This window comes from Hemicordylus capensis, chromosome 2 (genome assembly GCF_027244095.1).
Source record: "Hemicordylus capensis ecotype Gifberg chromosome 2, rHemCap1.1.pri, whole genome shotgun sequence".
Taxonomy (NCBI): Eukaryota; Metazoa; Chordata; class Lepidosauria; order Squamata; family Cordylidae; genus Hemicordylus; species Hemicordylus capensis.
The window spans coordinates 233,612,931-233,716,289 of record NC_069658.1 but is presented as its reverse complement, the minus strand read 5'-3'; the positions used below and the strand labels follow the sequence as shown (position 1 = coordinate 233,716,289).

Sequence of the window (103,359 nt, the reverse complement as noted above, 5' to 3'; positions counted from 1 at the left end):
AAAGCATTTGAAGACCCATCTCTTCACCCAAGCTTTTTCAGCTTTTTAAATTTGTAGGTTTTAATCTTATGATGTTTTAAAATTGTTAAACTCTTTTAACCTTTTATATTTGTTTTAATTGTTTTTATGCCACTGTTAACCGCCCAGAGATGAAAGTTTGGGCGGTATAGAAGTTAAATAAATAAATAAATAAATAAATAAATAAATAAATGCCTGGCAAAGTATATGTAAGAGATGGAATATAAATACTAGATTGTTTCAACAGTTATATAATAATCATCCCAAATGCCCTGTACTTTATTTGCTGGTTAAAACGCATACAATAGAAGGGAATAAGATAGGAAATGTTCAGGCATCTTCACTTAAAATTAGACCAATTATATCTGGGTGTGATGGTCCAGCTGATCATCTAAGCTGGTTAATTGTGACAATTTTTTGTCACCTTTGCTAAAGTAGGTTCCTTCTCATTTATGTAAGATGTTGGAAGCATTACAAAATATGGGGAATAGTGATAGCGAATTATATATGGAGAGTTTTTATGTGGTAGCATTATATACAAATGTGGATAATGAGGGGGCAAGGAAAGGTTTCTATTGTGAGATAATAAGCAGGAAATTGAGTGTTATGGTTTCACTCTTAAAGACACTGAAGGTTTAATAGAAGCTTGTCTACAATGTAATGTGTTTAGGTTTAGTGGGGAATACTATGAGCAGAAAAATGGCTTGGCTATGGGAAATCCGGGCCATAAGTTATATGTTCTCCATTGAGAGGAAATGTATCACTCAAAATGTAGTTTTGTACAGGAGCTACATTGATGACATAATAGTTAGTTAGTTGTTTATTTACTATCTTAGATCAAACATCAATAGACACAGAATATACACAGTAAAGAGAGAAAACAAAAACGGAAACAAAATCTAAAATGTTATCAAATACATAAAATCAGGAACCTTTGACAGTAACCGATTGCTGTGCTCTAGCTTCTCTTAGTTTGGTCAATGTGTAACAGAATTTAGCAACCGCCAGGGATATTGTTGGGTCCCTATCTTCTAATAAACATGTAAGAATCGTCTCCACTGAGTGGCTTTTGAGATCTTTCAGGTACTGAGATAAAAATAAATCTCTTTCATCAGTATAAAGTGGACAATGTAACAGTGAATGCATCAATGTTTCGGGAGCAGATCCGCAGGGGCATAGTCTCTCCTCATAGGGTTTTCTCTCAAATTTCCCTGCTAACATCGCTGAGGGTAGAGCATTCAAGCGAGCTCTTATAAACGCCCAGCGAAGCTTTGGTGAATAGATTGTGTAGAAATAAGAGGCTATGACCCAATCTTTCTTGGTGCTTAGGAATGGTAGAGGCCTATTTATAGAGGCACTTTCCTCCTGGAAATTTATGTCCCTAAGCCTTTGTTTAACTAGGCATCTTGCGTGATGACATAATAATTATATCAAAATCTAAAGATAACATGGATCAGGTGTTCAGGGAGCAGAATGGAGTGGGAAGTATGACATTGACCAGGAAACGGCCTGATCCTCAAGGGTGGTTGCCATTTCTAGATATGGAGATTAAATTAAATTAAACGAGTGGGGAGTTGAGACAAAGTGGTATAGGATAGGAAACCTACTAAAAAGAAAATAATAATGAACAACACAGCACACCCGCAGGGCATGAAAGTACAGACAGTGAAAGGTTTGATACGGAGAGCTGTAGGAGTTTCATCTAAAGTTTATGTTGAACTATCTAGGAAGAAAGCAGAGGAAATAAGGAAAACCAATGGTTATGTATTCCCTATTGAAGGATATAGGAATACTAAATTTGGAGAAGGGTATGAAGTACTAAATATCCCATATGTGATGGAAAGGTTTACCTGGGAGGCACAGCGGATTCTTAAGAAACATGGCTTGAAGGGGAATGTTATTTGTACAGCTCAGATGACCTTGAGACAGCACTGAGTAAAATCAAAACTGTATGATAATAAATGTGAAGTTGAAGACTGCCTAATTTGTGAGAATAAAGAGGGGAGGTGTCTGACCAAAGGGGTGATATATAAAATTGTGTGCTTGGAGGGCATGCAATTTTATATTGGCGAAACTGGTCGACCCCTGATAAAAAGATATAAGGAACATCTGGAAGACATACAGCATAGAGATAGAACAAAACCATGGGCCGTGCATGTTAAAGAACAACAACAAGGCAGAGTAGTGAATACAAAGATATTCACCTTGGCTGTGGAGACAGATGTGAGGAAACGAAAAATCAGAGAAGCCATATATAGAGAGACAGAGACAGAGACAGAGACAGAGACAGAGAGAACAGTTGCACCCAGCTATAAATGTTAAGGAGGAAATGAGGGAGGCAATGAAATGCATTGGTTATTGAGTGTATGAACTCCATTATGCTTTTGTGTTCTTTTCCTTCCTTCCACACTTTTTTCCTGTCTGTGATATTGGGAGCTGCACAGGACTGATTGATTGCCTTCAGTTCTTTAGCTGAACCATAGTGTGGGGTTGTATTTAAGAACAAGACTCAGCCACCTCTGTATAGCACTGAGGATGATGTCGAAATGTCGAATACATCGAAATGTTTGCTATTTTGCCACATCTGTGGTTTAGTTTTTACATTTTTAAACTTTTGAATGGTTTTGAAACTTCTAAACTTTCAACTTTCAATTGCGCATTAAAGAAGGTCATTGAAAAAAGCTTTGAAGTGTGGAAAAGCGTATTACCTCACCCTTATACCATCTTATTCAAACAAACAAATAAATAAATAAATAAATAAAGTAGGTGAGTCCCTGCCCCAAAAGGCTTACAATCTAAAAAAGAAACCTAGGATAGACACCAGCAACAGTCACTGGAGGGATGCTGTGCTGGGGTTGGATAGGGACAGTTGCTCTCCCCCTGCTCAATAACGAGAATCACCACTTTGAAAAGGTGGCTCTTTGCTCAGTTAGCAGGGATGTGATTCCACCTTCAAAGGATGAAAGCAGAGTTGTCAGCAGAGCTGGGTTCTGAAGAAACCACAAGGAATCATATTCATAACCATAAGACATTTTGCTTTGAGCATGTATGTAAAAATAAGGAAAATGTAGTAAAAGCTAATAATACCGGCTAAGGAAGCTGGGTTACGTGCTTGGATGGAGAGAGAGAAGTCCGTGTGCTACCCACAGGAAGCAGATGTGCATATCAGTTCCTCCCACCTCCCTTCAAGAGGAACGGGTAACATTAACCCTTTGCTTTCTAGAGACGAATAATCCCATCACTATCGCAGTCCCAACAAAAATCACGTCTAATTCACCTACTTGTGGATGAGGAAAGGAGAGGAGAGCTGGTCTTGTGGTAGCAAGCATGACTTGTCCCCATAGCTAAGCAGTGTCTGCTGTGGTTGCATCTGAATGGGACACTTGATGTGTGAGCACTGCAAGATATTCCCCTTAGGGGATGAAGCCGCTCTGGGAAGAGCAGAAGGTTTCAAGTTCCCTCCCTGGCTTCTCCAAGATAGGGCTGAGAGAGATTCCTGCCTGCAACCTTGGAGAAGCCGCTGCCAGTCTGTGAAGACAATACTGAGCTAGATAGACCAATGGTCTGACTCAGTATATGGCAGTTTCCTATGTTCCTATGAGAGCAGAACTGAGAGCTACCACCACCCCATCTTCGTGTCCTCTGCCAATCTGACAAGCATCCCCTCTGTTCCCTCATCCGAATCATCAGTGTTGAACAGCAAAGGGCAATGGAGAGAGTCTCGTGGCTCTCCACTCTATACCCCCACACATGTTGCCATGCAGCCATTAATGAGCACCTCTTGAGTACAGTTGTTCAACCAGCTGCAAATCCACTTAACTGAGGAATCATCTAGCCCCATGCTCCCCATCATATCCCCATCAAGGTACACTTAGATTAGGGAAAAATCTGGGGCACACTGGCCCCTGGGAGCCTTTTTTTTTTTTAACATAAGAACAGCCCTGCTGGATCAGGCCCAAACCCTATCTAGCCCAGCATCCTGTTTCACACAGTGGCCCACCAGATGATTCTGGGAATCCCATAGGCAAGAGCTGAGCTCATGCCCTGCTATTGCTCCCCTGCGCCTGGAATTTAGAGGCATCCTGCCTCTTAGGCTGGAGGTGGCTTATAGTCACCAGACTAGTAGCCCTTGATAGACCTCCATGAATTTATCTAAGCTTTTCATAAAGCCATCCTGGCTAGTAGATGTCACCATATCTTGTGGCAGAGAATTCTATAGGTTAATTATGCATTATGTGAAAAGCTAGCTTTTTTTTGGCTGGTCCTAAATTTCTTGGCAATCAGTTTCATAGAATGACCCCTGATTCTAGTATTATGTGAGAGGGAGAAAAATTTATCTTTTCCCCCATACCGTGCATGATTTTATAGATCTCTATCATGTTGCCCCTCAGTTGTCTCTTTTCTAAACTAAAAAGCCCCCAGTATTGTAGTCTTGCCTTGTAGGAAAGGTGCTCTAGGCCCCTGAATATCTTGGTTGCGCTCTTTTGCACCTGTGCAGTGGCAATGTCTCAATGTGATTGATTGATTGACCCCAACTCCTGGTGTATTATGGAATGAGTCAACTCCCAAGGCAGGTTTGAAGTTGACTAGCTTCTTTCTGCCCTGAGAAGGAGTCAGCTCCAAATGCAGGAACTTTAAACTTCCAGATACATAAGGGATTCCTGATCCACCCCTTCCTGATACATAAGGGTTTGAATCAGCTGCGGATGCTGGGAACTTAAACTCTTGCTTTTATAGCCAACTTGCTCTTTTATGCATTGGGAGTGGGCACCCCCTTCCTGGTGCATTATGGGGCAAGTCAGCTGCAAAAGTGGAGAACTCCCTGCCAGAGCAAGTCAGAATGGCACCGGAGAGTGTCCCATGGTACACAAATGTGCCACAGCACGCCAGGAGACTTTATAGGCAGGGCTTTTATTTCGAACCCACTCTGGATTGGAGTGTGCCAGTCCACATATTAGCTGGATTTACCACGAAGTCCCTGTGGGCTATCAGGGATCAGGACAGACAGGACTTTGTTTCCCCCCAAATGGAGGCTGCACATTCTGGCCTAGCCCGAAGTATGTCCGGATTTAAAAAATCCTCTCATTTCAGAGGCTTTGGGAGGAAGGGGGGAACCCAGGACTTCTGTTTTGCCCTGCAGTTTCTCTGGGGTGGTCATGCCAGTAAATCGGCATTTTTCAAAGCTCAGTGAATAGGAGCTTGACAGCTGTTTGGGGTATGGTTTTCTCTAAGTGATTTGCAATTGCAAGTGCTGGGGGCGGGGAGGTGTTGCAGATTGGTGATACTCTGTGGAGGGAGTCCAGAAGGGGAGGGGGAGGGAGAAATTCTTGAGTTAAACAGAAGCACAAACTGCAAATGTGTGTCTTCCTATGTTTTACATAGGCTTTAGATATACAGAATGGAGGTAACCTGAGCCCTTTTTTTTGTCAAAGCTGATTCCATTCGGTGTGTGTGTGGTGGTGGAGGTGGGGGACATGAGGTGATGAAGGCAGTCACTCACAAAGGCAAGGGTTAAGCGTCCTGCTGTTTGATCCAGCTTGGCAACTCCTCATGCTGTCCTTCCACTTTTTGCTGTCGAACTAAAAAAACCAAAACACTCTCTTGCCTCTTCCTCTGTGGTGTGATTTGTGATTGGTTGGAGGAAAAACCTAGAGAAAGTAGGTGGGAATGCACAGGAAAAAGATCTGCCAGGGAGTGCGGGGAGGAGCCGACAGCTATGTGAACTGTCAGTGTAATCCACTGAATTAAATACCTTGCGACTCTGCTGCAAAGCAGATTCGCTCTTCAGATACCTCACGGGATGAAGGCATGTGTGAATAACTCCCAGTTGGTAAATGCTAGTCTAGCACACAAGTTAATATCTTGTCAACAGCAATATCATGGAGGACTTTGCCATATGTTTTGTTGTGAGATACGCTGGCTGACATTCTGCACAGGGCTCTGTCCATCCAAGAGCAGGCTGAGCACACTGGGGCCCCACGTCCATGCCGCTACCAAGCTTGGAGGGCCTCCGTGGCAGCTCATGGTTGTGTCATCATTGTTTCCAGCAATTCTCCCATAATTAGCTGAGATGTCAGGCAAGAGTCTTTCCAGGGGTGTTGCTATGCAACAGGGGCCTGCGCCCAGAGCATCACGGCACCTTGTTCTTTGGTTCCTGTTGGGGCCTAGGCTCCTGCACCACCACGGGAGCCTTCATTGCTGCTGCCGCTGCTGCTGCCGCTGCCGCTACCGCTGCCACTGCTGCTGCCACTGCCACCTCAGGGGACAGCCTTCAGTGCCCCTGGACCTGCCATGTTGCTGTGTGCTGCCACCACCTTGGCAGGTAGCCTTCAGTACTGCTGCCACTGCTGCTTGCCGCCACTGCCTTTCGTGCTCCTGCCACCAAGATGGTCAGACACAATCCCATATGGGGAATCACAGACAAAAAACCAAGTTGGAAACAAAATCCGTGAACCAGTCTTGAAAGCTGAATGTATATGACACAAACATATATGTAAATATGCAGTTTATATAACAAATCCCAAACCATACATGGAACCAGTATATACAATGATGGTAAAGATGGAACCATGGGCCAATGTAAATGTTGAAAGTCCAATCTTCTCATCTGGAGTCTATAACATGGAAAATCCTTCAAATTCTGAGGGGGCTCTGCTCCAGGTGCCGACAATGAAGGAGGCTCAGTTGTCGTGCACTCAGGACAGGGCCTTCTCTGTTGCTGCCCCCAGACTCTGGAATGCTCTCCCGGTGGCTGTTCGCTCCTCGGTCTCTATCACAGCTTTTAGAAAGCATGTTAAATCGTGTTTTTTCTCCCCCAGGCTTTTATATGATTGTGTCTGCTGCTGCTCTTTGGACTTTTTATTGCTTTTGTGCTTGTGTTTTAAATTTTTTAATCAGATATGTTTTGTATTTTTAGTTTAATATTTTAATTGTGTCTTTTTTACAATCTTGTTTTTAAATTTTTCTGTAAACCGCCTTGGGATTGTTCTAATGAAAGGCGGTATATAAATTTAACAATCAATCAATGAATGGCAAAAACAAATCATTCTTCACAAATATGAGATATGTAAATCCCTTAACAGGCGTCCTAGGATATCTCTGCCAGTTTCGCAAACAATCGTTCATATCTTTTCATATCTGTCATATCTATATATAAACAACAAACATTAACAGGATCCTGGCAGTAGAACTAAACAGTGGCACTGCACTGCCCAGTGTTTGAGAGGCCAGCTGGGGGAAAGGCCTGTGCACAACCACTGCCGCTTCCCTGCTCGCTTTCCACACACCCAGTGGTGGCAGCCCACTGTTGAACTCCTCTGTGGCGGTCCTTGCAGCAGTGGGGCAGGCGAGATGAGAGATGAGGCGCTGGCATTTGCCTCCTGGGCCCCCTAACAACACCACGGAGTCTTTGCCAGACCTACCCAGAGAGGCCAGGGACTGAACCTGGAAGCTTCTGCATGCTTAGAGGATGCTCTACCTCTGGGTTATGGCCACATCCCCAAGGATGGCGTACATGGGTCTCCCATCCAGGTCCTGCCCACAGCAAGACCTGCTTAACTTCAGCAAAGTGGTTGGATTGGGTGCCCTTAGACCATGCTCTCAGATGGAGGAAATCAGAACTAAAGCTCTTTTGCTGGGGGAAGCATTCAAAATGTCATCCCTCTTTTTTTAGATAGCAGTGCAATGAAGTGGTCACTTGAGTGCCCCTTTTCATTCTGGACCTGAAGCAAGCCCCATGGGGGAAGATGTTGGAGATGGAGTTCCAGTGCATCGAGCTTTTGCACCAACTGGAGGGCTAGAGGCCACCTCCAGCCTCAGATGCAGGATGCCTCCGAGGACCAGTTGCAGGGGAGTAACAGCAGGAGAGAGGGCATGCCCTCAACTCCTGCTGTAGGCTTCTAGTGGCATCTGGTGGGCCACTGTGTGAAACAGGATGCTGGACTAGATGGGCCTTGGGCTTGATCCAGCAGGGTTGTTCTTATGTTCTTATCCTAGTGACCACTAGGGCATTGGGAGTAGAAATAGTGAGTAAGGGTCTCCCTAACTGTTCTACCTGTATCTGCTTTATGACCCCTGATGTTACACTTCAGGTATTTCCTGTTGAGAGTCAGAATCCCTTCCTTTCCTCTTAGAGAACAGATGAAAACATATCTCTCTCTCTGCCTACCTATTCATTATGTAGTTCTGTAGATTAGGGTTAGGTCTTTCCTATGCAAAGGTGTAAAGGTAAAATGTGCCGTAGAGTCGGTGTTGACTCCTGGTGACCACAGAGCCCTGTGGTTGTCTTTGGTAGAATACAAGAGAGGTTTACTGTTGCCATCTCCCATGCAGTATGAGATGATGCCTTTCAGCATCTTCATATACTTCTGCTGCCTGATATAGGTGTTCCCCATAGTCTGGGAAACATACCAGCGAGGATTCGAACCAGCAACCTCATGCTTGCGAGGCAAGTCCTTTCCCACTGCACCGTACTTCATCAATCAATACTTTGTATTTATTCTACAAGAATCTCCATGTGTCTTCTATAAATAGCTGCAACAGCTAAACTCTGCAACGACTCTGTAAGTGGAGTGGGTAGCTTCTTTAGTGCTCTGCTAATTAACTGGGGGATAAAAATTACAGCCTTCAAAAGAAGAAAGAGATGGAATTCAGTATCCATCCCTTTCACTGAAACCCACCCAATGCACACATTCTTGCCTCATTGTCAAGTTTCTCTTGTTAGAGTTTGGGCGAGGGTGCAGAACGGGAGATTAGCGGTCTAGTGAGAGCTAACCTTCCAAGGAAGGGTCAGGCAGTACTGATTCTTGAAGGGAAGCGTCTTGACTCTGCTGTGTCATTCCTCCCTTGCTGTCTCTTTCAGGGCTTCACATCTGGCAGGGCAAGCTTGGCTGTGGACTGCGTGAGGATGGGCAGAAAAGGGGATACTGGCGATCTGGTTATGACGGGCGAGACTTTATCAGCTTTGACACAGAGACCAACACCTGGACAGTAGCCGATGCTGCAGCCAAAAAGATGAAGAGGAAATGGGATTCTTTGCTGAGAATGACTCAGAACATGAGGCGCTATCTGGAGGGGCCCTGCACTCAATGGCTGCAGACATTGGTGGGCTATGGGAATGACTCCCTGCTGAGGAAAGGTGAGGATGGGAAGGGGTCAGGGTAGGGAGCCTGTGGGTTTAGGCCTGCAATTCTTTCCTCTCCTGCCCCTCTCACTAATCCTAGGCTGAACAGGCACTTGACATATTAAGTGGCTGCCCAGGCTAACAAGGGTGGTAAATGTCTGGGATTGTACTGCAGAGTCATAGACTGATGGATCTGCAGAGTTGGATGAGATCTTGGAGGCCATCTCGTCCAATCAGGAAAGCCAGAGCAAGCACATCCCCAACAGATGGAGGTTCAGCTTCTACTTGAAGATCAGTGAAGGAGAGCCCACTATTCCCTTAGGTATTTTGTTGCATTGCGAACTGCTCTTACCATTACCAGGTTTCTCTTAAAGTTCAGTCAAAGATCATGAGATTTAGCCCTATCTTCTCTGGCAGACTACATGCATGAGCACTGAAAGATATTCCCCTCGGGGGATGGGGCCACTTGGGGAAGAGCATCTGCTTGCTTGCATGCAGGAAGTCCCAAGTTCCCTCCCTGGTGTCTCCAGGGGCTGAGAGAGACTCCTGCCTGCAGCTTTGGAGAAGCTGCTGCCAGCCGTTGTAGACAATACTGAGCTAGGTGGACCAATGTTCTGACTTGATAGAAGGCAGCTTCCTATGTACAATTCCAAAATAGGAAATATATGCATTTGGAATCCTCAGTTTAATAGTAAAGCTGTATCAAAACCAACCCAAACTCATGTGAATATATTCTCCATAATAATGTGAATGGAAATACTTGGGGATTTTCTGCTCTAGAGGATGCTGTAGATTTAAGATATCGTATCTCGAGAGTAAGATTGGATGGCTACATGAGTTCCCTTCCTGCTCTTAAGGCTCAGCATCCACTCTGCCTGTTACTAGAGAGGTGCCTTTATTCATAATGTCAGTAATGTTCCCATTTTCCAGAGCGCCCAGTGGTGAAGGTGACACGCAAAGCAACTGTTGGTGGACAGGAAACCCTCTTCTGCCAGGCTTACGGCTTCTACCCCAAGAAGATCAACATCACCTGGAGGAAAGATGGAGAGTTCTGGAAGCAGGGCGATTCCTCTGTCAACCCCAACTCAGATGGGACCTACCACAGCCGGACCAGCATTCAGATTGATCCCAAGGACAGGGGGCTCTACCTGTGTTCTGTGGAACATGCCAATCTGCCAGAACCCCACTTGATTCCCTTGGAAGGGCCAGGTGAGAGACTGCAGTGCGGGAGGGCTGGTTCATTGGGGTGGGGATGGCAGATTCCAGAGGTGGCTCCCTTCTGGGCACTTGGGCTGCAGAGTGAAGTCTCTCATGTTATATCGGGGAGGGGGGACATAGAGCACCCCTCTCCGAAGCTCCTGAGCCCTGGGGTGGATTAAGCTTTTTTGCTGCTGGGTGGGGGAAGGGGGAGTTAAATCTCTTTTTTAACTTTTAAAAAAGTTTTTTAACTTTTTAAAAAAGTGGTAGAGCTCCTAGTAGACACTTACCTCCTGAATCCTGTTGCTGCTTGGTGTGGGCAGCAGAGACAGAGGCAAAAGACCTCCTCACCCGGGCCCACCTTCCTCCCAAATGACAGAGATCGGGCGTGTGAAGAGGGCAGAAATCGGTCCAACCTCAGTCATTTGGGAGGAAGGAAGGCCCATGTGGGGTCTCTTGGCACCTTCACTGCTGCCGTCTAGGCAGACAGCACCCTGCGCCGAGCCCACCCAACAGGATTTGGGAGGAGGGTGGGCCCACTAGGAGCTCTCGCCACCACACAGCGGCAATTTCGAAAGTTTAAAAAAAGTTTTTTAAAAAAGATTTAACTTGCCACTCCTGCAGGATTTTCCGCCTCTGTTGCCTCTGCGGTAATCCGCTTTTGCCTGAACACCTGCATGCCCTCTAGGTCCATTTCTCCATTACATTAACTCCCCCACCCACCCCACTCCCACCGCACCATCCATTGTTTGCTGGAGCTGAGGGGCTGGAAGCTGCTGGGAAAGGGAACGTTCTATATCTAACCCTGTTTTTAAGCAGCAAGGTGGCTGATTCCCAGTGTGTGTCATGTTCCCTGTTGGTAGATTCCTCATCCCAGATTCCTCATCCCACCACCTCCCTTCTCCTTCCTTTGGACGTCTATCTGCTTTTTCCTCCTGTCTTGTTGCAGAATCTGGATTCCCCTCCATTCCTCTGGATTCCCCTCCATTCCTCTGGATTCCCCTCCAACCCTATGCACCCCATCCAAACCAAGCTGATTTCTTCCTGACATTAACCCTTCCATATTTACCCCCCTAAGTCATTACCTCTATTTCTCCACATGTCAACACCTCTGTTCCTGCCACCACTCAAGTCCAACCTCCTAAGGGCACCTGCCAGAAGGGCGAGTTTCGCTGCGCCAACAACCAGTGCATCCCCCGCGCATCCAAGTGTGATGGCTGGTTCAACTGCTTTGATCACAGCGATGAGTCGGCTTATGCTAATTGTGGTGAGTCCTAGGCTGAGATGCTTATTGAGCCCTGGGAGGGAGGCCTCTCAGTTGGCCGAGAGACAGTCTACCTCTGAAAAGTATAAGCATGCATATGTATTCAGTACTTGGTTTGGGCCCCTTTTGCAGCAATTACTGCCTCAGTGCGGTGTGGCATGGATGCTATCAGCCTGTGGCACTGATGAGGTATTATGGAAGACCAGGATGCTTCATTAGCGGCCTTCAGCTCTTCTGCATTGTTTGGTCTCATGTCTCTCATCCTTCTCTTGGCAATGCCCCATAGATTCTCTATGGGGTCAGGTCAGGTGAGTTTGCTGGCCAATCAAGCACAGTACACTGTATCCTTTTCAGAGGTCCGATATTGTTCTATTCTTCGATCCTTGTCTTCTTGGTTCCATGTAATATTCTAATTTTCTGAGATTGTGGATTTGGGGTTTTCATGAGCTGTACGCCATGATCATCACAATTATAACAAATTAAGGCTTGACTTATCTCGCTTTGCATGTAATGCGTCTGTCTCATATATCAGTTTCACCTTTTAATTTGCATTACTGAAATTAATGGACTTTTGCACAATATTCTAATTTTCCAAGTTTCACCTGTATGGTGCAGGGAGAGAAACTTGCCATGTTGCAAGGTAAACGGCCAGGTAGCAAGAGAGAGAAGGAGGAAGGAAGTTGAATCTCTGAGATTAGCAATCTACATTTCAAAGGGATAGCATCAGAGCAGTGGAGAAGTGATGACAGATGTCTTGACCCTTTAGCCCTCTGACTTACTAGTCTGTCCTCCTCTGTCTGAGGCAAGAGACAACGCAAAGTCCTTTAACTTTCCAACACAAGCAAGGGTTCTGTCTGGGGTGCTGCCACATCAGCCTTCTTTTCTCCCCCAGGCAGGCATCCCCATCCCACGCAAGCCCAACTCACTGATGTGCCCAAATGGGCACTGCGCCCTCAAGAACTGGTGACTGGAGCTGCGCATCACATCACAGCAGTTATTGAATCTGATCTGTGGCAAATTTGTCGTTCAGACAATTTTGCATCGGATCAGAACCACTATGGCGGTGGGGTCAGTCGGTCTGATCCGATAGATTATTGAATACAGTATCAAGTATCATTTGATCAATTCAAATTCTGTCTAATTCCAATATAATTGCGTCAGTTTGGCACATTGGAGGGCATCATATTATTTCCTTATATTTTTGTTCAGTCTAAAACTTGAGGTCGTTTACATGACTGTGGGGTGGGTGGGGGGGAAGGCTTCACACGCCTCCCCCCTCCCAATGATTGGTGAAATGTTGGTGAGAGCGCCATCCATGCTCCCACACGATCTTTTTGGGGTAGCTGGGATGATGCATCCTGGCCTCTGGGTATCCTACAACAGACTGTGCACAAATGCACAGCGCACCGGGGCATTCCCCCAGGAGACGGATGCTCTAGGAGCCCATCTCTGTGTGCAGCTGAGCAGGAAACATTCTGATATCACACATGGGCAAGAAGCCCTGGTTAAGGGAGTGTCCGCTCCTTCAACCAAACCTAGTCTCGACGGCGCTGCCCCACCAGGATCGGACCCAATCCCAGTGGTCCTCATGCACAGACTAACCCTGGCTGGGCTTCCCTAGCTGGGTTTAGGCTTCATGTGAGCTTCAACAGCTTCTTTGTATCTTTTCCTAATGTCTGGGGCTGGGATGGTTTCCCAAGTGTGGAGAGCAAGTGGGGAAACAGAAGAGTTTTCGGAGGGACATCTTCAGCTGGCCAATGAGGATTGAGGAGGAACTCCTGGCACTGGCTTCTTTCTGTCTAGCAGTGGTGGCTGATGGCCCCAAGTTGGAGGCATCATTTTGAACTGCCATGCACCTTTAGGGCATCCACCCCATGCCATGCTCTAAAACAGGGGGTAGGCATTAGGTAAGCTTGGGAGGTGTTTGGATGGGTCTGGGTCCCTGGAGGATGGATGGGGCTTGTCTTCCCACCCCCACTCCCTCCATTCACTCAGTAGCATCCCAACTCCTCCCACTGTCACTCACAGTTATGGCTCCTTCTGTTCCAGAGTCGGAACTTGTAGCTGGTCTTGTGGTAGCAAGCATGACTGGTCCCCTTTGCTAAGCAGGGTCTGCCCTGGTTGCATTTGAATGGGAGACTGTAAGATATTCCCCTTAGGGGATGGGCCGCTCTGGGAAGAGCAGAAGGTTCCAAGTTCCCTCCCCGGCATCTAAGGGGACAAGTCATGCTTGCTACCACCAGACCAGCATGCAACCTTGGAGAGCCTCTGCCAGTCAATGTGACAATACTGAGTCCCTGGACCAATAGTAGCAAGCATGACTTGTCCCCTTAGCTAAGTAGGGTCCACCCTGGTTGCATATGAATAGGAGACTAGAAGTGTGAGCACTGTAAGATATTCCCTTTAGGGAATGGAGCCGCCGCTCTGGGAAGAGCAGAAGGTTCCAAGTTCCCTCCCTGGCATCTCCAAGGTAGAGCTGAGAGAGACTCTTGCCTGCAACCTTGGAGAAGCCACTGCCAGTCTGGGTAGACAATACCGAGCTAGATGGACCAATGGTCTGACTCGGTATAAGGCAGCTTCCTATGCTTCTATGTCCCCCTGCTAGAAATGTGTGATCCCTGTTCAACATGTGCTGCCCCTGAAAGAGTTTCCGTCCTGGTTTGGCTGTCATGAAGCAACGTTGGGGAGTGGAACTCTACAGACTGCTGTGAAGTGACAAACGCTTGGCTCTCTTACATGCCTATTTTATATCTTCCAGGTAGAAGATGATGTAGCCCCTGAAGCAAGAGAAGGGACAATCTGGGGTTTTATCCCAGATCAGGGGAAAGATATGAAATATCAAGAGCTACGGCACCAAGACCAATTCTTTGGTCATTTCTTCGAAGGAGCATCTCCACAAGCAGCGCTTTCTTCCTCTTCCACCAGATCTCCATCTCTGTCTTAATTACTTGCTCCCTTGTTTTTAAAACATCTTTTTCTCTATCTCCCCTGAGAGTATCTTTAGCGCTGTTCCGGTCAGTGGCCAACATCCTGACTAATTATCTACTGGTGCAATGAACAAAGTTGCAAGTGCCAGAGCCCTGCCCAAGCGCAAGTGGTACTGCTCACTATGGAGGAGTAACAGCAGGAGAGAAGGGCATGCCCTCAACTCCTGCCTGTAGGCTTCCAGCAGCATCTGGTGGGCCACTGTGTGAAAGAGGATGCTGGACTAGATGGGCCTTGGGCCCGATCCAGAGGGGCTCTTCTTATGTTTTCCCTTTTTCAGGCTTGAAAGAAAATCTGATTCGAACTTCACATAGCTCGATCAATACATGTTAATAAAGTATGATGGGTTGGAAGGAATCAACATACTAGTGTAGCTAGGCTTCTGACCTGTGCTTGCCCTAGATGATGATGATAACAATGTTAATAATAATTTTCTGTGACCTTCTCAATTGTATGATTCCACCAATTCTTGCTTGCTAGCAATTTATAATTCTTGCAAAAGTTCCAGTGGATCATTGCAGCAACTTTGTTATGTCTTTCCTTATAATCACTCTACACAATTATTGTGCCTTTTGATACACCACTTTTTTGATGTTACTTCAGATTAGAAGAGACCACCCTTCTGATAAGAAAGATGTTATTTAGAATATAATTTCAAAAAGTTTATTGCAGTGTTTGCTATGTTTGCAAAAATATATTGGGATTAGGTAACTTCATTGGTCATTTGATTAGGGCTAATGAGTGAACACTTAGTGGGGAGATCCATGTTCTTGTGGTTTCTCCAGATTGAAACAGCCTAACTAGGGCACTTCCTTTGCCTAATTTTTGACCAATTGAACGATCGCCATGTTAAGCTTCCCTTTTCTCCCTAGCTACAAAGGTTGCAAAGAGTCTTTAAAAAGAACTCATGCTGTGAGCTGTCAATATATAATTTTTTAATTAAAAGCATAGAAGCCCCTTACGTAATAAGGTGATCAAATAATAAAATGTGATAATATGGGAGAGAGAGAGAAAGATAGATAGATAGATTAAAAATAATGCAATCCCCATTCTCCTTCATATTCCCCATTTAGATGTCTTGCTAGGTTAATTAGCAAATAGCATCATGGAAAGGAAAGGAAAAGCTGTGCCATCAAATCGGTATCGACTCCTGGTTACCACAGAGCATGCTCCCTATTAAAGAGAAGTACACCTACTTAAGTGGTTTCGGCAAATGCAGCAAATTAATTTGACATATTACCTAACAATGCTTTGTGTAGTCTTTCTCACCAGGTTGGCTGCATGATCAATGACCTGTATTGAGTTCTTAAACTCCCTAAAGTAAGGTTATACTGTTGAGTCAGTGTCAACCACAGAGCCATGTGGTTTTCTTTGATAGAATACAGGAGGGATTTACCACTGCCATCTCCCACGTAGTATAAGATGTTCCTATATATTCCTATATCACTGCTGCCTGAAATAGGTGTTTCCCATAGACTGGGAAACATACCAGTGGGGATTCAAACTAGCAACCTCTTGTTCCCAAGGCAAGTTACTTCCCCCCTGCGCCATTAGATGGCTTCTTAAACTGCCTAGTATTTTGTAAGATTTGTGTTTTCCATTGATTCACTAGAGAATCTCGAGGTCATCCTCAAGATCCATCCAATCCATATTGATGATTCATTCAATTTGCATTCTAAAATGAATAATAGATACTTGTCTGCCTAAGCTGTCAGTAACTCAAGGCAAACCCACACATGGATTTCCTTTGAGTCATTCAGCCGAGTGGGTAAGGTTGGCTCCATCAAGTAACTGCCAACAGAGGTAAAGTGGTTGCAGACAAAAGATCCACAATCGCTTCAATATAAATTCACTGTGGTTGGTTTCCATCACTATAAAATAAAATAAATTGGTGAGTCAAACTGAAGACAAATTAGATAATTTGAAAATTCAGTCTTGCATTTGGCCATTGTTCACTGGCGAAACCTCTGCAGCAAAGTAGTCAGTATCAGTAATAGTCACATATTGTGAAGCAATTCTGAGAGGATGCACTCAGAAGGCTGAGGTAGAAGGTTTTCCTAAGGAGGAACCTGAGAGGACCTGGGTTATTGCCTTTTGGCGTTTCCTTTTTAAATGCTGAATTACTTAACAATAAATTGTAACACAACATACAAAAGCAGCTTTTGATGTAAGAGAAAATCCCAAATACCACTCCCCCCACCTCTGCGGCGAATATGTATTTAGCATTTCCTATGCCCAGTTACTTCCATCATGCACTTTAAATGATTGCTACAGCAAATACAAACACACTTAGCTAGAATGCCCCTTATTACCCAGATTATACATGAAGCAGCCCATAACGAGTAAAGAGAAGACAGAACAGTTTGACCAAAGTTTACTGATAAGCCTAAGCAGTAGAGAGCAGCAACGATCTGATCTCAACACCATCCTGAAGGGATCTATTTGTGGGATATTTCTTGGAAGACAAGCCTTTGTTTTGGACACTTGATCTAAAGCAGATGTTGCACTTTTAAAAAAAAGTAGCTTCATTTTTTTTAGTGTTTTAAAGACGAGGGGAAAACATGATATCCCCAGCCCACTGTTGAGCTGAAGGACAAAAGCAAAGTCTGGCTGTGCTGAAGCTACAGGAGAGACTATACAAATCTCCACCACATGGGGCAGAAGAAATCAACTTAACTTGCAATATCCACTCTTATTCAAGGAAGCACAGGTGAAATTGTAAGCACCTTAACTCTCCTCTTAAAGCAAAGTTGTTTGGCTAGTTGAGGTTTTTACAGTGAGTGGCTGTAGCTTCAGACAGAGAAAGGTCTTTGCCAGCTTCCAGCCTGGGACGGTCTGCATGCAAAACAGATGCTCTTTCACACAGAGCTTTAGTCTTTCCCCTGGTTACTGAGGCTTCTCCCCATCAGCCAAATGAACCAATGCGGGGGGGGGGGGAGACAAGAAACCCGGGAGTGGAGAAACAAGAGGGGATTATTTTCCTTCACAGACACAGACCAAAGCTTTCCCCTGCTAGAGGAGAGCCCCACACCCTCATGCAACATCTCCCCCTCGGCTCCCCCTGCAACACGCCCTCCTCCCCAAGAGATACACCTACGCCAGCCTCTTTCTGGCCTCCAACCCAGCCAGCAGGACCTTCTCTCACTCCACACATGTACACTGGGCTCAATGCAACCAAGTGAGGAGGAAAGTGAGTCCAGAGGACCAGGCTGTTGGGTCTGGAAGGGGGATGTGGGGAGAAAAGATGTTTACTCCTCATCCCAGTACTGGGTAGGATCTCCTGGGTGGGGGTCAGCCTCAGAGATCACTGCTCCCCCCTGTCACATCTCCATTAGCAGTTAACCCCTGCCTTTGGGTGCCCCCATTCCCTTTCTTGGGCCCCTGATCTCCCCATACATGTACTTTGGATGCATCTGATCATTTGGAGGAATGTACTGTACATGTTGGGGTAAATGTCTGCATCTGCGTAGAGGAGGGGCATCAAAAGTCTTTTCTTCTTCTTCTTCTTCTTCTTCTTCTTCTTCTTCTAAGTTTTTAAACTTTTTAATTATATAATAATTTATTTACTCTTTTTTCAACTGAATTGCTTTTAATTGCTGGTTGTTTTTAATTTTTAAAATTTCTGGATTTTATGTAAACCATCTGGATATGTTTCATATCAGGTTTCCCCCCCCCACAATCCAATCAAAAATCAAATAAACATATAACCGCTCCTTTTCCACCAGAAAGGAGCAGAGCAGGAAACGGCTCTAAAAAAACTCACAGGTCCTTCCATCTTTCAGGCGCCTCTCTAGGAAATCTGGAAGTGCTCTGCTGCTCTCCCTTTAAGCCTTAGAGTAGGGATGGGCAAACCCGGCCCTCCAGCTGCTGGTGAACTACAATCCCCATATTCCCCAGCCGCCTCTCTAGGAATCTGGAAACTCTACGTCTCCCTTTAACCCTTAAGAGTGACTGCCCAGCAAGCAAAGAGGGCACTTGCTCCTGCTCAGAAAGTGGAAGCAGTAGAAGCCAGGAGGCATTTGCTTTAGGGGATTCTTGCAGAAAGAGGGACCGAGGGGAGAGTGCATATATCCTGGGGCTCCCCAGTCCCTTACACTACCCTACCCCACTTTTCTGCCTTGTATTACCTTCCTTGGGAGCTGGAATTTGGATCTTAAAAAGCCAAACTGTGGCAACCCAAGCTTGGAGTGAGCTGCTGATGTTACAGGTGAGAAATGCATGGAGCAGGTGGGGAGTACACAGCTGTGGCAGAAAGCAGGTGCATATCTAGGGGTAGGGCAGGCAGGGCACGTGCCCTGGGCGCCACTTGAAGGGGGCACCATTTTGAAAAATTAATTTTAAAAAAATGGCTGCCAAAAACAAAATGGCCACTGTACATGCTCAAATGACCTCTGTGAGGCCCTAGGTCTTGCCAGGCCTTGCAGAGGCCATTTGAGCATGTGCGGTGGCCATTTTGTTTTCAGTGGCCATTTTTTAAAAAAAGATTTTTAAAAATGGCCACTGCACATGCTCAAATGGTCCCTGTGAGGCCCTAGAGGCCAGTGGGGGGAGGAGGAACCTTTGCAAACTGCCCCAGCCTTTAGGAAGCCCCCCGAAGGGGCTACAGGTAAAAAAATAATAATAATATATAATATAAGTCACTGTACACATATTCAGATTGGCACTATGTACAGAGAATCAGGGCTTGTGAATACTGAGCTGATGCTTATGAGCTAGGATTGTATTCATTTGCTCTTACTTTGCTTCTTGTGATAAGTGAGTTAAATGTGATGTCTTGCTAATATGGCTATTAATGGTGAATTTGTTTTTGAATCAGTGTGAAATCCTTAATATTAAGGCCCACTGGGAGTTTCTTGCTCTCTTTCTCTCATTTTAACTGTCTTTCTGAAAGACTAGAATATATTCCAAGTAGTGACACAATTTACTCTGCATATCCTTTAATTATTTACAGAGTATCTGGGAAAAGTCAAATTCTTCATTTATTTTTAAAACTTATGTAATGGTGATGCTACAATACATAGTAGAGAATTATACAGGCACTTCTGTTTAGTTTTCCAAGTACACCTCCACATAGTATTTGGGTATTTCATGAGCCCCAGCATACTGAAATTTGTAGTCTGGCTAAGTCCACTGCTAAAATAGTTTTTGAAAGATTAAAAGATTAATGAGCCTGACTTGTATTTTTCAGCTGATATTATGGTAAAGTTATCTGAAAGATGGGTGTCAAATGCTTGGACAGGGGGTGCAATTTCAGTGTTTGCCCTAGGCGCTATTTTCCCTAGATATGCCTCTGGCAGAAAGCGATCCTTGATCCTCTGGGGGTGGGCTGAGGTGTGACGAGGAGAGAGTGGCTCTTGCCCATACACTGAACACATGCATGGGGACTGGGGACGGAAGAGTCCTCCCGTCCCTCCCTCCCTCCTCCTGGCCACATGCACGCTCACAGGGGTGCTATGCTCGCCTTCTGCTCCAGCTGCCTCCCTCACCCCCGCACCACTATTGTCAGCCCCGGCAATGGAAGGAGGATGGTCCGGGGAGGGAGGGGAGAGCTACGTCAAACTTTTAATGCTTTTGAAGGAATTCAAAATCATCTTCGGTTTTGAAACCATTAAGCACCCGGACCTCCTTGTCCTAGATCTTATTTTTGTTTTGGTCAGCCCTGTCAAGATGGGGTCTCTTTCTTTCTTTTCAAATTTTCCGTGTGTTTTCCATCAGTTCTTGCAGTAGTCTTGCCATCGCATGAATCGGGGGAGGGGGCAGTTACTGTGCACTAGTATCTCACCCAGTATTCCCTCTAACAGGTATTCCCACATGTTGTGGACTACAACTCCCATAAACAACTCCCATAAAGAGCCAGCGTGGTGTAGTGGTTAGAGTGCTGGTCTAGGACCTGGGAGACCCGAGTTCAAATCCCCATTCAGCCATGAAACTAGCTGGATGACTCTGGGCCAGTCATTTCTCTCTCAGCCTAACCTGCTTCACAGGGTTGTTGTGAGGAGAAACTTAAGTATGTAGTACACCGCTCTGGGCTCCTTGGAGGGAGAGTGGGATATAAATGTTGTTAATAATAATAATAATAATAATAATAATAAATAATAAACTCCAAGCAAAAGCCTTTGCAGCTGGGGGTTCTGGGAGTTGTAGTCCACAACATCTGGGAATCCCTGTTAGAGAGAACACTGATCATACCCCACACAGCCTTTCTTGGTAGGAGGGACAACTTTGCTTCCACACAGGGTTTTTTAAAGACAGAGTTGTGGGGTGGGCAACTGTCCCCTTTTCAGAGGGTTACTGAGCCCCCTCTCCAGTGCAGCCACCTTCACCAGCCCCTACATTGAGCCTCCAGTCGTCTTCCCCTCCCCTTTGCACACAAAGGAAAAGGGAACGGAGGAACCTTCGTGCCAGGAAGTTACTAAAAAACGGGATTTCATCAAAAGACTCTAGATGATGAAATCATAGGAAAGAGAAGAGGGAGTGTTTGTCTGAAGACTGAGGATTTTGACCAATCAGAAATAAACTGTGGCTGATCAATCATCTTTATTATGGTCCAAGAACAGCATAAGATGGTACAGTAGAGCATGATTCAGAAACAAAGCATGGAACAGTAAAATCATATTACTGTGTGAATGTGTGAGCTATACAAAACTCTTTCAACTCTATTTTTCTTCATCAATTGGAGGGAGGAAACGCTTCCGAGTGAGTGTAGCAGGGTGCCCCACCCCAGACCCACTGAGCCAGGGGTGTAAGTAACTATAATAGGGCAAGGGGAGACAGTTGTCTGGGGGCCCACTGCCTTGGGGAGCCCCCAGAGGCAAGTCACATGACTGACTCCCCCAGCCACGCACCCGCTCGGGTTTCCTTCAGTTGTATCCATCCTCTGAAATTCATGTGAGTGTTAAGACCCGGAGCTATCAGAACAGCATGTCTTTCTCTAGTACCATTAAATGACTTGCATCATCAAATAATTTACAAAACCTTTAAAAAAATAATTTAGGATGGTGTTCTATTGTGGCAGATAGGTGTTTATATATATACTGTGCTTTTTGTTACCACTATTCAGCCTCATTTAAGATTATATATATATAAACTGTGCTTTTTGTTACCATTATTCAGCCTCATTTAAGATTTCTTGACTTTATGACTTCATGAGCTGAGCTTCTAGGGGGCGGAATATTAATATCTTGTCTCTGGGCCCACTCCAGCCTTGCTACGCCCCTGCACTGAGCAGACTACTCCCTGGTTACAGGGTGACTGAAGGATCAACAGCTTGCCAGGAGAATTCATTGCCAATTCATTGCCTGAAGCTCCTCACAAAGTTCCCCATCACAAAGCTAAGCAGCTATCTGTACGGATGTGCACAAACCGGTTCGAGGTGCTGGTGGCTCGGAAGGTTCCACAGTGTGTGTGTGTGTGTGGGGGGGGTTACCTTTGAGTATCGGGGAGGGTGCTCTCACACACACACCCCACCGCCAAGTTTCCCCTGTTGGTGCTGTCTTTAAAATCGCTGGCGCGGGAGGGCTGTGTACCTCCTTGCCATCCCGGCCAGCATCAGACCGGAAGTGGCCAGTGTGCACGTCATGCACCAGCCACTTCCGAGTCTGATGCTGGCCAGGACGGCAAGGAGGTACACAGCCCTCCCGTGCCAGCGATTTTAAAGACCACACCGGTGGGGGAAATGCGGTGGTGGGGAGGGGGTAAGGGCCGCCGGTTCCATGCACATTCCTAGCTACCTGCTGATTTCTCCTCTTCCTTGGAGACCTCCAAAAATGTATCTTCTCTATCTTCCAACCAAGAAGTGTGGTCAAGTTTTGGAACAGAAAGAAACAAATCTAGCTCCAAGCAGAACAAATCTTCAGGGAGCCCAAGTCAGCCTGTCTAAACTGCTCTCCTGACCAGAGCCACACCAAAGGCCAAGAAGGAGGGCCAAGGATCTTGAAACGCCTATCCTCCCATAGGCAGCAGGGCTTGGAGTGGGTGAGCCAGGGTGACTGCCTGGGACTGGAAGATTCAGTCTGTTCCCAGAAGAACAGACTTTCCTCCCCAGGCTTTGAATAGTCCCAGGAAGGAAGTCAAGTAGAGGAAGCCACAAGAATCTCTCTCTCAGCCACAGTACAGGCCAGGGGAGACCTAACTGGAGGGAAGCTCCCTCTCGGACCATGTCTGACACCACCAAATGCAGCAAAAACAGGGCCGTCAGTTAAGGGCTGAGGTCTGCTGACACTTCTGCCAATTAGGAAGAAAAGGGTGCGAGTGTCTTACTGCCATCTTTAGGAATGACCCCTATTAGGCTCAGGTTGAGACTAATTTTTCTCTTTATCTAAGTTCAATTTCCAAAGAACTTGGACCAGCTGCTGGCATCCTCCATGACATCCTCACAACACACTGATACGGACGGGCAATAGCAGCAATTCCTGCTCAATCCATCAGCCAAGGGGAAGAGGGAGCCTTACCCAGTGAGGCCAGATGCCCAGAGGTCTCTTCCATTATGCTGTTAGGCATTTTGCATTTCAGTAACTGGAGTGAAATCAATCTGTCTCAACAATGTTTCTTGGAAGAGTTTTGAAAGTTTTGGTTTGGAGTGACAGTCTGAAGTTACTGAAAACAGAAGAGAGCAAAGAGTAAAGTGTCTCCTACACAGATAAAGGGAATGAACACAAATCCAGGAATTTCAGGAGAGAGGGGGGAGTTTCCAATTAACGACCCTTGATACCTCAGCCTACAGTAAAGAGTCTGGGTGTGATTCTTGATGCCTCTTTGAATATGGAGGCTCAGATCATGGAGGTCGCTCGAAAGGCCTTTTTTCAGTTATGCCAAATACGGCGGCTAGCCCCTTATCTGTCCCCTCCAGATTTGGCCACTGTGATCCATGTGACAGTCACTTCTAGGTTAGATTATTGCAACTCACTTTATGTGGGGTTGCCATTGCGCCTAACTCGGAGATTGCAACTGGTTCAGAATGCAGCGGCCAAGGTCCTTACTAAGGCGCCTTGGCGAGCATATGTGACACCTTTGCTCGTTTAACTGCACTGGTTGCCAGTTGAGTCCCGGGTTAGGTTTAAGATATTAACTTTAACATTTAAAGCCCTACACGATATGGGCCCTCCATACCTCCAGGACCACCTTGTTTGATATGTCTCCCGCTGGGTCCTGAGATTGGCCACAAGTGATACCTTGGTGATCCCGGGCCCTAGGGATATTAAACTGCAATCAACAAGAGCCAGGGCCTTCTTAGTGGTGGCCCCGGCCCTATGGCATGGTCTCCCGGATAATATCAGAGCTCTCCATCATTTGTTGGCTTTCCATAAGGCATGCAAGACGGAAATGTTCCATTGGGTGTTTTGTCGCTGAGATAGCTGGTTGTAGAGTGATCTGGTAATCCATAGTTATTATGTCTTGTAATGAGTATTGTATGGGGTTGCAGTTATGATGTTATGTATGTCGTATTTTATAGAACTGTGTTGTTTTGTATGTTATTGCTTGTAAGCCGCCCTGAGTCCTATGGGAGTAGGGCGACATATAAATCTAAATAAATAAATAAACTTGTGCAGGTTGGCGTTCCCAAGTTTAGGGCATCATTAACTGAATACATTATCAAGCTTTGTTTGTAACTAGGTGTCATTTGTGATCTGGGTGCTTGTAAGCTGGTGAGTGCCTTGTAAGGACAAAATGCTAACTGTGTTTTAGCAAAGAGAAAAACCAGAAACCAGAGCCTATCCCTGGTAAATAAGAGCAGGTGGAACATATGTTACTGGAAATCAGATTTGGGTATGTTTTTGGTTGTTGTTGTTTTGGCTTATTAATGGTGCCATATACATAAAATAATAGGCACAATAATAACTCTGGTATTGACTTATTCATTCCCTTGGATGCAACAGCCTCATAAAGACTTGTTCTAGTCTGACCACACTTGTTCTACCCATGCCTTGTCCAATTCTGAGCATGCCAACTGTCCATATCCAAGCCAGATGTTACAGATTTTCTACGTAATTATCTGGAAGAAGGGGAAAACTGAATAACTAGTGGTTGATAAAAAGAAAGTATATACATATGACATGAAGCAACATATTTGTTCCCCTGCAACTAGTATTTAGAGGCCTCTTACCTCTGAGGCTGAAGATGGTCTACAGCCATCAGACTAGTAGCTATTGATAGGCCTGTCCTCCATGAATTTGTCTAAGCCCCTTTCAAAGCCAACATTCTCATTTATTTTATTTATTGTTCATTTTTATTTAATAAATTTGTATGGCGCCCACTACCGAAGTCTCTAGGCAGTTTACAGCATAAAACAAACCAAGAATTTAACAGTTAAAACAAAACCAGATTAAAATATCAATAAAAACACCAACTAACTAAAAAGTTTGGCTGAAGAAATGTGTCTTTAGTTGTTTCCTGAAAGTCATCAGGGATGGAGCAGCTCTAATCTCAGCAGCAAGAGCATTCCGCAATCCTGGGGCAACTACAGAGAAGGCATGCCTTTGGGTTGCCACCAGATGAGCTGGTGGCACCCTCAGACAAACCTCATCTGAAGATCTTAATAGGTGGTGGGATTCATAACAAAGAGATGATCTCTTAAATACCATGGGCCCAAGCCGTTAAGGGCTTTATAGGTAATAACCAGCACTTTGTATTTTGCCTGGAAACCTATGGATTGGTAGCCAGTGTAGATCTGTTAGAATCGGAGTAATGTGGTCTTTATGGGACATCCCAGAGACCAATCTGGCAGCAGCATTCTGCACCAATTGCAGCTTCCAGACTATGGAAGCGGCTAAGGCAGACCCACATAGCGTGCATTGCAGTAGTCAAGCCTAGAGGTTACCAGCATGTGCACCACTGTCTTAAGTCGCTCTCTTCCAGGAAATGGCCCAGTTGGCGAACCAGCTGAAGCTGATAGAAAGCACTCCTGGCCACTGCCTCCACCTGAGGTATTGGAGAAAGAACTGGGTCTAGGAGTACTCTCAAACTGTGAACCTGTTCCTTCTGGAGGAGCGTAACCCATTCAGAATAGGCAGATCTATCCCATTTCCAGAACTGTAGCTTCTTACAGTGAGCACTTCTGTCTTGTTTGGATTTAGTCTCAGTTTGTTATCCCTCAACCAGCCCTTTACTACCTCAAGGCTGGCATTTAGGGAAGGTATGCCATTGCCTGATGAAGCTGACATGGAGAAGTAGATTTGGGTGTTATCAGTGTGCTCATAACACCCTGCACCATGTAGATGTTAAAAAGCATTGGAGACAAAATGGAGCCCTGAGGGACACTATACAACACCTCTCAATTTTGTAGAGCACCAGTCTCCAAGTAACACCTTCTGAGATCTTCCCGAGAGGTATGAGCGGAACCACTGCAAAACACTGACCCCTACACCCAGTCCCTGAAGGTGAGCCAGAAGACTACCATGGCTGATGGTATCGAAAGCCACTGAGAGATCCAAAAGGACCAACAGTTATACTCCCTTTGTCAATTCTCCTTTGGATATCATCTATCAGGCCAACCAAAGCAGTCTCCACCCCGTAATGTACCCCAAAGCTAGTTTGAAATGGGTCTAGATAATCAGTTTCATCCAAGACTGCCTGGAATTGAGAGGCCACCACCTTTTCGATCACCTTGGCCAACCATAGGAGATTGGAGACGGGCCTATAATTGCATAACTGAGGAATCCAGTGAAAGCTTCTTTAAAAGAGGTCTAATAATTGCCTCCTTGAAACAAGGAGGCATCCTACTTGCCCTCAGAGAAGCATTTCTTAACCTGGCCTGCTCCAACAATCTCCCTGCTTGATAATATAAGCCATGTCAGACAAGGGTCAAGAGAACCGATGGTAGGATGCACAGTTCCAAGTAGCTTGTTCATGTCCACAGGAGTCACAAACTGAAACTGATCCAATATAACCGCACAAGAGGAGTTACTGGATACTCCCGCTAAAGACTCTGCACCAACAATGGAATCCAGGTTGGCTTGAATACAAGAGATTTTGTCCACAAAAAACTTCACAGTGGCTAACTGATGGTTCCAAACCATCAGAGTGGAAGGGGCCTGTATAAGTTTCCTTACTACCCCCAACAATTCCACTGGATGTGAACCTGCAGACACAATCTCTTCTTTGCCACACGTATTGCCAGAGCATACAGGTGAAACTCGGAAAATTAGAATATCGTGCAAAAGTCCATTAATTTCAGTAATGCAAATTAGAAGGTGAAACTGATATATGAGACAGACGCATTACATGCAAAGCGAGATAAGTCAAGCCTTAATTTGTTATAATTGTGATGATCATGGCGTACAGCTCATGAAAACCCCAAATCCACAATCTCAGAAAATTAGAATATTACATGGAACCAAGAAGACAAGGATCCTCTCTAATAAAAGCCTTGGTGTCCGTCCGTGGACGGACACCAAGGCGTGTGTTCGTGCCTCCCTGGGCTGTTCTGGGCATGCGTGAAGCGCATGCCCAGAACAGAGCAAGGGAGACATGACCGCCAGCACCCGGGAGCCATCTTGGGTGGCCAGAAGCGGCCGTCCCAAAAAATCCGGGTATGCGGCAGCGGGGGAAACTGGCTGAGGCGGCGGCAATACCGCCGGCTCAGCCAGAGGATGCAGCGCGGCCGAGGCGTGGCCGCGCTGCCGAAGCTGGGCAGGAGGAAGAGGCGGTGGGGGAAGCCGGTCGAGGTGGTGGCAGAGCCGCGGGAGCCAGGCGGGAGGGAGAATTTGGTGCCCTTGCCTGGCCGGGGAGACCGGCTGCGGCATGGAGGCTGTCAGCGGCGGCGACAGTTGGTGCTTGTGGGGCTGGACGCGGAGGCAAGTCGGGGGGAGGAGGTGCTAGCACCCGTCATTTCAACGGCCCTGAAAATCCTAGTTGTAGAATAGAACAATATCGGACCTCTGAAAAGTATACAGTGTACTGTGCTTGATTGGCCAGCAAACTCGCCTGACCTGACCCCATAGAGAATCTATGGGGCATTGCCAAGAGAAGGATGAGAGACATGAGACCAAACAATGCAGAATAGCTGAAGGCTGCTAATGAAGCATCCTGGTCTTCCATAATACCTCATCAGTGCCACAGGCTGATAGCATCCATGCCACACCACATTGAGGCAGTAATTGCTGCAAAAGGGGCCCAAACCAAGTAATGAATACATATGCATGTTTATACTTTTCAGAGGTCCGGTATTGTTCTATTCTACAATCCTTGTCTTCTTGGTTCCATATAATATTCTAATTTTCTGAGATTGTGGATTTGGGGTTTTCATGAGCTGTACGCCATGATCATCACAATTATAACAAATTAAGGCTTGACTTATCTCGCTTTGCATGTAATGCGTCTGTCTCATATATCAGTTTCACCTTTTAATTTGCATTACTGAAATTAATGGACTTTTGCACGATATTCTAATTTTCCGAGTTTCACCTGTAAGCTATGTAAGCTCAGCCCCTACAAAGTGCAGGACAAAAGAATTGGTGTCTTGCCAAAGACTTCACCTTTAAAAATGAAGAAAGACTCTGTTGTTCATTGTGTACAGTACCTGTGAAAGGACTGCTTCTTTCCCAAGAGTTAATAGAATACCTGTTGATAGAGGAGGGATTCAGTTTGAAGGAACCTCCGGTTACAGAAACTGACTACCTGAAAACAGTGTGGACTTGAGAATTTGAATCTATTTTTGTTTTGTGTCTCTGACACGGCAGTTGTGTCAGGAAAGTAAACAGGGGGATTTTCCAGTAGGAAAATCCTCAAGTGAATGACAAAATAGTCCTCTGTTTGACAAACATTAAGGTTAAAGACTTCTCTGTGATTAACGGTGAGTTTCCTCTTTTAGATGCCAGTCATCCAGAACAAGGTCCTGCACTCAGCTGTTCCAGTGACCCAGCTGCACCCATTTAACTATGCTCCTGTATTCATTTCTTGCCATTCCAGACAAAGGACCCAAAGCACCCACCTTGCAAATGGAATCTCAGCTGCTTGCCCTCGCTTGACTAGGGTGCAATTTGTTCATCCCAGCCCCATGCTAAGGAAGCACAAGGCAATTGAGACTGTTGGATTGGCTGCTAGATCAGAGCATGGTGAACAGGGATAGCAAACAGGAAGTTGGAGTTTTGCAGATGTTTAGCAGGAAGTGTGTGTGGGAGCCTGGAACAAGCCCTGTACAAATCCCTTCCACATATAATTACTGATCTCTCCCTCATATTCTTGAGAAAGGCTGTTTGGACAGTTAAATAGCTGACCATTATAGGCGAGACCTATCCTTCTAATAAACCATCTCTAAATACTGTAAACAGCCAACAAAACCACTATGAAGCTAGAAAGCCAGCAGGAAAGGGGGCACTTCCCAGTGTATAGCACAGAGTTCTGCATGCATGACAATTTGCTCCATGGGCAGAAGTCATGGGTGTGTGCTCACTGCAAGGAACTCCTGGCTCTCAGGGAACAAGTTCATTCGTTCCCTCGAGACAAAGGTGGTAGATCTGGAGAAGCTCAGAGAGGCATGCAGACAAGACCTTCAAGGACGTGGTAGAGGCATCCCACTCCAGGGCTCATAGCTCCTCTAATATCAGGGAGAATGGAGATCTAGGGGAAGGAGGGCATCAGTCTGAGGAAGAGGGAAATGCTCCTTTAGAAGGGACCCCTTCCTTGGAAGATGAGCCCATATCCTCTTGCACAGAGGATACTCCTCTGGGGTGGGGGCCTCCTTGTAGTAGGTGATTCAATCATTAGAGGTATAGAGAGATGGGCTTGTGACCTGCTTGTTGACCGCATGGTGACTTGCCTGGCTAAGAACAAATGCAATAAGAGTAAAAGTCGAAAAATCCACCACAAACAGCAAGTGCCGCCTTTGTAAAGAAGCAGATGGGTCAGGGACTTCTTTGTCAAGGGCGTAGCAAGCCCTGAAGGCGCCCGTAAATCAGCTGTTGTAAAAAGATCGCACAGACTGACTACAAACAAAGGCATGACAAAGTAGCAGGGATGATACACTGGAACATCTGTAAAAAATACAAGCTACCTGTAGCCAAAAATTGGTGGGACTATAAAATTGAAAAAGTTGAAGAAAATGAAGATGTAAAAATATTATGGGACTTCCGACTACAAACAGACAAACATCTGCCACACAATACACCAGATATCACTGTGGTGGAGAAGAAAGAAAAACAAGTCAAAATAATCGACATAGCAATACCAGGGGATAGCAGAATAGAAGAAAAAGAAATAGAAAAAATCACCAAATACAAAGATCTACAAATTGAAATTGAAAGGCTGTGGCAGAAAAAGACCAAAATAATCCCAGTGGCAATTGGCGCCCTGGGTGCAGTTCCAAAAGACCTTGAAGAGCACCTCAACACCATAGGGGCCACAGAAATCACCATCAGCCAATTACAAAAAGCAGCTTCACTGGGAACAGCCTATATTCTGCGACGATATCTATAACAACTGACAATAAAATTCAGCCATCCCAGGTCCTTGGGAAGGACTCGATGTCTGGATAAAACAAACCAGTCAATAACACCTGTCTGACTGTGTAAACAAGGAATAGATGATGATGATGATGATGATGAAGCTGCTCCAGGCCCCTGAGCATCTTGGCTACTCTCTTCTGCACCTTTTCTAGTTCTACAATGTTCTTCTGAAGATACGCTGACCAGAACTGTACACAGTACTCCAAACGTGGCCACACTATGTTTCATTTATGGGCATGATAATAGTAGCATTTTTTAAATTTTCAACCCCCATCCTAATAATCCCTATCATGGAAATAAGGAACAAGGGTGCTTCTACCCTGCTGGTAACTGTATGAGCAAGCTTAGTGATAGCTGAAGGGGGATTTGAACTAGAGTCTTCCTGGTCCTAGTCCAATACTCTAACTCCGACACAATTCATTCCATTAAGGTGCAATGGAATACATACTTCGTTCCTCTTTCAGATGCCTCAGACAATTCTTTGTCTCTGTGAGAAGCCATTTTTGGAAGGGCGGTATGGAAATGGAATAAATAAGAAACTGGGAAGTAGAAATTAGCAAGAAATCTTGGCATCATTTCCATGCAAATGTTCTTCCTCCTGGTCATGTCTGTTAAAGCCCAGCTTGTCCAATCCTAGCAAAACCTGCTAAGCAACCCGCAACAGAGGATGGAGAACCATTTTCCTATTGGCTATATATATACCCCCTCAGCCAACCAAAGCTCTTGCTCCAGAGTTCTCATTGCCACTCAGTGGATTGGGAGAGGCAAGACTGCAGTGAGAAACTCCACTAGCTTCTGATCCAGATGGGTTTGCTTCAATGGCAGCTCTTGCTCCTGTGGGCAGTGGCCCTCCTGCTGGGGCACTCTTCCGGTGAGTACCTCTAGGAGATAATGTCTCCATGTGCTAGGATGGGAGTGCTGAATTTGCACCCAGTCTTCTATCTGCCGCAAATTGTATTATGATTGTCTATCTGGGTGATAACTGTAATAAAAGAATCTAATCTAATCTAATCTAATCTAATCTAATCTAATCTAATCTAATCTAATCACCCAGTTTTATCCCCAGGGGTGGGGGTGGGGAGAGTCTCTTATGCATTACATTTCCCTCGCATGTAAAAATAGGGGGAGAGATTTACAGCTTCCCATCTAGAGCAGAGCTGCCTGGGACCCCATGATGATCTGCATGCTTTGTAAGTGATCTGGGTCAGGGACTTCTTTGTCAAGGGCATAGCAAGCCCTGAAGGGGCCCGTGTTCAAGAATTGAAGATCTCCCCTCCCTGCCTTTTTATTTATTTATTTTTGGTGGTGCCATCTAAAGAGAGAAAGGGGCAGGGCTGGAGCAACCATTGTGCAAATGGGTTCAAAGAACCCGGGCCGCCACCCCAAGGGGCCGCTGCCCCCCTACTTCAAAGGCACTTCATCAATACTAAGAAGGCAGCCCCAGTCTCCACTCATCATCCAGATGGGGCCGCCGCCCGCCACAGTCCGGCAGGAGAGGAGACTGGCAGCCTGAGTCTGCCTACCACTTCCTGAACTGCACAGCCCAGCAGAGGAGAGCTGGTCTTGTGGTAGCAAGCATGACTTGTCCCCTTAGCTAAGCAGGGTCTGCCCTGGTTGCATATGAATGGGAGACTAGAAGTGTGAGCACTGTAAGAGATTCCCCTCAGGGGATGGAGCCCCTCTGGGAAGAGCAGAAGGTTATTGGAGAAGCCGCTGCCAGTCTGTGAAGACAATACTGAGCTAGATAGACCAATGGTCTGACTCAGTATACGGCAGCTTCCTATGTTCCTATGAGACGTGAGTAAGCGGCGGGCTGAGAGAGTGAGAGAGAGTGCTGGGCAACTCTGTCTCCGCCGTTACTTAGGCAGCAAGCAAGCCGAAGGCAGGGACCGTCTGCTGGTCAGCCAAAGGAGTGGGGGGGGGGAGAAGGGGAGCATGGGCAGCACTGTCTCCAATCAGCAGCTGCAGCTCACACACCCTCACTCCAGTGACTCCAGAGTGAGAGTCCGGCAGACTCCTCCAGCCTATTGCTGCTGCTGCTGCCGCCGCCGCCGCCTTAACTCTTTGTGACTCACGGTGTGTCGGGACTCTGAGCTGGCTGAAGGAGCCTGGCCGCAGCAGAAGTGGGGTGGGGTTGGCAGGGGGGCCATGCCGTGGGGTGGAGGGAGGGAGGAAGGGGCTCAGCTCACAGTTCAGTTCAGCTTCCCAATAATTCCAACTTTCCATTCCCCGCTGTGGCAGCCTCTTCTGAATCGGAGTTTCCCTTCTACCAGGCAGGCAGGCAGCTCAGCTCAGCGAGTTGGACAGCTCCTCTCTCTCCTGCCCAGTCCCGGGGAAGACGTTTCCCCTTTTCAGTGCTTTTTAGTTTTTAGCATAGCAAGAAATGCTCTCTGATGACCCTGGCTGCAGTAGTAGGTCCATTCTTCTCGGGTAAGAGTCTGACTGTCAGCTCAGCTGCTAATTTAATTTCTCTCTAAAGAGAGCCAGTGTGGTGTAGTGGTTAGAGTGCTGGACTAGGACCGGGGAGAGCCGAGTTCAAATCCCCATTCAGCCATGAAACTAGCTGGGTGACTCTGGACCAGTCACTTCTCTCTCAGCCTAACCTACTTCACAGGGTTGTTGTGAAAGAGAAACTCAAGTATGTAGTACACTGCTCTGGGCTCCTTGGGGGAAGAGCGGGACATAAATGTTAAAAATAAATAAATAAATAATTTGATAAATGCTTGCTGCCTCTTGCCACTATAAAAGGAGGGGGCTAAAGCTGTTTCCCCCTCTAACCCCCTTTCCAGGGGTGTAGCAAGCCCTGAAGGGGCCCATTTTCAAGAACTGAAGATGCCCCCCACTTTTGTGTGTGTGGGGCCATATAAAGAGAGAGAACAGGGGTTAGAGGGGAAAGAAACTTTAGCCTCCTCCTGCTGTTGTGGCAAGAGGCACCAAGCATCTGTCTGACAGGTAATATGGTTAGCCAGGCAGTAGCAAAGAACTTTAAGAACACACTAAAAGGCAAGCACAACTTTAATTATAATAAATAACCACATTCCAATATTTTTATTGTGTAATTTTTCATGGTCTTATATTTTAAATGTCTGGTAAACTGCCTTGGGATGGTTGTAATGAAAGGTGGTAAAAAAATGTAATAAATAAATAAATAAAATAAGGAAGAACCTTCAAAGGGCTGCTATTTGGAACATGGATTGGCAGTTTTGGGAGGAGGACACTTTCCTCCTTCCCAAACACACACAGAGCTAAAAGCCATCTTTTGGAGTGCAGAACACAAAGAGAAGAGACTGACTTTGGAAGGGACTCCTTCCCCCCGCATTCAACAATAAATATAGATATAGTAGCCAGTATGCAGACAGAGCACAGTACTGATATTAAGCTAGCTGGTAGTGGGTACCATAGTTTACCTTAAAAAAGAGAGAGAGAGAGAGAACGAAAAAATCTTCACAATTTTCTGAATCAATGTCTAATGAATTATTAGAGGAGAGCTGGTCTTGTGGTAGTAAACATGACTTTTCCCCTTAGCTAAGCAGGGTCCACCCTGGTTGCATATGAAAGGGAGAGGGAGACTAGAAGTGTGAACACTGTAAGGTATTCCCCTTAGGGGATGGAGCTGCTCTGGGAAGGGCAGAAGGTTTCAAGTTCCCTCTCTGGCTTCTCCAAGATAGGACAAGGTTTTTAGGACAAGATTTTTTTATTGAACCAACAAACTACCAAAGCATACAGTACGATGCCAAAGCACAATTATATACAAAGTGGTTGTTTGTACATCATATATCTACAAAGATTTACACACAAGGATTTGGAAACACACAAGATTATGAAGTATATGCGGGTAGTACTGTAACTCGGGGTGCGGGATTACAAGGCACATCAGGTAATTGGGGGGGGTTACGTCCGACGTCCATTTCCACAATTTGTCCCATTGCTGTTTAGAAGAGATACTCTTGTCTTTTTGCACATAACCATACAAACTTTTCCAGAAGAGATTTACTGTCTCATCTGCGTGAACCTCTTGGTCGCGTCTTCCCTCCCTATTCCTGTGCAGGAGCATTGCACAAATGACATACAGGTTTACTAACCTGATTACGAGAAGGGGAACGTTCCAATTCCCTAGTATGAGGGCACCCGTTCCATCTCGTTTCCTTGAAGGTTTCTTTTTGGGACCTCGAAAGGGGGTTCTATCGCTCAACCCGAGGTTAGTTCTTCCCAAGTCTGTTTTTCCAAATCAGGCCACTCTAACAGCTTGCTTACTCCCTGCCACACTCTTTTGGCTACCACACACTCTTTTAAGAAATGTGAGTGGGTTTCCCTGAATGTTTTGCCTAGCTCACTAGCTTTCTGTTTGCAGGTGATTTTAGGGCACTCTTGCTGGTCCTCTGGGAGCCATGGCTTAGCCGCATTAAGTGGTAGTACTTGATGGTATAAGCGCCACCTTGTTTCCCATAAATGGAAAGGGACTTTTTTCTCTTTAAAGAGAGCGATAGGGTGATCGGGTTGCAACAAGTACTGTGAAGTGCGGTGTTTGTAGTGTTTACGTTCTAAATCAGGTTTTAAGAAACCCACTTCTAGAATATCTCCATAAATTGTTTTTCTTAGCTGCTTAACTGAGGAGGATCCTTTAAATAGATCCGGTTCAACCTTCCATTTTTTAAGTGTGAATAACAAATCTCTCAAGTAGTCCGGGTGTTCTCTTTTAAATACTTGTGTAATATTGAAAGATCCTTTCCCCCACCATGCTATGCTCCATGCTGACCTGCGCCAACGCAGAGCGAAAAGCGAGACCCAGGTTTTTTGCAGGAGGTTGGACATATCATGGACATTCACGAAAATCCAGTTTCCAAAATTGTAGGACATGAATTCAGTTACAAAATAGGGTTGCATGGCAGGTAGGGCTAGGCCTCCCCGCTCAACCTCCTTAAATGCTACGCACGGGCCAAAGGGAAGGACGCTGTGTGCCATACTAGACGGAAGATCTGGCTTTCAACTCTCCGAAGGAGATCGAGCGGGGGAGGATAGACTACTGCCAGGTTATGCACCGGGGGTGTCAGGTAAGTCTGGAAGTAAACTGCTTTCTGGTACATGGCGAGGCTCCATTTTTTCCACATAGTGATTTTAAGCATTACTTTTTCTTCCCAATCTGTCCAATTTCCCCCCCAGGCTTTTTCCTTAATCCCATATTCAATCCCCAAAATGTTTACTGTATCTACCCACTTCAGTTTGGACTCTGGGACCCCTTCACTTTTACATTCAGAGATGGGTAGGCACGAGAGTTGCTGGCGTCCGGGGTCCATTTTAACAAATACGCTTTTGTCAGCATTTAATTCTGAGCCCGAGATCTTGCCATACTCCCAGAAGAGGTCTAGTATTACAGAGATTTCATTTTCATTCGATAACAGTAATGTAACATCATTGGCATGAGCTACAAATTTTACCTTAAACTCAGAATGCGGTTCTGAGTGGACAGGTGGTTCGGCTATCCCATCGCTCTCCCTCCTCCTCCCTCCCAGGAAGGTCTCGCAGGGCAGGGGGATAGAGACCGAGAGTCCTTGCAGATGGGGTTCTCTCTGAATCCTGATCAGGATAGGATCCAGGGCCAAAACATAAAGTAATGGGCTCAGTGGGCATCCTTGGCGGACACCCGAATGCAAAGTGATCGGGTCGCCCCGCCATCCATTAATCTGTGGTGTCACCTTTGCATTCGTATAGAGCAGCTGTATCCAAGTCACGAATAGGGGTGGTATACCTTTAGCTTTCAACAATGTCCACAGATAATTGTGGTTCACTTTGTCAAAGGCCTTAACTTGATCCAATAAGAGGAGGTGACCTTTCCAACTTTCATTCTGTATAGAGTAAAAAAGTTCTCTCAGCAGACACAATGAGTCTGTCATCTTTCTTCCCGAGATAGCGCCTGTCTGCAAGCTGTGGACCAATTTAGGGGCCACTTTCGCCAATCTATTATTTAGGATTTTGGCAAAGATTCTTTAATCGATATTTGTGAGGGTTACCGGTCTCCAATTTTGTGGTAATGTGGTGTCACCTTTCTTGGGGGGGGAAATTAAGAGGCCATCCCCAAAGGACCTATTTAAACGCCCATTGTCTAAGACAAAATTAAATAATTTTACTAAAACTGGTAGTAGCTGGTCTGCGTAAATCTTATAGAAAGGCCATGTCAGACCATCAGGCCCCGGGGCCGATGTGTTCTTTCCTGCTGAGATAACTGCTCTGACCTCTTCTATCGTTACAGGATGGGTCAAAGAGCTTTTCCCCCCCTCAGTGAGGGAATAGCCGAGACCATATTCATTCAGACTGCAGAATCTATCTAGATAGGATTGAATGTCCTTTACAGAAATATCCTTCAATGCATACAAGTTTGTATAGAATTGGGCCATGATTTTTAACATATTGTGGGGGTCAGCCATTAGTGGGCTACTTCCATCCAATCTCAGGCCTTGGAATGTCAAACTAGATGCATGCATCTTGTCCTTTGCCCACTCCCCTTTTTCAACTACAGACCCTTTGAAGCGATACCGCTTATTTTCTAAATGCCTGCGCCGCAGCTCATTTTGAAATGTCCTGATTGTCTCTTTGTAGCGGCGGTATGATTCCACGTCGAAGGCTTCTCCCCTGTTCATCTTATCAACAATCCTCAGATGTTGGGTGATCTCTTTCTGATAATTTTTGACCCCTATCTTATATGTCCGGCTGGTCACTTCCCTAGTACGGCAGCCCACCCTCTTTTTAAGTGTCTCCCAGGCTCCCAAAGGATCATCTTCTGCCTCTAGTAGCCGAGGGATCTGTCGCCTCAGTTCTGATAAAAGGAGACCTTTGAGATATTCATCACTTAACATTTTTGGGTGTAATCGCCACAAGGGCTTACTATGTGGAATTACCTCAGAGGATTACAAATAAATCCCACAGCTGCATGGTCTGACCATGGGGTAAGTACTAGTTTACACCTGTAGACTTCAAAAGAAGGGGGAACCCAGAGTCTATCTAGCCGGCTAGCTGATCTTGGGTGGTAATATGTAAATTTGACTCCGGTTTTAACTTTATGTCTATACTGCGATTTAAAGTTCTCTTCATGATGGATTGGGAAAAAATCCAAATCATTATATACCACCAAGGCCTTATCATCTAAACCCAGAGTCTCACTCAAAAAACGTTGGAGAGCTTTTTCCTCATTCGTTAGAGAGGGACTTGAGGGGAAGACTGGGAGGCCTCCCGAAAAGGCTTTCCTGTGGCTCAGTTGGGCTCTGTTATTAAAATCCCCGGCGATCAGGAGGTGGCGCTTGGTGTTACATATATCTTTTAGTTTAGCCCAAAGAGCCTTCCTAAGGTGTGATTGTACCGGGGCATATATGGCGCAGAGTCTAAAGGCTTGGTCAAGCCTTAGAGTGGTTGTCGAGCTTGGGTCACCCCTGACAGTAAAATCTACATACATTAGTCTGCCCTGATCAATTTCCAATACCCTCTCGATTTTGAGATCAGGTCTGTCTTTAAACAATATCGCTACCCCTGCATTGCCATTCCCATCATAAGACCAGAAGGATGGACCCACTGTCCATTGCTGTTGTGCCAAAAAGCGGTGGCTCTCATTTTCGAAATGGGTCTCTTGCAGAACATAGATGTGATAGTTCCATTTTGTTAAAAGGTGTAGGATCTCTTGCCTTCGATCTGGTGACCTTAATCCATTAACATTCCATGTAAGTATATTATAGGAATTGGCCCGACAACCCATGATAGGAGGGTGTTATGTGTAAGGCATGGACCCATTCAGACAAAGAGTCGCTGTTCACGTAGAAGCAAGGCAATAGAATAGTAGGCATTTGTTCCCTAGATCTCAGATCGTGTCAAGTATTGTTCCAAGGGGCTTATTGGGTTAATTCAACCCTTACCTCCATGTCTTCCATGATAACAGTATTACCTCCTACCCCTTCCACGTTTACTTCACGTGAAAGTGTAGACCTACTTTGAGGCATATGGGCCCTGGGGAGGGTTGGTAAGGGGGAGGAGGTTGGGGGTTCAGAGACGGGAGGCAAGGCAGGGTGGTTTGGGATGAGAATAGACCCATTTTTGCTCCCAGGTTCCTGGGAGGCCTCTAAGGGATGTTCTTTTTCTACATTTTCGTCCAAGCTGTTTTTAGGATCTGTCCCTTCTTCCACTATCATATTCTCTTCTGTCATGATACAATCATCAGTAACAGCATTTTTTGCCAAGGTAGTTACTTCATGTCCCTGTCGGGGGTCCTCTAGGATGCTTTCAATTTCTTCCATTTCTTCCTGTATGTTTCTTATCCTTGCAAGCTGATAGCTGTAACTCAAGTCTATCGACTTAAGTTCTGTGGTATCTTTACTATTCTTGGCTAGGACTAGGTCCAATTTTTTCACATCGGGGTCTTTCTCCGCTGAAGTTTGGATTGATGGGTCTTTTGTTTGTATGGCTTGGCATAGGGCTGACTTTTCCTCTTCATGTTGTTTTAGAATGCTCTTTTATTCTTTCTTTAGGTTCCATATTTCTGCTGCTTTGTCTTGTTCCACCCTCAAATCTTCCTCCAGGTCGGTTACAGTTTTGGGTGTATTTAGTCCAGTTTTCTTTGGGGCCCTTGGGTGCTTCATGGATATCTGTTTGTTTTTTGTGGGCTTTCTGAGTTGTCTCTGTTCTTTGATCAGCTCATCTACCTGTTGGGCAGCTTCTGAGTCCGAAGGAGGGATCAGTTCATCATTGGCATCTGGAACCTCTGCCATGGTTGCTAGCACCTTGAATCTATTCTGTTGGGTTAGACCCATCCCCGTGTCCTTGGGGTGTCTATTCAATCCGTTTCTTTCATCCTGCCATTGCTTTTTTTGTTTGATTTTCTTAGAGGATGCCTGCATCCATGGGGACGAAAATTGGTCTTGCGTCTCCCTAGATGCACCCTGCAAGCTTGTGTGATCAGCCAGTGGGAAAAGATGCATGTCCATCTCCTCTCCCGCCCCAGTGTGATCCTGTTGTTGTTGTTGTTGTCTTTCTTGTCTTTCAAGTGGTCCTTCTGTTTGTTTTTGTGCTCTCCGTTTCCCTGATTCAGCAACTTTCGCTGCTTTCGTTGCCCTTTCTTTATTACTTTTATTGTAATGTGCTTCGGGGCACCAGAAGTACGTGTGACCTACTTCCATGCATAGGTTGCAGCGAATGCTTTTATAGCAATTCATAGTACTGTGACCTCTTACTCCGCATTTGGAGCAGAGTGATGTGTTGCATTCCCTTCGGATGTGATCATAGGCCCCGCAGTGGTAGCATGCTGGCGGTTGTCCGCTGTAACGGAGGCTTGCTCTCTCTCTCAGCCCTCCAAGATAGGGCTGAGAGAGATTCCTGCCTGCAACTTTGGAGAAGCCACTGCCTGACTGTGAAGACAATACTGAGCTAGATAGACCAATGGTCTGACTCAGTATATGGCAGCTTCCTATGTTCCTATGTTCCTAAATGCAATAAAATTTCAAATTTTCACAATGAAATCTCACTCCCCCCTGTCTCTCAAGAGTCCAAATGCGCACTTTTGCCCTTAATAAATATTTAGATCTAAAAATAGAACTTTGGTAAATGAAATTTTCTTAATACAATATTGCAGTGTTGAACTTGAGCACAGTAGCACTTAATAAGGCTGGCTAATTAAGTGCCGCAGCCCTTCTTGAAAAAGCCCAAAGAGCTACTAGAAATAGGGCATGGGTTTTAATGGTTGGATGGACAGCCAAAAACAGCTGTAGGGTGCCAGGTGACATTCTAACCATGTGTTGCTGGCACTGTACGAGGAAGGCACACGGCCCTTTGCTTTGCTCCCTGCATCATTCACGGTGAAGTCTGCACTCTGCACGCTCCCAAGAGCCTGAGCCATGCAGTAGCCAGCACTAGCAGTGGTCTCAGCTAACAAAGCTGCTGCTGAACTTAAAACAGGTTCTCCAACTCCAATACAGGAAATCAGGAAATAAATAATTAACTGATCCTTCCCTGCTGGAGGATGGCAATTTAAGCTGGTGATAAAAATGCCTCAGGCAAATTAGCAGCTGAGCTGTCACAGTCAGACTCTTTCCCAAGAAGAATAAAAGCAGACTAAAACATACATTGATTACATTCCAAAGTGCTCCCTGAGTGGAAGGCTGGGCTGCTGTGTGTGGTCACATGATCTACTACTGCAGCCAGGGTCATCAGAGAGCATTTCTTGCTATGCTAAAAACTAAAAAGCACTGAAAAGGGAAAACGTCTTCCCCGGGGCTGGGCAGGAGAGAGAGGAGCTGTCCAACTCGCTGAGCTGAGCTGCCTGCCTGGTAGAAGGGAAACTCCAATTCAGAAGAGGCTGCCACAGCGGGGAATGGGAACTTGGAATTATTGGAAAGCTGAACTGAACTGTGAGCTGAGCCCCTTCCTCCCTTCCTCCACCCCACGGCATGGCCCCCCTGCCAACCCCACCCCACTTCTGCTGCGGCCAGGCTCCTTCAGCCAGCCCAGAGTCCCGACGCACCGTGAGTCACAAAGAGTTAAGGCGGCAGCAGCAGCAGCAGCAGGGGGCCCAAGGTGAAGAAACCCTGTTCTAAAGCATTGCTCTTAGCACTGCAGCAACCTCTTCTGGGCTTTGGAGAGATGAGGAAAAGGTCTCTGGAGGCAGTTAGAGTCAGTTAGAACTGTTCAGTTGTTGTTGAAGGTTAGTGCCTGTAGGGCTATGTTGTTCTATGTCTCTCTCAGAATGTGATGTTTAGTTTCTTAATAAAACTTTTTTTTTTTAAAGCAACATAATATCTCCAGATAACCACTTGGGCTAAACTTCTTTAACACCAGAGCATACTTGGATGTGTGAGGACTTTAATGTTTCTCCTCACACCCCTCAACATTCTCATGATCAGAAATCAGAGGGAAGGGGGCAGTAAAGTCAGCAAATTGCTGCTTGTGAGAAACCGACGGAAGCCCCACTGCTGAGCCTGTTCAAACCTGAGTAGCCCAACTTTTTAACCATGGGGTCCCAGGCAGCTCTGCTCTAGATGGGAAGCTGTCTACACAGACTGGTAGCAGTTTCTCCAGGGTTGCAGGCAGGAATCTCTCTCAGCCCTATCTTGGAGATGCTTCCAGGGAGGGAACCTGAAACCTAGATGCTCTTCCCAGAGTGGCTCCATCCCCTGAGGGGAATATCTTGCAGTGCTCATATGTAGTCCCCCATTCATATGCAACCAGTCCCCCATTCTTATGGCAAGTCATGCTTGCTACCACAAGACATGACAGGGTCTGTGATGGATGGTCATTTGGGGGTGCAGATCCCCTAATTCTGTCCCTTTTCCCTTGCAGGCTCCTCCTCACACTCCATGGACTTTTTCTACACGGGGGTCTCGGAGTCCAGCCAGGGGCTGCCTGAGTTCACAGCTGTGGAGTCTGTGGATGACCAGCCCATCATTCACTACGACAGCAGCACTCAGAGGGCCGTGCCCTGAGCACCATGGATGGAGAAGCTGGGGAGAAATGTCGGCCCATTCTGGACTGCAAAGTCCAAGGGCATGCAGAACTGGGAGGCACCATTCAGGGCGGCACTGGTGGACCGGCAGAATTACTACAACCAGAGTGAGGGTGAGCAGAGGATTGCCCCTTCACCCCAAGGATTAACCCCCTGGTTGCTGCAAACATGTGCTGCAAGATGCACAGCCCATGACACCCCCATATGATTTGCAGGGAACCGTTCACACCATGGTGCAGTTCAAAAAATAAAAATAAAAATCCCTGTTATTTAGTGCAGCTATGTGATCTTTTTGTGCTCGGTGTGCTAGTTAGTCCATGAACAAGGCCCACACATTTTGGCCATCGGCCCCATCTCAGAGCATGAGTGCTCACAGTGATTTTGGGCAGTGTGTCCCCACCCTAGAAATGGAAAAGAGGTGATAGAACTGCTGCACATACAGCCTTCTATGCAGTGGCAAAGGGAGGCTGGTGGGGACCTGTGTTTGGTCGCTGTCGCTGCCGCAGCCCCCTGACCTCACCCCCCATGTCTAACGTCAGATGCAGGGGGCAGCTAGCCACACCCCCACATCTGATGTCAGATGTGGGGGCACGGTCTCCCTCCCGAATGGGGCTGCATGGCCCCATTCGGGAGGGAGATCGGCCCTGCTGAGTTGGCAGCGAGGCAGGGAGAGTCACTCCGGCCACACTGCCAACGCAGCGCGGGCCAATTTCGGTCCCAAACAGGGCCACACGGTTTGTTGGTCCTCCAAATGTTGCTGAACTACAACTCCCATCATCCCCAGACATGGTGAATTGTAGCGGAGGATGAAGGGAGTTGTAGTTCAGCAACATCTGGAGGACCACCGGTTGGGAACCCCTTTATTAGGTTAAAACTGCAGTCATATTTGTACAGAAGGAAGTGTCATCGTCAGGGAAGTATGAACTGAATTGGTCTCTATCTTATTACTCATAGGCAGGGATCTTCCAGCTGTCTCCAGCCTCCAGGCTGTGGCCTTCCTATTTCTTCAGCCAGCTGCTTTTCAGGGCACTCTTGGGACAGAACAAACAAACAGAGCAAAGCTTTCTCTTCTTCTGCTGGTGGTGGCAGCTGTGTGTATGTAGTTCCTGCCCAGTCCTCTGGATTGGTCCTTCTGTTGTGATTTTCCCAGGGTTTTTCCCTGATTAGGAAAGGTCCATCCTCCCAGAAGTTGCTCTAAGTGAGGCCTAGTTCTCCCTTAAATCCTTCCCATCACTATAAGACCTTATTTTTTAAAAGTCACAATGAACATTCTTCATTCTTCCCACAGGTTGGTACTGATGTGCTGTTAAGTGCAGCTCATGTGTTAAGTTGACTCTCTCTCTCTCTCTCCCTCTTCCTCTTCCTCTTCCTCTTCCTCTTCCATGATATGCCACTATGAGATAAGTTTCTGAAGGATAGCTTAGAACTCTCTAAAATACTTAAGTGCATACTGTACGTACATACATACCCTCTTCCTTTTGAAAGCAGCTAAGTGAAGAAGCAGTGTTCCCTATAACAGGGATTCCCAGGCGTTGTTGACTTCAACTCCCATAATGCCCAGCCAAAGGCTACTGCAGCTGGGGATACTGGGAGTTGTAGTCAACAACATCTGGGAATCCTGGTTAAAGGGAACACTGAGATAGACCTCTTGGATCTCCCTTTTTCTCCCTGGGCTTGTAGGAACCTTCACAGGGGAACAGCAGGCAAATGTGAACCCTCTTTCTTGAAACACACCCAATGCACACATCACACACACACACCTCTGCCCAGTTCAGATTTCTATTGCTTGAGTTTGTTGGGGAGGAGGCTGGAACAGAGGAGTTTTCAAATATCAGCGTTCATTTCCTAGAGGATTTTCTAGAGCAAGGATTCTCAACATTGGGTCCCCAGATGTTATTGGACTTCAACTCCCATAATCCCCAGCCAAAGGCCACTGGAGCTGCGGATTATGGCAGCTGAAGTCCAATAACATCTGTGGACCCAACATGGAGAATCCCTGTTCTAGAGAGGGTGAGAGGACCATTCCTCCCGGAACATGCCCCAAACCATAGTCTTGATAGCTATAGGCAGAGGCGCTCTAACCCCCAGACCTTGGGGACTCAGTCCAGGGGGGGGGGCCTCCAAATGGCCAGGGGGGCTCCTACAGCCACCCCACGCCTGCCTGCCACTGAGAACATACGTGCGTTTTTGTTTATTTTTTAAAGATGCCGTGCTGCCAAGGGGTGGCTGCCGTGTGTGTGTGTGTGTGTGTGTGTGTGTGTGTGTGTGTGTGTAAGCCGAGCAGTTGCCTCCCTCCCTCTCTATTTTCTACTTTGTAGCAACCGCTGGGCACATCCTTTCGGCCCAGAGGCTGTTGTGAACCGTGAGGCACGCCTGTGCAATTGCGCGATCACCACAAGCCCATGACGTCACAGACTTGCAATGATATCTCTCTCCCAGCTGCCGCCAGGGTGGGGGGAGGAGGACGACTGCTCAGCTCACACACACCCACACACCCCAGCAACCACCTTGGCTGTGCAGTGGCTTTAAATTAAAAAACATAGGTTCGCTGCAGCAGGAGGCCCCCAAAAGGAGGTTTCAGGGGCCTCATGGGTGGCGGGGGGGGGGGGCTCGTGGTGGAGCTGGTCCGGGCACCAAAATTACCTAGGTGCACTCCTGGCTATAGGCAAGCTACAGGTTCAGAGGCGGGATGCCTCTGAATACCAGTTGCAGAGGAGCAACCGCAGGAGAGAGGGCATGCTTTCTTTTTCTCCTACTTGTGGGCTTCCCAGGAGCATCATGTGGGCCACTGTGGGGGAAAAGATGCTGGACTAGATGGGCCTGGAGCTTGATCCAGCAGTGCTCTTCTTATGTTCTTATGGGTATAGTAAGATCTCAGGCTTCGCCCCTGCTAACTGGGCAAAGAGGCACATTTTTAACGTGGTGATTCTCTTTATTGAGCAGGGGGAGAGTAACTGGCCCTATCCACCCCCAGCACAGGACCTCCAGTGATTGTTGCTGGTGTCTATCTGATCTTTCTTTTCAGATGGTGAACCCTTCAGGGACAGGGAGCCATCTTGTTTATTTATTTGTTATTTCTCTATGTAAACCGCTTTGAAAACTTTTGTTGGAAAGCGGTATATAAATTGTTGTTGCTGAAGTAAGGGGCCTGTGCTGACCCAGTTCTGACACCCCTGCTCTTCTGTGTTTCTTGCAGGGCTTCACACCTGGCAGTATTTGTATGGCTGCCGGTTGAGCAAGGATGGGCAGAAAGGGGGGTACATGCAGTATGGGTACGACGGGAGGGATTTTCTCAGCTTTGACAAGGAGACCCTCATCTGGGCAGCCACCAATGCAGCCGATACGGGGGCCCAAATGGCCAAGAAGGAGTGGGATTGCGATACGGAAACGAACAAGAAAAAGAAGCATTATCTGGAAGAGACCTGCATTCACTTTCTGCAGACTTTTGTGACCTATGGAAATGAGTCCCTGCTGCGTAAAGGTGAGGAGGGGTGTCATGAGGGGAGTTGGTGGGCTGCAGTTCTTTCATACTGGTGGAAGTATGGACTGTGCCACTGAATCGGGATCATAGAGATGGGGGTGTTTTTAGGTCATCTAGTCCAGCCCCCAGCTCAGTGCAGGAAACCCAGAGCTAAAGCATCCCATGCACGTGGCCCATGGACAAAGCATCCTTCACTGCACTCTAGAAGATTCCCTAGTCTATCTGCCTTCCCCAGACACAGACACCATGGCTTGAGGTGAAGATGACTCATGGAGCCCTTTGTCATATGTTCACTGTTTCCAGAGCACCCATGAAAGGTTTGTATGTAGAGAAATCATGATAATCTCCACCAGTACAAGCCTCCATAGGTGGTCTGGAGAAAGGGGGATGAGTCACACAATCGTTTAAATATAGGTTTAATGTGGGTTACCGACATTAGCGTGATTGTGTGGACCCATGCCAAAGTGGGAATCTCAGATGCATCTTGGGTCACCTTAAGACCCCAAAGTTTGGGTCCACACCTTGGTGTGGGTTCACACAATCACACTAATGTTGGTAACCCACATTTAACCTAGATCTGAATGGTTGTGTGAACCAGGCCAGAGAATGCAAGTCACTTTTTTAAGGGGTGTGTCCGAACCGGTCCGGAGGCCATTCTGAAGGCCTCCGAACTGCCGGACTGGTTCGGACCTGGCCGGTCCGGGTCCGGGTGGGGGGTCTTCCTTTAAGGGCAGGAGGGCTTGCTTACCCCTCCCGCCTCTTTGCCCCCTCCAGCGCCCGTATTCCACAGTGTAATTGGGGCGCTGGAAAGCAGCTGCCCCCCCCGCGAGCGGGTTAGGGCTAAACGTTAAGTACTGCCGCCGTCCTGGCCCCCCCCCCCACCCCGAGTGCTCACCACATTGTTTTCTTAAAAAGAGAGGAGCTCGCGAACAGAGCTCCTCTCTCGGCAAAGTCCTGGCCCAACTGGGGCCTTGGGCGCGCGCGCGCGCGATAGGACGCCAGATGGAACTTCCGGCAATCGGAGGCCCGGTCTACCCGCCTAGACGAGGCGGGACGGCGGCAGTACTTAACTTTTAGCCCTAATCCGCTCACGGGGGGGGGGGGGCGGTGGGGGCGGCTGGTTTCCAGCGCCCCAATTACACTGTGGAATATGGGCGCTGGAGGGGGCAAAGAGGCGGGAGGGGTAAGCAAGCCCTCCCCACCCTAAAAGAAAGGCCCCCCTTCGGTGCCGGTCCGGACTGCGCACATCACTACACTTTTTAGTACGGGTGAGAGATGTCCAGATGGGTCCATCACTCCTAGTAGTCTTGCAGTGGTATTCTGGACTGTCTTCAAAGGCAGCCACACACAGAGAACACACTGGAGTATCTAACAAAGAGATTACCAGAACAAGAACAACGGAGGGCAGGTTGTTTCTGTCTAGGAAAGTCTGCAGCTGGCACACCAGCCCAAAGTGGCAAAAGGCACCTTGTGCCACATATGCACAATGTAACTGTGCATGCCCTGCTAACTAGGCAAAGAGGCACCTTTTACCGTGATGATTCTCTTTATTTAGCAGAGGGAGTGTAACTGGCCCTATCCAGCCCCAGCACAGTACTTCTAGTGACTGTTGTTGGTGTCTTTATGTTTCTTTTTAGATTGGGACCCCTTCAGGGACAGGGAGCCATCTTATTTATTTATTATTTCTCTATGTAAACCGCTTTGGAAACTTTTGCTGAAAAGTGGTATAAAAGTTGTTGTATGCATCTTTGACATCTATCTAAAGTAAGAGCCAGCTCAAAAAGCACCCCTAAGCTGTGGAACTGCTTTTGGGGGGGAGGGGTTGTAACACCACCCAGGACAGGTTGAACATCACTGCCCAGAATCACTGAAGCACAACCAACAGAACCTCCTTCTTGTCTGGATATAGCTTTAGTTAATTTGCACTCATCCAGCTGGTTCTAGGCAGGTATTCAGCACCTGGTCCTGAAATAAAGGATAATTGGGGGCATTTTAAAATAGTCTTAAAACATGCAATTTCCATCACAGGTTTCCCACAAGTGGCCAGCAGATGGCACTGCATAATAGCACATAGAGGAAATAAACTGCTAATAGGCTGCTAATATGTAAAATGCTAATACAATAGTGGGGGGCGGGCAGTGTAATCTGGTCAGAGAACAGATAACTGCAAATAGCTTCTGTTTTCAAATGGAATATTTCCCTGTCTGGAAATGTCAATAGAGTGGAGTGTCAGTGCACTCTGATGAGTCCTGACTTCATCTCTATCACCACCACCACCAGTTTCATGTATATATCAATCAGCATGGAGACCAAGACATAAACCTATGAAACACCATAGCACAAGTTCAGTGATGCTAAATTACAGTCATATGAAGCTGCCTTATACCAAATCAGATCATTAGTCTATATAGGTTAAACATTGTTTGCAATGACCAACAGTGTCTATCCAGGATTTCAGGTATGGTCTCTGACTTCCCAATGAAAGAAATAGAAAAAACGCCAATATACGTATGAATGGAACTTCTTGAATCACTTCATTAACATAAGTCACTTATTATAGTAAAACACTGAATATACATGAATCACTTGACAAGGTTTCGTGATAAGTCCTTGTTTCCCAATGAGCTTCCTCAGAAGTGAAAGAACAATTGTTATGTCCCAAACATGATAAACTTTACATTCTCCCTGGTGTACAGAGTTCTTCAAAATATCCTCCAAAAATGTTGCTTCAGTTCCTCCAAAGGGAGTGTAGATTGTATCCAAACATTCTTAGATTTCTCCAAGGGAGTTAGACAGAGTCCTTATAAATACAAAACACAAACCATACATAAAAGAAAACATTTGCACAATGCAAAAAATGAGAGAAGACATTTATACAACGTACTGAAATTCATATGTTTACATCAAAGATAATTACCCAAAAGGTGCAACGGTTCACAAACTGCTGCCCAAGCTGACACCCAGCCTTATCAAGCCTGCTCGGATGAACTGACCAAGCTGTCTTACTCCAGTTTTACAACACTCTCAATCATTCTCAGCTGCTGAGCTGAACCTCCTAATCAGCTACTATCTGGCCCTCATCATGCGTAATTAGGGCACCACGATTACAAAAAACAGGATAAGTCTAAATTCGTGTTTAAAAGCGTGATGAGGGCCAGATAGTGGCTGATTAGGAGGTTCAGCAATGTTTTGTATTTTGTCAAGTGATTCATGTATGTTCAGTGTTTTACTATAATAAGTGACTTATGTTAATGAAGTGATTCAAGAAGTTCCATTCATACGTATATTGGCATTGTTTCTATTTCTTGCATTGGGTGGTATTTTTTTCTTTGTTATTTTGAGTAGTACCACTCTCCCCTTATATTTTTTCTGCTCCCAGACCTAGCTTGAGATGCTGTAAAGGGCTGTATTGGGACCTTCTGCATGCAAGGTATGCACCCTACCTTTGGATACCTTCCCTTTGGATACCTTTCTGCAGGGCAGGAATGTAACTATTATAGCAGGGCTGTACAAGCCCGCCCCCCTGGGGAGGTTTTGTAGCTGGTTTTGGACCACAGTTTCCATCATCCTCAACCACAGTGGTCAATGGTTAGGGATTAAGAAAGTTGTAGTCCAACACCTGTAAGAGGACTGAAGTTGTGATGCCCTGCATCAGAGAGCAATGCCCCCAAGACTCCAAATTCCACCGCTAATGGATGGCTGAGGTGAGGATACAAAGCTTGATGGTATTGGCATGGAAGCCATAGTCCATGATATTAGAAATTTACAGGGATCTGTCCAGTTTAGCCATGGCTGCCTGGTGATGTTCTTTCTGAAGCTCAGAATAAACTCCCTTGCTAAATTATATAGTTCTTAATTATTGAGGCTATTCTCATGACCGCAAGAAAGCGAGCTAAGGGAGCCCAGCCCTTAGTGCTCCACTAACCCCGTGATGCTGATCGTGTGCCACTGCACGACTGCAACACATGAGTAGACCCCTAACCGGGAGGCTACAAGCCTCGGCTACAAGACTTCCAGGAGCTGGGTGGCCCCTGATCCCTGCTGCCCCTACCTGCTCCATGACGGAGTCGGTAGTTGTGTGGGCAGCCAATCCAGCTCCTCAGGGATGGCTCCCTGCTTGTTTTCGGGGAGAGTGGACTAAGCCCGCTCTCCTCACAGAGCCCAATAAGGCTCTCCACACTGCTCATGTGGAGAGCCTCATTGTCTTTGAGTATTTTCAGTGTAAGAAGGTGCTAAGGAATGCCACGGAATAATGCTCTTCAGGGTAGATCCAGATATAAGATATCCCATCTCAGGAATGGGATTCTATAATAACCATATGCGGTCTCTTCCTGCGATTAAACTACAGCATCTGTTCTGCAAGTTAAGAACATAAGAACAGCCCTGCTGGATCAGGCCCAAGACCCATCTAGTCCAGCATCCTGTTTCACACAGTGGCCCACCCGATGCTGCTGGAATCCACAGGCAGGAGTTGAGGGCGTGCCATCTCTCCTTCCCTCTCTCCTGCTGTTACCCCCCTGCAACTGGTACTCAGAGGCATCTACCTCTGAGGCTGGAGGTGGCCTATAGCCCTCCAACTAGTAGCCTTTGATAGACCTCTCCTCCATGAAGTTATCCAAACCCCTCTTAAAGCCATCCAGGTTGTTGGTTGGAGATGTGTTGTTATCTGTATTATCAGTCATGTTTCCATTTTTCCAGAGGCCCCACTGGTGAAGGTGGCACACAAGGTGGTCCACGAAGGCCTGACAACCCTCATCTGCCAAATTTATGGCTTCTACCCTAAGGCAATCAATGCCACCTGGATGAAGGATGGGGCAGTCTGGGAGCAGGAGACCTTCCTCGGGGATGTCATTCCCAACTCAGATGGGACCTACCATGCTTGGCTCAGCATCCAGATTAACTCCAAGGACAGGGGCCACTACCAGTGCCATGTGGAACATGCCAGTCAGCCACAGCCTCTGGAGTTCAGTGTCTGGGAAATGTCTGGTGAGACGTTGCAGGGTAGGCGGTCTAATCTCTTTAGGGTGGGCTGGGGTAGGGGGCAGATTCTGGGAATTGAACCCACATGGGCACTTGGGGTGGGGAGTGAGAGCTCCAACAGGAATACCGCTCAGGCCATAACCAGGGCCGGGTGACGGGGTGTGGAATCTGGGGGTTGGAGTCTTCTACAAGAGAAAACAGCCTATGAACACACTGCTGCCTACCTCATTTCCCCTTGGCTTTCTCTCTCAATCCCATCCCCCTGCCTGGATGAAGAATCTGGATTGCCCCCTGTTCTGGAGCTCTCAACAGGGGTGCCAACGGGTTCAAAGAACCCGGGCTGCCAATGAAAAGGGCTGCCAGCTCGGGCTCTGGAGGAGCCCAGAGCAAAATCCCTGCTCCCATGCCCAGGCTGCTGAGAGCCCAGGCGAACTCTCCGTCAGTTATTTCAGGCAGCGCCAACTGCCCAATAGGACGTTTAACGGCCCATCAGGCAGCCGGTGCTGCCTGAAATGTTGAGCCAAGAGCTCGCTTGGGCTCTCGGCAGCCCAGGCCACACCCCCTTTGCTCGTGATGTTACCGTCTTACCTTCTTTCTTTGTCCTTCTCCATCTTCCTTTCTTGTCCCCTACTTTGCCGTCCACTCACTTATGCCCAGATACCTGCTCTGCGCAGCCTTCTGTCTCTCCCCTCTTTCTCTGTTGGGCAAGTGCCTTGTGCACTGAAGAACCAGCTGGCATATAGGAGTGGGGAGAAGCATGGCAGCGGTGGGAGGCAGGAAGTTAGAAGACGTGCACGGCAAGAAGTGCTTCCACTTTGGTGTGTAGGGTAGGAGGGAGAGAAATACTGGCTCAGGGAGAGAGGGAGGAATCAGACAATTTGGGGAGAAATGTGTGCTAAGAAGGGAAGAAACATGTCGGTGGTGGCTTGTCACTGGAGAAAAACGGGTGCTGGAACTCCATTCTGGTGCGTTCTTCCAGGAAAAAAGTGTCCTGATGCTGCCACATTAACCGCCTTTCCCCTCGTGGACAGGTACTCCAACCAATGCAAACCCAACAGGTTTGTGCCCAAATGTAGGGATGTGCGAACCGGTTCGAATTCGAACTGGTTCTAATTCAAACCAGGGTGGTTCGAAGGTTTGAATTCGAACCAAACCAGCCATCAGGTTCGAGCTGCAGGTTCAAATTTGAACCGAACCAGGGGGTGGTTTGATTTGAACTGGTTTGAACCAGTTTGGACATCCAACAATTGGTAGGATTGTAGCTGGCACCCAGGGGTACCTGTCACCCAAACCCCAAACAATCGGACACTCGTACGATTTTTAATGAATTTTTGAAATTTATTTTTATTTTTTCTCATAGGGTATAATGGGACTCAAATGAGGCCATTATACCTTATTGTGGAGCACCCATGGGTGCCAACAACCACCCAAACCCTGAAGCAATCGGACAGTCCTACGATTTTTAATGAATATTTGAAATATTTTTAATTATTTTTCTCATAGAGTATAATGGAACCCGAACCAGTCCATATCTCCTATTGTGGAGCACCTAGGGGCACAAATGTGGGGTGGGTGGTAGACAGACAGGGGTGCCTACCACCCACAAAACCCCAAGGCAATTGAACACTCCTCTGATTATTGGTGAATTGTTAAAGTATTTTTGAATTCCTCATAGAGAATAATTAGGATTGCAGCAAATGTATAGCTTCACGTCAGGGGGAAAGGGGTATCGTAGAGTGGAGTGTGGTGGGTGGTAGTTCCTAGGGTGGGCAAGGAATCTATCAGAATTATTTGAAAGGAATTGGGCAAAGGGATGATTTTTAAATGATTTTTGAAGTTTATGCATCTTTAAGGTTTTTCTCCATAAAGAAGCATGGAGGTGTCAGCAAATGTATAGCTTCATGTGGGGGGCAAAGGGGTAGCCTAGAGAAGTGTGGGGTTGGTGGTAGTGCCAGGTAGGGGCAAGGAAGCTACCTGAATTTTTTCAAAGGATTTGGGCAGAGGGCTGATTTTTGGTGAATTGTTGAAGTTTGCATGTCTTTAAGGTTTTCCCCCATTAGGTATAATGGAGGGTATATCGCTTCACGTCAGGGGGAAAGGGGTGGCATAGAGCAGTGTGGGGTTGGTGGTAGTGCCAGGTAGGGGCAAGGAAGCTACCTGAATTTTTTCAAAGGATTTGGGCAGAGGGCTGATTTTTGGGGAATTGTTGAAGTTTACGCGTCTTTAAGGTTTTTCCTCATAAGGTATAATGGAGCTTTCAGCAGCCCCATAAGTGCACTTGGGGGGTGCTGGGGTGGCCCAGAGCGAGTGGTGGTGTAGTGCACATAGGGTGCCAACCACCCCCATGGGTTTCTAACCCATGGGGTACAGGGTTCTGTTGTTTCTGAGGTATTCTGAGTGTGGATTCTATGATAGCAAATGAGATTTTCAATGAGACACCATGAATCCACTCTAATTTGCTATCATAGAATCCACACTCAGAATACCTCAGAAACAACAGAACCCTGTACCCCTTGGTTTAGAAACCCATGGGGGTGGTTGGCACCCTATGTGCACTACACCACCACTCGCTCTGGGCCACCCCAACACCCCCCAAGTGCACTTATGGGGCTGCTGAAAGCTCCTGGGCTTTGACTCCTGGGCGCTTTCCAGGCTAGCTGCTCAACAGCAGCAAAATGTCTCCGTTCAGGCAAGTAGCATTGAAAACATAAACAGCAGCAGGGGAGCAGTCTCATGGAAACTAACAACCCCAAATACCAGCAACCTTTTTACGCAAGATATACGACATCCGTGCTCTATATCACAGCAATTAAATTTGAAACAAGGCATTGGGAATGTGAACGGCATCCCGCTGTCCACGTAGGGACTGCAGTGTCACAATGCAGGAAGTGTGGAAGCACACTTCTGAGATATGACGTGACCCCGTTGCAGGGTCTAATCTGGAAAGCGCCGTGTGGTTGCCTTTGGTAGAATACAGGAGGGGTTTACAATTGCTATCTCCCGCGCAGTGTGAGATGATGCCTTTCAGCATCTTCCTAGATCGCTGCTGCCCGATATAGGTGTTTCCCATAGTCTGGTGTTTCCCATAGTCCCATAGTGTTACCCATAGTCTGGGAAACATACCAGCGGGGATTTGAACCGGCAATCACTGGCTTGCTAGTCAAGTCATTTCCCCACTGAGGAAGAGGCTTAGGAAGGCTGAAATAATTGTGGGTTGGTATTCAGAGCAAGGAAATGCCAGTGTGGCAAGATGAACAGACTAACTGCAACAGTGCATCAGGGAAAGGGCCATTTGGGTCGACTTCCCTTTCCTCAGGAAACTCTCTGTGTCACCCCATAATTCATCCCCGAGGGCTGTGCACGGTGGCACAGAAGTCTCCCGGGAAAAGGAGAAGTCATCAAAAATTGTCCCATTCTTGGTGCAGTCTGTTGGGAAGTGATGTTAGCCTGATCCTCTTGCTACACTGGTGCTTCCTTGTTCCGAATGCCAGCCAGTATCCCTTCCCATAAGAGTTGTTTGGGATTCTTTCACTCATTCGGTCTTATTTCTCATTCCAGCCCTGGGTTCCCGTTGCGGTGCTTTTGGAGGGGAGCATCATGAGGGCCAAAGCTGTTATCCTGCTTTGGTCTGGGATATACCTGGCCTTTGTACACAACAGTAAGTAAACTATGAAGGTAGTGAGTGTGGCTGGGTGGAAGAAGAAGTCTACCAGTTGTGATTTCTAACTAAGAATGTTCCCTATTTGGAGACCGTGCGAGACGATTGGCCATGTGCTTCTGTGCTGTTCTTTCTGTCATGAGCTGCGTTCCGAATATATTGCTCCTCTCTTTCTGATAAAGACACTTATGATATATTGCTCCTCTCTTTCTGATAAAGACACTTATGTCTTGCACTCAGTAGCCAAATTCTGTACGGCTGTGATTAAAATGTGCTTATGGTGTGTCAGAAACGGTCAGTTTTAATCGTCCCTCCTTTTTCTTTTAGATTTCGTTTTATCCTATTTTTTTTTTATCTCAATCTTCTACATAACTGATTCTACGTATGGATATGCATGTATGTGTTTATACTGATATCTACCCTCAGGGTAGATTTATTTGATCTGGATTGTGTATTTGATCAAAGATCACAATGAACTAAAGTGAACAAAGAATAATTTCTGATGGAGAAGGAACTCCGGGCACTGGCTCACAAAAAGAGCAGTTTAATGGGAATGGTCCCATAGCTGCCTGCTCTCTGTGAGGCTGTACAAAATACGCCTGCACTGCTGCAGAGAGCGCCAGGCTGTTCCATTCCTACTAACCACTGCATAGCTGCACCTTGCAAAGTGACTTCCGTTATTCTTTCGTAAAGAAGAGAACAGAGCCCTGTGGTTCTCTTTGGTAGAATACAGGAGGGGTTTTTATTTTATTTATTATTATTTATTTTAAAATTTATATCCCGCTCTTCATCCAAGGAGCCCAGAGCGGTGTACTACAGACTTGAGTTTCTCCTCACAAGAACCCTGTGAAGTAGGTTTGGCTGAGAGCGAAGTGACTGGCCCAGAGTCACCCAGCTAGTCTCATGGCTGAATGGGGATTTGAACTCGGGTCTCCCCGGTCTTAGTCCAGCACTCTAACCACTACACCATGCTGGTTTCCCATTGCCATCTCCTGTGCAGTATGAGATGATGCCTTTCAGCACCTTCCTAGATCGCTGCTGCCCGATATAGTACCAGCGGGGATTCGAACCGGCAGCCTTCTGCTTGTTAGTCAAGCATTTCCCTGCTGCGCCTCTTAAGGTGACAAACAAAGGCTTATAGTCATATACAATAAACTGGACTGGACTGGTCTTCCATTATTCCCAATGGGAGTAGCATCCAGAGACAGAGCTCTAATAGGGCGGACCAGGTAAGAGAACGTGAGCCGCCCAGCTCCTGAGGATCGGCTGACTCACCCCTCCCACCGAGCTCCACCCAGCTGGGCTTCATTTCCCAGCCATGTTGGTTGCCAGCAGCACATGTTTTGTTCATTCTCTTCCTTGCTTGGGACGAGAGAGAGAACGACACACCCAGCAACAAGCATGGCTGGGAAATGAGCTCTGGAGGGCTCGCCCAGGCCCCATTGGGTGTGATGTCACACACAAGGCCCTGCCCCATTGGGTGTGATGTCACACACAAGGAGGGGTGGCACGGGCCAAAGTCCCGGAAGGGCCATGAGCCCCCCAGGGCTCATTTATCTGATGCTTTGTTGCCAGCTGCATGCTTTTTTCTTTCTCTCCCTTGAGCCCTTTGCCTGGGTCCTTCAGCTGGACATTGGGGCTGGGGAGGGATGCAACCAGGCAGACAAACAGGTGCAGCTTCCCTAATTGCTGCCTAGAGATGCCCCTGATGAATTTCTGCCTGATGCATCTCAACAAGGCACAGTGCTACCCCAAAAGGCCACCTATATAACTGATCAGCCAGAAATGTAACCGTTCCCATGTCTGAAATGTGAGCAACCAACAAAAGACAGTTTTAAATTATGCATTAGAATGCATTTTTATTTCAACCAAGGAGATCAGAGTGGGTTAAATCAGTTCTCCATTTCATTTTATACTCACAACAACCCTGCAAGATTCATGAAACTTTGAGATTGTGCCTGCTTTGAGTTTCCTCCTCTGATGTTCATATGCTCTGAATCTACCCACTATACCACACTGTCAGTGGCTTCTTGATCTCAGTCAGCTCACTGGCTCAACATGTTCCTGCAGTTCACGTGTAAGGTCTATGCCGCTGACAGAAGAGACCCTGTACTTAGGAGTCTGCCATCCCTCATGCAAAGGCAGTACTACATTCTAGTTATTCACTAGCACGCTGGGAAGGACATGTTTATGAAGTGAAATATAAGGACTCTACTACCCACTTTCAATGGCCCTGTCTGAATAGCAGATGCAAGCCTCAGACTTGACTTAGAATGGCCATGTGGGCAGATCTTTGCTGGCTAAACATGAAGGTATGCGTTTGCTGATGTGACAGGATATAAGATTGCCCAAGTTGGCAATCTGAGTATTTGAATTGCTTCTACCATCTGTGGATTATTTGATGTTTCTTTAGGTGTAAGCTGGGTCTAAAACTCTTTCCACACATCAAGCATGGGTATGGTTTCTCCCGTGTATCCAGATACTCTGATGCTTATTGAAGTTTGAGCACTGTCTGTAGCTCTTGAGCACTGATATGGTTTCTCAATGGAAACCATTGGAGAAACCATATCATTGAGCATTGATATGGTTTCTCCTAATGTGGACTATTTGATGGGGAGTAAGGACTTGTCTACAACAGAAGCTTGTTCCATATTCTGAGTGTGGATATCATTTCTCCCTGTATGGATTCTTTGATGGGAATTAAAGTCTGACCTCCAGTTGAAGTTCTTTCTACACACCAGACATTGGTATGGTTTCTCCCGTGTGGATTCTCTGATGAGAAGTAAAGTTTGAGTTTTGTCTGAAGCTCTTCCCACACACCAAACATTGATATGGTTTTTCTCCTGTGTGAATTCTATTATGGGAAGTAAGACTTGAGCTCCGGCTAAAGCTCTTTTCACACACCAAGCACTTATATGGTTTCTCCCCTGTATGGATTCTCTGATGGCAAGTAAGGTGTTGCCTGTGACGGAAGCCCTTTCCACATTCTGAGCATTGATATGGTTTCTCTCTAGTGTGGATTCTTTGATGGTAAGTAAGGTCTGAGCTGTGGCTGTAGCTCTTTCCACATTCTGAGCATTGGTATGGCTTCTGCCCTGTGTGGATTCTTTGATGATATGTAAGTTCTGACTTCCGGCTGAAGCTCTTTCCACACACTACGCATTGGTGTGGTTTTTCTCCTGTGTGGATTCTATTATGGGAAGTAAGACTTGAGCTCCGGCTAAAGCTCTTTTCACACACCAAGCACTTATATGGTTTCTCCCCTGTATGGATTCTCTGATGGCAAGTAAGGTGTTGCCTGTGACGGAAGCCCTTTCCACATTCTGAGCATTGATATGGTTTCTCTCTAGTGTGGATTCTTTGATGGTAAGTAAGGTCTGAGCTGCGGCTGTAGCTCTTTCCACATTCTGAGCATTGGTATGGCTTCTGCCCTGTGTGGATTCTTTGATGATATGTAAGTTCTGACTTCCGGCTGAAGCTCTTCCCACACAATACGCATTGGTGTGGTTTTTCCCCTGTGTGGATTCTTTGATGGGAAGTAAGGACTTGTCTGCAACGGAAGCTCTTTCCACATTCTGAGCATTGATATGGTTTTTCCCCTGTATGGATTCTTTGATGAGATGTAAGGTTTGAATTCTTGCTGAAGCTCTTTCCACATTCCAAACATTGATATTGTTTCTCCCCTGTGTGGATTCTTTGATGGCAAGTAAGGTGTTGCCTCTGACGGAAGTTTCTTCCACATTCTGAGCATGTATATGGCTTCTCGCCTGTGTGTATTCTTTGATGGCAAGAAAGGTGCGAGCTCTGGCTGAAGCTCTTTCCGCACTCTAAGCATTCATATTTTTTCTCACCTACACAAATTATTTGATGAGTGCTACAATTTGAGTTGCTGGATAAGATTTTTGCACATTTAGGGAATGTATTTCTTGTGTTTCCTTTGCAATCCTCTCTTTGGACTGGAATTTCGTGGAAGTCAGAGCATTCAGAAGTTGCTAATTTCTCCAGCCACAGATATTTTACATCCGTTTTCCTTCTCTGCTTTTCACCTTCTTCCTCACTTTCCCCTCCATCACCTGTAAGAATTTTTAAAAAGCAGGACAGAGAAAAAGCAATGATTTTTAAAAATGTAAAAATGGATTTCTTAAATTTAAACCAGATTTCAAAATTTTCATAACACAATTTTTTTTAAATGAACATGGGTAAAAGATACCGTCATGGATAGTAATCATAACCTAATTATAGTCTTTTAACATACTTCTTCACATTGCATTTCTGCTCTGCAGGCAGAATACATGTATACAGACACTCAAGCCCTTACCTCTTTCTGTAAAAGTGCAAAGACAAAGAAGGTCAATGAATAAAAGATTTGGGGAGATCGATGGAGTAGAGCAAGGAGGAGGTGTCTGAATATAAGTGCAAGGGGAAAGGACAAAAGTGAAACAAAAAGTGAGCAGAACATAATCATGCAGTCCTGAAGAAACTTATTCTAAATGTACATTTCAAGGTTAAGGGTGGCCAGTTCAAGAAATATATCTTTGCTGGTGAAATTTTAAAGCAAAGTCACATCAGTAGGCTGGTGGAAGTCACTTAAACATTTGGATTCAGAGACCATGGAAGTGATAATACAGGTTTTGACAGCAGTAGCCTCTTCTGCAGGGGTAGAGATTTCCCCCCCCCACCCCTTCCTTTGGACTAATTCATTCTAAATTGAGAAATAATTTGCGAGTTGAAAAAGCAGGAAAACTTGTCTTTCTTTTCCAGATTATGGGCAAACAAGATGACAAAGGTGAAGACGACGACGAAGAAGACAACAACTGAGTTTGCTATACAACCCAATATTTTTAAGTTTCTTGTGCTCACTTGGTTGGAATTGCCTATTTATTTATTTATTTATTTATTTATTTATTTATTTATTTAAAATGTGTAGACTGCCCCCAAACTTCCGTCTGAGTGGTTTACAACAACGCAGAACAGATTTAAAATGTAAACCTTAAAACAATTTAAAACCACAGCACAGTTAAATTAAAAAGCCGGGGTGACAAAATAAATCTTCAGAAACTTTTAAAAAGCTGTCAGAGATGGCGAGGCTCTTATTTCAGCAGGGAGCGCATTCCAGAGTCTCGGGGTAGCAAGAGAGAAGGCCTGTCCCTGCTGTGTAGCCACCACACAAGCTGGCGGCAACTGCAGACGAACCTCTCCAGATGATCTCAATGGATCATCTCAATGGGCAGTTTAATTTTTTTTAATTGTACATTTATAACTAAAATAGTTATAAATTCAAAAATGTGTGCTTGTTTTCTTCGCTTTTTGTTGTTTGAATAGACAAACTTACCAGTACAATTTAGCACAGCATGACAAAAATATCTTTCAAACATCCACGATTAATTGAACTGGAGCTGGCTCACCTCCTAATGACTTCATAAGTATGCATCAGCTTTACTACTAAATAAAATGACCAAACTATCATTACTTTTTAAAATTTTATTAAAATTAATCTGAATAAAATTCAGAATAAATAATTGCTTTAAAATCTATAGTGTATATCTACCTTCTATAGTATATACCTACCTTCTAAAAATGAAACTGAATAGTGATGAATATTATACGGTTATATCAGACAACAAGAATGCGCTTTTACCAGAAAATGAAGATTAAATAGAATCTTTCTGACTAGTGACTTAAAATTATTACATTGAGCCTTTCAGAGATTTAAATTAAATCTACCCTGAACTAAAGCCTCCGGAACAGGGAAGGGAAACAAGTGAAAGAAGAACCCCAATTTTGCACTTGGCAAATATCCTCAGATAGTCCCTGGCTGTTTCTCCTGACAGATCCTGCACATGTCAAGCTGGACAGAATTTAATGGGAAATTCATGTGTGAGTTTATAGGCGCTTTCCAGATTACCTGTTACAACAGCGGTAAAATGTTGTACCTACCTATAAAGCCCTTAGCAGCTTGGGTCCAAGCTATTTGAGGGAGGCGGCTTCTTTGTCATAATCCCTGCCACCTGTTACGATCTTCTGGAGAGTTCCGGTTCCGGTTACCACTGGCTCGTTTGGTGGCGACTCAGGACCGGGCTTTCTCTGCAGCTGCCCCAGGGCTTTGGAATAAGCTTCCTGCTGAAATAAGAGCATCTCCTTCTCTGTTTGTTTTCAGGAAGAACCTCAAGACCCTCCTGTTCTCTCAGTCTTTTAATTAGAATTAATTTTAATCATTTTAAAAACTTGTTTTAATAATTTTATTATATTGTTTTTATTGTCATGTATTTTAATTTGTGACTTTTAAATGTTTTAAAAATTTCGTACAACGCCTAGAGATAGGCATATCAGGCGGTATAAAAATGTGACAAATAAATAAATAAATAAATAAAATGCTTCAGCTTGGCCGATTGCATTCAAAACGTAAATAAAGGGTTGGAGCTGTTTGTTGCGCAAAGCCACCAGCAGGCGGGCAGTCTTTTCTAGCTTGCGTAAAATTCCTACAATGGGAAAATACAGCTTTCATCTCTTCTTTTTTTTTTTGCACCACACATGCGACGTTATAGGACTGTAATGCAGCAATAAAACCCCAAAGAAGGCATTGGAAATGTGAACGGCACCTTGCTGACGGCAGAGGGACTGCGATGTCAAAACACAGGAAGTATGGAAGCACACTTAGAGGACAGGCAGTCACTCTATTATAGCGGGTAATCTGGAAAGCGTCATGGCAAGGTTGGCACTGCTAATCCAGATTCCAGAGCATGTGAGTCAGTGCAAGGAAGGAACAAGATGGGAAGGGAAGCGCTGTCATTCTGATGCTTCCTAGAAATAGCATCATTATGAGGAGAGCTGGTCTTGTGGTAGCAAGCATGACTTTTCCCCTTAGCTAAGCAGGATCTGCCCTGGTTGCATATGAATGGGAGACTTGATGTGTGAGCACTGGAAGATATTCCCATCAGGGGATGGAGCCACTCTGGGAAGAGCAGAAGGTTCCAAGTTCCCTCCCTAGCAGCATCTCCAAGATAGGAAAGAGAGAGATTCTTGCCTACAGCCTTGGAGAAGCCACTGCCAGTCTGTGAAGACAATACTGAGCTAGTTGGACCAATGGTCAGACTCGGCATATGGCAGCTTCCTATGTTCCTAATATGTTGTATCTGGATGACCCAATGCAATGACAGATGTGGGAATACTAGAACAAGTGTTACCGAACCCAATAAATCCAGGATGGGCTAAGAAATGCAACAGAAAGGGGAACATAGGAAGCTGCCTTATACCGAGTAAGACCTTTGGTCCATCTAGCTCAATATCGTCTACACCAGGGATTCTCAACTTTGGGTCCCCAGATGTTATTGGACTTCAACTCCCATAATCCCCAACCAAAGGCCACTGAGGTTGGGCATTATGGGAGTTGAAGTCCAACAACATCTGGGGACCCAATGTTGAGAATCCCTGGTCTACACTGACTAGCAACAGTTCTCCAAGGTTACAGGCTGGGATCTCTCCCAGCCCTACCTCAAGATGCTGCCAGGGATTGAACCTGGAGCCTTCTTAATGCAAGCATGCAGATGCTCTTCCACTGAGCTATGGCACCATCCCCTAATGGGAGTATTTTACAGTGCTCACATGTAGTCTCCCATTAAAATGCAAACCAAGGCAGACTTTGCTTAGCAAGGAGATAATTCATGATTGCTACAACAAGACCAGCTTTCCTATTTTAAGTTTTATTTTAAAAAAATATTTCATTAGATTTGGTTACAGGAATGCTCATACAATGTTATGGACAGCAGTTGGTTTTGGTTGGCGGGAGACCCAACAAGGATGAAGTGTATACGTTCCTGGCTGGCACACACCTCTCCCACTCAGGGGTGCCATATACATGACAACAACGTCAAGAGGGGTGGAAGGGTCCTGAATATGTGAAAGTAATTACTCTAGAAAATAGGTGTGAAGCCTTTAAAACTCCTGTCAACATCTCCCTCCTGATGAGGAATGGTCCATGGACTTCCTTCAAGTTTGGACTAAGTGTGAAGGTGAAAATGGAAAAATAGATTCCACAGAAATAGTTGAAGGTCCAAATCCCCCACTTGTATGCCAACCCCAAACCCAGAGAAGGCAAACCAAGGGACAGCCCTCACATTCTCAAGATTATGAGATCCTGGAACGGCTCTACTGTTTTCTTTAGCGTTTTTATGTGTGTCTTTGGGCATCCAAGAACCCATGTCCTCAGTGAGAGCCCTCCAATAAACTGGTGCAGACCAAGGCAAGAATAGCAGGAAAAGGGAAGGAGGAGCCTTACTCAGGGAGGTGAGATGCCTCCAGTTTTCCTCCATGATTTCTCTATGCAAAGCCCTTTGGTCTGGATCCAGCACAGCCCACTCCTCCTCTGTGAAATTCACAGACACTTCCTCCAACGTCACTGGACCCTGAAAGAAGAAGGAAAATGGTTGTCCTCAGAGCTAATGTAGCAATCCAAGAAGGCAAGAAAGGTGAGGTGGCTGGGAGTCCTACAGGGCTCTGTTGCCAGATTTGGCTTTTTAAAGCCAAATTTTGGCTTACGGCCCATTTGGCTCACGAGTATAACCCTGAGGTTCTGGCCACCGTGGTCCAGGGCCCAAAGCATCCCCAGCGGCCTTCCAAGCCTTCCCAGGGGGCGGTTCTGACAGCGTAAGCCAATGGCGAAAGGCAGATTCTTTCGGGGCCAAAACAATGTGCCAAGGACAGAGGCCCCCAGGCTGTGCCCACCTGTTCTCCTGCATTATCCCGACCCTACCTGGTTCAGGTGTACAGAGATTGTCTTCACTCCTCCACAAAGAGGAGAAGGCCCAGAATGAGAAGCCAGTGGGATTTCACCACCTGTGAAGGAGACCAAAATGGATGCCTGATCACTCAAGGAGCCTGTTCTCTTGGTTTATTATTTATAAATGCTTTTTAGAAATTAAAAAACACATGGCCAGTTAGTCAGTACAGATTCAGTCAGCCACAGCTCCAGAACTAAAACCAGACAGTATTAGAGGAGAGCTGGTCTTGTCGTAGCAAGCATGACTTGTCCCCATAGCTAAGCAGGGTCTGCCCTGGTTGCATCTGAATGGGAGACTTGATGTGTGTGAACACTGCAAGATCTTCCCCTCAGGGGATGGAGCCGCTCTGGGAAGAGCAGAAGGTTCCAAGTTCCCTCCCTGGCTTCTCCAAGATAGGGATGAGAGGGATTCCTGCCTGCAACCTTGGAGAAGCCACTGCCAGTCTATGAAGACAATACTGAGCTAGATAGACCAATGGTCTGACTCAGTATATGGCAGTTTCCTATGTTTCCTAAAAGCCAGCGGAATGAAATCATCTTCAGCTGCTACTGAAATGTTCTTCAATATGAAGTCTCAATGAAACTGCAAAAGCAGCCCACAGATTTCAGATAGATTCAGAAAAGAGACCAAGTTAAAATAGGCCCCCTTAATCAACTATGGGAAACACCTATATCGGGCAGCAGTAATATAGGAAGATGCTGAAAGGCATCATCTCATACTGTGCGGGAGATGGCAATGGTAAACCCCTCCTGTATTCTACCAAAGAAAACCACAGGGCTCTGTGGTCGCCAAGAGTTGACACCAACTCAACGGCACACCTTTACCTTGAATCCCCTCAATTCCTCTGGCCAGGGACGCTCCTATCTCTCTTAAATCTTCACAGGAAAGAGGGAGAAGTAATCAGCAGGCAGCCTCCTGAGACACAAACCTTTCAACTGCAGGTGGACAAGTTTACCCGGGACTCCTTACCCAGTAAGCTGGCATCTCCTTCACACTCCTGCATGATCCACCTGAGCAGTGGCCTCTGTCTAAGGTCCAACGGAGCCCTCTTGGCCTCGGAGAAATCAGTATCCCCTTTTGATGGATTCTGGCCCTGAAAGAACAGTGGGTGTCCATCTAGGATTGCTTTCCCCCAGATCAATTAACCCTCACTGAAAGATCTTCCCTGGGGACACTGCTCCATGTCCCATCACTTTCTAAGGTACTTGGGGCAGGGCGTTCTCCACAATGGCTGTGAGATGGTGAAACTCCAGTTCCAGGGAGATCCCTCTGCTCCAACTCTATTCACTTTCAGGCCCAAGTCAATAAATAATAATAATAATAATAATAATAATAATTCGATTTCTATACCGCCCTTCCAAGAATGGCTCAGGGCGGTTTACATAGAGAAATAATAAATAAATAAGATGGATCCCTGTCCCCAAAGGGCTCACAATCTAAAAGAAACATAAGATACACACCAGCAACAGTCACTGGAAGTACTGTGCTGGGGGTGGACAGGGCCAGATACTCTCCCCCTACTAAATAAAGAGAATCACCACGGTAAAAGGTGCCTCTTTGCCAAGTTAGCAGGGTTCAGAGGGCTTTGGGAGGTAACAGAGTTCTGGCTGATGATAGTGGTAGATCTTGAGGCTCAGTTAGCCCAGTTAGCAGGGGTAGCTAACTGACCAAAGAGGCAGCTTTTACAGTGGTGATTCTTTTATATTTAGCAGGGGGAGAGCAACTGGCCCCATCTATCCCCAGCACAGCATCCCTCCAGTGGCTGCTGCTGGTATCAACTTTATGTTTCTTTTTAGATTGTGAGCCTTTTGGGGACAGTGAGCCATCTTTAGTTACTACTGTTTTTCTATGTAAACTGCTTTGAGAACTTTTGTCGAAAAGCGGTATATCAATGTTTGTTGTAGCAATAGCTGCTGTAGTTACAGTAGTAGCTATAGCTGTCCCCTGCTAACTGAGCAAAGAGGCACCTTATAAAAGTGGTGGTTCTCCTTATTTAGCAGGGGGAGAGCAACTGGCCCTATCCGTTCAAGGACAGCATCCATCCAGTGGCTGTTCCTGGTGTCTTATGTTCCTTTTTAAGATTGAGAGCCCTTTGGGGACAGGAAGCTATTTTTAAAATTTATTTATATCTATGTAAACTGTTTTGGGAACTTTTTGTTGAAAAGCGGTATATAAATATATGTCATATATCATATATAATATATTGATTTCTACTAATATTGTAATTGTTTTAATACAGTGTGTGAATTATGGATTTTAATCAACTATTTCAGACTCAAAAGAAAGGAACTTGGGACAACACTTCCTTAAGTGCTCCTTAACCCTTCCCTAACCCGAACCCTTCCCACCCAAAATGACCCACCAGTTGGTATTTCTAGAATAGCCTCATTCACATTTTCAGTCCCTGGGAGCTACAAGGATGAAAGAGGCACACTCACCTGCTGCTCTTCCTGCTTCTTCGCCTCAGCCTGGCTCAGGAGGAAACCTTCTGCCAGGGCCACTGCCTGGGAACTGGTCTCCGCTCCGCATTCTCTGACCCAGCTCTCCATCTCTGGGGGCAGGACAGCCAGGAACTGCTCCAGGATCACCAGGTCCAAGATCTGCATCTTTGTCTGCTTTTCTGGCTTCAGCCACTGACGGCAAAGATTGTGGAGCTGGCTACAAATCTTTCTGGGCCCCTTGGCCTCCTGGTAGCACAACTGCCTGAAGCACTGACGCTGTACATCTGGGGCAGTGGTGTCCTCACCCAGCATCTTCTGCACTGTGCTCTCCCAGAATTCCTCATTGCTCCCAGTCCAGCTGGCAAAAGGGCCCCTTCCTGCTTCAGGGCCATATGAGAGTTCCTCTTCCATCTATGCTCTGTACTCCAAGGCAGCTTCCAGGAATACTAAAAGGTTTCCCTGCTCTTCTGCAAGTTTCTCTCCTAAACCAAAGACTGTCCAGGGAGGCGGGTTTGTGAAGACCTGCAAAGCCAACACATCACTTGGTCCGCAGTATTACGTGCTTGCAGCTGGAAGTATTTTTACATACAATGTAGGTGTTTCTAGCTCACGATGGAGATCTCTCCCTGCAAGAAAGTCAAATAAAGGGCAAGATTCAAGGAGAGGGGGGGGCAGAAGCATAGGGAGGCTGGTGGCGGCCCATATGCGGCAGCCACCGCAGTCACGTCCCCACCCCCCATGTCTGATGTCAGACGCAGGGGACTGAATAGCCACGCCCCCGCATCTTGCATCAGATGTGGAGGCGTGGTCTCCCTCCCAAATGGGGCCACGCGGCCCCGTTTGGAAGGGAGATCGACTGACCCTGCTGTGTTGGCAGCATGACCAGGAGTGGCACCCATCTTTAAGGCCGCCCACCCACATTTGGGACCGAAATAACACCCCCCCCAAGTCAGATGCAGGGGCCATATCTGGGGCCACACTTGTGGGGCCCTGATTGGTGGCAGCCCGGGTTCTTTGAACCCATTCGCCCAATGGTGGCTTCGCCCTGGGGGGGAGTATCCTTCACCTGACAGGCACTCGCCAAATCTTCACCCAGCATTCTGGCCACTGTCCTGTCCTTCACACTCCTCCCTTCACACCCCCTCTGAGTGGCCACCAGACCAACCGTTGGCAAGTGCAGAATAGATGACTCTCTCCAGCTGATCTCAATGGGCAGTGGGGCTCAAGGCCAAGAAGACCTCTTCTTAAATACCCAGGGCCTAAACTGTTTTGGGCTTTATAGGTTATAACCAGCACCTTGTATTTCGCCCAGAAATTTATCGGCACCCAGTGTAGCTCCTCCACATGTCTGTCATGGGTGTGTGTGTGTGAGTGTGAGTGTGATAAGTGTATGTTGAGTGGGATCTCTTGCTTTCTCTTCCCAGCCCCCCCCCCGCACTTCTCCCAATCCAGAGCTACCTTAATTGTAAGCCGCCCTGAGATTTTATATAGGGCAGTATAAAAATACGATTTGACAACAACAACAACAACAACAACAGTAGTAGTAGTAATACCACCATCACCTTCCCTGGCTTTAATCCCGATCTACTGTCTGATATCTCCATCTGAGCATTCCCAACACACACACTCCTCATATTCCTGCCTAGCACACACCCACACCAGGCACACCCCTCATGCCCTTTGCTCTCCCCAGATCACAGACCGGGTGGGACATCCCTGACAGAGCATCTGCTTACATGCAAAAGGCCTCAAGCTCACTCTCTCTAGGGCTGAGAGCGACTCCTGCCTGAAACCTTAGAGAGCTGCTGCCATTCAGTGAAGAAAGCACTGAGCCAGGTGGATCAAGGGTCTAACTCCGTATAAAGCCGCTTTCTTTCTACGTTTCCTCCAAGGGGCAGGGGCCGTGCCAGGAAATGGGTGTCATGTTATCCACTCCCTTACTCTTGCTGATAGGAACATAGGAAGCTGCCATATACTGAGTCAGACTACAGATCCATCTAGCTCAGTATTGTCTACACAGACGGGCAGCAGCTTCTCCAAGGTTGCAGGGTAGCAATCTCTCTCAGCCCTATCTTGATGCTTCCCTCGAAATCTAGACGGCTTATGAGTGTGCCCAAGAAGGAAGCAGAGCATATGCACAATTCCACACTTCTCTGGATGCTGCAGCGGCTGCCCTTCTTTTTGCATTTCGGGCCCATCTTGCAAAAAGCCCATATTTGCCTTTTTCCAGGGGGTGCCAGGGCAGAAGCTAGAGAGGATTCCCCCCCACATCATACATACATACTCTGGATCCTCCTCCCCGGCCTTGCATTGTCTTCCATTTCCCCCACAAACTTTGCACTCACCTGGTGAATGGGCTGGCTGATGCTGCAAGCAGGGGAAACAAAGATGCCTTGTGGGCGGAACATCGACCAAAGTGGAGGTAATTCTTCCAGTGTGCAGCTCCTCCCAGGACTCTCTAGGAGTCTCCACACGCTCACCTTAACCCTCTGTCTGCCTCGCCTCTCCGGGTAACTCCAGCCTCGCCTTACCAAAGCCAGAGCACAGCAGAAACTTCTGCAAACCAGGGTTTCGCTGCATGGGTTTGCTTTGCACAGCAGCACCGTTGTAGCGATGGTCTCTCTTGCCTGTCAACGAACCCTTCCCTATAGGGTTTTCTGACAGGCTAGCTTTATTCTCCCCTACCACATCAGATCTCACTACTTTCTCCTCCTCTCCCGATAAACTTCCGTGTCACGTCTTCTGAGTTTGCTCAGTTGCCCATACCTTGAAAAGACTTTTGCCCTGTACTATCAGAAACTCTTACCCTGGAACAATATCAGAAACATGAAATTTGGAATGGTTTTTTTGAGCAATGTAATTCATTATCTTTAACACATTAAAAAATTACATTGAAAAAAATTATGTTTAAGATTCAGCTATTAGAGGTATGGTTATTAAATGAAAAATTAAACTACATTGTTAAAAATTATGTTTAAGATGTTTGAAATGTCACACACACACACCCCCTAACAATGCCATTCATTCATTATCTTTAAAACATTTAAAAAATTGGTGCTTTGGGAACATGGGCAAGCCTAATCAATTGTGCCGCTTTGCTAACCGCATCTGTCCATCCCCTTATGAGCAGGTGAGGAACTGTCATTGTGTGGGATTGTAGCAGAGGCACTGCTGTTTGCATGTACAGGTCCTGAGTTCCAGTCCTCGACTCCAGTCCAGATTGCACTGCCCCAACACATTTTTGGACACAGATTCGGCTATTAGAGGTATGGTTATTCACAGCACAGGTGTTTAGTAATCTATTCTGGCCAAGGGCAGAAACCATTTCGTGCTGCGGGAACATAGGCAAGCCTAATCAAGTGTGCAGCTTTGCTAGCTAATTGCATCTGTCACGTCCCTTTATGAGCAGGTGAGGTCCCTTTATTTCTTTATTTCTTTTTACATTTTATATCCCACTCTTCCTCCAAGGAGCCCAGAGCGGTGTACTACATACTTAGGTTTCTCCTCACAACAACCCTGTGAAGTAGGTTAGGCTGAGAGAGAGTGACTGGCCCAGAGTCACCCAGCTAGTATCATGGCTGAAGGGGGATTTGAACTCGGGTCTCCCCGGTCCTAGTCTGGCACTCTAGCCACTACATCATGCTGGCTCCCACTTATGAGCAGGTGAGGTTGCAGCAGAGGCACCGCTGTTTACACACACTTGTCCTGAGTTCCAGTCCAGCACTAGGCTCCAATTAGTTTCCAGGGACCATGCTTCCACTCCTGGGTAGGGACCCAGCAGTTCCCCCTCCCCCCTCCCTTTTCAACTCCAATGGGTGCTCTTTTCTGAAGGACTATCAGCACCCTCTCTTATTCCACCAACCCCACAGATTTCAACCAGGCGGGCTTTTCTGATGGGTCCTCATCTCTGATGCACGAGGCTGTCAATTTCCCCTGTCCCTGTCAGATTTCACTACCCCAAACATTTTTTTCTTGGACACAGGTTCAGCTATTAGAGGTGTGTTTAATCACAGCACAGGTGTTTAGTAATCGGGACAGAGGCTGCAAATGTTTCGTGCTGCGGTAACATGGGCAAGCCTAGTCAACTGCGCAGCTTTGCAAACTGCATCTGTCATGTCCCCTTATGAGCAGGCAAGGAGCTCTCATTGTGTGGGGTTACAGCAGAGGTACTGCTGTTTGCACACACAGGTTCTGAGTTCCAGTCCTGCACTGGGCTCCAATCAATTTCCAGGGACCATGCTTCCACTCCTGGGCTGGGACCCAGCAGATCTCACTCCCCCCTCCCTTTTCAATTCCGATGGGTGCTCTTTTCAGAAGGAATGGCAGTGTTCAGCTCCTAATGGCATAAATATTAACCAGCAGGGGCGTAACTACCATTAGGCAAGGGGAGGCGGCTGCCTGGGGGCCCCCACGCCTCAAGGGGCCCCCCAGAGGCAAGTCACATGAGGCAAGTCACATGACTATATATTGTGAAGTGTGTGTGTGTGTGCATCAGCGAGGGGCCCATTTTAAAATTTTGTCTCTGGGCCCACTCCAGCCTGGTTACGCCCCTGTCAACCAGGAGGGCTTTCCTGAAGGGTGCTCTTCTCTGATGCACGAGGCTGACAGTTTTCCCTGTCCCTTTCAGATTGTACTACACCTGCCCTTGTTCTCCTGCTGTTGCTCCCCTGCAACTGGTCCTCAGAGGCATCCTGCCTCTGAGGCTGGAGGTGGCCTCTAGTCCTCCAGTTGGTGCAAAAGCTTGATGCACTGGAACTCCCATCTCCTACACCTTCCCCCATGGGGCTTACTTCAGGTCCAGAAAGAAAAGGGGTTCTCAAGTGACCTCTCTCACCACTACATTGCACTGCTATCTAAAAGAAGAGGGATGACATTTTGCATGCTCTCCCCAGGAAAAGAGTTGATCTCCTCCATCTGAGAGCATGGTCTAAGAAGGGCACACAATATAACCACTTTGCTGAAGTTAAGCAGGTCTTGCTGTGGTCAGCACCTGGATGGGAGACCCATATATGCCATCCTTGGGGGTGTGGCCATAACTCAGTGGTAGAGCATCCGCTAAGCATGCAGAAGGTTCCAGATTCAGTCCCTGGCCTCTCCGGGTAGGTCCGGCAAAGATTATAAGTCGATAAGTTAATATAAGTAGAACAGTGAGAGTGACATTAATTGCTGTGAACTCTGAACTCAGAGTTCACAGCAATTAAGGTCACACACAGTTCTACTTATGAATGGGAGGAAATTCCTATGCATTGCAATGAAAGGAAAAAACTCTTTTAAAAATTATTTTTAAAAGAACAATAAGTCCTAAAAACTTGGGGCTGCCTGGGGGGAGTTGAGGCCATACCTGCTGTGCCCTCAGACTGACTTTGGGGTGCCCTGGCACCCCCAAAGATGGGGAATCTCCTCAAATCCCCATTATTTCCTATAGGAGAAATGCAAAAATTGGAAAAAAAAATCTTCAGAAACTCATTAATAATCACAGGAGTGTCCAATTGCTTTGGTGTTTGGTGGGTGGTAGGAACACCTGGGTGCATAATTAAATCTCCATCTGGCAATACATCAGAGTCAGCATGACTGTGCATTATCAAGCCTTATGTGTAATTGAATAAGGTATATATGGAGCATATTCAGTGGGAATGCAACAGAGATAAAATTCATGACTTTTAAGAAAGTCCCATATTTACTTATAGGTAAAATATATTTTCATGATGCCTTAGCAAGGAGTTCTTGCTTGCACCATTGTTAAATAGATAATACGATGTTGTTTATATGTGTTTTATCTTTATAGTCCTTCATGATGAAGCACATGCGAAAACAGCTGATATCTAGACAGCTTTTCAAGGACTATTTGATTACACCCAGGAATATCTGAATGTGCTTACCCAAGTTTATTTGTTTAAACCTTGGAATACAGAGTTAAACTTACTTTTTGCTATATATGGGAGACCCATGAAGATTTTCACAAGACCATTACCCTGGTTGGAGTGAATTATTGAAGAAATTTAACCCATTGGGTCCATGCAGAAGTTCAGCTTCTCCTTTTACAGCATTGTATTTCCAAGAGTTTACCTCTATCTATTTATGGCATTTTTGTGATGGGCTTCACTGTTTTCAACACTTCTCCAGTATTGGATGGATTTTTCCACCTAATCATGGACTTTCACTCTTTGGACACTGGAATATTCATTAGTACTTATGTACAGCTTTAGTATAGTTTTTGTATTATAACTGCTTATATTCCCATATATTGCGGTTTATGGTTATCTATCTTGTAAATTATGGTTCTTATCTTTATATTGATTGCATTTGATTTTCTAAATTGTATATATGAATTGTGATTTAGAATCTATAAATTTTTTTTAGTATGGTTAATATGTTTAATATGTTTCATTAGTTTTCCACTGCATTTTTCTTCATTTTACAGGGGGTTTTCCCCTCATCAATGGAAATGTCTGGCAGACTAGCCAAAGTCTCCCTTGCTTCATCTTCAAGGAACCTAAAAACAAACAAACACCTAACTCTTATGTTTTGTGTGTGTGTGTGTGTGAGAGAGAGAGAGAGAGAGAGAGATCCGCCAGCACACAGATACTTCTTGTTGAAGCCTCCGTTTGTATGAGTGTGATATACTGGCTAGTGTGTTGAGTTTACTTTGAAGACTGTTTATAGAGCAGCCTGTCTTCTCATCAGTGTGCCATTGACATGTGTGTACACTCACACCACACACTCTTTTCATGGGGTATCTGAGCTGAAGGTTTGAATCAGAAGAAAGGGCACATATACCCCGTGCTAAAAAAAAGAAAGAAAGAAAAAGTTGGACCCCAGTGCCCGGCCAGCTTATGCACCAGCCCCACCCACTCCAGCAGCCCTTCCTCTCGCGAGATTGCATGCATTGGGCGACCCGCCCAAGCTCCTCCTCCCCCCCCCCGCGGGAAAAGCAAAGGAAAGCGCAAGCATGGATGTGAGCACCAAGAAAAGAACTCGTGTGCAGCTTCCCGGCTAGAAGGGCAGAACAGGTGAGGCAGGGAAGGTGGCAAGGAGGCTTGGGGCCGAGCCGGGCCGCTGTGGCGCTTTCTCTATTCCGCACGTGGGAAAACTTAAAGGAGACCGGCTCTCGAGCATACAAGCAGAAAAGCCCCGGGATTCAGCAGAGCGGAGACGATTCCCAGGACTGGGCTGACTCCCCCTCCCCTCCCCGGCTGCTGCTGAGTCCTCTGCAAGCGCTTCCCCTGTTCTTGAAAGCAGAGCATGCTTGGGGTGGTTTGCTTCCTTTTCCCTCGCTATTCACTTCGCTAGTAAGCGGCTATCACACAGGTAGAGTTTGGACTGTAACGGGAGAGGCGGCGGCTCTAAACCGGCTTTTAAAATGCCGTTCTTGTTGATCAGCTGTATGTAAGTAACGTTAGTTCGGAATTGTTTCAGCAGCAGCACTTTCCCCCGTTCTGCTGGGAAGGATACAGAAAAGCTTCCCTTGAACTTTAGTACCCAAGTGTAACAATGGTGGGCGGGGCGTTGAACTACCTGTTACGTTAGGAAGGGAGCAGCCATGTAATTACTTTCCACATATTTATTTATTTTTATTTATTTATTTATTTTTGCATTTTTATACCGCCTTTCGTTAAAATATAGCCCCAAGGCGGTTTACAAAAGTTAAAAACATACAATAAAAACACAATAAAAACAACATGCTAAGAGTATAAAAACATATAAAAACAGGCATAAAACAATACAAGAAATAAAAACACCCAGAAGCAGCAGTAAAAACGATTATGTAAAAGCCTGGGTAAAAAGCCAAGTCTTTACAAGCTTTCTAAAAGCCATGATGGAGTCCGAGGAGCGAATGACCACTGGGAGAGCATTCCAGAGTCTGGGGGCAGCAACAGAGAAGGCCCTGTCCCGAGTGCACGACAGCCGGGCCTCTCTCATTGTCGGCACCCGGAGCAGGGCCCCCTCAGATGTCCTCGTCAAGCGGGCAGCAACCCTTGGGAGCAGGCGGTCCCTCAAATACCCTGGGCCCAAAACCGTTTAGGGCTTTAAAGGTCAAAACCAGCACCTTGAATTGGACCCGGAAACGAACTGGTAGCCAGTGCAGTTCTTTCAAAATGGGGGTGATATGTTCCCAACGGGCAGCTCTGGATAACACCCTCGCTGCCGCGTTTTGCACTAGCTGCAGTTTCCGGATATTCTTCAAGGGCAGCCCCACGTAGAGCGCGTTACAGTAATCCAGCCGCGACGTGACTAAGGCGTGGGTAACCGTGGCCAGATCTGCCTTCTCGAGAAAGGGACGCAGCTGGCGCACCAGCCGAAGCCGTGCAAAGGCACCCCTGGCCACCGCCTCCACCTGAGCTTCCAAAAGCAGAGCCGGGTCCAGTAGTACCCCCAAGCTGCGTACTTGTTCCTTCAAGGGGAGTGCAACCCCATCCAGAACTGGTAAAATCTCCACATCCCGATTGGCTCTCCTACTGACCAACAGCACCTCCGTCTTATCCGGATTCAATTTCAGTTTGTTAGCCCACATCCAACCCATCACGGCCTCCAGTCCCCGGTTCAGGACATCCACTGCCTCCCTAGGATCAGATGACAAGGAGAGATAGAGCTGAGTGTCATCCGCATATTGCTGACAACTCAGTCCAAATCCCCGGATGACCTCTCCCAGCGGCTTCATGTAGATGTTAAACAGCATGGGGGACAAGACCGAACCCTGCGGGACCCCACAGGCCAACGGCCACGGGGCCGAGCAGTAGTCCCCCAGCACCACCTTCTGGACCCTCCCCTCAAGAAAGGACCGGAACCACTGCAACGCAGTGCCTCCGATTCCCATACTCGAGAGGCGGCCCAGAAGGATACCATGGTCGATGGTATCGAACGCCGCCGAGAGGTCCAGCAGAACCAACAGGGACGCACTCCCCCTGTCTAGTTCCCGGCGTAGGTCATCCACTAGAGCGACCAAGGCAGTCTCAGTCCCATACCCGGGGCGGAAGCCAGATTGAAAAGGGTCCAGATAATCCGTATCATCCAAGACCCTCTGCAGCTGGGACGCCACCACACGCTCCATCACCTTGCCCAAAAAGGGCAGGTTAGACACAGGTCTATAGTTGTCCAGGCTGGAGGGATCAAGGGAGGGCTTTTTTAATAAAGGTCTTACCACCGCCTCCTTAAGGCACGATGGCATCCTGCCCTCCCTTAATGAAGCATTAACCATCACCTCCAGCCATCTACCTGTCCCCTCCCTGGCAGCTTTTATTAGCCATGAAGGGCAAGGGTCAAGAGCGCACGAAGTCGCCCGCACACTGCCCAGGATCTTGTCCACATCCTCAGGCCGCACCAACCGAAAAGAATCCAACACAACGGGACCAGATGGTACCAAAGGCACGTCTGCCGGAACTGCCAAAACTCTGGAGTCCAGGTCAGCACGGATGCAAGCGACTTTATCTGCAAAATGACAGGCAAACCGATCACAAAGAGCTGTAGATGGCTCCTCCCCCATTGTCCGGGGGGATGTGTGGAGCAATGTTTTCACCACACGAAACAGCTCTGTTTGCCTGCACTGAGCAGACGCAATGGAGGCGGAGAAAAAACGTTTCTTCGCCGCCCCCACCGCCACGGCGTAGTCCCTAAAATGGGTTCTAGCCCGTGTTCGATCGGATTCGTGACGACTCTTCCTCCAGCGTCGCTCCAGCCGTCGTCCGAGTTGCTTCATCGCCCTAAGCTCCGAGGAAAACCAAGGAGCGGAACGGGCTCCACTAAGCCGGAGAGGGCGCTTGGGGGCAACCGTGTCAACAGCCCGGGCCACCTCTCCATTCCAGAGATCAACCAAGGCGTCGACAGGGTCACCAGCTCTGGACACTGGAAACTCCCCGAGGGCCGTCTGGAATCCAAGCGGATCCATAAGCCTCCGGGGGCGGACCATCTTAATCGGCCCACCACCCCTGCAGAGGGCAGACGGAGCAGTCAAACTAAACCCTACCAGGTGATGATCTGTCCATGACAAGGGAGTGATCTCAAATTCCCCCACCTCCAGATCATTTATTTCCCGGTCGGCAAAAACCAGATCCAGAGTGTGTCCCGCCACGTGGGTAGGGCCCGATACCAATTGAGACAGGCCCATGGTTGCCATGGAGGCCATGAAATCCTGAGCCGCACCCACTAGGGGGGCCTCAGCGTGGACATTGAAATCCCCCAAAACAATAAGCCTGGAGGAACCCAAGGCCACCTCCGAGACCACCCCCGCCAGCTCAGGTAGGGAGACTGAAGTGCAGCGGGGTGGTCGGTACACCAGCAGAATCCCCAGCCTATCTCGGAGGCCCACCCTCAAGGACAAACACTCGAAATTCTGAGATTGCCTGACCGGGCACCTGGAAACGGGGAGGGTCTCTCGAAAGATGACCGCAACGCCTCCTCCCCGACCCTCGAGGCGGGGCTGCTGCACGATCTGGAAACCTGGAGGACAAAGCTGAGAGAGACCGACCCCGCCCAGCGCATCCAACCAGGTCTCCGTCACACATACCAGGTCAGCACGCTCATCCACAATCAGATCGTGGATGAGAGATGTTTTTGCGTTAACTGACCTGGCATTCAGCAGCAGCACCCTAATCCTCGAAGGAGTGTTCCCAGAGCTCCCTAGGGTCAGAGGGTTGGGAGAAGGGCCGGAAAAAGGAACAGGCCTCAATTGCCTGGACCGTTTTCCCCTGTAACGGCCTGCCCAACTCCCACCGCCATACCTCCCTCTGCCCGCTACCTGTGATATTGCCGCCCCCGCTCCAGACCCACTTTTTTGCTCCCCCAGACACATCTCCCCAGACTAACCCACCACGGCTTCTTGGCTTAATTAAAAACAAAACAAAACCAGGCTTGCGTAGTCTCCTGCTGACTTCTTAATTGTGAGAAGATGGCTCTTCAGGGCGGAAGGAGAGAGATCTTCTGGTCCTCAGGCAGCTTGCCCCACGGCAGAGAGCCCTTGTGCTCTCGCCCTTCGGCTCGCGCCAAGAGGCTCGCGCCCTTGGGCTAGCCTGCCCTATATAGCAGCAGCAGCAGCAGCCAAAGCCCCAGCAGCAGCCCAAGGAGATGTTACACACACCTGAGGAAAGGTGGGGCAGGGGCAAAGACAGCAGTCAGTCAGTGCCCCACCCAAGCTGTTCTCCTTCTGTCTTCCTCCCACACAGGTAGAGCTTAATTTAAGAATGACACAAAACTGGCTCTCTAAGCTGCAAATTTCACACTGCCAGCGCTCCTTGAAAACTGCAGTGCTCATTTAAATTGGAGCAAGGGGGAAGTCAGACTGTTGCTGTGGCATGGCGTAGCAGCCATTGGTAGCCCTGCCTTAGAGCATCTCTTCCTAGCCCTGAGGATGACTCAGACATTGGTGTAGTGTGTAATAGGGTGCCCCATTAAGGGTCTCAAGGGTTTCTTCTCAGGATTGCAAGCTTGTTTTGTAATCTTATAAAGTTCTGGTTTCTTCACTGGATGTTGAATTGCAACGGGAAGCACATATAGTAGTGCTTTTGTCTTTAGAAACAAAAGGAGAAGGGGAGTGGGCTTTTCTCCTCCCTATCCAAATTTTTTTAAAAAGCAAAATAACTCATGCAGAAAAGGAGGTTCCTAATGCAGCTGATGTGCTTGATGCAAACTGTAGAACTTGGGCTTCCTTGGGGGGGGGGGGGTTGGAGTGTATGTGTGCACACATGCGCATAGTTGTGCAATTACATCCAGACTTTTTTTTTTTTGTTTCCTTCTGTATTGCATGTTTGGAGGGTGCCAAGGTTATACTTCACCTAGGGTGCTAAAAACCCTGGCCCATGATGTCCATGGGTATTGTGTATGTGTGGCTTCTGGTTTCCTCTGCTGCAAGGTCTGCATGGCCATCAACCCCCAGTGAGATAGGAGCTGTTACTGGAGGAGAAGCCAGTGCCATGTGCTCCTATCGCGGTCCACCCTTGAAAGGCTGCCTTTGCGACAGTGAGGGATTGTGCACTGGGACAGCCTCTTCCTGCACAGGCACAGCCCACGCGGGGTGGGGGCAGGTGGCCTTGGATTTCCCCTCCTGTCTGAAATCTGGGGAGAGCAAAGGGCATGGGGGGTGCCTGTCTGGCGGGCGGGAGGGAGGGGGTTCTTCAAGGAAGGGGGTGGAGAAGATGATGCCCAGGCAGTGAATGGGGAGAACGGGCAGGAAGGCAGCGAAGCGGGGATGCCTTACAACGCTTGCTCAGATCCGTGTATTTTGCGCACTTGTGCACCCTCCGTTGCATTTCTGGGGTTGCTCTACTTTTTAAACTATGAGGGAAAGAATTCAAAATGCGAGTGGATCCCTTTACCCTTCTGCAACGACCCTACTTGTCAGGCAAAGAGACAGGCAGCTATCCAAAGAGTAAGTATAGTGATTTGAGAATTGCTAATACCAAACCTAGAAGAAGTGTGAATAACAAATAGATTACAGGAGTCCAGACAACTCCATATAGAGTAACCAAAGGAGGAACAGCGTGAAAGACAAAAGCTCTTGAAAATAAAGGTTATTTTTGTACAAACATATAATGGAGAAATGTAGTACATAGGAAGCTGCCATACACTGACTCAGACCATTGGTCTATCCAGCTCAGTGTTGTCTTCACAGACTGGCAGCGGCTTCTCCAAGGTTGCAGGCAGGAATCTCTCTCAGCCCTTTCTTGGAGAAGCCAGGGAGGGAACTTGGAGCCTTCTGCAACTCCCAGAGCGGCTCCATCCCCTGAGGGGAATATCTTACAGTGTGCAACCTCGTGGATACCTGAGAGTGAAGGCACCTCCCAGTAAGGGCGTGGCAAGGTTGCTGGTGGCCCCAGAACAAGACCCAGGACTAAGGGAAGAGAGATGTTAAATAAAACTGGTCTTGTGGTAGCAAGCAAGAATTGCCATCTTTGTTAAGCAAGGTCTGTCTTGGTTTGCATTTGAATGGGAGAATACATGTGAGCACTGGAAGATATTCCCCTTGGGGGTGGGGCTGCTCTGGGAAAAGCACCTTCATGTTCCCCACCAGGCAACTTCTCCAAGACAGGGCTGAAAGAGAGTCCTGCCTGTCACCTTGGAGAAGCTGCTGCCAGTCTGTGTAGACAATACTGAGCTAGATGGACCAATGGTCTGACTCAGTATAATGCAGCTTCCTCTGTTCCTAAGCCACTGAGGCTGCCGCTGAGTGTGCTACACTGTGCTAGCCACACCCCCTCCCCTGGCAGCACACCAATGCAGGGGGTGTGGCTGGCGCTGGGCATGGATGTGTGCCCCTTTGCCCTCTCCTGCCAGTGAAGTGCTTTCTTCATCAGTTACCCAGCCAGCAAAGTAATTCGCCGGCTGGGACATGCCTTTTGTCCGGGGACGGCTGGCGTCTTCACTCTGAAATGGAACTTCAGCATCATTAAGAATTCAAGGGTCCCGGCTGTGTGCTCTGCCTTCCTGAGGCTTGCAATTGTTGGGGTTACATAACTTACACTTATTTGTCTACCAATACTGCTCAGTCAGGGTCAAAGCTTAACTCCACGATGAAGGGGAGTCTGTATTGTAACAGATTGGAGTGAGTTGGCTGGTGAACTGGGAATAAAAAGCAAGAGATTCTGCATCCATAATCACCTATTTTTCCCTTCTAAAACACTTTTCAGATGCAAGAATCAAATACTGCAAAGGCATGACTTAACAACTCTGTCTAAGTACTTCTTGCCTGAAGAGGGCAACATATCGCAGAGCCAGATTTTTTTGTATTCCGGAAAGCTTTCTTGGAGTACAGAGCAAAGATGGAAGAGGAACACTCAGCTCACCCTCAAGTGGGAAAAAGCCCCCTTGCTGTCCAGGATAGGAGCAGTGATGAATTGTCGGAAAGAGCCGTGCAGAAGATGCTGGGCGAGGACACCACCAGCTCAGCTGCAAAGCACCAGAGACTTAGGCAGTTCTGCTACCAGGAGGCAGAGGGCCCCCGAGAGATTTGCAGCCGAATTCACAGCCTTTGCTGTCAGTGGCTGAAGCCAGAAAGGCACACAAAAGCTCAGATCCTGGACCTGGTGATTTTAGAGGAGTTCCTGACCATCCTGCCCCCGGAGATGGAGAGCTGGGTCAGAGAATGTGGAGCGGAGACCAGTTCCCAGATGGTGGCCCTGGCAGAGGGTTTTCTTCTGAGCCAGGCAGAGGAGAAGAAGCAGGGAGAGCAGCAGGTGAGTGTGTCTCCTTCATCATGGTAGCCCCAAAGGGGCTGAAAATATGTACAAGCCTATCTTGAGAATCGGGATTGGTCGTCCAGTTTTGAGGGAAGGGGGACCAGTGTTCCTGTAAGAGGGAATCCCAAATGTTGTTGACTACAATTCCCAGAATCCCTAGATGCAGTGGGCTTTGGCTAAGGAATCTGGGAGCTGTAGCTGACAACATCTGGGATTTTCTGTTAGAGGGAACACTGAGGGGGACATTTCAGGAATGGCTTTCCCAAGCTGCTTTCTTTTGACTGAACCATTTCTTGATGATGATTTTGAAATATTGATGTCCTCCCTTTTGATTAAATAGCCAGAATGCAGCTAACAAGAGGTATTAAAAGAGCTATAAAATTAGTAGAATGTAGCGGGGGTGGGTCGGTCAAGGAATGCAATTCAGTCTTCCCGCCAGACAGGCTGTAAAGATCTCAGAATCCTGATTAAGTAGAGCAATAGGTCAACAAGATTCTACTAATTCCTTATCCTTATTGGGTTTCAAAAGCACAGTAATTCTAGAAAATTTCCATGACCGGGATATTAGGTAGCCCTCCAAGATGGAATTAAAATGAGCAACAAGTCTAGGTATCAAAAGATCTCCAAACCTTTTATAAATCAAGCCTGTAAAGTCATCCAGGCTAGGAGATTCATTACTCTTATTTTCTAATCACCTCTGACAGATCTTAATTAGTAAATGGCTTATTTAATATTTCTCTGTGACTATCCGGCAAAAGGGAAAAACCTATAACCTCCATAAATTTATCAATACTATTAATACCTACTTTAGAGTACAAATTAGAATAAACATTTATAAGAATTACTAATCTCTTGAACATTGGTTAATTTACTAACTTTGGCTTCTCTAATAGTATGAAAATTTACATTTTGCCCTTTTCTTTAATCTATTTGCCAGAAGCTTAGTACTTTTATTCCCATGCTTGTAACATTTCTGATTAGTATCAGCCATAGCTGTAGCTGTTTTCTGACATTCAAAGGTCTCCAATTCCTTTCTCTTCTGTAAATCCTTCTTTTTAATAAAATTTTCTTGTAGATGTTACAAGAATCAGTTCCTTTATGTTTTATTTTAAAATCTTCTATTTGTTTTAAAAGCTTGTTAATGCTTTCAACATTTCTCCTTTTTAATAAGGAACACTCTTTGATACGTTCTCCCCTCAAAGACGCCTTCATAGCATCCCAAATGACACCTCTAAAAATATCAGGTCTATCATTATGTCCAAAATAATTAAATATAATATTACTGTCTCTTTGAAATATGTGGGTTATCCAAAATTTCTGGATTTAAACACCAGATTGGGGAATACGGCTGAGTTTTCATAAATTGAAAGGAAGCAGTGTTGTCTGATAGACCTCTTCACCCAATATCCATGGAGATTATTTTTTATTTTAATGATCCAATTAAAATGTTATCAATTATTGAATAAGATTTAAATCTCTTGGATCAAAGTGTCATCTTATAATGTCAGTGGAATGGGCCCCCCAGTAAAACGAAGACGACTTAATGCAATTCTTAGAGAAAAGCCAGTAATCACAATGTTTTGGCCATAAATAAAGTATCTATCTATCTATTACAACATTGCAGGAGACTCATGGCTGGGGAATGAATAAGAAAGACATTTTTAATCATCCATCAGTAGGACAGTAATTCATTGCTTCTGGGTCAACTAGAGCAAGAGAGGAGACATAGTATTGGCTGGTTCTTTTAATCTGCAACAAGATTAAAGTTAAGAAAGATGCAAAGGGTCGTTACATTTTTATAAATGGTAGACAAAATAACAGGACATTTACTATTGCATCTGTTTATAGTCCAAATCAAGATCAATTTAACTTTCTTCATAGTACATTCTCTAAATTAGCAAAGTTTTGTGAAGGCTATGTTATTGTATGTGCAGATTTTAATTGCACTGCTGTGCTGATTATAAACGAGATCAAAGCCTAGCTCAAAGAGCAGCTTGAGGAGGTGAACAAGCTTTTTTCCGAGGCATGGGGAGGGCATCCTAACTTGACGGGTTGTCTATCCCAACATGCTTCGAGACAAGGCCAATCAGAATTCTTCTCTGATATCACTATGCCATGCCAGCCTCCATTATCCCATTTCCGGTCCTGTCTTTGCTTCTGGATGGTCACACTTCTGTCAGCCTCCTCAGATAGGTTTTTTCTTTTCTGCCTTCTTGGCCTGTCCCCTTTTTTCTCTGTGTGCAAGGTGGGAAGGGAGTCGTTTTTGTCTTTGGCCCCTTTTTTCAGGAAGTCGCGTTACCCTCTTTTTGCCCAAAGCCCGCGTACCTGAAGGAGCGGGCATGGCATAAGTTAGATGTTCGAAGAGCCTTGAGATTTTATATCGCCAGGACTAAGTCCTTTAGGAAAACTGATTTTCTTTTTGTGTCCTTTCAACCTCGTTCGCTTGGTACCAAGGCTTCAAAGGTTTCCTTGGGTCGTTGGATTAGAGCTGCCATTTCCTTGGCATATGAAGCCGGGGGGCTCTTGGTACCTAGAGGTATTACTGCGCATTCTACGCAGAGTGCAGCTGCCTCAGCAGCTTTTTCGGCTAGGGCTCCCTTGGAAGAGATCTGTAAGGCGGCCACCTGGAGTTCCATTACTCCGTTTGTGAAGCATTATAAGATTCCCTCCGTGTACAACTCTCAGGCAGCAGTTGGGCGGACGATCTTACAGCAGGTGGTATAAGCATCTGCCTGTCCCACCCTGGGTTTTGTGTGTTTAGCTTGGTTACGTCCTGTCAAGTTAAGATGCCCTCCCCATGCCTCGGAAAAAGAAACATTTGTAGACTTATTGTGAAGTGTTTTTTTTCGAGGTATGGGGAGGGCATCTGGCCCTCCTGCGGATGCTGTTCCTCGGGGGTGTTTTTCCTTACGGGTGGTGGCCGACTCCCAGGGTTATAGTTTCAGCTATCCCTGTTACTTTTCATGCCTGTCCTTTGGCTGAGTTATTCTGTTTTTTCTCCAGCTGTTCTTTAGTCTTTCAAAATAGTCTCTTTGCTCACAGTCCCGGAACTGGGATAATGGAGGCTGGCATGGCATAGTGATAGAGAAGAATTCTGATTGGCCCTGTCTCGAAGCATGTTGGGATTTACAACCCGTCAAGTTAGGATGCCCTCCCCATACCTCGAAAAAGAACACTTCATGGTAAGTCTACCAATGTTTCTTTCTAAACAGAACAACATCTAACCTTTCCCCCCTTCAAACTAACAGGAGGAGAGATTTTGAGGGGCTGGTTTCTCTTTAAGGGATAAGTCCTAGTTTGTATGTTATTTGCTAGGGCTAGTAAACTCCAGTGTTTTTGTTTGTCGCTACCTGGAGGGGGTGGAGTCAGCTAGGGCTGTCGGAGGCCCCACATTCCTTTGACATTTTTTTGATCCACATTCTGTGTCTCAGCTGGAAGCCTGCTCTCTACATAAAAGGTGAAGGCCCAAGAGCATAGCGTACAGGGATAGCAAATAGGACATTGGAATTTTGCAGAATTTTAGCAGGAAGTGTGTGGGGGAACCTGGAACAAGCCCCGGTGATCACAAGGAGACCGGTGGAGAAGAGGAACGTAAGTACAAATCCCTCCCTCGTATTCTTGAGAAAGGCTATTTGGACAGTTAAATAGCTGACCATTACAGCTGATACCTGTCCTTCTAACTGACTATCTCTAAATATTGTAAACATCCAACAAAACCAGTATGAAGATAGAAAGTCAGTAGGGGAGGGGGCACTTCCCAGTGTATTGCACAGAGTGCCACGTGTGTGACTATTTGCCCCATGGGCAGAATTCATGGGTGTGTACTCGGTGCAAGGAGCTCCTGGCTCTCGTAACAAGTTCGTTCCCTTGAGACCAAGGTGGTGGATCTAGAGAAGCTCAGAGAGGTATGCAGACAAGACCTTCAGGAACATGGTAGAGGCACCCTACTCCAGGGCTGACAGCTCCTCTGCTGGCAGGGAGAATGAAGGTCTCGGGCAAGGAGGACATCGGTCTGAGGAAGAGGGAAATGCTCCTTTAGAAGGGACCCCTTCTGTGGAAGATGAGCCCATATCCTCTCGCACAGGGGATACTCCTCTGGGGGGTGGGGGCCTCCTTGTAGTGGGTGATTCGATCATTAGGGGGATAGAGAGATGGGTTTGTGACCTGCGTGTTGACCGCACGGTGACTTGCCTGACTGGTGTGAAGATTGCGGACATCACACAGTGTCTAGATAGGCTCTTAGGCAATGCTGGGGAGGAGACAGCTGGCGTGGTGCACGTCGGCACCTACAATGTGAGGAAATGTAGTTGGGAGGTCCTGGAAGTCAAATTTAGGCTGATAGGTAGCGTATTGCAGTCCAGGACCCCCAAGGTAGCATTCTCAGAAATGCTACCTGTTCCATGCGCATGTACAGTGAGACAGGTAGAGCTGAGGGGTGTCAATGTGTGGATGAGACGACGGTGCTGGGAGGAGGGGTTTAGATTTGTTAGGCAGCGGGATACGTTTTGGGGCAAGCAAGGCCTGTACAAAAGGGACGGGCTGCACTTGAACCAAGATGGAACCAGACTACTGGCACTTAAAATAAAAAAGGTTGCGGAGCAGCTTTTAAAATGACGCCTGAGGAACAGCCGATGGGAGCTGGGCAGTATCCAGTTTGGCATAAGCCATCCTTTAAAGTGTGAGGCTGCAAAGGATTCAGATAAAACAAAAGGTGACAGAGCAGAACCACATAAAGAGCAGACGGAAGCCTGTGCCAGCTGATTCAGCGTTATAGGTGCTTATATGCCAATGCCAGAAACATCTTTTTGCCCCGAGACCCTTCTAAAAATCCGAATCGACTCGGAAAAATTTGAGTACAAAATGAAACAGGTGTTTCGCGGGGGTCAGATTCAGACCTGAAATGAAACGGGTGTTTCGATTCGGGTCCAAATCAAAACACAGAAATCATTTTGTGTACACCCCTAGCTGCAATCATCTGGACTGAACTACGAGGCCTGTGCTAGGGTCAAAGACCTGCCCTTTGAGAGCTCTAACCTGTTTGCGGAGCAGACAGATGACACGCTCCAGAAAGTGCAGAAGTTGAGGAGCACGGCATGCTCAATGTCATGCTCATCCTCAAACACTAAACAGAAAACTTCCAAGTGTTCGCCTTATCAAACACAAAAGACCCCTTCTCAACAGCAATCTCCGTCTGGACATTCCTTTCGTGGCAACAACTTCCAGTCAGGATACAACCCGGGCCCCCAGCCTAGTAAGCCGTCCTTCCAGAAGCAGCGTCCAAGTACTTCTCAAAAGAAACAATGATTCGAGGCCCTTCTGGACTTGCCTGGCCCAATTTTCGGCAAGCTGGGGCAGAGTGACTATGGACCAGTGGGTCCTTACGATCGTACATTTGGGCTAAGCTCTCAAGTTCAGCGGTATGCCTCCCATGCCCGGGGTTGTGACTACTACGTGCAATCCAGAGTTAGAACAGGAGGTTGTAATGCTCCTATTAAAGGATGCGATCGAGAAGGTCGCCAATCCGGACAGAACCAGTTTCTACTCTCGGTACTTTATCATACCGAAGCCGGACGGGGGTCAGCATCCTATACTGGACCTCAGGGCCCTGAACAGGCATCTGTTGCACCAAAATTTTTGGATGCTATCGGTATCGACCATTATGACTATCCTGGAAAAAGACATGTGGATGATCTCTTTGGACTTGAAAGACGTGTATTACCACGTCTGATACGCCCCCAGTATCTGTGCTTCCAGATCAGGGGCGGGGGGGGGGGATCCCCTATCAATTCAAAGCTTTGCCATTCGGTCTCACGACGGCACCGAGGGTTTTTATGAAATGTCTAGCCCCAGGGGTGGCTTTCCTGCAGGAGAAAGGGTTGCAGGTGCTCCTATACTTAGACGATTGGCTCATCCTAGCAAGCACCAGATGGGCAGTCCTGTACGCCCTAGAGTTGATCATAGATACCATGCAGGGTTTGGGTTTCCAAATAAATTTCAAGAGATTGCAGTTAGAACGAGCCTGCAGATACAGTTCATAGGGCTGATATTCGAGACAACCCTAGAAAAGGTCTTCTTTCCGGACGCCCATATATGTACTCTAAGGAGGCTAGCCGTGGCTTTCTTAGTGGGAGGCCTGCAGACTATGTGATCAGTACAGTGCCTATTGGGTGGCCACTATGTACATACTGCCTCAAGCATGCCTTCGAATGCGTATTATCCAAAGATGGGTTTTGGACGTGTCCGATCTCCTTCGGGACCTGGGCCATCTAGAGCGCACGCCCCCTCGATGGGTACGGGCGACAGCGGGGTGGTGGATAGAGTTTCGACACCTGAACATCGGTGCACCCTTTCACACTTCCCGATCCCGATGGGTGATCACGACAGATGCCGTGGAGCTTGTTTGGGGGCGCACCTGGAAGTGTTTTTCCTGAGCGGACACTGATCCCCCAGGGAGAGGACGCGACACATCAATTATTTGGAGCTGTTGGCCATTTTCAATGCTCTCAAGGGCTTCCTGCCCATGATTGGGGGTCACTCAGTGACAATCGAACAGACAATACAATAGCGAAAGCCTACGTCAATCGACATGACTACGTCAATCGTCCTCTAGGAGCCTTCTGTTCCTGTCTCTGGACCTTTTGGCATTGGTGCATGGCACATGCGGTGTTGCCTCAGGCGATTCATATACAAAGTTCTCTGAATGTCCAAGCGGACACTTTGAGCAAGATGAAGGTGGTCTCCCATGAGTGGGCATTGAACCAAGGTGTTCTCAGGGACATATTTGTAAAATGGGAAGTCCCTGCTCTGGACCTTTTTGCTTCCTGAGACAATGCTCAATGTGCCAGTATTGCTCCAGTGGAGGGGAAGGAGAGAGCTCCCTGGGTGATGCCTTCATCCTATCTTGGATGGGCCCTCTCCTGTATGTGTTTCCCCCATTTCCCCTCATTTCGAGGGTCCTGCACAAAATGAGGGTGGATTGGGCCAGGGCAATCCTGATAGCCATGTGGTGGCCCAAGAGGCCTTGGTTTCCGGCCCTGAGGCACTTGGTGGTGGATTGGATACGCCTGCCAGCCCTACCGGACCTGATGTCGCAGGAAGGGGGACGGGTGCTCCAACCAGATGTTCGGACTCTCCATCTGACGGCATGGAAGGTCCTTTCCACATCCCATTGAGACTTAAGTAAGTTTGGTTGCTGCTAGGAAGCAGTCCACACGGAAGTCCTACGATCACAAGTGGACTCGTTTCTGTTCATTCGCTTCATTGCATGGGTTTGATGCGTTTAATCCTTCTGTACAAGATAGATGCCATTATCTGCTGTCCCTTAAGGAATCTGGTTTAAAGCTTTCATTCCTTAAGGTATATTTGGCCGCCGTTGTGGCACGTTGCCCCTCACACTGGGCCTCATGGTTTAAGGACCCGGTGGAAAAATGTTTCCTATGAGGTTTGTCACATTTGTTTCCAGACGATCCTGTCATGTCACCAGCCTGGGATCTATTGGTGGTTTTGGCTGGCACAGCCGCCCTTTGAGCCTTTGGCTTCAATTGATCCATGTCTCCTTACCTGGAAGGTTGCCTTTTTGGTGGCCGTTAACCTCCACCAGGAGGGTAAGTGAGTTGAGGTCCCTGAGGGTTGACCAACCATACCTTCAATTCCATAAGGACAAGGTTGTACTCAGGCCAGCTGTCCCATTCCTGCCTAAGGTGGTGTCTATGTTTCAGCGTTTGTCCCCGTTCACTTTGCCAGTGTTTTTTCCGAATCCTCCTCCGATGCTGAGAGAAGGTTACATCGTTTGGATGTTAGAAGGACATTATCCTTCTATGTCCAGAGGTCTGCTGAGTGGAGGAAAACTCCTTCCTTGTTTGTTCTGTACGATGGACTGTGTAAAGGTCTCGGTCCAATCTATGTCTAGATGGACAATTTCCACAATTGAACTTTGCTATCAATTGGCTCATAAGCAGTTGCCTGCAACCATTAAGGCACATTCAGTTAGGTCTGTGGCGGCCTCAGTTGCCTTTGATCATGCAGTCCCATTGGACGCTATATGTTGGGCATCTACCCGGGCTTCACCCCATTCGTTTATCCATCATTATGCTATTGATGCCAGGGCACGGAATGATGCTGTATTTGGCAGGAGTGTCATGCAGTCCATTTTCAGTTGATGTACTTGTTTCTGAAATAAATAATTCTGGCAGATTACATCTTGTTTCTGTCTTCCCTCCTCCTTGGGTGCTAACTTGCTTTGAGCCCATGAGTGTAAAAGACAGAGACCACGTTGAAGAACTACAGGTTACTCACCTGTTACGTTGGTTCTTCTAGTGGTCACCTGTCCTTTTACATGTCCTCCCCGCAGGGTTCACTGAAGCCAGACTCTGTGACTGAGGGGATGAGGAGTGGCACAGCCACATATAGGGGCTTGTGAGCCCTTTGGGGACAGGGATCCATCTTATTTATTTATTATTTCTCTGTGTAAACTGCCCTGAGCCATTTTTGGAAGGGCGGTATAGAAATTGGATGGATGGATATAGGGGCTGAGGGCGGGGTTCCCACCCAAAGCAGGAAAATTTAGGGTGTCGGATTCCGATGAGGTCTCTGCACAGGCGCATAGCCCATTAGTGTAAAAGGACAGATGACCACTAGAAGAACCAATGTTACAGGTGAGCAACCTAGTTTCTACTGACATATCTGCTGAAAAATGCAGCAGCATCCAGAAGGAAGATTGTATTGCAGGTTCCTGCTAACTGAGCAGAGGCACCATTTTAAAAGTGGTGATTCTCTTTATTGAGCAGGGGGAGAGCAACTGGCCCTACCCAACCCCAGCTCAGCATCTCTCCAGAGGCTGCTGCCTGTCTACCTTTATGTTTCTTTTTAGATTGGGAGCCTTTTGGGGACAGGGTGCTATTTTATTTTTATTTTTATTTATCTATTTATCTATATATAAACTGCTTTGAGAACTTTGGTTGAAGAGCGGTATATAAATATTTGTAGTAGTAGTAGTAGAAAGCATTTCCTAATCCCTCTCTGGAATCAACACTGCTCTTTCAGGGCCAGAGGCGGTCAAAAGTGGATCCTGATTTCTCCGAGGCAGAGAAGGCTCCATCACATCTCGGAGAGACACCACTGTTCAGGGGGATTGTGCAGGAAAGTGAAGGGGGTGCCACCTCGCTAGGTAAGGACTAACAGGGTGAGCTTGTCCACCTGAAACTGAAAAGTTTGTTTCGGAGGAGGCTGCCTGCTGATCGTTTGTCCTTCCCTTCTTCCATGGAAGATAAAAGTGCAGCTTGCAGCTGGCCAGGGGAACTGAGGATTAAGGGGGCATATTTTGGCTTGCCTTCTTTCTCTTGAATAGCCATTAAACCAGTGGGCTGATTTTACAGTGTCATTGAGACTTAGTATGTGTGAAAATATTTGGTCAGCAGCTGGACACAGTTTTATTTTCATTGGCTTTTAATGCAATCTGACTTGAATTTTTGCATTGTGCTGATTTAATTTTGATTTACTCTTCTGCCCTATTTTTATTTTTAAAAAATGTTTATGTGATTCTCATAAAATGCAGAGTTACTCACCTTGAGAGCATTAGGCTGAAAGGCAGAGTCAGAAAATATTCATAATATATCAAATAAGCAGGTGAGAACAGGCCTCTTGAATGATTGGGCGTCTCTTTTGGTCTCCTCCACAGGTGGCGAAATCACACTGGCTTCTCACTCCAGGCCTTCTCCGCTTTGTGGCGGAGTGGAGACAGCTTCTGTGCAGGTACGAGAGGGATCGTGCTGGAGAAGAGGTGGACCCAGCCTCTCTCCCCTGTGCTTTCTTTGACACTCAAAGAATGGTGACTCTTGCAGTTAGCTTATGCTATCAGAGGGAGGTAACACAGGGCCATTCCATCTGTCTTGCTGGGGCTCATCATCTAGCCCCTTTGCCTCCTGTGGACATTCCAGCACAGACGGAGTGCAGCCTGCTTGTCGACTGCCAAGTTCCAGCTGGCTGGTTGCCAGCCTCCCAGATTGCTGAAGTTCCACCACCTGCTGCCTGTCCTGGGAACTGCTTGTGAGGGGAGTGGCTTCTGGGGCTTGCAAGCTTAAAAGCAAGGAGGCTCGCCATAGGTGTAGCCGTTGGCGTGGCTGTCAGGCCGCTTGCAGGTGGCTGCCGCCGAAGCCGGCTGCCAAAGGGGGCCGGCCTTTGGGGCCGGGCCTTCAGGGGTGGGACTGAGGGCTGGGGGGTTGGGTTGGGCCAGGCCTCTTACAGACATGTGTTTGGGCTCTCTTGAGTGGGATGGTGCTGGGGGTGTGCCTAGCAGTTCGGCGGCAGCTATTAGTAGTGGTGGGGAATAGAAGAATTGGCGCTGGCAGAGCAGCTGGCCATTACAGGGGAAGGGAAGTCAGTAATTTAGTAACTGTTTCCACTTCCGTCAACTCTTCAGCCTCGGGGAGCAGCTCCAATGACCCATAGAATCTGGCCTTGCTCATCTGCAATGCCAGATCGTTCAGAATAAGACTGAAATTGTCCACGATTTGATCGTGGATGAGGGAGCTGACCTGGCATGTATAACCGAGACCTGGTTGGGGGAGGTGAGTGGTCCAGTGTAGGCTCAGCTTCTCCCACCAGGTTACTCTGTCATGGAGCAGGCCAGGGGAAGTGGACGTGTGTGTGTGTGTGTGTGTGTGTGTGTGTGTGTGTGTGTAGTGGCTGTGGTCCATAAGAATAGCATTTCCCTTACCAGGGCCCCTGTGAGACAGCTGACTTATATTAAATGCATATTTTTGAGGCTGGGAACTAAGGATAGATTGGGGATTCTGTTGGTGTACCGTCCACCCCACTGCCCAACTGACTCCCTAACTGAGCTGACGGAGCTGGTCGCAGAGTTGGTGTTGGAGTCTCCTAGACTTTTGGTGCTGGGGGACTTCAAAATCCACTTTGGGGCTGGCTTGTCTGATGCGGCTCAGGAGTTCATAGCGGCTATGACAACTATGGGCCTATCCCAATTAGTTTCTGTACCAACTCATGTTGCCAGCCATGCACTTGATTTGGTCTTTTGTTCAGATCAGGGGGGTGTTCCGTGGGTGGGGGAGCCTGTCGTTTCCCCATTGTCATGGACGGACCACTACCTGGTTAAGGTTGGTCTCACAGCCACAATCCACCCCTGCAGGGGTGGTGGACCTATTAGGATGGTCCGTCCAAAAAGGCTGCTGGACCCAGTGGGATTTCAAAAGGCCTTGGAGGATTTTGACATTGGTGTGGCCAGTGATTCTGTCGATGCCCTGGTAGGAACTTGGAACAGGGAACTCATCAGGGCAGTAGACATGATTGCTCCTAAGCGTTCCTTCCGACCTGCTGCAAAAATGGCCCCTTGGTATACTGAGGAGTTGCGGGGGCTGAAGCGGTTGGGTAGGCGACTAGAGCACAAGTGGAGGAGAACTCAGTTCGAATCTAACAGGATTCAGCATGTGACCCATTTGAAGGCTTATGTGGTGGCAGTGTGTGCAGCAAAAAAGAGATTCTGGTCTGCGCGCATTGCGGCTGCAGGTTCACACTCGGTGGCGCTATCCCAGGTTGTGAGGAGTTTGGTTTCTGCTCCTTCTCAATCCAACCAGTCCCCAGAGTTGCTCTGCTGTGATGCCTTTAATGGGTTATTGTGAATAAGATCTCCTGTATTCGGGCTGACTTGGACTCCACTATTTCTGCAAGGTCTATGGAGGAGGTGTCCAGCGATTCCTCTTGCAGTATTAGATTGGATCAGTTTCAATCTGTGACTCCTGAGGATGTGGACAAGCTGCTTGGCGTGGTGCGGCCTACCACCTATTCTCTGGATCCTTGCCCAACTTGGCTGCTTCTATCTAGCAGGGAGATTGTTGGAGGTGGCCTAGTTAATATCGTAAATGCATTGCTGAGGGAGGGTAGGGTGCCCCCCTGCCTCAAGGAGGCAATGGTTAGACCACTCTTAAAGAAGCCTTCCCTGGACCCCTTAGTGATGGACAGCTACAGGCCAATCTCCCTTGGTTGGGCAAGGTGATTGAGAGGGTGGTGGCCAACCAGCTCCAGGCAGTCTTGGAGGAAACTGATTATCTTTTTTTTCCAAATTCAATTTTTATTAATTTTAACAATAGTAATATTATCATTCATTGCAAATACACACAAAAAAGGTGGACTTCCCGCACACATCTCTTCGTGAATCATCAACTATAAAATTTACCCTTGCTATAGTAATAATTCAAAACATAAATTCAAACCCTTACAAACATAGCTAATCTAGCCAACCTGCAGTTTTTTGCTAAATTTCAAACCCTGCTGTAAAGTCCATACTAGGAAAGTAATTCTTTAAATACAACAAAAATGGTTTCCAATCTTCTTTAAAACATTCCAAGTTTTGGTGTCTTAATAGTGCTGTAAGTTTTGCCATCTCCACATATTCCAAATTTTTTTATCAGCCAGTCTTCTTTTGAAGGCAGATCACTACTCTTCCATTTCTGTGCATATATAATTCTGGCCGCCGTAGAAGCATACATAAAAAATGTTAAATTAGTTGTAGAGACTGCACCTTGTGTTATTCCCAGCAGAAAGGATTCTGGCTTCTTAGGAAATGTCATTTTAAATATTTTCTTTAATTCATTATATATCATATCCCAATAGGCTTTAGCCTTCCCACAGGTCCACCACATATGAAAAAAGGTGCCTTCAGAATGTCCACACTTCCAACATTTGTTTGAAACATTTTTATACATTAATGCAATTTTTTTTGGTGTCAGATACCATCTATACATCATTTTATATTTTCTTTTATAGCATAACATGCAGTAAATTTTAAATCATTTTTCCATAACTTTTCCCAGGCTGCCATTTCTATATTACGCCCCACATCTTGAGCCCACTTTATCATAGTCGTTTTAACCACTTCCTCTCTTGTCTCCTCCAGAAGCAACAGTTTATACATTTTAGAAACTAATTTTTCATCATTTTGACATAATTCCTTCTCAAAATTTGAAGTCTGTTCCTCAAATCCAACTTTAAAGTCTTTCTTATATATCTCATTTAACTGATGATACTGAAACCAATCTCTAACCAAATCTTGTATTTCAGTTAAACTTTTTAACTTACAATCCTTTTCCTGAAAATGTAACAAATCCCTATAGGTACCCCAACACATTTGCATATTTACTTCTTTACATGATAAGGCTTCAATTGGAGATATCCATAATGGAGTTTTAGGTTCAAACCAATTTTTGTATTTTAACCACACCCTCATTAAACTCCTTCTCACATAGTGGTTCAAAAAGTCATTATGTATTTTACTTTTTTCATACCACAGATACGCATGCCATCCAAACCTTCTGTCAAATCCTTCCAAATCAAGAATTCTAGGGTTTCTTAATGTTATCCATTCTTTTAACCATGTCAAACAAACAGCATCAAAATATAACCTTACAGTAAGTCTGGCAAGGTAAGACCACCTCTTTCCTTTGCATCTGTTAAATTCTTAAAATTAATTCTTGGTCTTTTCCCCTGCCAAACAAACTTAGTTATGCCCTTCTGCCATTGCTTAAAGCAAGTTAAAGTGTTAATTATGGGAATAGTCTGAAAGAGAAACAACATTTTAGGCAAAACATTCATTTTCACCACTGAAATTCTTCCTATTAAAGACAAATTCATTTTGGACCATCTTTGTAGATCAATTTTCACTGAATTCCATATTTTAACATAATTATTTATGAACAACAAGGAGTTATTGTTTGATAACCAGACCCCCAGATATTTAACTTTCTTCTCCACTTTCAACTCACTTATTTCAGAGAATCTGTCCTTAGTTTTCTGATCCATATTTTTAGTTAAGACCTTAGGCTTGGTCTTATTTATATAGAATCCAGCCAGCTGACCAAATTGTTGTATTTTATCCAAGAGTCTTTCAATCTTAGGAGGAAACTGATTATCTAGACCCATTTCAGACTGGCTTTACAGCTGGCTATGGGACAGCCTTGGTTGGCCTGACGGATGACCTTTACCGGGGAATCGACAGAGGGAGTGTGACTCTGCTGGTTCTTCTGGATCTTTCGGCGGCGTTCGATACCATCGACAATGGTATCCTTCTGGATCGCCTGGGGGAGTTGCAGATAGGGGGCACTGATTTGCAGTGGTTCCGTTCCTATCTCTCAGGTAGATTCTAGATGGTGGAGCTTGGTGACAGTTGCTCCTCAGAACGGGAGCTGTTATATGGAGTCCCCCAGGGCTCCATTCTGTCACCAATGCTTTTCAATATCTACATGAAACCACTGGGTGAGGTCATCAGGAGGTTTGGTGCTATGTATATACAGTGATTCATATATTAAGTGATTTATGTAATTAAGTGATTTATGAAGTTACATTTATATGAGTATTGGCATTGGTGTCTTTTGCATGTGTTTATATTTCTTGTATTGGGTGGTATTTTTTTCTTTGTTACTTTGAGTAGTACCAGTCTCCCCTTATATATATTTTTTGGATTGCTACATCAGCTCTAAAGAGAAAACGCCCTTCCTGTTTCAGGGTCCAGTGACCTTGGAGGAGGTGGCTGTGAATTTCTCAGAGGAGGAGTGGGCTCTGCTGGATCCCAGCCAGAGGACTCTGCATAAAGAAGTCATGAAGGAAATCTGTGGGCATTTGGCCTCTCTGGGTAAGTCTCCTCCTTCCCTTTGCTCCTATGGTTGGTCTCACAGGGGCCATAGTCACCATTGTACAAGACAATATACAGATGTCCCAGGGCCGCAGGGGTCTGGGAGGCGGCACAGCAACCCCTATGCCTCCACCAGGTCACCCCCCCCCCGTCACCCAGCTGTTGAATGAAGCACTCACTGGCTGGGATCTTCTCCTGTCCAGTCAGCGCTTTGTTCAAGTTTCAGGGAGAATCAGGCAAAGGGCCGAACAGTGCCTCTTCCCAGTAGTGGCCACACACCCCTTTGTCATTGTCAGGCACAGGGGTGTGGCCAGGATTGGGAGAGCGGCCACTCAGCGTCACTCCCGATTTCCCCTGGTCAGCGCTTCATTGAAGCCAGGACTGCTCAACTTTGGTCCTCCTGCAGATGTCGGCCCACAACTCCCATAATTCCTGGCTATTGGCCACTGTGGCTGAGGATCATTGGAGTTGTAGTCCAGCTGGGAGGTGCTAAGTTGAACAGGCCTGATTTAAGCGCTGGCTGGGAAGCTTCTTTCTCTGCCTTTCAGGGACTGGCAAGAACCAATTAGGGACGCTTTAGTTTAGCTCCCAGGCCAATTCCTTTTTGCTGATTTTGAGTCCCCCAAATCGGAATATTATAAGGTGTGCCAAATATCACTTCAGTTAAGGCAGCTTCCAGACAGCACTCATTTCACCCACCTGCTTGACAACAGTTCACTATGTAACCCTTTTGACTACTGGCCTATCTGACAGGCTTCCGTGTTTCACTCAGACTCCCCTGCCCTGCTCTCATTTTAAATAAACAAAAGGCTGGGCTGTTGGCCTATACGTTCTCTACACACTTAATCCAAATTTTAAGGAAGTCCATAGCTCATTCCCCATTGGCTGCACACCTATTTGCTGGCATCATTACAAATACTTCCTTCTATCTGGCTCCTTCCTTATCTTCCTGAAGTTGTATTAAACCCTCTCTGACCAAATCTAGTGCAAGGTGGCTTTCTTTCATAAAAGGGGATCCCAATATTCCTCTTTCCTTCCCTAGGCATAGAAGAACTCTTTGCTTAAAGGGCTGAATTCCTCTTCTAATAGGAATAGAGAGCAAAGGCAATTTTCTGGACTAACTGGGGATGCCGGGGAGGTGAGACTGGATTGGGCAATTGTCTGGAAAATTGAGGTTAAAAGCACATAGTCACAAAAGTTGCTAAAATAAGTTATACATAACACAAAATGTGCAATTTCTGGAACACAGAGTGCAATGGACAACAAATAGGTGTGTATACTACCACACAACACTGAGAAGCAGACACTGATTTTTCTGCAAGAAAAATCAGCATATGCCCAGGACAGTGACTAAGAACAGAATGAGGGAGCAAAATGGCCAAGCTTCTGATTCCACAAACACTGTCTGGAAAATCCAAAATTCCAGGTCTGGAAAATCAAAGCTTCTCTATAGCTGCTTCCCCTGGAGCTTTTGACTGTTTCCATCAAACTCTGTAGACGTAAACCTTCTATCTTTCTGTTACATTTGGATTCAGTAGCACTTCTTCTAGAATCCCCACATCTGCCATTGCATTGGGTCACCCAGGTTCAATATATGATAAGGGTACTATTTCTGGGAGGTGTCTCGGAAGGACAGGGGTTCCCTTTGCACCTTACACCTTTACACTGACTCACTTCTTCAAGAGCTCAAATTAGGTCTTTCATCCTAGTCAAGAACTCACATGTGGATTTCCAATCCCATTTTGACCCACTTCATTTGTGAGAGAACTGTCTGGAGAAATGTTTTGTGGAGACCCTGTTCACTGAAAAAGGGGGAGTTTTTAGGGATGGATCATCTACGTCCAAAGTACTGGTAGTACAGTCTTTGTAATATCAGCTTTCACAGAAGATACAAAGCTGCCTGCTTCCCTCAAAGACATTTGGCTGACATCCAGACTAAGTTACTCCATAGTACTACTCCGGAGTTACTCTAAAAGGCTACTTAATTTCAGTTAGACTTCTGTTGAGTACTTTAGTCAGGATCTCAGCCACATGTATTATTTTATTCACACAGCAGTCATTTGGATTTCTGTGATTTGGAGCTCCATTTTCCCCATGTTAGAAGCCTCTCTTTATTCATACAGATGATGGAGGTGAGAACAAGAAAGAGGGTGAACCACAGAGAAGGAAAACCAAAGCAGACTATCTGTGTGTGAAGAAATCTGCTGCTTCCGATTCCTCTGACTTCCATGAAATTCCTGTCCAAAAAATGGATTGCAAAGGATTCAGAAGGAATAAGCACCCTCAGAGTACAGAAATCTTATCCAGCACCCCAACTCTTAACACAGATCAGAGAATTCGTGTAAGTAAGAAAAAATATGACTGCTCAGAGTGTGGAAGGAGTTTCAGCCACAGCTCAGACCTTACTTGCCATGAAAGAATCCACACGGGAGAGAAACCATATCAATGCGCAATGGGTGGAAAGCGCTTCAGTCAGAGCTCAAGCCTTGATGATCATCAAAGAATCCATACAGGGGAGAAACCGTATCAGTGCCCAGAATGTGGGGAGAGCTTCCGTTGCAGACAAGGTCTTACTTACCATCAAAGGAGCCACGAAGGGGAGAAGCCATACCAATGCTTGGATTGTGGAAAAAGTTTCAGCCGGAGCTCAAACCTTACTTGCCATCTAAGAATCCATACAGGGGAGAAACCGTATCAATGCACAGAATGTGGGAAGAGATTCAGCCAGACCTCAAGCCTTAGTAGTCATCAAAGGATCCATACAGGGGAGAAACCGTATCAATGCACAGAATGTGAGAAGAGCTTCAGTAAGACCTCAAACCTTAAAAGTCATAAAAGAATCCATACAGGGGAGAAACCGTATCAATGCAGAGAATGTGGGAAGAGCTTCAGCCATACCTCAAAGCTCAGTTATCATCAAAGAATCCATACAGGGGAGAAACCGTATCAATGCACAGAATGTGGGGAGAGCTTCCGTTGGAGACAAGCTCTTACTTACCATCAAAGGAGCCACATAGGGAAGAAGCCATATCAATGCTTCGAGTGTGGAAAGAGTTTCAGCCGGAGCTCACACCTTACTTGCCATCTAAGAATTCATACAGGGGAGAAACCGTATCAATGCACAGAATGTGGGAAAAGCTTCAGCCAGAACTCAAGCCTTAGTAGTCATCAAAGAATCCGTACAGGGGAGAAACCATATCAGTGCACAGAATGTGGGAAGAGCTTCAGCCACACCTCAGGCCTTAGTAGTCATCAAAGAATCCATACAGGGGAGAAACCATATCAATGCACAGAATGTGGGGAGAGCTTCAGCCAGACCTCAAGACTTCGTGATCATCAAATAATCCACACAGGAGAGAAACCGTATCAATGCACAGAATGTGGGAAGAGCTTCCGTTGCAGACAAGGTCTTACTTACCATCAAAGGAGCCACACAGGGGAGAAACCGTACCAATGCTTGGAGTGTGGAAAGAGTTTCGGCCAGAGCTCACACCTTACTTGCCATCTAAGAATCCATACAAGGGAGAAACCATATCAGTGCCCAGAATGTGGGAAGAGCTTCAGACAGACCTCAAGCCTTAGTAATCATCAAAGAATCCATACAGGGAAGAAACCGTATCAGTGCACAGAATGTGGGAAGAGCTTCAGCCAGAACTCAAGACTTCGTGATCATCAAATAATCCACACAGGAGAGAAACCGTATCAATGCACAGAATGTGGGAAGAGCTTCTGTTACAGACAAGGTCTTCATTCCCATAAGAAAATCCACACGGGGAGAACAATATAAATGCTCAGATATTGTAATCCCTTGGGACAACGGTTTATCTATCCTCTCACCCCTATAAAGCACGTACATCCATTTCTGTCCAGGGAGACCGTTTCAAAAATGGGATTGAGAAGCAGTGATCACTGAGAATGGTCTTGCTGTTTCTTTATCTGCTCATAAATATGCGACAACAAGATCCTCAGGTTGTTCCCTCATATCACTTAACAGTGGGCTGATTAATTGAGATCTCAGGTTTTGATATATTGAGCACTTCAAAAGTATGTGGGCCATGGTTTCGATCGCCTCTCCACAGGGGCATTTCCGTTCTTCATATAATAGTTTCAAATACTTCCCATACAGCATTGCAGATGGGAAAGCATTGAACCTAGCCCTGGAGAAGGCCCATCTAAATTTACTCAAAGTGATTGTAAATAAGATCCGTCTTGGCATATACTTGTTTATAAAAAGATGGTAAACAAGCCTTCTCTTCCTGGATATTTATATCGACCAATCTCTGTCGTACTAGACTGCGGGCTGTGTTCTCACCGCTCTCTAATAATAGAGTGGGTGATAGGCCGCATTGGCAAAGTTTATCTATCGTTTTGTTAGACCAAGATGCCTGAGGCTCAGCCGCAAGAAGCTTTGGAATTAGCCCTAACAGATGCAGATGAAGTTTAAGCCAATAAAATATCCTTAGGAGCCAAGCCCTAGTTTCCAATTTCAGTATGCCTGCCTCCATGTGTATCACCGAATTGGAAACGCAGTTGGGTACACCAAATATAGTTCTTAAAAAACTGGTTTGAATTTTTTCCAAATCTTTAAAGTTGGTGTACGGTCCCAATTGTGTCCCATAAAGGAGTTGGGGAATCACTTTGGCCTTATAAAGTTTAATGGCAGCAGGGATGTAGTTCCCTCCTTGGGACCAGAAGAATTTCAGAATGGCTATAATACTGCGTTTGGCCGTATCCACTACCGATCTAATATGGCCTGTTTTATAGCCATTGAATTGAAACACTATCCCAAGGTATTTGATTTGCTTTACTTGGTCTACATTGTGATCTTCAACTGACCAGTTATAATTCTGATGTTTAGAACTAAAGCAAAGAATTTTTGTCTTAGAATAATTTATTACTAATTGTTCCTTCTTGCAATGGCTTACTAAAACACCCAAAGCTCTTTTTAAACCTATTCTAGTTTGCGATAGAATTACAGCGTCATCGGCATTAATGAGTATAGGCAGATGTTTGTCTGCCAGTTTAGGTGCATGTATGTCCGAACCTTGCAGCTGCTGAATTAAACTGTTCACATAAAAGTTGAATAGGAAGGGAGCTAAGATGCAGCCCTGTCTAACTCCCTATTTATGGGTATCTTCCTTGAAAGCTGACCTGTAGAATTAAGCCGTATACAGAGGGTTGAGTTCTCATATAGTTTATATATTAGTAACAATAGTCTTTTGTCAATTGAAGTTTTAGATAACTTAGCCCAGAGAATTCCTCTAGATATAGAGTCAAAAGCCATTCGGAAGTCGATGAAGGCTGCATAGAGGGATGTTTTCCTCTTATGCACGTATCTTTCTATTAAGTGTTGTAATACGATGCAGTGATCCATTACTGACCTACCAGCAGTAAACCCTGCCTGTTCTGGTTCTGTAATGCCCTCCTGATCCATCCACTCACACAGCTTGATACATAAGTGCTTTGCATACAATTTACTTATTATGCTGAGCAAACTTATCGGTCTATAATTGCCTGGGTCGTCCGGCGTTCCTTTTTTGTGTATTGGGACAACAATGGCAAGACCCCAATCTTCAGGGATGTGAGCCGTTCGATCTATATATGTAAATAGTTCTGCCAGAATAGGGGCCCACCAATCTGTATTAGACAGCAAGAGATCAGGGGGGATATAATCATAGCCAGGCGATTTAATTAAACATTTTATTTCATGGATTGTGACCTTGGGCCAGAGAGGTAAGGATGTCGGTGAAATCTCTAGCGATGGGAGTGATGGTGGTTCATTATAAAGTGCCATAAAATAGGTCTCCCATTGTGCAGCCGAGAGTGGAGATTGTATATTGGGGCATATAGAGGCTGAGGTTAGCCACCAGAAGCCGGCCAAATCATTTTTTACAGCGTTTATAACAGCTGCCCAACGTTCTTTCATGGCAGCATTTTGCTTGAATCTTAAGAGAGATTTATACTCTTTTTTGCACTGTAACATTTCCTGCCTCAATTGTAGAGAAGAGTTATGTATAAGACCTTTTGATAACTTTACTAGGGCTCTTTTTACTGCTACGCACTCCTGATCGAACCATTTTTTGTTGCTTTTTGGGAGCTGTCTGGCATCCTTCGAGTGTGATCTAGTCAATAATGGTCTAAGTTGGTGGATTAAAACTTCGTAATTTGCAAATGTATTATCATCGTGTACTGTTAATTGCTCAGTAAGTGCGTCAGGATTACAATTCAGATTCCCCAGATACAGCACTAAAAGCTCACGTATCCTCATTCCATTTTCAGAGGTACACCAATAATTAATTATCTGCGCTGAATGTTGTGACCATTTAATTCTCTGGACACCTATAGCCATCTCTGTATTGCTGCACGCACACACGGTGTTTAACGATCTTTTAAACTCAGAATCCAACAGGGTACAACTTAGCATAATAGGAAAGTGATCGTTTTCGGGTCTCGGTATGACTTTAAATTCAATTATCCTTTCAAGGAGATCTCGGGATGTTGCTACATAATCGATAGTTGATCGTTTGCTCCCAGAAAAGAAGGTATATTGTCCTGGATGATCACCTTTGACAGCACCATTTAGTAGAAATAGGTCTAAGTTATTGATGGTCTGCATTAGCATACGCCCTGCATAACTGCCTACCTTATCTATAGAGAGGCGCGTGAAAATATGAGGGTTAGCATCAGACATTGGGGGGCACAAAGCAATACCGTCAAAGAGCGCCAAATCATTACGATTCAATCTTGCGTTACAGTCGCCCCCCAAAATAAGTGTGGCTGATGAGTATAAGGAAATTAAATGCTTATGATATAACTCAGCGGAATTCCACTGCAACCTAACTTGAGTACTGTCTCTCAGTATGGGCAAATACACATTGACACAAGTCATCTGATGTTATCAATATTGCCAACATTGAATTTTTATGAGAAGGCAATTTTTTTTAACTTTGACCTTTAGATCTGAAAAGATGAGAGTAGCCAACCCACCAGAGTTTCTGCCCCCCCTCACACTTGGGGTAGCTGGAATCAAAAAGACATCATAGTTAGGGAGATCAAGACTATCCTTCATCCAGGTCTCCTGTAAGAATATTAGGTCATAACCAGAAATAAAGTTCACGAAATCAGGATCCGTCATTTTTTTACGTCAGCCACTAATGTTCCAAGTAAGAAGCGTGAAATAGTCATGTGATTGTCAATTGGCATTAGTGTATTGGCAAGTTGTCACGTTGTGCTCCGGGAGGTGCAGGTCTTCTATCGGAGTAAACAGGGCTGAACTCCCCTGAAAGGAATGGTCTAGTTGCGGATGTAATAAGTTTAAAGATTCGTTTACTGAATTTTTAACTGAGGTTGATGACTCTTCATGGCCATCACCACTAGGAGAAGAAGAAGCATATGGTGTTGCAAACAGATATGCAAATCTATCAAAGTGAGGGTCATCCACTAGCGCAAACCTTGTAGTTGGCCTTTGGTTGACCTTAGTCGTAAATGCATCCAGTCTTTGTGATTGAGTGGCCGGGTCTCTATATTCTAGTTGGGAGTTCCAAGAAAAAGCAATGGAAGTCCTGCGTGGGCTTTTACCACCCCTTCTTTCAGGATTAACATTGGAGTTTAATCTTACGTCCACAGCCAAGGACTCTGTCCTAATCTTATGTATACTTTGGGTGTAATTAGAGGGGAGGAGTGCATATCATCAAGTGGCTCCTCAGTTTTTGAAAGTGTGACAAACTCTGAGTCATTAAGTTCATTTGGGTTAATAGACTGCAGACCAGTTGTAGAATTTGGAGTCCTTGTCTGCCCATCAGTCACTGTCTGTGTTTGCTGGTTCCGAGTATCCACTGGAATGCGATGTAAAAGTCCCTCCTTGCTATAACGATCTGGGTAAAACTATCATCCTTGAAGTTCTTCATAGTATTTATGTGTTTTCCTTCAAGGCTCCTAGATGGGATTGAGTTAAATACCCTTCTGGGGAAAATCTCCCATTTACTTAAGAAGTCCCGCATTCTGAAGAACGATTCCGGAATTAGTGTACGTTCAAATCTAAGTTGCAGTTTGAGTACACGTGGATTTCACACATATAATCTTGAAAAGGATAACAAATCCACTGCTTGAATATGAAAATTCAAAATTTGAGCTATGGATCCTCTTATTTTTTGTTTTGTAGACCAGCGCTGAATATTGACACAATTCTGATAAATAATTAGAATGATTTGTTTTGATTGGTAAATTATATGTGACGTTCTTTTATTCGACTCAGGTGGTACTGTGATTCTATCTTGCCCCAAAGTAAGTAAAGACTGGTCTATTTTTGGCTCCAAAAAAGAAGTTTGAGTCTGAACATCCACACCTTGATTATTTTTGTTTGGTTGTGAAGTTTTACTACCATATGAATTGCCTGAGATTATTACCTTGGTTAATTTTTTCACTTCAGCATTTAAAGAGTCCATATTCAAGTCAATCTTTGAAAAATGCTGAAAAAGATATATCAAGGTCTCTGTAATGAGAGCAGACATTCTTACAAACAGTTCCTCAGTTGTAACAGCTGTGGGCGTTTTTGTTGTGGAATTGGTGGTCAGATTTGCAGACTCATCTGAAGATATACCCTGTTTCCCCGAAAGTAAGACCTAGCAGTAATTTCTGATATACCGCTAATTGCCCTAGTGCATTTTGGGGGGCTAAAATTAATATAAGACACTGTCTTATTTTCGGGAAAACACGGTAGATAGAGGGTCTTTTAGATTACTTGTATTCAGAATAGAGAATTGAGTCTTGCCATGAACGGATTTCTGTGCATAACCACAACAGTCCTTCAACAAACATGTCCCCATTTCCAGTCCCAAGTTTTTGCTTATGTTAACAGCATTATCTCTGTGAGCATTCACTGTACTTACAGCTTGAGATGTTGAATAGAAAGTATCAATCTTCGTTTGTATTGCAGCGTCAACACTGTTTTCAGTTTTGGAATCCTTACTGTAACCTTGGAGATTTTTATACCTGGGCTTTGATTTATTTTATTTTTTTGTTTCTTCCCCATCGCCTGTATTCCACGTCAGAGCCCAATTAACACTTATCTAAACTTATACAGCCTTCCAATAGCGAAGACAAAACTTCGGCTGACTATCTAAGATAAAACCAAGCCTCATAATAGAGGTTCAAATAAAAACCTACTCAGAGGCATGTAGAATAAAAACAAATTACTGACTGAATTGGAGGAGGATGCAACTATTTCATACGTTGTGACTAAATTCTGTTATGTGGTCACCAGATTAAGAACTTCAAAAGAATAGAATACAGCTTTGGGTTCCTTACTGTTAATTTTAAATTATGCCTATACACTTACGCCTTACCAATGCCATTATTTTATTTTTACATGTAACTATTATTAATCAAAAGCTGCTAGCCATTTATGTGTAACTGACTTTCTATTAATATTTTTCCTTTTAACTATGTAAAGATGTTTATTCCTTTTTTGGTCAAAGACTGTAAATAAAGTATGAATGGTCTTGCTGTTTTGCGAATAAGGCCCAGTGCCAGGAAAGTGATATTACAAGTTTAAATTCGAGCTTTGAAATATGAGTAGAACCTCATAGATGGAATTTGTTGGGGTAACAGCTGTTGACGTGAAATCTTGATATAATCATGTATCTATTTATATATGTGTATGTGGTGAATAGGGGTGGGGGTGGGGAATAGGCCACACCTTAAAGTAAATAGGTGTGGCAAA

At 46.2% G+C, this 103,359-nt stretch overlaps 2 protein-coding genes, 1 long non-coding RNA gene and 2 pseudogenes across 3 annotated transcripts in view; 3 read left to right on the top strand and 2 right to left on the bottom strand.

Annotated features, from left to right (window-relative positions):
* LOC128343382 (major histocompatibility complex class I-related gene protein-like) overlaps positions 1-15,105 on the top strand; it is a 19,630-nt gene extending 4,525 nt beyond the window's left edge. Inside the window, exons 3-6 of the mRNA XM_053292366.1 lie at positions 8,879-9,154; positions 10,070-10,348; positions 11,469-11,603; positions 14,359-15,105. Of these exons, the coding sequence (XP_053148341.1) occupies positions 8,879-9,154; positions 10,070-10,348; positions 11,469-11,603; positions 14,359-14,369 (701 nt within the window). The 3' untranslated portion in view covers positions 14,370-15,105. The remainder of the gene's footprint in view (positions 1-8,878; positions 9,155-10,069; positions 10,349-11,468; positions 11,604-14,358) is intronic.
* A 26,382-nt stretch (positions 15,106-41,487) lies between these two features.
* On the top strand, positions 41,488-52,616 carry LOC128343842 (major histocompatibility complex class I-related gene protein-like). The gene is made up of 4 exons (XM_053293277.1): positions 41,488-41,611; positions 44,695-44,979; positions 49,678-49,965; positions 52,612-52,616. The coding sequence occupies exons 1-4, from the start codon at positions 41,488-41,490 to the stop codon at positions 52,614-52,616; spliced, it is 702 nt and encodes a 233-aa protein (XP_053149252.1).
* On the bottom strand, positions 47,495-47,987 carry LOC128343394 (uncharacterized). Its single transcript, XR_008315501.1, has 2 exons — positions 47,897-47,987; positions 47,495-47,779 (listed from the first exon to the last, which is right to left on the bottom strand). It is a non-coding gene; the product is annotated as an uncharacterized LOC128343394 (long non-coding RNA).
* A 2,848-nt stretch (positions 52,617-55,464) lies between the features above and the next one.
* On the bottom strand, positions 55,465-67,539 carry LOC128343363 (zinc finger protein 436-like; annotated as a pseudogene).
* A 7,136-nt stretch (positions 67,540-74,675) lies between these two features.
* LOC128343361 (zinc finger protein 345-like) lies at positions 74,676-103,138 on the top strand (annotated as a pseudogene).
* Positions 103,139-103,359: the final 221 nt, after the last annotated feature.

Bases quoted from the DNA above. Each gene is read 5' to 3' on its own strand.
- LOC128343842 (XM_053293277.1), top strand. From the start codon at position 41,488: ATGGAGAAGCTGGGGAGAAATGTCGGCCCATTCTGGACTGCAAAGTCC. The intron at 41,612-44,694 runs GTGAGCAGAGGA...TGTTTCTTGCAG, and splicing joins TTACTACAACCAGAGTGAGG to GGCTTCACACCTGGCAGTAT. The intron at 44,980-49,677 runs GTGAGGAGGGGT...CCATTTTTCCAG, and splicing joins TGAGTCCCTGCTGCGTAAAG to AGGCCCCACTGGTGAAGGTG.